We start from the raw sequence: 103,469 nt of genomic DNA, 5'->3' as shown, positions 1-103,469 counted from the left end.
TTTAAGTAATGTGATAAAAAATGTTGCTAATCAAATCTAGCTTTGAGAGTAATGTCCATTAAAATATACTGCTGATGCACTTTAATAAAACAAATAATTATCTCAGGGTTGCCAAAAAAAGAGTTAAAAAAAAATTTCTTGACGTTTATTCTGTCAGTATGTCATACTGTTAGTTAAAAATATATAGTTTTTAAATATTCTTTCAGCAATTAAAAAAATAAACTTTGACCATCTAAAATTTATTCGGTTGTATAAGTTATAGTATTATTATAAAACATATAATACTCTTATGACATAAAATGTATGTTACTAGAGCATAAACAGAGTTAATTAAAATCTATTAATGACAATAAATTAGAAATTTATCGTTTGGTTGGCTATTTAGAAACTTATTCAACTATACTAAGATTTTACTTTACTAATTTCGATTTGCTACAATACTCTTTTAAATTTGTATATTCAGCATTTTAAACAACTGTGAAAGCTATTTAAAGTACACTGTACAGCGAACGATACTAAAAGCTACATCTCTCTGTAATCAAGTCTTAAGGGCATATGGGAGTTCACCTTAGTTAATTTACGAGTGAAAACAGTTTAGAAATCTAGAATTTTTCAGTATTCCAGGTTATTTGGCAACCCTGCTATAAGCTTTGAAGTATTTACAGATATAAGTACAAAAGTTTAAAAATAATTTGAGCTTGAAACAAAATATACCCCTTTATTGCCAAATAGTACTGTAGTGGTGTTTGCATTCAAAAATATTTAAATGTATTATTTAATAATATATAAAAATTTATTTATTGGTATGATATAGTTATTTACGGCAGAAAATAATCAGATTAATTGCAACTGATTTCCTAGAAACAATAAGATAAAACGTTTATATTTCTTTATAATTTTAGTACATATAACTATTATGTTAATTGTATAAGTTAATAGAAACCAATATTAGTTAAAAAATATAGTTTGTTACAAAATAATTGTTACTAACATTTTTTTATGATATTACTATCAAATTCAGCTTCCTCATCTAAAAGTCAAAACAACTATTAGTACTATCTAAATAACATAGTTTTAAATCTTAACATAGTATATAATAAAAAATAAATATTGAACGTATTTACTAATTTAATTTTTGAAAAACTTTCATTGATTAAATTAATTAGAGAAACATTTTGACAACTTTAGTTATCATTAAAACTATCCAGTTCTTGTTTAAATTTGTTTGTTTAGTTTCTATATTTTTTACATTTTTTTAATTTAGATAATAATATTTTATTTTCTATTTTAATAAAATATCTTACATCTTTCTTCCCTTATAATTATTAAAAAACTAATAAGTCATAGAATAAATTTTGTATTTAAATATAAAAATAACAAAATATTAACTTCTTTATAAAAGAAAAAATAGTTTTGCGGCTTAAAATTTATGGTATATTCTTTAAATGTTATATCTTTTTACCTGATGTAAAGGGAGTGAAATCCTTTTCTCCATAAAGAGTTTTCTGTTTCTGAATATTTTGAACTTGAGAACTTGAAGAAGCATAATCTGAGGAATTTAAACTTGAGGATAGCATTGAATCAAAAGAGTCTGAATCTGGATAAATATTTTGCAAAAAATTAATTTTAATTTCATGTGATTAGCTTTAACTTTAAAGGTTGATTTCAAATTGTTGCATACATTAAATATTGAACTTTATTATTTGAGGTCATTAGCACTTGTAAACAGTCAAGGAAAAATTTTTAAATAGCGTTCTAATAAAGCTTTGCAAAATAAAAAAAAACAAAGAACAAATAAAAATTAAACAATTATTTTAAAAACTGCAAATTTAAGGTATAACTTAAATTGATGCTTATATCTATAGAATAATCTTTTTAAAAGATTAAACAGTTTTAGACATTATTTTATTTATAAAATTAGTTCTACTTATCTTAGCTTAAATTTTTTAGTTAATTATAAGTTAATATTTTATAACTAAATTACCTAATCTTAATAACTAAGTGAAGTTTTAAATTGTTAAAGAATATTTATACAATCAAATTTCAGTACTTTTGTCAAAGTACAGTGAAAATATCTTAGTAAAAATAAAAAATAACTCAACTTTTACCTTCTAAATCGTAAAATTAAAACTTTTCCTGTTAAGGTGTCTAAATGAGGAAGATTTATAAATGACTGACATAAAACACATAAAAATTACCTTGTTCGTTTGTTTTAGGTAATCTGTTGTTTGTTTCAAATTCTATGTCGTTAGAAGTTGGTGACTTCTTTTCTCTTTTAACAGTTTTCTTTGCTTTGGGTTTACTGAGAAAATTAAAAAAATTGTTGTAAATTAAATGTTGTTGAGATTTTTGATTAAATTTTTAAAAAACCATTTCTTTTAACAAAAATTTAGTAAATAACAAATTATTTTTAACATTTTCTGTAACAAAATATAAATATAATAGTAATATTGTTTCAACATTCTTTAACATTTAAGACAAAAGTAATGATTAGCTTAACGATTGTGCAACCATTTGAATTCTTTTGATGGTCATGGCTTAAAACTTGACAAATGTTTTTTTTTCAGATTATTTAACTAAAACAAACTAAGCAAGCATATAATCAGGGTTGCCACTGGTTTTACCCTGACTAATACTTATTATCACGAATCTAACTAAACATTTTAAAATATATTTTAAAAAGTAGCTTTTAGTAATTTTACCATTTATTGCTCAGGCTTTCTAATTTATCTTCAAAAAAACTTATTCTTTCGTTCATTAAGGCTTTTAATTTTTTTGTTTCGGTTTCTATATCAGCTTTTTCTTTTTCGAGACTTTTATTTCTTTTTTCAAGAAGTTCAATTTTGTCTTGTTGAACATCAAATACATTATTGATTAAAGAATTTAATTTCTTAGTGAAATGTTTTGCAGCTGTAATATTAGTGAATGTGTATAAAAAAAATGGTGTAAACAAATTTTTATTATATTAAACATGCTAAAACCTTATAAAGTTTATTTTAATTAACTTAAGATATAGTAAGATGAAAAGTTTTATTTAATTCACAAGGCTTTAAAAAATTATCTTAAATTGAATAAAAAACCAGAATATAAAAAACCTTATATTTCTAAAATACCTTCAGAGTTTGGCGTTTCATTATTTTGCTTCACAAATTCAGAAATTTCTTTCTTAATTTTTTGCTTTGTTTTGTTAAGCTTGACTTTCTTGTAACTTTTTGAAGCTCCTAAAAATTAAAACTTATTTTGCTTACAATAAATATTAATAAAATTAAAGATAACAAAACAGTGAAAGGAAAACATAAAACAAAGAAATGCTAAATTTTAAAAAAAAATCATGCAAATTTAATTTCAAGTATTATTGTGAGTTTCATAGTTTATTCTTTTACTCTTTATTATATTTAGTTTGTTTATTGAACAAAAACAAAAAATAAGTTTGCTTAAAAATTTTTTGGTTCAATGACCTGGATAGCAAAAAAACCTCCCAGTCATTGAGATGTTTAATAATTTTCTCAAACTGATTAATAGAAAATTTAAAATTAGAGTTTTTTTTATTTAAACTTATACAGTTAAATCAAAAACTATAAAAATATCAAAATTAGAAGTGATTGAACGACAATTTCTTTCACAGGTTACTTTTTCTAACAATAAGTAACAAAAATCAATTTATAAGGTGAAACTTTTATGTGTAAATTTTTGAGATAGAGTTGGTAGAAACAAAAAAATAGTTACTTTTAAAACATGTTTTTTGATTGAATTACCCTTAATAACTATAGTATTAATTAAGAACAAGATAAAAACTATAGAACAATTGTTAAAATAAATCTTAACTACTTAAATTGTAAATGTATATAATACAATTACATGACTATTCAAGTTATAATAATTCAAACTCTGACAATCTAAACTCTTATAAAATTTCCAAATTGCAACACCAAATATAATTATTTAAATTAAAAAAAAGCTAATGTAGGCATAATTAGTAAGACTATGATTGTAAAACAAGAAAATAAAAAAACTAAAGTGTACTTCAAGTAAATTAAAATTTAAAAATTATTTAAATTACTAAACTTTGTAAGTTTTAATAAAAAACTATTTTGTATCTCAAAGTTAAAATTTAAGTAAAATATAAAAAATAAGTCTAAAATTTAACTAATAAGTCTAAAATAGTATATAAAATTTATGAAATAAATGATTTTAAAATAGATAATTAACAACAATAAACAACAACAAAAGTTTGTATTTTTCGAACTTGAATAGTTGCGCACCTATACAATATACATGTGAAATATTAGTTTATGTAACTATATTTTGACTTAAAGAAACACCCTAAATTTTTGTGCACTTGCGTGTTCATAAAAGCAGATATTAATATGCAAAAAATTATTTCAAGCAAAAATAATATTATAGTATATGCATTACGCATAACTAGCTTTGTTATACTTTTTAACATTGTTTTTCAGTTATGTGACACTTTAAATTATGACAATTTAAATATATTATCAATGTAATTACAAATAGTTTCGAAATACTTGCAATAAACATTATTTATCGTACATTATTTGAGTTATTTCGACTTTTGGTTATAATATTCTTGTAACATTTTGTACATCTAATTTATCTCGTCAATTACAACACTTGTTAAAACTTATTTATCATAGAAGTTCAAGATGATGTAAAAATACAGTTAAAGACAAAAACCAACCAGACTGAGTTGCAATCGGCATACTTGAGTTATCTGATCCAATCAGGCGTGCATTTTTACTAGGCTTGGGCGATTACATACTTGTTTCTTTCAACTTTCTTTTCAGTTTGTTTTTATCAAGCATGCTTTTTTTGTTTAATTTCATTTAGAACCTGCAAAATCACTATTTTTTAAAGATCAGTTATTATAGAATACACCAGGATTAAAAAAAAAACAATCCTAGCAACTTTGCTGCTAAGTATATCGCACTATAAAGTAATTTACTAAATTAGTTTTTCTACAAAGATTATTTTTAAGATAACACTTTAATGAGATATATTTTTTATGCGGTTGTGCGGTTGGTGTTCTGAAGTTTTTTAACCTAAAAAGTACTGGCTGAACTTTTTAATTGGAACATAAAACTATTGTTTCTGTTTGTTTAAGTGTTATCAAATGATTATGTCATTGGAGTTAAAAATATTGTTCTTAATGATATAAAATGTCCTGAGTTACAGTGATAACAAGCTTGAAATAAAATTTTTCAACAAAAATGGTTATAAAAAACAAAATATCAAAACTGAATCAACAAAATCTCATTCAATTTTTTGTTTAAACTGGCATTTTTTTTTATAAATATAAACTGGCCTGAGTCATCATGAGTTTATCAAACAACTTCAAACTAGCCTGATTTTCTCTGAAACTTTTTAAAGTTTCTAACTGTCCTGAGCTATCTTGTGTCTGATGCAAATCATTTCATAAGGTTAGGAGAGCTTAAATATATATTTAGGAATTCTATTATTTAAAAACAAGTTGAGATTATTTTTACGGACCGGATAGCCACTCTTAGTGTAAAATAAACCAGCCTGAGTGACCAAGAACAAGTTCAAATTGCTGTAAACTAGCCTGAACTTATCAAAACACTTCAAAAATGATACCTGTTAGGAAATTGAATCAAAACTAATGAGTATTGTGAGCATATCATAGTTCTAATGCGCAAAAAATATACTCTTAAGTTACCTGACACTTCAAATTCTGAAAATTCAGAATCTTAAAATAATCTCAGGGATAACTGCATTTGTTAACTGTTTAAAGGGATAGGGGGGTTCAATAACTTTTTTTTTGAAAATTAACTTTAGCTCATATTTCAAAGCTTAGAGTATATGCTATAAGATAGTTTTTACAGAATAAAAAAAAATAATACTTGAGATAAAACAAGTTTTGTAAAACAAATTCAAATAACCGTATAGAATTGCAAACTTTTAAAGGCAACTTTCTTTGAACTTTTAAAAATTCATTTTTAATCTATTTCCTCCTTTATTTTTTAAGCAACTTCATTAAAATTTTCAGGAAATGTACTTTTTAGTATTACAATTAACTAAAAAAAAAATTTGACTTAAATAAAAAAAAAAAAGTTTTTCTTTATTTTTTTTCTAAAAAGTTATTTTATACAAAAATTAAAAAATCTGTTTCCTAAAAGTTGTTTAAAATTTATCAAAGATTACTCTAAAAAAGTTTTAAACCAATTGTTTAAAGATAAAAAAGAGAAGATACATTTTTAGTATAATAGTCAATGTTTGCCCTTTTAGATTGTGCCTCCTATAAGGCACCTATCGAATGCTCTAACTTTGATGGCTTATATCTCAAACGTTATTTTAAGTTTTAACAAGCAGTAGAAAGTAAAAAGTAGCTTATCTAAAATGTAAAATAAGACTCAATTTAAAAAAAGTGTTTTACCCTAAAATTTAATGGAAAGTTCTGATTTTAATTTCTTGTTCATCAAAACATTTCAGAGGAAGCTCTCAAGGCTACATTTTATACTGATGCAAGCTTAGATAAGAAGAAAGTAAAGAGCAGTACCAAGTTTACTAATAAGTTTTCATCCCCATACTACAGCCATATTTAAACTCTCAACAGTTGGAGCAGGCATGCATTCTAGCCACAGCCTGCTACAGTAAACATGATATTTAAGAATAGACCTTTATATTAGTTTCTTGTGTTATTTAAAGTTACTTTTTATAAGTATTTTTTATTTACATTCTAAACAGTTAAGATCAATTTTTTATATTCTTAAAGTATATTCCTGCTTGACTAAAACTTGTGTAAAAGTTTTAACCGCATTTAAAGTATTTTCAGAAGTATGATGTTCTTTTTATACTTTTTAGTGTTTGCAGTTGTTCTTTAATATAATATGGTCAGTCATTGTTATGCTTAGTTTTATATAGAGCAGACCTAAGTAATATTTAATATCAGTATTAGTTAGGATAATATTATCATTCATTTATTATGGTTAATAGTGTGGGTGTAAAACTTACTATAACCAAAAAAGTGTATTTGATAAGTAACCTACATCCATGGGTTACAACATCTGAAAAATTAACTTCATATTGAAAAATTAAATTATTTTTTTTTAAAGACATTGTGAATAAAAAAAATTAAAATGTATAAATAATAATTACTTTAAGTAAACAAATTCTATTGATATATCTTTAAATATCAAAAAAGTCAATCAAATTTTAAGAGAATATAAAATGTTCCTAAAGGTTCAATTTAGAGATGGGCAATAGGGTGCATCTGTTGCCCTCAAAAACTGAACATCAGTGTGCTACTCCAAAATTTTTTAGTTTAGGGAATCACATAATAAAAACACAAAACAAATTAGCTCACTAGCTTTAAAAAGGACGTTTCATGAAAGTCTGAGATCCCTAGCTCAAAAATGAACAGAGTTGCCACTAGTTTTTTCAAAAAATTTCCAGGCTTTTTAAATTTATTCCAGGTTTTTTAAAAATACATATTTTTGGGTCTATTTTTAGTTTTAAGTTAAGTTTTATGTAATAAACTGTGTTAAAAGTAAAAAACATAGAAAAGATAGTGTAAAACTACTTTGAATATGTTTTTTACTAAAAAATCTTTTAATGATGACAAAAAATTTTTAATTTATATGATAAATTTTTGAGTAAAATCTAAATTTCACTACTGAACATGTGAAAACTGTTAAAATTCCAGGTTTTTCCTTTTTGTTTTCAAAATTTCTCAAACTCAGGTTTTCCCAGTTTATTTTTGCCTAGATTGTCCAATTCCAGGTTTTTCAAGGCTTTTTCAGGTTTCCAGGTTAAGTGGCAACCCTGCATAAAGGACAAAACAGGTTTTTAGTGTTTTCTAGGGTTCTAAAGTAGTGTACAACCACACTAAAAACCATAAATAAATTTACACTTAACTTACACTAAATGGTGATATTAAACAACAATACTTGGGCTAGCTTATTTAAAACATTTATGAGATAAAAACATTGTTAAATATAAAATTTACACAAGACAATCAGACAATATAAATGTCTATTTGTTAACAATATGTTTACTGCAGCAGGCAGAGGCTAGAATGTACCACCACTCTCTGTGGCTGGTATATATAGCAATGCTCTTAACTTAATTTAACATTACAAAAGGAATTTCTTATCTGCTCTTTATTTTCTCCCTTATCTTGTATCAGTATAACACTTGAACTTGTAAGCTTTTTCTTAAACGCTTGGATGAACAAGGATTTTAGCTCAAAACTTTCCATAAAATTTAAACAGTTATTAGGTGCAATATGATATCCTGTTACAGTTTTTTCTAATTTCCAAAGAAAACAAACCCAAAAAGTTTGCAATCTATACGTTGGTATTTTAAACTTTTTTTAAAAATAAAAATCTCTCAAAAATTGTATAGTATTTTAAAATTCTTAAAAAAAAAACTGGCTGGTAGCTAAAGCTTTTATATAACAGTTAAGGGGATAGGGGGGTTTGACACTTTTCTTTTACTAAAAATAACATTGGATTTTATATGAAAGCTTAAAGTACAAACTACAAGCCAGTTTTTATAGAATTAAAAAACATTATTTAACTTTTGAGATATTGTAGTTTTTATAAAAAGTTTCTGTTACAAACATATAAACATATCTTTTCTTTTATTTTTTGAGATAGAGAGCACAAATTTTCAGGAAACGTTCCTTTTATAGTTTATGAGACTTTAAATGTTAGAATTTTCAAAATATCAAAAACTAAAAATTCTAGATAAAAAAACAAAAAAAAATAGTGGTTTTTTTTTGTTAATTTTTTTTTTTTAATTAAAAAAATACCTGCATTCAATCTTTTTAAAGTTTAATAATACACTTTCTGTGAAAATTTGATGAAGATTGCTTAAGATATGAAGGAGGAGATAGATTTTTAGTGAAATGGTCTTTTTTTGCGTTTTTAGTTTGCGCCTTCCATTAGGAACTTATTGAGGTCACCAACTTTGACTGCTCATATCTCAAAAAAAATTTGAATGTTTTCAAACGGTTAAAAATGTCTGATAGCTCGGATAAAACTCTATAATATAAAATCAAATTGTAAAATCAAGGTGGACCCCCCCCCCCTCATATGCCCTTAATATTATTTTTACTAAAAAAAAAAAATGTTAGACCCCCCCATACCCATAATTAAAGCTGTACAACTTATGTTTAGATTTTTTAATACTTTTTTAGCTTTATTAGTTATATATATATATACATATACAATATTCAATTTATTACTACTAATATTACTTCATACATTTTAGCCACTGGTCATGCAACTTTTCATAAAAATTAAGCTGTAAATTGAACTATAAGTCGTTCTTATGTAATTTTTAATTTTAGGTTACCTTTCAAGATTAAAAATGGTTTTGCAAAAAGTTTTTGCTAGAAACAAAAATAAATTGTTTAATTTTTAAATGTGACAAAAATTCAAAAACAAACATTAATTTTGAGGAAGATAACTTTAATATTTTAAGAAACATTTTTCAATAGTTAGAACTATTTCTAGGGTAGGAACTTGAAAAATATTTTATTACAAAAATTTTGGATAAATCTACAAAATTTAGGTTCAAATTTTTTTTATTTCTAACTTGGAACACATTTATGTAATAGTAGTAAACTACAAGCATTTTAAAAATACTATATTATCTTTTAGGAAGATACATTTATACTTTTAAAGATCTGAGTTGGCCAGTTTGAACCTTTCTTATACAAGGCTTAAAAATTATTTTACATAAAATTTATTTTCCTCTATAATTTTTAACCTATATCTCAGATTACTCTTCACTAACTTTTTAAACATTACTTGCTGTAACTTTAAATATTCTGTGAAAACCTTATTTTCAGGATAAAAATAAGATTTTTTTGACAATCAATTTTTTTTTTCACACTCTAATATTAAGTTTCTTAAAAAGTAATTAATGATTTTTATTTGAAAATTTGATGTCCTTAACCCAAAAAAAAAGTTTTTTGTTAGCTTTTAAACTTTTTAGAAAACTTACAATGAGAAAATTCTTATTCATATATTTTTACCAGAATTTTTTTACAAAAATTTCTATCTCAAAAGTTAATAAATTTTTGTATTCCATTTCTATGAACATTCTTATAATTCTGAAATAACTTGTAAAAATAAACTTTTTTTTGTTAAATTGTTAGCAATCAAAAAATCCTAACTTAAAGTTTACACTTACAGCTTTTATATAGAAACCATATAGGCACTAAATGGTAATTTAAGGGTATGGGGATAGTTTACAAGAACATGATTTTTTTTTACTAACTAATTTAGTAAGTCAAAAATATTACAATTACAATGAAGTTGTTGTAATACTATGTTTATTTTAAATTTAAATTCAAAAAGTTTTATAAAATTGTAAAGAAATGTGCAATTATTATTAGGTGGTGCATATGTTCTAATGCTTTGCCCCTGGAAACTAGTATTACTTTTGTAAAACAATTCCTTACCTTATAAAAGTTACCCCTTGTAGCCTTAAATAGTGATTTGACAGTGGTTAAACATGTAAACTCAATTTAATTCAATTTGTAGGCCCTATAGTGATCATACAGCTTAACTTTTGTATTTTTATGTAGGGTATGCTTACTTAATATCAAGATTTTCCAAAGTTAAGGGTTTTATCTAGAATTTAACATATGTTTGTATATTCTACCTGACTCTCAATCTTTGAGCAAAAAAACTATCCCCAGTAATAGGGGTAGGGAGTACTTGGGTGATGTTTGCTGGACTTATGAGTACTTTTGATTTGGATGTGTTTTCGCCTCATTAAGAAGAATCTGAAAAAAATTTAATTATAAAAAAAGTTTGCCGCCAAAAAAAAATTTAAACCCAAAAATCACTTACTTTTTGATTTTTTTGCTTAAACAGTAAAAAAATCATTTAAACATGTCCTAGACTTATATTTTTATATTTATATTGTAAACAAAAGCTTATAATTATAGGCATATATTAATGACATTTCAACTGCTTTTGTTGTATTATGGTGTCATTATTACACTAAATATGCAAACTTTGTCTGGAAAATTGTACTTTATTTTCTAATATAAAAAGCAATATTTTCTGCTTTTTTACTTTAAGTTTTTTTTTTAGAATATAAAATGTGTCAAGTCAGCAAGGCAGAAAGATATTACTAGTGTAATGTCATTTCAATTGCATGTTGATATATATATATATAAAATACATTTTAAACAACTTTCAGGTTTAAGAAACTATGATTATTTAGAAAATTTCATATAAGTAAATACGATATCAATTGACTGCTAAGAAGATAAAATTCAAAAAAAAATTGATAAAAATCTTTCTAATAAGAGAATCAAAACATTAAAAAAAACTAACAAATTAAGTTTTAATTTATTTAGAGGTACAATACTTTATAAACTTAACTAATAGTAATTTGAAAACAACAACATACTTAAAGCTAAAAAAATTGATACAGATAAACAATTGTTGTTTAAATAAATAAAAATTATTAAATTTAAAGAACATAACTGCACTAATTTTAATAAATTTACATGTGTTTTCTATGATATATAACTCTAGATCTTTTACTCTTAGATAGGTGCTCTCAATAATAATAATTTCTAATAATGGAGAGCGATCTATAATAGACTTTATAATTATACAGGATTGCCACTCATTTTTTCATAATTTTTCCAAGTTTTCTAAACTTCTTTCAGGTTTTTAAAAGTACACATTTTTGGTTCTATTTTCAGTTTTAAGTAAAGTTTAAGGTAAGAAACTGTGAATAATATAAAAACATTGAAAAGATACTGTAAAGCTACTTCAAGGGCATAGGGAGGATAAACACCCTTTTTTGGGTATTGATCTTATTTTATATAGTTTTTACTAAGCTACAAGATGCTTTTTACAGGCTTTAAAAATTCAAAATAATTTTTGAGATATAGCTGGTCAAAGTTGGATTCAACAATAGGTTCCTTATGGGAGGCGCAAACTAAAATGGCAAAAATAGACTATTTTACTAAAAATTTATCTCCTCCTACGTTTTTTAAGATAACTACCTCAAACTTTCATGAAATGTTCCTAGCAATATTTGTAGCAACCCTGTATATATCAACATGCAATTGAAATGACATTACATCAGTAATATTTTTCTGCCTAGCTGATTTGACACATTTTATATTCTTAATCAAAAAAATTAAAACAAAATGGCAGAAGAATTTGATTTTTATAGTAGAAAAAAAGTACAATTTTTCAACCAAAATTTGCATATTAAGTGTAATAATGACGTCATAATACAACGGAAACAGTTGAAATGTCTTTAATTGATGTCTACACTTATAAACTTACATTTAAAATATAAATTATAAGCCTAAGACATGTATAAGTAATTTTATTACTGTTGAAGCTGAAAAGTCAAAAATATCAAATTTTTGGGTTTGAATTCAGTCTTTTGTGCAGACTTTTTTTTTTTGCAAAATTACAATTTTTTTTAAATCTTTTTAACTAAGCAAATGCACAAAACTTTACTTCCTACACCTACCTTTTACAGACAAATTTTGCACATTTAGGGTGATTATTATGTAATAATACATCAAAAGCAGTTAATATGTCTTTAAATATATGTCAATTAGTATAAGCTTTCATTTAAGACATAAACTATAAGTCTAGGACATGTATAAGTAATTCTATTACAGTTAAAGTAAAAAAATTAAAAAGTATGTGATTTTTGGGCGGCAAACTTTTTTTTTTGAATTATTTTTTAGATTCTTCTTAATGAAGCAACTTCACATCCAAATCATATGTTTTTGAATGAATACTACAATATGACCAAAAAAATCTGCTACACTCCCTACCCCTACCAGTAACAAAAAAACAGTTCTGAGTAAAAGTGATAGTAAAAATAAAAAATAGTTTATAAATATTGTTCAAAAAAAACAAGAAAATGAATAAATAAACATAAATTAATTAAAAAGAAAAAAAGCTACCGACCGAGGGTAAGAGTTAGGGGTAAAAGTAAAAAAAGTTATAAAAAAATTAATAAGAAAAAATAAAACAAGTTACCGACCGAGGGTAAGGATTAGGGGTAACAGTGATAGTAAAATATATGAATAAAATAAATTAATAAAAACAATTACACAAAAAATTAGTTGTTGATGATCTTAAATATTTTTTTATTAAAGCTGTAAAGTATTTTTAAAACTTATTACAAAGTTAACATTGTCATTACATTCAGAATTTTTTTTTTGCACTTCATTTTAAGTCGAGAAATAAACCTTACAACAGTAATTAAAACATTTCGGGTATTAACTAAAATTAAGTAAAGTTTATAAAGAAGACTAACTAGAAGAAATTTTATTACCTTCTGAACTGTTATATAAATAAACAAGTCTGTTTAACTTTCAGTGACTTTTTGCTCTAGGTATAAAATAAACTTAGTTAAGTACAATTACAACTATTATCATTATTGTAAACTTAACTATAATAAAAATAATTAATTAGAGCTACTTGTATAAACTTATTTCTCAAAAAGTGACAAAAAACTTTTTAGTTTAAAAACATTCTTTCTTCATGTTATCTAAGATGATGTAAGTAAAACACTTAAAAACAGTTTTTATATCCTTAATATGACCTTATAAAGTGGTCGTTTCAAACCACGTGATGAGTATTATTGAGAGTTTTAGAAGTCTTATATGCTGATGTAATTTTAAACTGTATAGTTATTGCTAACAGTTCATTTTTAGTAACAGTTGCTAACAGCTGTTATTAATAAGGGTCAGATAGATTATTTCTTACATATGTTTTCTTAATAAACATTTTATAACTGTATTCGCTCAAGTTTTCGTACAAGTAGGTAAAAACAAAGTTTAATTTCTGCCTTTAATGTCAGTCAATAACACTTAAATCTTAAACTAAATCTTGTAAGATACCTGTTGTAACCTTATGCATTTTACTTCAATGTTTTCCTCGTAAATCTCCTATGGGTAATTTATTGATAAATAAAAACTGAATTAATCTCAAACTCTATACGTCACAATCACCTGTTGAAGCGGGGATTTTTTTATGAACGTTCCTACTTATTTTGCATCTAAGAAAAAGCAACAACTTTAATTTACGTCTAAAATACTTCAGTTAATTTTACATATTTATCTTTTTCGTAAAGAAATAAGTTTCAGAACACTAAAAAAACATTTATATTCGTGTCACCAATAATATTATTACTTCAATATAGTAGTGTTTTTTAATAATAGTTTTTCTTTACTTAAAGTCTACTTTCTGCAAATGAAGCTAGTAATAAAATATAACTAGTAGATAGTTTTAAAACGGTTAAAACTAACAAACTTAGAAAATTTTACTAAATACCCTCAGTGTTATTCATGGGATAAAGTTTTATTTGTATTTATAAACAAATTTTAATGATTAACCGAAAACAAATAATAATGAAGTACCACACAAGTTAGAAAACATGCAACGCTAAACCAAACATTTGTGCAAAAGCAGAAAGTAAAATTAAAATAAGTTTTTAAATTATTTAAAACAGATTTTACTTTAACAACTATACTTTATTTTGTTCTAAAGTAAGTCATACTAGATTTGTAATTAAAGTTAAAACATTTTATCAAGAAGTATACATGTGTAGTTAGTTTAATATTTAATCTTTATATTAACTAGGTTTTAGCTATCTTGTTTTTTTTATTACACATAATTGTATATAAAATTCATTATTTAATTTATTCTATTGTAAATAACTTTTTTGAGTAATACTTTTTGAAAGCAATATAAGTTTTAAAGTTTAAAACTGTCTTTCGCAAAGGCTTCTACTTAAAGCTTATTTTAAGCAAACTTAACAGCTAAAAATAATAGATTATTTTCAAATTTCTAGCTTTTGAAAGTATCACTTGATATTATACTATACTGACGTAAAATAAATAAACATTGATTTTTTAAAAATAAAATACATTTATTTTTTAAAGAGGTCTAAAGTACATAATAAATATTGAAGTTCTTAGTATAGTTTATTTTCTAAATTAAAAGTAAGTTTTCTTTTAGAAAAATGATAAGGCTTCTACTGTTTGTTTTCTTCTGCGTTCTTGCATCGACTGTCGCGGGTCAAAGTTGCCAGTTTTCCTGCAACGAGCAGCCCTCCTCCGATCCCCAAACCCCCTCAACCTCAGTCATGAGTGGGAAGAGAGGGATGAAGGGGGAGAAGGGGGAAGTGGGAGGGATTGGTGCGAGGAGGTTGGAGGAAATAGACCAATTGAAGAAAAATGTTGCGGAACAAGGTGAAATTATTAGTCTGCTCACCTCGCTTACAAGTCAGTTTTTATATTAAAAGAGTATTCTATGGTTTTTAATTTTATAAAAACAACCTAGACAAATATATTAAAAATGTGATTTTTTCATATCAATCCTATTATAGTTATGATAAAGTGGCAAAAGTTAGATTTAGTTATAACAGTGTGCATTTCAATAACTATCAACTAAGGTTCAAAAGCTTAGAGGATTGTCATGAGTTTTTAGCTTAACTATTTTATTTTATTTATATGTAATTTAATACATTTTTTACCAATTTTTAGAACATATATAATTTTTTTATATTTAAATTTTTATATTTACATTGTTTAGAAACTATGAAAAAAAATACTTATACCGATTATAAATTAAATAAGTCTTACATTAATTGATAGCACATCAATTTATTATTCTTTAAATGTTAAAACTTTTTTTTTAAATAAAACTGTAAACTAACAGCTTAAATATAAAAGAGTTTTCGATCTGTTTTAAAACAATGTTGCATCAAAAAACCTTAAAAGAAAGTAACTAAAAAATCAAGAAAAGTAAGTTTATAACATTTACTAACTTGTTTTTGTATGGTATACGTAGTTAACTTGTTTTTAAACTAACAACTACTTTAGTTAACAATTAATATAAGTTCTTTTATGTTATAAATATAAGGCTGTTGTAAGCTAGAGCTTTTTATTAACCTTCAGTTTTCATACACTTGAAGTTTTTCTAATTTTGTGAGTCTGAAAATTTTAGAAGTTAGTTTAAAGTATATTTTTTTAGTATTTACTATAACTTAAATTAAGGTTGCAAAATAAAATAGAATTAAAAAGTTGTTTAATTTAATATTTTTAAATTATTTAAAACAGATTTTACTTTAACAACTATATTTTATTTTGTTTTAAAGTAAGTCATACTAGATTTGTAATTAAAGTTAAAACATTTTATCAAGAAGTATACATGTGTAGTTAGTTTAATATTTAATCTTTATATTAACTAGGTTTTAGCTATCTTGTTTTTTTTATTACACATAATTGTATATAAAATTCATAATTTAATTTATTCTATTGTAAATAACTTTTTTGAGTAATACTTTTTGAAAGCAATATAAGTTTTAAAGTATAAAACTGTCTTTCGCAAAGGCTTCTACTTAAAGCTTATTTTAAGCAAACTTAACAGCTAAAAATAATAGATTATTTTCAAATTTCTAGCTTTTGAAAGTATCACTTGATATTATACTATACTGACGTAAAATAAATAAACATTGCATTTTTTAAAAATAAAATACATTTATTTTTTAAAGAGGTCTAAAGTACATAATAAATATTGAAGTTCTTAGTATAGTTTATTTTCTAAATTAAAAGTAAGTTTTCTTTTAGAAAAATGATAAGGCTTTTACTGTTTGTTTTCTTCTGCGTTCTTGCATCGACTGTCGCGGGTCAAAGTTGCCAGTTTTCCTGCAACGAGCAGCCCTCCTCCGATCCCCAAACCCCCTCAACCTCAGTCATGAGTGGGAAGAGAGGGATGAAGGGGGAGAAGGGGGAAGTGGGAGGGATTGGTGCGAGGAGGTTGGAGGAAATAGACCAATTGAAGAAAAATGTTGCGGAACAAGGTGAAATTATTAGTCTGCTCACCTCGCTTACAAGTCAGTTTTTATATTAAAAGAGTATTCTATGGTTTTTAATTTTATAAAAACAACCTAGACAAATATATTAAAAATGTGATTTTTTCATATCAATCCTATTATAGTTATGATAAAGTGGCAAAAGTTAGCTTTAGTTATAACAGTGTGCATTTCAATAAATATCAACTAAGGTTCAAAAGCTTAGAGGATTGTCATGAGTTTTTAGCCTAAATATTTTCTTTTATTTATAGGTATTTTAATACATTTTTTACCAATTTTTAGAACATATATAATTTTTTTATATTTAAATTTTTATATTTACATTGTTTAGAAACTATGAAAAAAAATACTTATATCGATTATAAAATAAACAAGTCTTACATTAATTGATAGCACATCAATTTATTATTCTTTAAATGTTAAAACTTTTTTTTTAAATAAAACTGTAAACTAACAGCTTAAATATAAAAGAGTTTTCGATCTGTTTTAAAACAATGTTGCATCAAAAAACCTTAAAAAAAAGTAACTAAAAAATCAAGAAAAGTAAGTTTATAACATTTACTAACTTGTTTTTGTATGGTATACGTAGTTAACTTGTTTTTAAACTAACAACTACTTTAGTTAACAATTAATATAAGTTCTTTTATGTTATAAATATAAGGCTGTTGTAAGCTAGAGCTTTTTATTAACCTTCAGTTTTCATACACTTGAAGTTTTTCTAATTTTGTGAGTCTGAAAATTTTAAAAGTTAGTTTAAAGTATATTTTTTTAGCATTTACTATAACTTAAATTAAGGTTGCAAAATAAAATAGAATTAAAAAGTATGATGTTTTAACAAAGGTATTGAATTCAAACATAATAAAAACCAAGTTACTATAGACTAAAACTCTATATTTATAGCAACAAAATTACTAACACAGTATGTGACTTGCCTGCAATTGATCATATTAAAACGAAGTCGAGTGTCTTATTACGTCATAATCAAGTTGTACAGTTGAGCTGCGATAAACCTAACAAAGGAGAAGGTGAATCAGTGCGAACTTGTCTGTTGGGAAATTTAAAACCTTCTTTCCAAGAAAGTCCTTTTGAGTGTTTTTCTTGTTAGTTTTATTGTAATTTATTATGGTTTTTATCAAAAGTTGCCTGAAAATTGATAAAACGTTTAATAAAGTTTTGAACAAACTTTAAGTTTTAAGTGTTTGTCCTGGAGTAAGTTTTAAAAAACTTGTTTCAGGTAGTAAAGTTTACAAAAAAAGGTTGATACTGATTATATATATTATTTTTTAATATTAACAGCTTTAATTAATTTTTTGTGAAGTTTCAAAAAAATTTTCAATAACTCTTCTAATTAAAGTTATGAGTTCATCATAGTTAAGGTACAATTTATGTTAAAAGTTGTATGAAAAACAAAAAATCTTGTTTATATTTTGTTTAAAAAAATTGCTTTTGTAAAGTTATTTTCCAAATAAGTTTGTTTATTTATCTGTTTTATTGTTATTTATTTTTATTTTTTTAATTTTTTTTTAAACATTATTTGGTAAAACTACATATTGTATCTCAGTTAAACAATTTATAAATTTTTATAGTAAAGTATGAACTAGTGGAACAACACACAATTGTTCTGATTGACAACCACCGAAGCCAAAAAATATTGTGCAAGCAACTACAATAATGGCTATCTCATAATGGACGGTATTGACAATAATTCACAACGAAAGTAAATACAAAAATTGATTTTAAATAACTATTTTTTTCAATTTCAAATAAATGTAGTTAAAAAGTTTTAAATAGATTCTAAACCTAGCTGATTTCCAATTTTAATTTTTTATTTTTAGAAAAGTTCGCAACAATGTCGGATCTACGACTTATGTGCATATCGGATTCGTCAGAAACTACATCGAAGACAAATGGGAACGACTTGATTCGGGTTCAATGAGCAACTTTGTTTTTACTTGGCACCCTAGCCATCCTAGAAATCATGTTTTTCTGCAAATAAATTGTCGAAATGACGATAATTTCGGAACTGTATGGGATTATACTGTAGACCAGACTTGTCAAATGAATATTTTACAATTCATTTTTTACAGTATATGAATATCTCTCGTAGGGGAATACCCTATTTTCAAAAATATATGAACGACATTTGCTTGAATATAAAATCAAACAATTAATAAAGTAAGAAGGAGATAATGAATCAAAATAACCATGTAAGTTTTTCATTTGTGAGGTTTTTGTAGATAAATAAAAAATGGCAAATTAATCTTTACTAAAGAATTGAACAAAACACTTCAATTTTAGAAAATACTTTAAATAAATGGTGTTGTGTAGTTTAAGTCTAATGTAAAGTTATGGTTCCATTTTAGCAAATTAAATAAAGTTCAGAACTTGTTTTGCTGTTTTGTCTTTTTATTAAAAAATTGATTGTATTTTGCTTGAAATCATATATATTTCCTATTGTTAGTTTTGAAAACAAAAATATTTTTATAGTAACTTGAATCTACTTCTATTTTTATACTCAAAGTTTATGATTGTTTTCAAATATACTTTTTTATATATGTTTTATATATTTTATATATTATATATTTAATATATTATTTTATATATTTTAAATATTTTTTTTAATATTTGGTTATTTTTTATTAATAAAATTATGTAGTTGTCATTTTGGTTTTTAAGTTTTAAAGAAGGATAAGGGTTTTAGTCTATTCATAATAAATATAACATGATAACATTAGTTCATTAGATATGTTATAAATTTTTATCTTTCCATATTATTTTGAAATTACCACATGTCTAAGGTAATAGAAAAAATTTAGTTAGACTACTATGTGAAGAAATAAAAAAGATGGAAGGGTGGGGTAGCTAAACATATATTATTGATACTGATAAAAGTAGTTGTTTACTAAAATTAAATCTATTATGATTATAGAGACTTAGGCTACTGTTAAAGTCAAAAAGTACTGTAAAATTTTATAGAAAGGGCACACTAAAATGTCAAATAAAGATATCAATAAAAATATATTTTAATTCAACTTAAAAGTTTATGACCTAACTTTTTCTTAAACTGATCATTGTATGATTAAAAACGATTTTAAATAAAATTTTCATTTAATAAAAAAAAATTAATAGAAATTTTTAATAATTGTTTCTTAAAATCGTTTAACATTTGTTTTTTTAGGTAAAGATTGCTTAAAAATTAAAGAAATATATAGGTACAAGTGAAAAACTACAGTTATAGTTTTCTCCTTTCATAAGCAACCTATAATACTCAACATTGATCAATCAAATCTCAAACTTGTTTTTATTTTCTAAAAAAGGAAAACTAAGATTAATTTTACAAACTTAAAGTTGTACAAATTAAGATCTAAGTTGTAAATAAAAACCTGACCCCTTCATACTCCCATTTGGCTCAAATAGTTCATTGAACGTTCTGATAGTTTTAATTAAAATTAATTTATATTATATATTTTTTGAATATAAATTTATAATTGCAAACTATAAAAAACTGTGCAAGCTTTTGAAAAATAAAATGAAATACAAACAATATCTTTAGCTAAATTTCTATGGTTATGAGATGACATTACTTACCAGTTTTTTGGCTTAGTTCATGTACTAAATATGAAATTTGATATAAGCAATATTTTTTTTGAAAAAATATAATTTAGACTTATTAAAACACAAATGTTGTTGACTAGCAAGTTTAAGTAGAATTTACAAATTTAGTTTGTGCTTTGAACTCAATATAATCATTACAACTTAATTAATAAAGTTGTAATGATTATACTTTGTATATATAACATATTATAATAGTACTTAAATATTTTGTGGATATATTTAGTTGAAAATATTTTAGATAAATATCAACCTAAAAAGCAAGTGTTTCAAAAGTATTTGAAATCTTTTGAACCTGTGTTTGAGCATAAAGGAAATCTTGTTTACCGTTAACTTTGTGTATTTAGATTTAATGTTTATAAATTTTAGCCATATTCAGAATAAAGTAACAAAGTATAACTTTTATTTATGTTATTATGTTAGTATTTTGCAGAAGCTTGTGTTATCATAAATTAAGATTTAACTATTTACATGATATGTTTCATTCAAATTTTATAGCTGTTCTACATTTTTTAACTTCAAGTTGTCTTATCAAAATCTGTTTTACAGATTCACTAATTATTATAAGTAGTAAATGTTTTGAGAACTTATCTACTGCAATATGTCGAAAAAAATTAAAAACTTAAAGTCGTTTTCAGTGCACTGCTTAATCAGCAGCTTGATCTTGTAAATATAAAAACCAACAAGAAACTTTGACTACTTTTAATTTAATAAACTTGTTTATTAAACTAGAATTTGCTAGTCTTTATATAATTTTTAATAAACATTTTAAACATGTATCTCTACACATTTACTCTAATAATTACCAATATACTTTTTATTTTCAAACAATATGAAGTTAAACTGTAATACACATTTAAATGAAATATTCCAAAATTAAATACTAATATATTCAGATCAACTTGCAAAGCCATGGAGTTTTATTGCTGAAAATTTCCTAACACTTAAAGTATGATGAAAGAGGTTGGAAGAGAGTTCAAGCTTTTTCAACCCGCAAAACAAAAACTGTTTTTGTGCAAATCAATCAATGTTTAAATTTAACACATTATTATGTAGAACAGTGTTACAATACAACTAAACAAGCTATACTATAAGGGTAATAATATTTATTTTCTTATGTTTTTATTTTGTCAAAGCTGTTAAAAGGGTTAACGTTTTACATATTGTTTAAGAATGTTTTAAATTTTTTTTGTTCATATTTAGAAATTATTACTTCAAGTTAAAAATATTAACAAACAGTAATTATGTTTTAGAGTTTTTTTAATCAATATCATACAGAACAATTCTTGAAGCAAAAGTCATAAATTAATTTTGTTAAAGTTTTTAGTTTTTACTATAAGTTGTTCCTTTGAAAATTTTTTCAATTCTTTTAATTCATTAATTAAAAAACTTAATTTTTTGAAAGTTTTAATGTGAATATTACACTTTTATTATATTTTAAACTTTTTGTGTTTTGTAAAATGTTTATTAAGTTATAGTAATTAAGATGAAAAATGCATTAGTTTAAAGCTGATAGGTATGAAATTTTTTTAATTGAAACAATTACCCCTTATATGTTAATTTGTAAATTTATATTTATATATTGTTTTAAAAAAACTATGACTGAATTTAAATGACATCACTTATTTATTCTTGTTAATAATTAATAGTCATAAATTAATTTTGTTAAAGTTTTCAGTTTTTACTATAAAGTGTTCCTTTAAAAAAATTTTCAACTATTTTGTTTCATTAATTGAGAAAACTTAATTTTTTGTAAGTTTAAATGTGAATATTACAGTTTTATTATATTTTAAACTTTTTGTGCTTTGTAAAATGTTTATTAAGTTAAAGTAAATAAAATGATAAATGCATAAGTTTAAAGCTCATAGATATGAAAGTTTTTTAATTGTAAACATTTACCCCTTATATGTTAGTTAGTAAATTTATAGTTTTATATTGTTTAAAAAAAATCATGACTAAATTTAAATGACATCACTTATTTATTCTTGTTAATAACTAAAAGTCATAAATTAATTTTGTTAAAGTTTTAAGTTTTTACTATAAAGTGTTCATTTGAAAAGTTTTTCAATTCTTTTGTTTCATTAAATAAAAAACTTAATTTTTTGTAAGTTTAAATGTGAATATTACAGTTTTATTATATTTTAAACTTTTTGTGCTTTGTGAATTGTTTATTAAGCTACAATAAATAAGATGAAAAATGCATTAGTTTAAGCTTATAGATATGAAAGTTATTTAATGTAAAAATTTATGTCTAAAATTTAATTAAAATCACTTATATATTCTTGTTAAAAAACTGTTTTGTAGAAATAAACCAATTTAAGCACCTTTTTAGTTTATCCTTTATAATAATAATAATAAAATTTAGTTTGAGGTTGGTCAAAAATTGTTAACAATCGCGCTTAGTAGAATAAAATTATTTATAAGTAGGTAAACTTTAAATAAAAGCAAATTAGTTATAACTCAATTTAAGCAAGCATCTTAAAATGAAAATGCTAAGTTTCCAAAAAAAAAATATTTTTAATCCATAGAAAGTATTTCATTTTCTATGTTTCAATTATATCCAAGTACATTTTATTATTGAAATTAATAATTTTTTTATCTAATAAAAGAAATCACAAATAATGAAAGAGAACATTTTAATACACAAAAAGTTATTCAAACATTTTAAACCCCTAAACGTAAGGAAAAATATAGTTAAGACTGCATGAAAAACATTGCAAACTTTTTCCTTAGCTTATTCTCTCACTTTTTACTACAACGTATGCTTGACAACTCTCTCGTTTAAACAGCTTTAATTAAGTTAAAAACAACTTATGACAAGTCTGCTGTAGACTACAAGCAAAATTTTATTTGTCAATATTATTAGCTTTGAACAATTATTTTATAAATGTTTTTTGTATATGGCTAAACAATTTTAAACAATAAAACGAATATAGCATTAAAGATTAAAACAATTTTGAGTGTTTTATAAAGTTTTGGCAATCAAAAATTCTTTCTGGGATTAAAAATCTCTTTTTTTTTTGAATCTTGTTATATATTAAATTAGTTTTAGTGATCATAGAAACAATAAAACGTTTTCAGATGAAAAAAAAAATGTAAACTTATTATAGCAAAAAATTATATATGTCTTTTTTTTAAATAAAACATCTTAAATAGTGGAACATTTTATTTAGAAGTAACATAACTAAATAATAATTAAAACTTTCACGTTATTCATCTTTTTGTACGTGGTATAAAACAACTAAATTCAAAATACTGGATTAAATTAAGCATTAATTTAATAAAACAAATTTTCCTAATTAAAGTTAGTGTTTTTTTTTCAAACACCAAACCGTTTAACTAGAAAAATATGGTTAATAAGTTTGAGAATTAATTATGTATTATTTAATAGCTTAGTAAGTTTAAAAAAAAAATTGAAAATAGTGTTCTTAACACCACATAGTGCTAGTTAGTCGAAGTTGTTTAAAAAAAGCTGTAACAACAAAAATCTGTTAAAGTTGTTTAATATTATTTTATATTGTTTAATTTACTTTTAAGCAATTACTACAAAACTTAAATTCAGTTTAATTTTCGATGTACTCAGGTTTTGGTATGCAGTTAAGCTCTTGTTTTGTAATTTTAAATGGTTCGTTAAACATTAAGTTTTTCTTAAATCTAGCTTAAAAGTTTTATATTTTAATTCTAAAGATATTTTTGATTAGTTGCTTATTAAAAAAAAGTTTTTTTATGTTTTCTAACCAAGTAGTACAGTATTTGTGTAATCACAACAATAACAATAGTTTTAGAACACGGTTTCCCAAAACTTTTCCCTTTGACGAGATACAAAAAGCCATGGCCCCCATCAACAAGATTACTCATAAACTACCATCAAAAACACCTAAACCTTTTTTTTTTTGCTCTTCATCTGCAACTTTAGAATATCTAGTGAAAGTTTTTAAACTACCATTAAAAACACCTAATACCTTTTTATTTTATTTTTCGTTTATTATCTGCAACTGTAGAATATCTAGTGTAAGTTTCTAAACTAATAAAAACGCATAAAACCTTTTTTTTGCTCTTCATCTGCAACTCAAGAATATCTAGTATAAGTTTCAAGTTTTAAATTATGACCTCATGGCCCCCCATGTGGCTCCTTTACTGCTTGTGGCCCCCTGAGTATCTGTCATGGCCCCCAATGGCGCCACTTGGCGCACTTTGGGAAACCCTGTTTTAGAACTTGATTAGTTTATTCATTTTAATTATCCTCTATGAATTTTATTTTAATTTTTAAGTATTCAGGGTAAATTACTTTGGCTGATTGCTGACTTTCTGGTCACAAAATGTGGCCCTGTTTGAAAAATAAACAGCTAACTAAAAAGTTTAAACGTAAATTTTTGAAGTTATTTCTTTTTTATAAAATACAAGTAAAAATGTTTGTAGTTAATCTATTTATTTTATTGATTTGAAAAATTAAAGTTTTTTCAGATATCAAAAGTTATTAATATAAGTAGGAAAGGACTGTTAACAAATTATAAAATGATTTATTGAAAAGAGATTGACGAAGACAATAGATATAAGGGGCTGAAATTATTTTTTAAGCTCGTTTGTTTTGATGCTTGGTGATAGTTAAGTAGTTAGGTTACTTACCATAAATATACTACTTTATTAGTCAGATAAAGAATTTATTAAGACAAAAACCGCAATTTTACTTTTAATAATAAACCTTATGTGTGAATTTAAAGCTCAGACTGACTCATGTATCAGACTGATTAAAACTAAAACTAAATATCTTTTAATGTGTCATAAAACTAAAACTAAATTTGTTTTAATGTGTGATTAAATTTAAAACTGTGGCTCGCAAACATGTTTAAAAATTCAAAACCTGGCCCGCTAGTACTTCTAGCCTGCCGACCTCTGTTTTAAACTTTATAGTTGTTTTATGTTTAATATTTTTTAGCCAATGGATAAGATATACTAACATTACCTTCTAAACAAATACACTTAGATATTAATTTAGATTTAATTTAGGAGTTTTATTAGCGAGACAGTGCTTATAAAAAAGAGTTAATAAAATTAAAACTTTAATATTGATGTATGACTGGATAGAAATCATTAACTTGATATTAATGTTATGTTACAATAAGAAATGGTTTAAAAAACGAGTAGACACTTACACTACTTAAAAAATATTATTGCAAGCTTTTATTAAAATAGTATTTTATTTAGGAAAAATTTAAAACCCCACTTAAAAAACGGAGTCACGCCTTTGAAACACATTAAACATAAAACTTTTTTAACTATTTATTATGGCTAATTCTCATTTCTTGGTAAAATCATAACAAAGTTGTTTAACATATAAGTTTATGAAACTGTCAATAACATAAACGCCATCGAGTTTATTTAGTAAATAAAAAGTCTTGTGAAAGTCAATTTATTATTATTAAGTTATAGTTGTATGAATAGTTACAGCTACTGGAAAGCTGTTTTAAAAACGGATTGTTCGGACTAGGAGTCTACATGACAGAGTATATATAATTCACTTATGATATATATATTGTTTTGTTGCTACCAGCTGTGTTATTGTACAATGACGTAAGCATTTGAGATAGCAAGTTTAATTACATCAAATGCTGCTTACATGACTTGACTTCATTTAGTGCACTTTGTGTTGAGTTTGAAAAATGCTTATACTCTATAATATGCAACTATAAAAGTAACTTAGCACAATAAGTAGTTTTGAGAACAAATCGATTTCTTGATAGAATTTTAGTTATACAACTTTATATAATTAAAAAGTTATATCACAAGTAGTTTTTTACTAATGTTAATGTTTGCCACATATAATTTAAATTGTATGTGCTAAAATTAATCTAGTATTTTGAATTTTAATTCTTTTAGACAACGTTTAAGTAGATGAATTTAGTTAAGTTTTAATTATTATTTAATTATTAAATTTAAAAATTTTAAAATGTTTATACTTACGAACAAGACTAAGTAAGTTACTTTTTTTGCTATAATAAGTATACAATTTTTTTTTATTTGAAAACGTTTTATTGTTTCTATGATCACTAAAAGTTATTTTATACATAACAAGATAAAAAAAAAGATTTCGAATCTCAGAAAGATTTTTTTGATTGCCAAAACTTTATAAAACACTCAAAATTATTTTAATTTTTAATGCTAAATTCGTTTTATCGTTTAAAGTTGTTTAGTCATATACAAAAAACATTTATAAAATGCGTGTTAAAAGCTAATAATATTGACAAATAAAAGAAACTTTGTAATCTGCATAATGATCCCATACAGTTCCAAAATTATCTTCATTTCGACAACTCATTTGCAGATAAACCCTATTCACAGGATATCCAGGGTACCAAGTTAAAACAAAGTTGTCCATTGAACCCGAATCAAGTCGTTCCCATTTGTCTTCGATGTAGTTTCTCACGAATCCGATATGCACATAAGTCGTAGATCCGACATCGTTGCAAACTTTTCTAAAAATAAAATATAAACAGTATTACTGGAAAAAAATAGTTGTTTAAAATCAATTTAGAACAGTTTAACCATATTTTAAACAAAAAATTTTTTTAATAAATATAATGAATATTTAAAACTTTTTAACTACATTTGTTTGAAATTAAATAAAAATTACTTAAAAAATAATTTTTAGATTTACTTTCGTTGTGAGTTATTGTCAATACCGTCCATTATGAGATAGCCATGATTGTAGTTGCTTGCACAATATTGTTGGGCTTCTGTGGTTGTCAATTGTTTTTCCACTAGTTCATACTTTACTGTAAAAATATATAAATTGTATAACTGAGATACAATATGTAGTTTTACCAAACAATGTTTGTAAAAATACAAGTTAAAAAAGTAAATATAAATAACAATAAAACAGATAAATAAACAAACTTATTTTGAAAATAACTATTCAAAATCAATTTTTCAAACAAAATATAAACAAGATTTTTTTTGTTTTTTATTCAACTCTTAACATAAATTGTACCTTAAGTATTATAAACTGTTAACTTTAATTATAAGAGTTATCGAAAATTTTTATGAAACTTTACAACAAATTTATTAAAGTTGTTAATAATAAAGTAAAAAAAAGATTATAACCAGTATCAACCTTTCTTGTAATCTTTACTACCTGAAAAAGTATTTTTTCCTGGTAAAACTTACTCCAGGACAAACACTTAAGAACTTAAAGTTTGTTCAAAAATTTATTAAACATTTTATCAATTTTCAGGCAACTTTAGATAAATATCATAATAAATTACAAACAAACTAACAAGACAAACACTCAAAAGGATTTTCTTGGAAAGAAGGTTTGAAATTTCCCAACAGACAAGTTCGCACTGATTCACCTTCTCCTTTGTTAGGTTTGTCGCAGCTCAACTGTACAACTTGATTATGACGTAATAAGATACTCGAATTAGTTTTAATGTGATCAATTGCAGGCAAGTCACATACTGTGTTAACAATTTTCTTGCCATAAATATAAAGTTTTAATTTATAGTAACTTGATTTTTGATATATTGAAATTTATTTTTTTGGTTAATACATTATACAACTTAATTTTATTTTATTTTGCATTGTTAATTCAAATTATAGTAAATGTCTAATTTTAAAAAGCATATGTTAAAACAAGCTTTTAAAATTTTTCAAACACACAAAATTATGAAAAATTTAAGTGTAAGAAAACTGAAGGTATATAAAAAGCTCTGATTTAAAATAGCCTGATTTTTTTAAGATGAAATAACTTATTTTAATTGTTAACTAAAGTAGCTTTTGGTTTAAAAACCAAGTTAACTATACAAACCATACACAAAAAGTTAGAAAGTGTTTTAAATCTTGTTTTTCTTGAATTTTTAGTTACTTTTGTTTTTTGATGCACCTTGGTTTTAAAAAAGATCGAAAACACTTTCATAATTAAGTTGTTAGTTTACAATTTAATTAAAATTTTTTTTAAAGTTTAAAGTATAACAAATTTGTGAGCTATAGATTGATGTAAGACTTATCTAATTTATAATCGATACAAGTATTATTTGTTCATCATAGTTTCTAAACAATGCAACTAGAAACATTTAATATCTAAAAAAAGTTATAAATGTTTTCGAAGTTGGTAAAAAATGTATTAAAATACATATAAATAAAATAAAATAGTTAAGCTAAAAACTCATGACAATCCTCTAAGCTTTTGAACCTTAGTTGATAGTTATTGAAATGCACACTGTTATAACTAAAGCTAACTTTTACCACCTTATCATAACTATAATAGGATCGATATGAAAAATTAGCATTTTTAATAAATTTGTCTTGGTTGTTTTTATAAAATTAAAAACCATAGAATACTCTTTTAATATAAAAACTGACTTGTAAGAGAAATGAGCAGACTAATAATTTCACCTTGTTCCGCAATATTTTTCTTTAATTGGTCTATTTCCTCCAACCTCCTTCCTCCAACCTCCAACTTTTAAATTAAAAAATAAACTATACTAAGAACTTCAATAAGTTTATAATGTATTGTGGGCTTCTTTAAAGAGTACTATATTTTAGTTTCAAGAAATGCAATGTTTATTTTCTTAATTTATTATAGTTTTATATCTAGTGAAACTTTCAAAAGCTAAAAATTTTAAAACAGTCTTTTATATTTAGCTGTTAGGTTTTGTTAAATAAGCTGTAACCCTTTAAAAAGCCTATGCGAAAGAAAGTGTTATGCTTATTAACTTATATTGTTTAAAAAAAAAATTACGTAAAAAACTTATTTTCAATAGAAGAAATTAAACATGTTAACAATACATTTTATGTTATAAGAAAACAAGATAGCTTAAACCTAGTAAATATAAACATTAAAATATCAAACTAACTACACATGTATACTTTTTGCTAAATGTTTTTAATTTTAAGAACAAATCTAGTATGACTAACTTTAATATAACATAAAAGATAGTTTTTAATGTAAAATCTGTTTTAAAAATTTTAAAACTAATTTTTACTTTTACTTTCTGCTTTTGCACGAACGATTGTTTTAGTGTTGCATGTATTTTAACTTAAGTCGTACTTCATTATTATTTGTTTTCGGTTAATCATTAAAGTTTGCTATAAAAGTAAACAAAACTTTGCCCCATGAAAAACTTCTAAAGATTACATATAAAGAGAAAAGTTTCTGACCAAATGAAGTGGCCTGTCATTGAAATCTCTATTCTCTCAATAATTTAATGATAAATATTAGAAAAACTACATTCTTTTTACTCCATTAAAACAATGACAGTTTCGATAAAACTTTTAGTTGTCGATTTAAATTACTAAATTGATTGACTTAAAGTTTTATTAAAAAGATGTTTAGTTTGTTTCAAGAGAAAATAAAAATTATCAAAACTTATTTAGAGAGTAGTTTTGGTATGAGAACATATTTAATAAACTTTGTGTAATGGCGTGATTTAATGTAATTACATAAGTTTTAAAATTCCTTACTTAAAATTTAACCACATAAAATTACATGTTGTCTAAAGGAAATAAAGAAAAGTTCAAGGTTTATATTTTGTTATAAGTATTAGCTGATAAAATTTAGGGTATTGTAAAGTTGTCAGCTTTAGATTTTAGCAGGTGTTAAATCTTAAATTTTTAAAGCTTTTTTTTTAATTTTTTATTTTTTTGACTAAAACAAGTTTTGCTTTTTATGATTTAGAGCTGTTTGATAAGTTTACTTCAAAATAATAAGACCTATAGTTAGTTTTGTAATACCTAAGTTTTCTATTCGGTTTAATGACTAGGCAATACTGAATACTCTATAAGTCTATAACATTTTTTTAAATACGCATATGAAACTCAGATTTCTTTTTTGCAAACTACTAAAGTATTTAAGTTTTTCATGTTTTTCTCTTCTTTTTGTTATTAATTTTTAACATTTATAATTTATATATTTTGTTTTATGGTAAAAAAACCTTTAATTACCAGACTCTACTTTTTGGAACAATAAAAGTTTTCAAATAAAGATTTTTTACATTCAGGTTTTCTTGGGAGTAAGATTTAACTATTGTTTTATACAATAATGACATCTTTTAACTTTCAAAGTGTTTTTTTGAATATATAGTTTATTGAGACACAAAATATTTGGTCCTAGGACCTAGTGATTTTTTTGCAAAAATAAAAGCTTTTCCAAAACATTTTTTATTATTCTCAAAACAAGTTTTTCCAAATTTATTTTTAAGCGGATGTTGTAAACTGTTTAACGCAGATTTCGTGACGTGCTTCCAGTATTGAAAAAGCAAAAACATTTCTTATTGTTAGGAGTTAAATTTGTTTCAGCGCTTATAAAACGGAGTTTTACTTGCATTTACTCGCAGTTCAGCAGTTTCGGCAGAGCATTCGCCAATTATTAGTGTGCTTTAAGTTAAGATGCATTTTAAACACGTTAGATTTAAGAACTAATGTTTTCATGTGTGTTTAACTTTAGTTCTCGTATAGAGTGATGTAATTGTATATTTGTGTTGTTTAATTTATGTAAATAAAATATAAGTGTTGTTTTGATTGTTGTACCAATCTACTTTACTAATCCCTATTACCCCCGTAAACATCTCTGTAACGGGATACCATGAACGTTATCGATTTTGTTAGTAAATAAAAAGCCTTGTGAAAGTCAATTTATTATCATTAAGTTATAGTTGTATGAATATTTACAGCTACTGGAAAGCTGTTTTAAAAACGGGATTGTTCAGACTAGGAGTCTACATGACAGGTGACACTTAATATAATTATTAATATGTATACTGTTTTGTAGCTACCAGTTGTCTTATTATACAACGACGTAAGCATTTGAGATAGCAACTTTAATTACATCAGGTTATGCTTACATGATTTAACTACATTTAGTGCACTTTAAGTTCAATTTGAAAAATACATAATATAAATGCAAATATAAAAGTAAAGTAATTTAGCACAATAAGTCGTTCTAAGGGTAAATCGATTTCTTAATATAGTTTTTGTTTTACAACTTAAAATAATTGAAAAAATAAAATACATACAGTTTCTTACTAATGTTAATGTTTGCCAAAAGCAAGTAAATAAACTTTAAAATCATTTGTTATGTTATGTATAACGATTAATAATAGTCCCCTTTAGACAATGAGAAAACTTACAAATGTTTAAAACTTGGTTGAGTTGTTTAGTTTTTTACATAAAAACTATGCTAATAGGCGAAATTGCTTTTCATAAAACTTGATAATATTAGAATTCAGTACAAACCCTTATTAAATTCAAATATTATAAAAAAATAAAAATAAAATTTTAAACATTTCAACTTCAGTTATAATATTTTTGAGTAATATTTAAAATGTTTGTTTTGCTTTTTGTTGTTAAACTATAAGTTTTTTAATTGTTTAGAAACTTTTAGAAAATAAATTATATTTTGTTGTTAACTATAAGCCAAAAAAAAATTTGCAAAGTTTTTAATTTTAAATGGCTGACTTAAAGCAACAAAAATCTACCTTTGAACTACTTTGCACAAACTAATTTGAAATGTTTTAAATAGCTTAATTTAACATAAATATAAACAACGAATGTTATTACTAGAGTTAAGCTAAGGATCTACCTACTAATTAAAAAAATAAGTTAGTTAAACATACCTTTTTTTTCTTTTTCATGCAAAAACACGAAGAAAAATAATTACTTCGGCTGATTTTGTTGTCACAAAATGTAGCCCTTATAGTTATCTGTAAAGCTAATAAAAAGTTTCAAATAAGTGTATGTAAAATACTCAATTTATATTTCTAGCAACTACATTGGTGTATACTTTTTATTTTAAAAAGTATACACCCCAAGGGTTGACAGGATGTAGAAAACCTACGGCATTTTTCATTTTTTCTTTTTTTAATATTCGTCATACAATGAACACTACTTTATGCTATCTTGATTGAAACGAATGTTCTTTTTTGTCGTACTTTATAAAGAGATAAAAACGATTTTATAGTGTTTTACTTGCCTCATGTTAAATAACTTGAAGTAAGAATATTTTTAAACTAAAAATGTCAACTTTGAAGATATAAGCTCATACGAAAAGCTTTATTTAATCACTTTATATGACAGTTAAATTTACAATTATGATGAAAGTTGTAATTGTACTTATCTAAGTTTCTTTCATACTTTTATTATCGTATTTAAAGTTTTATTATTTTTAACTTGTTGACAATGTTTACTTTATAATACTTTTTTTAAAAAGTTTACAGTTTTAGAAAAAAAAAACTTTAGATTATTAACGATTATAACATTACATTGTTAAAAAAAGTTAACGTTTTAGCAAATATATTAAAAATGTTTTAAACTATTTAATTAAACTCTTTATTAGACTAGAAAACATTAATAAACTATCAATTGTTTAAATAAGCAATCATCTATTTTTTTTAAAGAATACAAAAGTTATTGATAAAGGTACTGTGTTAGATATAAATTAAATAAACAACTGATTCTCTAACATTTTACCTTACTAAAAGTGTTAGATATAAAATCTTTAAATTTAAACTAAAAACTTGTATTTACTTGTGTAATTGTTTTTATTTATTAACTTTTTTGTTTATTTTACGATCACTGTTACCCCTAATCCTTAACCTCGGTCGGTAAGTTATCTTATTTTTTTTTTCGTTGATTATAATAATTTTTTTTATAACTTTTTTTACTTCTTTCCCTAACCCTCAGTCGGTAGCTTTTTTTTCTTATTAATTAACTTTTAATTTTAATATCCTTTTTTTTTTATAAAAATACTTAAAAATGATTTTTTATTTATTTTTCTATAACTGTTACCTTTAACTCTTACCCTCGGTCAGATTTGTTTAATTTGTTATTTATTATCTTGTTTTAATTTATACCATTTTTTGTTTTTTTTTTTTAATTGTCGAGCAAAATTGCCCCTTTGTGCAAAAATGTCTTCTTGAAATTTTGTCCAATCGTGCAAATTTGTCTTTGTGCAAAAGTGTCCTATCGTACAAATTTGAACCTTGAATCAAAATTAGCCTCTCGTGCAATTTAGTCCTTTGGTGCAAATTTGTCTTCGTGCAAAATTGACCCTTAATGAAAAATTGTCCTTTCGTGCAAATTTGTCTTCTTGAAATTTAGTCCCCTCGTGCAATTTTGTCTGTGAGCAAAAGTATCTTCGTTCAAAATTGACCCTTTGTAAAAAATCTTATTTGTGAAATTTTGTCATTTGTGCAAATTTGTCTTCGTGCAACTTTGACCTGTCCTCAAAGTAAATATAGTTTAGTACTGTAGCAACTTTGATAATAAATGTAAATTTAAAGATAAAAAATTGAATATAATGTCAAAAAGTACCTCTAAAAAAGATGATTTTTATAAGTAAAATACGCGCCCTTAAAACCGACCATAAGCCAAAATTCTAAATATAAAAAGTTGTCTTTAAAACATTTTAAGAATTAATTTAAGCTTCTTTATATGTATGAATTGTATCAAGTTGCTACTTATAAAGTCAAAAATCTGGTATTCCACAAAATAATTATTCAATGCACATTATTCAACAATATTTACAGAAACTTTTATTAAATTTCACATTGATATTCTTCTTATATTTGCTACAAGGTCCAAATTTCAAGGAGATACTTTTTAAAAAGTCAAGACATCGATAAGGTACGCCTATAAGAAATACGGAACCGCATAAAGTACGGTCTAATTTTTTATTCACTAACAGGTACAAAACTGTGCACCCAATTTATCTTTGATAACTAATGTGTTTTTAGAAACTTTATTAGATATTTATAACTATAAATAATTACAGATCACGGAAAGCAATCAAAGTTTACAAAGCAAAACAAAATGTTGTAATTTCTGGTGACATTCCAACTTCGATTGACATTTCAAAGATTTATTGTGATATAAATAAAAGTAATACGATCATTTGTATTTTATTTTAAACTAAACTTTAGATACAAATTATTATTAATTTTGATAACTTAAAAAAGTATTAACAATAACCACTTATTATAAATAAACATAACTAAAATAATAAAAAATTAGACTCATGCCCTGTTAAAAATTAGTCTGTTCTCGTTTTTAAATTCAATCTAGTAGTTTTTATGTTTAAAAGTAGATGCAAGCACAGTACTTGGGCTTATTAAAAACAAGAAAAATATGATTAAGTTGTTTTGTTATTTCTACAAACACACTAACGCACAGTATTTATGCCTTATAAAAGAGTAAAACTATGATTAACTTGTAAACTTTATTGCTACAAATACACTGACGCACAGTATCAAAGATAAAATGGGTGCACTGTTTTGTACCTGGTACTAAATAAAAATTTAGAGCGTACTTTATGCGGTTGCGTACTTCTTATAGGCGTACCTTATCGATGTCTTGACTTTTTTTAAAGTATCTCCTTGAAATTTGGACCTTGTAGCAAATATAAGTAGAATATCAATGTAAAGTTTACTAAAAGTTCCTGTAAATATTGTTAAATAATGTGCGTCGATTGTTTTGTGGAAAACCTATTTGGTTTTACACACAAATCGGGCACACGCTTTTCAACATTATTTGCAGGAACTTTTTACTATTTTTTATGATATTGAGTATGTACTTACTAACAGGTCCAAATTTCTGTGATTTCAAAAAGTAAAGACGTCGAAAGGTAAGAACTTTGAGAGGTACGCACCCGCGTAAGGTACGAACTATTTAAAAAAAATATTTTAACTATTTATAATTGGTTTGAGATACTTATTAAAAACTAAATATTTAAAAACTTTTTACAGGTGTTATCAGAGACGAAGACAAGCTCTTTAAAGCAAAGATAGAAAACTGTAACTACTAGTGACATTTCAACTACGTTTGACATTTTTACTATATCAATTTTATCGTCAAATAAATGAAAGTTTTAATTTTATGAAACATGTATTTGACTACGACCAACAAAAATTAAAAAAAAAAGTTTAGTAATATATTTAGTTAAACCAAAGTTTAATCAAACTTGTGCTAGAATAGAACTGTTTTAAATAGAAAATTAATTATTGTTCGCAGTAGATAAAAATAACAATGCAACTTTTTAAGAGAAATGAAACTCTAAAATTTATCAAACTTTTTAAGTTTAAACTAACTAAGTTTAAACAACTTTTTAATTTTAAACTACAGACCATTTTTTTGAATAAATATAAAAACAACTTGAAATTAATTATCAAAACTAGTTAAGTATAACAAATATACTATATTTTTATATTAAAGATACTTCTAAAATTTTTTTTAAATTTTTTTTCCTTTATCGTTTTAAATTTGAAAAAAGTTAGATCGTTTTTATACAACTAAGGTTTTAAAGGTATTGAAATGGTTTCAGGTCAAATAAGTTCTAAAATATTTAAACATTTCTTAAAAGTTAAACCTGGAAATTTCGAAATTATTTTCTTAAATATGATTATTTAAATAAAGCTTAGATATAAAAAGCCGTTTCATGGCAATTAAGAGGCGACTGCTACGCTCTTTATAGTTTTTTTTTATATATACGAAACAAAAGTAAAATATTGATGTTAACAATATTAAAAACGTGTATTAAAAAAAAAAGCCACTACAAAGATTGCTAATTTTTGCTAATATAACAATAAAATTAGATTAACTTGTTTTTTTTCTCTAAAAGTTTATGCACGCGTAAAATTTCTTGTTTATTTAAACTAAAATTTTGATAAATAGTTTAAATATATTAAAAAACCTATTGCACACAGTATGCTTAATAATACGATAAAACTTTCTATTTTACTTTCAAGCTTTCAAGTTACTTTTATACTACTTTTAGTTTTTTAACTACTTTAGAATAAATATTATGTTTTGCTAAAGTCAAGTCAGTCAATAATCAATATAGTAGTTGCGCTCAAAATGTAATCTTAAGTTTCCAAAATAAGTATTTATGGATAGAAGCTGTTTTAAAACAAAAATAATTAAAGTTAAAGTATTTTTGAGGCTAAGTTTCAGGGTTTACTATCATTTCTAACTCGCTATCATTTCTAACCTGATCATTTCTAACCCGATCACTTCTAACCCGATCATTTCTAACCCGATCACTTCTAACTCGATCACTTCTAACCCGATCACTTCTAACCCGATTACTTCTAACCCGATCACTTCTAACCCGATCACTTTTAACCCGATCATTTCTAACCCGATCATTTCTAACCCGATCACTTCTAGCCCGATCACTTCTAACCCGATCATTTCTAACCCGATCACTTCTAACCCGATCATTTCTAACTCGATCACTTCTAACCCGATCACTTCAAACCCGATCACTTCTAACCCGATCACTTCTAACCCAATCATTTCTAACCCAATCACTTCTAACCCGATCATTTCTAACCCGATCACTTCTTACCTGATCATTTCTAACAAGATCATTTCTAACCCAATCACTTCTAACCCAACTAAACCCGATCATTTCTAACCCGATCATTTCTAACCCGACCAATTCTAACCCGATATGTATTAATATATTAATTTAATATTTATTTAAGATAAGGATTTGTTTTAAAAACAAAATTATCTCAACAAAATTGTTTTATTTAGATGTTTAGTTTATTTTGTTTAAAATAAAACCTAATGTTCTAGTTATACGAATAAAAGTGAAACAAGTTGTATGGATAAAAGTTAAACCAATTACTCAAATGAAGGCTGAACCAGTTGTTGAAATAATGTGAAGCCAGTTGTTCGAATGAAAGTGAAACCAGTTTTGGAGTAAAACCATTTGTTCGACTGAAGTTGAAGTAGGATATTGTTGTTCTCTTTTCGGAAGCACCGGAATTATAAATTTTGTGTTATAATTTTTGTGTTTTTATGTTAGTTTTTAACCTTTTTTTAGTTAAACTCAGTTTTTTTCATTTTTAATGTACAATTTTATTTTTTGGTCTTTTTGTTGTATGTCTTTCTGTATAAGTGGCCTAGGTTTTGATGCCTGGGTCCTTCGTATGACAATAAACTTAAAATGGTAATGTTCAGATAGCTTTTGTTTAAAATTTAATTGTTTATATTAATTGGTTCGTTTATTGTTTTGACACTAATGCTTAAAATTGGATAATAATTAAGTGTAGTTAATTATTTAAAAAGCATTAGGAAAAGTATAAGTGTTTTGTATTCTAAAGATTAAATATTAAGTTTTGATAGTCGTCAATGTAAGGAATATATTGAGTATCGCAGCTGTTAAAGTCTATTCTGTACTTTCTTTTGAAATGATTCTATATGGTTAATATATACTTTTAAGTGTAGAAACCAGATTGTCAATTTGCCTTTAAATTCAGGGAGAATTTATACGAAATACAACTTTTTAAAAATATTAATATCAGCGTTTATGAAACTTTAAATAATGCAGTTAATAAAATTTAGTAATTGTAATGTTGGTTTTATTTAAAACTAATATCATTAAATTCTAAGTTTTTTAAACGAAAGTGTATACTGTTTAATACAAAGCCAAAAGTAGAGGTAGAAGGTTTTTTAAATACTTAGAACTTGCCATTAACTCGAACTTTAATTTAATTTTAATTCTTAAATCAACTGGTAAATTGTATATAAAAATTAACTGTAATTAAGTTTAATTAATTATAATAAACTTAACTATGAAATTTAGTGTCGAAAACTTATTATTACGCATTTTTTCTTTTTCTTTTGAAATAAAACTTATGTAGGGCAAAATAAATTCACATTTTTCATAAAAAGTTAAAACTGCAAAAACACGATTATTCTCACGATTAATAATAGATATTTCTAAAATAATTTTCTTGATATCTTTTAAAAGTTATTGTTTTACAGTTTTTCAAAAACACAAAAACTTATAGATTACGTAGCGATCATTAAATTTGAAATGTAAATATTAATTATTAGATTAAACTATATAACTTAAAAACTTATAACAAAATTATAAAACCAGTTTGTATTGTGAAAACTATTATATACGTTTAAACTTTTAATAAAGAAAAAACTCATCATATCTATATAAATTTAGAGGTGCAAAAAACCACCGAGAATAAAGTCAATAGACTGCAAGCTGGCTTTAGTGTAATGAATAAGAAATAAATATGTTTTGTGTAATAATCGTCTGGAAAAATATTTGATTAAAAGAAACAAAGAACTTAATGGAGTTTTTATAAAATTCTGTTCCTAATTATAATTAATTTAACTATAATTAATTTATTGTTTTGTTTAAAAATGTTTTTTTTAGTACTTATTTTGTTTTTACTTTCGTTATTTCAACTGCTAATAATAAAGTAATTTTAAAGAAATGTTTGTCAATTAAAGTACTAATTTAAGTCGCAATTAAAACATAGGCTAGATTTAATTACCCTCGAACTTGTTATAAAAATAAACTTGTCTGTTTAAGTATTAGTGTTAAACATTTTTTTTGTTCTAAAACAAAGTAGGAATTTATTAATGAATTGAAATCAAGACGGTCAATCGACATAACAACTTTTGCGGTTTAGTTATATAACATAAGTGTTTTAATAGCTAGTTTCTATTAAAAACCATGCTTTTCCACTTAATATAACAAAAGTTTTTAACTTCTCCTAATGTTTGTTTGAATTCCATTATCTTAATAGGCCTATGCAAGTTGCATAACAATTTGTATAAGTTATTAAAATGAAACTTAAAACTACCCTACTATAAAAGGTTAATACATTAGTAAGCAATAATAAAAACTTTACGTCAGACTTTCAATGTAGTTTTTAAACCGTAATATAAAAGTTTTTGTATCTGGATATTACAATTGTAAGAGTTTAATTTTAAAATTTGCTTATATTAAAACTATTGTAGTCACGTCAATTACAATAAGATCCAACTAAAATATAATAATCACTGTTTTTTTTTAAATCCTACAAAGAAGAGTTCAAAATCCTTTAAAGTTAATAATTTAGTAAATTGTATATGATTAACGAAAAACGTCTCTTAAAGTGTATTGAAAAAAAAAATAATAATAGAAAAAAACTAAAATTATGTACAGGATAAAAAATCAAAAAATGAGGTAATAAAAATATATTAAGATTATGTTAAGTTAATACATAAATTAAAATTTATATTTAAAATAATTTTATGTTACACAGCAAAATAATTATTTTCTAAAGTAAGTAAAAGTTTAATTTTTTATTGTTATTTTAATAACTTCATAAAGACTAGTTTGTTTTTGCATGAAATCCAGATTAGAAAATAAAAACGTAACATAAATAAAATGGGTTAGAAACGATCGGGTTAGAAATGATCGGGTTAAAAATGATCGGGTTAGAATTGGTCGGGTTAGAAATAATCGGGTTAGAAATGATCGGGTTTAATTGGGTTACAAGTGATTGGGTTAGAAATGATCTTGTTAGAAAAGATCGGGTTAGAAGTGATCGGGTTAGAAATGATCAGATTAGAAATGATCGGGTTAGAAACGATCGGGTTAGAAATGATCGGGTTAGAAGTGATCGGGTTAGAAGTGATCGGGTTAGAAATGATCGGGTTAGAAGTGATCGGGTTAGAAGTCATCGGGTTTGAAGTGATCGGGTTAGAAGTGATCGGGTTAGAAATGATCGGGTTAGAAGTGATCGGGTTAGAAGTGATCGGGTTAGAAGTTATCGGGTTAGAAGTGATCGGGTTAGAAGTTATCGGGTTAGAAGTGATCGGGTTAGAAGTGATCGGGTTAGGAAAGATCGGGTTAGAAGTGATCGGGTTAGAAGTGATCAAGTTAGAAGTGATCGGGTTAGAAATGATAGCGGGTTAGAAATGATCGGCTCCCAAGTTTCAGATACAAATAACAGTTCATTTTGAAACAAATAAAAATTTATATTTAAGATTTCTTGTTAGTTTTTTACTTAGCTTAGAAATTTGGCTGAAGCTTATATTTTATAATATTGTTTACCTAACGATATGACACGCTTAAAAAACTTGGTCTAAATACCTGGTGTAAGATCAAACCTTTTGGTTATCGAGTCGTACACAACATGCTTATGTTTTTCAATCAACTGGCCGGATCTGGAAAAAATTAGCCTTTTGCGGACCGGAGCATTTCAAACTAGCGATTACCGGATCCAATATCCGTATCCAGCCGAGTAATGATAACGAGTAATTTAAATAAAAGTTTTGGAACCGGCCGGAATCTAATTTTATGGAAACAGTTGATCGCTTTTTTAAATCCTTCAACTTTACAAAATTTTCTAAATCTAAGAACTTTAGATGTAGATTGAGACATGTCAGATGTTAAAATAATGTCTACAAAATAGAATTGAGATTTTAATTGACAAAGGTACGTATGTAAAATATTGTACTAAAAAAAAACTTTTCTTTGGGTAATTTAACAAAAAGATATTCCAACTAAGTTAGAACAACAAAAAATATTAGGACAAAATAGTGTAATTATTAGTACACATTAATTTATAAAATAATTTTTTAGCATGTTTTTAAAGTGAGATTCTTATAATTTTGTTTTGTAAAAATATGACACATATTTTTATAAAAAAATTGTTATATTGTTATTATATTGTAATATTATAATGATATTAATTTTGTTAATATATTGTAAATAAACATGTTATACCCTTTTCGGGCCTGTCACTTCGCTCGCGGGTCGGCCATTTTCATTTGTGGCCGGATTTCAATTAAGTTCAAAAAACGGTCGGGGGCCGGTCATTTTCACTCTGCAGGCCGGATCCAGCCCGCGGGCCGTACGTTGCCCACCCCTATATTACAATAAAATAAAATATTTTTTTTTCATCTTTAACGGATAACACAAACGAAAATTCATAAAGTTTTGATATAGTAAAAGTGTCAAACGTAGTTGAAATGTCACTAGTAGTTACAATTTTCTATCTTTGCTTTAAAGAGCTTGTCTTCGTCTCTGATAACACCTGTAAAAATGTTTTAAATATTTAGTTTTTAATAAGTATCTCAAACCAATTATAAATAGTTAAAATATTTTATTTTAAATAGTTCGTACCTTACGCGAGTGCGTACCTCTCAAAGTTCTTACCTTACGACGTCTTTACTTTTTGAAATTACAGAAATTTGGACCTGTTAGTAAGTACATACTAATATCATAAAAAATAGTAAAAAGTTCCTGCAAATAATGTTGAAAAGCGTGTGCCCTGATTTGTGTGTAAAAAAAATATTGAAACTGGATTAACTAGATCTCGTTCTAGATACAGAAAAAAAATCCGTGACACTTTTAGAAAAATAACGAAAATTCCCTGAGTTTCCCTGAGGTTTTCTAAAACTTGAGTTTCCTAGAGTTCCCTAAATGAGTGGTAACCCTGTTGTTTTAAATACTGGGTTTTTAATAAACTTTGTTTAAAACTTTACGTTTATTTAAAAACTTTCATTATTTGGTTGTTCAAGGTATTTGTTTTGTCTGAACTGTTAAATTCTAGGTCTTTCCAGGGTTGAATGGTTTTTAAATAATGCAGAATTCGTTGTTGTTGAATAAAATGAATATTGGTTATGGTTGGTTTCAGTTCAGACATTAACCTATTTTACTTATCAAGTTCTTCTTTTTTAGAGGTACTTTTTGACATTATATTCAGTTTTTTGTAATAGCAGGGCTACGCCCTGATAATATCTACATTTATTATCATTGTTGCTATATAGAACTATACTATATTTACTTTGGGAACAAGTCAAAATTGCATCAAAACAAAATTGTGCAAGAAGTTAATTTTTCAAAAAGAAAATTTTGCACTAAGGGTCATTTTTGTCCTCTCGTGCAAATTTTTCTTCAGCTATTTGTCCTCTTGTGCAATTTTCTCTTTTTGCAAAAGTCTCTTCGTGCAAATTTGACCTTTGTAAAAAAAAAAAAAATTGTGAAATTTTATCATCTTGTGCGAACGTTTCTTCGTGCAAATTTGAAGCCTAGCGTAATTTTGACCTGTTCCTAAAGCAAATATAGTATAATATAGTAATTGTACTTTAGCAACTTTGATAATGAATGCACATAAAATTGAATATAATTAAAAGAATTTCTTCTGAAAAAGATGAATTTAATAAACATAATATGTGCTTTTAAAAGCGACCATAACCTTTTTTTTTTTTAGTAAAATTTCAGATTAATTTTTCATAATGTAATTCACATTTTTAAACCTAAAAAAAAAGTTTTTTTTTGCAGAAGTGTTACTATGTCATTGCCATGATAAAAAAATGGTGTTATAGTCTATTTTAGGAGCACATATTATGCTTATAAAATTTATTACTTTCAGAGGTACTTTTTGACATTATATTTTAAATTCTTATTGTTTTAATACATTTCTTCTTATACTTTCAGTTTTTTTTATAACCAGGACTACTTATTAAAAAGTATATAACTATAAAAAACAAACAAAACTTTTAAATAACATAAATTAAAATAAAATACCGGCTAACGGTAAAGGTTTATGATAGTAATAGTAAAAGTAAAAAATAACTAACAAAAATATTATTAAAAAGAAGTAAAGAAGTAAATGAAAATTAAAAAAATAAAGATAAAACTCACCGACCAAGGGTAGTCCTCCAAATTAAAAGAAAAATTATGTATTAGGGAAAACCCTGAAATTATGGAATCAAAAAGTACTCTGAAAATAAAAATATTAATAAAAAAGAACGTGCTCCTAAAACCGACTATAACCAAAATAAGTTATATAGTGAGGATTTTAATTTCACAAACTTCAAGGTCTAAAAATTTTATTAAATTTTTGTTGATGTCTATTATAAACTTTGTAAAAACATTTAGTTACATTTGATTTAAGTCTATAAATGTTTTCAAAAATGTTTTTTTTTTAAATTACAGTTTGGAGGGTTAAAAATTTTATCTAATAGTAGCCCAAAGCAGGTATATAAAAATATTTAAATCAGTAATTACAGTTGTCATATCATTATTGTAAATAGAAATCTAAAATAACAAATTTTAACTAAATAAATTATTTCTTTTATTTTACATTTTATTTAATTTTCTTAAGTGAATAGTTATTCATTTTGTTACAATAACTCTACTATAATGTTTGATTACTTAAGTTTTAATTTACAATGTACTTTAATATTTTAACACCTTGTTTGTAATTTTGTAACAGTTTATAATTATAATTTTACATAATAGCTTAATTTTTTTAGTAATACTAAAACTCTTCGTAAGTGAGTTTTTAGCTTAAAGCTTAAGAAAATTAATAAATCATATTTTTATGTATAAAACAGTTTTCTTTTCTAGCCTTAGCTTTTATTCAACATTATAATTTATTGACTGTTATTTTTTTGTATCAACATTTTTCAAAATTTATATACATAAGTTCTACAAAATACAACAAGCTTAATTGTTTTAACATCGTTATTAATAGATAAAAGTTAAAATCTACATTTTTTGAGAAATACTTTAATGTCTTATTTTAAAAGAATGAAATAAGTTTAATTTATTACACAAAGGACAATTGTAAATTAGTAGCAAATATTTCTGAAAAATAAGTACGTAGTATAAATTTGTGGATATAATATAACTCTAAGGTTTTATTAGTTTTATCTTTAGAAAGAGAGAACCAACCGTTAGACATAAAACTAATTAATACAACTTTTTTGCAAAAGTTTATTTCTTTTTGAGATAAAAAAATCCTACTGCCGAGGATTTTTTGATAGTGATTTATGAAACTGGCGACGCTTTTTACCATTCTCGGTCCCAATTCCCAAGACAAAATAGTACACAAAGTTTAAAATTTGTTATAAATCGACCAAGCATTTTAATTGAAAATGATAATTGTCTACTACTAACAAATAATGTCTAAGTTATAATTTATGTGTAAAATATTATTTTTTAATATTGTTACTTTGCTTAATTAAACAAAATGTTCATGTAATTGGTTTGAACTTGTAAGACTGTTTTTAAACAATGGGTCAAATAAGTCGAGTTAGTTAAAAAAGTATTTCTTTTCGATATTAGATACTTTTCAATAAAATATTTAACAGTAAGCTTTAGATACGATTTTTTTTTACAATAAAAAGCTTACAAAAGAAAAATTTTAAGAAAAAATAGTATTAGATCTGTTTGGATAATCAAGAAAAAAACATAATTGTGATACTAACTAAAATCACTATACAAATAATTACAAAATTAATTGGTTATGTGCAATTCAAACTCAATAAAATACTAAAAACTAAGTAAAAGGTATCATAATAAAGTTTTTCTTAAACATATTTTTGTTTTATGTTCTAAAACAGGAAATCACTAAAAAATTATGTTAAAATTCATTTATTATGTATATGGTACAAGTCTTAAGTTTTATAATTTTTCTGACGCTCTAATTAGAAAAATTTTTATAATTTTTTCTTAATTTTTCTTTTTTAGTTAAAGATAATCAGTTATAAATAAAACCTTATAAAATATAACTATTTTCAAATCATTTTTTAAGCCTAACTCGCCTAGACAAAAAGCTTGAAAAACTTAGTTAAAAGATTTTAAATTTACACCATACTTAGTTTTTGTATTTATGGTGTTGGTTCTAAAAACTGTTTACAATTCTCACAATTAAACACCTTATTTTTATTAATAATTATTATTTTTTTTTCTTTAGAAAAATTCTAACAAATCAAAAATTTTATATCTGTTTTTTTGATTACAGTTTAACCAACAGGAAAAAGAAATAGACAAAAGTTTCTTAATTATAACTGTTACCAATTAGAATAAAAGAAACCACAGCACACACAAGTTTTAACAAAACAAAAAAATAATTTTCGGCATTTCTTCAAACAAACACCTTTTTTTTTAAACAAAAAAATATATTTTTATGTATTATCTCAAAAATGCTATTTTAGTTTAAAACATATAAAATATGTTGACATCAAAAAAAAAATCAGTTTACTAATTATCTATCTCACAAACAAATAAGTTTACATATACAGACCAAAAATTTTAATTACTTAATTTATATTAAAAATACTTTTTATAAGTGATATCCGTATCTTATATTGAATTAATATTAAACTTTATGATCATAGAATCGAACTAGACATACTTTTAATTTTAAATTAAACAACGTGATCATTTGTGAATACCTATTAAAAAAATAAAAACTTTTGTGGTTGATTGCGAAACCTATCAAAGGGAAGATTTTTTCGAGCTGAATATTTTAGAAAATGAATCTTGATGCGTTGAATAATTTTCGAAACTTTAGAAATACCCTTTTTACAACGTAAAACCGCGCTGAAATAAAACTTAGTAGCAGGTTTAATATAAAAAGCTTATCTTAAGTTGTTTTAAACAACTAGTTTCAGTGCTAAAATACACATCCTACAACAGAGGTTTCTACTTAATGGACTGTACTATGACTATTTTAAACTACGATTATATTCTAGCTAATAAATAAGTTTAGCTAGATTAATGACTAACAAAATTAAGTGATTTAATATTAATTTTATATGTATACGAAATTCTAAAAATAGTTGCAAATTTCATCACAAATAACCTTAAAAAACTTTTCTGTACGCATAAATTACGTTTTAGGTTTAAATATTTTGACCTAAGACCTAAGACGACCAAATTCTTTGAGCGTAATTTTTCGTTCATTAAGCTATATATATATAAACTGTATCTAGAATTTTCGGTTAATCAACATCCTTTAATAAAAAAAATAATGTTTATTTTTTGCCAATCAAAACCAAGCATAAAGTCTTTTTTCCCGTTTTTATTAAACACTTTTGTATTTTTAAAACAGCAAGAAACCTGAAATTTATAAATGTTACGTGTTTTTTTTTTCAATTTCTTTATATAAATAGGTTATTCCTAAATTAAGGTAAATTAGAAATTACCAAAAAAGGTCAGATCCGGTAGTAAACCGCCATAAAAACTCTCATTACAAATCGCCCTTAGACATTAGATAGTTGTAGGTTTTACTTTTTTGATCTTTATTTAATATAAATTATATTTTTAATCCTTTTGTTAGGGATTTTTTAAAACTAAACAGCAAACACTTTTTTTTTACTAGGTCTGTTGTCAATTCTATTAAAAACTAACTACAAGCAGATATAGTTTGCTTGTTGAATTTTCACATCGGACAAATTGTTAGTTTTCAATGGAAAATAAACCTAAATGTCAGTCTGATTTGCATACTTGCTGAGTCAGCAAATTCTAAAAAAGCTTTTGTTTTTTATTTATTTATTTATTCCTTACTCCTTATCTACCTTACTTAAACATATTAAAGTTTAAGCATACAAACAAAGTTTTAATAGTTAAAAAGTAAAAATAACAACAAAAAAGGATTTTATTTTTGCTGACTTAGCAAATATGGGTGACTATTATGGTTAAGCTTACGACTGACTTTCAAGTTTAAAAGCCATTTTCAACTAACCAAAAGAATACAATATCGGCAAATGTCTATCAAAGCCAGGCCTTGAAATTTATGTGTCCTGGCCCCTGGGACAGAATAAATTAATATAGGGTTTTAATCGTTCCGCTTAAATCATCAAACTACAATCTTTCGGCGTACTGAGACCCTAAATATTATAGAACAGTTTGTGCTTATAAGGCAGACATATTATATTAACATTAAAACTGTAAGTATGCATTTAACAACAATAAACTAACAATTAAAAGTTATTTAGCTTTAGATTATTTTTATTGTTTTAAATTTTATGATTTACTCTTTACTAAATTAGGAAAACTAAACCGAAAATCGGTCTGGTTTGCAATTTTTTAAGTCAGAAAATTTTAAAAAAGACTTGTTTGTTTTTTTATTAAAAATTTTATCCTTGATTTACTTAACTCAAATACAATTCATCAAAAGGTAAAGTTATAACAATTAAAAAAAAAAGAGCTAAGCAAAGAGTATCTTTGCTGACTCAAAAAGTGTGTAAATCACACTGACTCTAAATATTTTGGCAAAAGAAAGGTCTTTTTCGGGTCAGGACTAACAAATAATCGTAATACTTAAACGAATGAAAACATTAAAAAAAAATAATTTTATCGTTTATTGAACGAGAATAGTTTCTTAAAGTAATTTGTCCGAGGACCTGGTTTAAGAAAAAACCTTTCGTTACAAGTTGTAAACCGCTAAATACAGTTTAACGTCTTGTCTATGACAGGACGTGTAATGAGCTAAAAAAACACTAGTTACAAAATAACAGGTATTTGTGAGTTTTTAGAAATTTTGTATTTTTTTTAGTTACACTTTAGACTAAAATTAACATGACGTCTGAATTTTGCTTTGTGATCTGCATGTGTTCGACAGGCCACAAACGCTGTTGATGAATACTTTAAACAAATTAAAACAAGTAGTTTTGTTTTTGGGAAATCCCGATAAAAACTCATTTATATTGCCATTTTAATAGCAGGTACATCAAAACAAAACTAAAATAAAACAAGTAATTCAAAGATAATCATGGTCAGGCAAAAGGTGTATTTTGATATAGTGGCTGATAACTTTTTCCTTGGACGTATTACAATGGAGCTTTACAATGACGTAGTCCCAATAACCGCGCAAAATTTTCAGGCTTTGTGCACTGGGGAGAAAGGATTTGGTTATGAAAATAGCTGTTTTCATCGCATAATACCTGGTTTCATGTGCCAAGGGGGTGATTTTACGAGAGGCGATGGCACTGGCGGTCGTTCAATATTTGGAAACAAGTTTAATGATGAGAATTTCAACCAGAAGCACACAGAAGCCGGCCTGCTGTCAATGGCTAACTCTGGTCCAAATACAAATGGCAGCCAATTTTTCATCACCCTAGCTCCAGTAAGGTATCTTGATGGAAAACACGTTGTTTTTGGTAAAGTTATAGGAGGGCTAGATGTTGTTGAGAAAATGGCTCCATATGGTTCACAGAGTGGACATGTATCTGCAAAAGTTAGAATTCAATCATGTGGACTGCTCAACTAATCCTTTATTCTATCATATTGTGAAGCTGCTATATATTTAACATTACATACCATTAAGTAATGCATATATGTGTATATATCTATATATCATTTTCTTTTGTTCAAACTTACTTGGTGTTTTTTAATCCTGTTTTCTTAAATTTTTATAACACTTAAAATTTCTAAAACTAAATTAAATTAAGGGTTGACAAGTTTTCTAGTTAGTGAGCCATGCTTAAAATGTAAGAGTTTGTTTTTTATAAGTTTATTAAAAACAAATTTTTTGTTCAAACTAATGAAATAAGATCTTTTTTATTAAATGTAACAGGGTTGCCACAAAACCTAGAATCTTGGAAATTGAAAAATAAAAAAAATCTTGAATTTTGAACAAAAATCATTCAAAAACCTGGACTTTTATTTTTTTTTAAATTGAAAGTAACAAAGTTTAAACTAATATAAAAAAATCTATAATACAGATTAAAATCAATTTGAATCATTATTTTTTATTCATTTAAACACAATTAAAGTAGTTTTAAGTATCATTTCAAACTTGTTATTCATTGTTATTTAAGGAAGTAAATTCATCTTTTGTTTTAAATTATTTTTTAAAATCAGACAAAAATACTTTTTTTTAACCTGGAAGAAAAACTTTGGCAACCTTGAATTTGAACAACTGTTTATTTTTTATTACTACAATTCAATATTCTTATACTGTTTATATTTTTGTTTTATCCTTTGTATCAGTATATATATTTTGTATTCTGCATTGTAAAATAAAAGTAATTGTGATTACAATTTATTCAATGTCTTGATAATGTGTTTTTTAGCACCTCAAATATTAAATTATAGTAATCATAGTTTCCTACATACATAAAAAATTTTGACACTAAAAACACAGGAACATTTAGAATAAATTGGATAAGTCAAAGATACAGCCTAACAGAAATAAAGTGATATATATTTTTTGCTGGGTGGTAAGAAACCTTTTTATATTGTTATAAATGTCCATGATAAGTAATATGTTGTTTTAAACCAAAGCTATTTACAATAGTATCAGGTTGGTAACTGAACCTGAAAGCCTTAAATTTGTCAATTTAGGCTAAACAACTTGGAATCTTGAACAAAAATCCTACAAAAATAAAAATATACAATTTTGTTGATTTTTACATGTTTAGTTGTGAAATTTCAATTAGAGATAAATAATCTGTCATATATACTAAATATTTGTCATAATTTAAACTTTTTCAACTAAAATATGTTTTAAAGTTAATTTACAGTGTCTTTATAATGTTGTTATACTTCTTAACATATATTTTAATTTTAACTTAATTTTAAACTAAACTTAGATCCAAAAAGGTGTATTTTTAAAAACCTAGGAGGAAATTTTTAAAAAACTGTTGCCAATCTGACTTAACTTTAAATCTTTTTTATTAAAAAAAAGAAAACATTAGAATTAATTGAAAAAGTCACACATACAACACAAGAAAACACAGGGTTTTATAATTTTATATAGTTGTAAGCAACCTTTTAATATCGTAAATATAATCAGTCATGAAAAATGATATGTTGTTTAAAGCTAAATCTATTTACTTCAGGGTTGTAAAAAAACTTGAAATTTGACAATTTATGCTAAAAAAACTGGAAATTAAAAAAAAAAATTACATGTTAAATAGTAAAATTTTGATTTAGCACAAAAAATATTTGTTTAGATAATTAATTTTGTCATCATCAAAAACTTTATTATTAAATTTTTTTTCTAAGAAGCTATTAGATATCTTTAAAAATTTGTTATGCTATTTAACACATTTTTTTACCTTTAACTTAATTTTAAACTTAAAAAGACCCTAAAACATGTAGTTTTAAGAACCTGGATAAGTTACACCAAAAATTTTTGGCAACCCTGCTACCAAGTATGCTTGTTCTAAGAAACGCCGGTTCATGCTACAGTTCTTGACTTAACAACTCTCTTTAACATTTTGTCAAATATTTGTTACAAATATTTATTAGCTTGACTGGGTAAAAAAGGACTTTTTATAACTTATTTATAACTTTTATTTTAAAAACTTCATGCTTTTTTCTATTCTGGCTTTTATTTAAACATAGGGTTGGGTTATGGGTTGTAATTAAGTGTGTTTGTATAAAATTTATTTATAGACCAAGTCAATGTGAATTTATGTATCTTAACTTTTACTAAAGGGTTACTTTACTACTCAATTATACTCGTTTTTAGTTTTTATAAAAATTCAGGCCAAATCTGCAAATTTAAAATTATTGAGTTGTATATTGTAAAATACTAACATAATTATAAGCTAATCAGGTTTATCAAAGTTTCTTTAAAATAAAGTTGGGATAGTCAAGTATTTTAATCCACAGGTCTTTTTGGGCCAAAGTAATATTTGTAAACTATATACAGGGTTGCAACTTTACCTGAAAAAAACCTTGAAAAACCTGGAATTTGAGAAGTTTTGATAAAAAAAAGGAAAAACCTGGAATTTTGAACAAAAATCACTAAAAAAACCTGGAATGTTAACATGTTTAGTTGTAAAGTAAAGTCAAAAAATGTATCATATAAGTAAAAAACTTTGTCATCATCAAATTTTTTTTAATAAAAAGCATATTAAAAGTAGCTTTATAGTATATTTTCATTTTTTTTATATTATTTTACACAGTTTCTTACCTTAAATTTATTTTTAAACTTAATTTACACCCAAAAATGTGTACTTTTTAAAACCTGGAAGAAACTTTGAAAACCTTAAAAAAACTTGAAAAACTAGTGGCAACCATGTATATATTTAAGATAAAATTCTTTACAAGGAAAATTGTATTGAAATGGTTTTTTAATAAGTACTGCTGTATATTAACAATCAAATAGTTTCAAAATACAATTATAAGGTGCAACATTATGTAAATGAAAGATTTTACTTTATTTAAGATAAAAATATTTCTGCTTTTGTGCTACTTATGTGTATAATCTATTTTAACAGGTAGTTTATAAAAAATTGGTCTTAAAGTATTATATTAAAAGCTAGAATACTATGTTACTCAAATTTTTTGTTATTCAAAAAATTCAAAAATGTTATTTATTTTGGTCAAATTTATTTGTTGGTTTTTATGCAAACTATTTCAGTAAAAATAATTTGTTTTATTAAGCTATCTTTCTAAGTATTAAAATAGTTTTGATACTGCTAATAAATACAGATAAACCAGAGTATTACTAGTTTTTCTTATTGAAAAAGCTGTTATGGCTGTTGATTTTTTTGCAATTAAAAAGTATCTTTCAAGTCTACAAATAATATATTTATATATTAGAGTATAACATTTAACAGTTTTAATAATAAAATAACATATCCATAGCTTTAGAACTTTTAAAACATTCTTGTAACTAGTTGAAAAAATAAAAATAGCTACATACTCTTTATTATTGATAACTTTTCAAATTTTTACTGTTATCATGTATGTAAACTATAACAATCCACAATGTATTATTGATTTTGTTTTAATGTTAGTATATAACTTTAGATATATGCAAGGATTATTCCTTGGGCACAAGAGGTCTCGACAATTTTAGTTTTGGAGACAAAGTTAATTTTTTAAATTTATTTATTTACAAAGGCTACAATGTTTCTCCCCTAAGGGATCTTCAGGCCTGTAAAATAAAATAAACATAAGACGATGGACAAACTTAAGAAAATACAATAATGCAAAAAATTATAAATGAATTCAAATTAAAATTAAAATTAAAAATGTATAATGCTATTACTTAAGAATTAGTTAACAAAATTAAAAGTTTTATAATAATGAAAAAGACTTTTTTAAACTTTTAAATATGCTTTATACTTACAATAGATGATTTGTTTTATATAGGTTTGGATTTAGCTTAAAAACACAAAACAAAATGGCGCTTAACAAATGAGGGTACAAGTAATAACAAAAGTAGAACTAAGTGATAAAAGAATTAATACGCTAAGTTTTAAAATAAAATTTCCTAAAGTGCGGGCAGGTGTAGAAGAGCTCTTGTCTTTTGTTTAGAATTCGTTTCTTATTAGCAAGTGCTATTTCTATTTTTTCCAAATTGCAAGTCTTACAGATTTTACCTATATTCTTCATTTCCCTGATCTTGTGCATTATGCTCCATTTTAAATCGTAGCTGGTGTTAATGTTTTTTAAACTCCAAATGTACTTGGAAAGCTCTGTTCCCTTGTTATTTTCATTCTTAATATCGCTAATGTGCGCATACCATCTCTTTTTGAATTGGTTTCCTGTTGATCCTATGTATTCTTTTGTTTCGGTCTGACTGGTTATCGTCGCCTTATAAACAACATTCTCCTGCAAACATTTGCCATTTAAGGGGCAGGAGTCTTTGTCGCGGCAATTGCACGTTTTTTCCTCTTGGTTGTTCTTATGATTCAGTTTGTTTAGTATCTTCCTATTGTGGGTACTTATTAGGGATTTGACATTATCCATACAAGAGTATGATATTTTGCAATTACTTCTGTTGAAGATCTTTTTCATGCTCTCTGTTTTGAAATGTTTGTCAATTAGGTCTAAAAATTTCCCCCCAATGTTGGTTTTTACTGACTGGCAGTATGGGGGATTAAAATACATAATTTTTCTTGTTCGTTTACGTTTCTTCTTGTCGACAGGGTTGGTTTTGTTTTCATATTCAAGCTTGTGTTTGAAGTTGGATTGGAGCAGTGCAATTTGGTAGCTATGTTTTGCATTATCAAAGGTTCTTAGGTCTGTGGACAATCTATTTCTATTATATTAATCTATTATATATAACTTTAGACAAGAAATTAATCGAAAACTGCTTGACAAAAGATAAATTTATTCATTTAAAAAAAAATCAAGTTTAAAACTTTGAGGTAATTTTATATGCTTTGTTAATTTTTAATGTCAATTTGATTTGTTTCAGTTCTCTAACAGTTGTAAAGTAGCTCATAACTAACCAAATTGTAAATTGTTAAAATTTATCTTTTTAAGAACAAAGGCCAGTGTATTTTAATAAGATAAAATTAAGTGTAAATTGTCGAGTTTTTTAAAGTTTACATAGAAATCTGTTTTTCTGATAGCTTACATTTTAGTGTAAAAATTAAAGTGAAACATAAATTATAATCTTAGCTTTATATAAATTTAACTAATCTATAATTTCAGAGTTTTTATTCATTCTTATCACTAGTAAACTAAGACCTTTGCTTACTTTTCATACCTTAGGTATTATTAAGTATGTAAACTATAACAGTTCACAATGTATGTATGCATTTAATCTTTAAGTGGAATGATTATTTTACGAGAATATAAGTATATAAGATAAATTTAGTCTTCATTGATAGAATAAATTAAAAAATTAGACAAAATTTGTATACTTGTATAATTTATAATATTTTTATTTTATTGGTTGTCAACAAACACTTAAACTTATTAAATAATTAATTTAAGAAAGGAGTTTGGAAAGTTACCATTTCAAGTAGATCATTTTCCAAAGGTACGTGCCAACAAAAAGTGTCAAATACCATGTTGAGTTTGTGTTAGTTTTGTTTTTATTTATATAACTGTATACTTTTAAACATTTCTTTCTATTCATTTATTAAAATATTGATTTTGAAAACATTTTTTAATCATAGCTTTTACAGTCTATTTAAATAAAAGTGATTGTACTTAACAAAACATTAAAGTAGCAAACATTTCAAATTTAGTTTTGTTAAATTAGTTTTTTCTTAAACTTTTTCTAACTTTTTTTGGGTATGTCTGAAAACTTCAGAATTGAGCATATTAAATTGGTTAATGTGTAAGGATTAACTCTTTTATGCTGTATATGTTACAAAAAATATTAACACATTTTTATAAAAATATTACCATTTCAAAAAAATTGACATTGAAATAAGTTATTTTAAATTAACAATAAGTAACTTTAGAACATTTAATTGAAATGAGGCTTGAAAACTTTTAAAATTTAAGATTATTTTTCATTATACGTTTTTAAAGTTATTAATTTTTTACACTTACTTGTAATTTGTTGTTTTGATTACTCAATGTTGTCACATTAGTCACTAAATTTTTAACCTACTCATTTTAACTTCTGCATACGTGACTGTTGACTTGATTTCAACTTTAAAGTTACATAAGTATATTACATGAATTTTAATAAAAACGTTCTGTACTTTAAATCGTTCAAACTATTTTTTTCATTATTTAAAAAAAAAAGTGTATTTCAAAAATAGTACTTACTTTGTTTCAGAATACAATAATACATTTTTAATTAGATTTTGTATTTTTAAATTAATTTTTCTTGTGCTTGCATGGGTACACTCAGCTTTTCAGGCCATAGGGTGGTGAAATAACTTTTTTTTAAACTTAATTCTTATTTTTATTAATAAGCTATAGATTTCTTTTTAACATTTTTGAATAATCAAATTATTTTTGAGATGTAACTGTTAAGAACAAGAGAATACAATAGGTTATATATAAGGGGAAAAACTCAAACTCTGAATAAATAAATCACTAAATATATCTCCTTATATGTTTTATGAGATGTATATCCAAATTTTCTGGAGTGTTTTTTAAATAGTTAAAATCTCTAGTAAAAAAAAATATATAAAAACTAGTATTTATTATATAATAATAAAATCAACTTTTTTTTGAAAAAAGCTTACTTAAAATATGAAATATTTTTTACAAAATATTCTTTAAAATTTTTCTAATACTTACTTGAGAAAGTTTTAGTATGATTGCTTAAATCATAATCTATGATCTCCCTATCCTAGGCCTTAAGATATTTAAGCTCTTATTCGAAAGCATTGGCTCTTATTTGAAAGCTAAAAGTATATACTCTAAGATGACTTGTATAAAAAAAAAAAGTTAAATTTTTAGATAGATTTAACTAGTTTTGTAAAAATAATCGAAAACAACCAAATGGATTTAAACATTTTCAAGGCCAATTTATTATCGATTACTTTATTTACTAAAAATCTATCTCCCCCTCCATTTTTCTTAAGTATATTCAAATTTTTAGGAAATATTTTTTATTTGTTGTCACAAAAAACTTTTGGAAGCAGATTAATAAAAACTACTGTAGCAAAATGCTGATTAAAATTAAAAAAAATCAATCATAACGTTAGTTTCTTATAAAAAGTCTGTATCCTACTAGTTGTTTTAAATTTGTAAAAGATTACTCTGAAAAAGTTTTAATTCCATTGCACAAAAAATGAAGAAGAATTTTGAATTTAATGATAATTTATTTTTTGCCTATTTAGTTTCCGCCTCTCATAAAGGACCTATATAACCTTCTAAATTTATAGCTTACATCTCAAAGTTTACTTTGACTTTTAACAAGTGGTAAAAAGTAACTAGTAGAATAAATAATTATATAAAAACAGTACCAAATTCAAAAAAAAAAAGTGTTTAATTTCCCCTATTCTCTTGAAAGTTTTTAAAATTATATCATTTATTAAAGGTATCCAAAGAGCAAAAATAAAGGAATCTGTTTTCCTGATAGCTTACTTTTTAGTGTGAATATTGAAGTCAGAAATAAGTTATAATTTTAGTTTTATATAATTTTCCTATAACTACAGAGCTTTTATTTATTCTTATCACTAGTAAATTAGATTAAAAAAACAACTAAGACCTTTGCTTACTTTTCATAGCTTAAGTGTTATTAAGTATGTAAACTATAACAGTTCACAATGTATGTATGCATTTAAACTTTAAGTAGTATGATTAATTTACGAGAAAATGAGTATATAAAATAAATTTAGTCTTCATTGATAGAATAAATTAAAAATTCAGACATTGTTTGTATACTTATATAAATTATAATATTTTTATTTTATTGGTTATCAACAAACACTTTAACTTATTCAATAACTAACTTTAGAAAGGAGTATGGAAAGTTACCATTTCAAGTAGATCATTTTCCGAAGGTATGTGCCAACAAAAAGTGTCAAATACCATGTTGAGTTTGTGTTAGTTTTTTTTTTATTTATATAACTGTATATAGGGGTAGGGAGTACTGCACATTTTTTGGTCATTTTGTAAAATTCGTATGAGTACATTTGATTTGGATTTATTTTTGCTTCATTGAGAAGAATCTGAAAAAAACAAAAAAAAAAGAACAAAAAAAAAGTTTGTGGCCAAAAAAACTAATTTCACCCCAAAAATCACATACTTTTTGATTTTTTGACTTAAACAGTAATAAAATCACTTATACATGTCCTAGATTTAAAATTTATGTCTTAAATGAAAGCTTATATTTATTGACATATATTTAAAGACATATTAACTGCTTGTGATGTATTATGACGTCATAATCACACTAAATGTCCAAAGTTTGCCTGTAAAATGTAGGGGTAGGGATTACAGCACTTTTTTTTGGTTATAGTGTAAAATTCAAATAAGTAAATATGGTTCGGTTGTGTTTTTGCTGAGTTAAAAAGAATCTATAAAAAATATAAATTTACAAAAAAAAAAGTTGTTGCCCAAAAAACTAATTTAATCCCCACAAGTTACCTATTTTTCGATTTTTCAACTTAAACAGTAATAAAACTTCTTAAACATGTCCTTGACTTGTTATTTATATCTCAAATGAAAGCTTATAACTATAGGCATAAATTAAAGACATTTGAACTGCGTTTGTTGTATTATGACCTTATTATTACACTAAATATGCAAACTTTGTCTAAGAGTAAAAGATCTAGACTTATATATAATACAAAGTGCATGTAAATTTATTAAAATTAGTGTAATTTAATTCTTTAAATTTAAGAATTTTTATTTAATTATACAATAAATATTTATCTGTACTAATCTTTTTAGCTTGAAGTATGTTATTGTTTTTAAACTATTATTAGTTAAAGTTTATAAAGTATTGTACATCTAAATAAATTAAAACTTAATTTGTTAGTTTGTTTAAATGTTTTAATTCTCAAATTCTAAAGTTTTTATCAATTTTTTGAATTTTAAATTCGTAGCAGTTAATTGTTATTGTATTTACTTATATGAAATGCTCTCAATAATCATAATTTATAATAACGGAAAGTGATTTGCAATGTACTTTATATTTATCAACATGCAATTGAAATGACATTGCATCAGTAATATTCTTCTGCCTTGCTGACTTGACACAGTATATATTTTAAATCAAAAAACTAAAAGTAAAAAAGCAGAAGAATTTGCTTTTTATATTACAAAATAAAGTATAGTTTTACAGACAAAGTTTGCATATTTAGTGTAATAATAACGTCATAATACAACAAACGCAGTTCAAATGTCTTTAATTTATGCCTATAGTTATAAGCTTTCAATTAAGATATAAATAACAAGTCTAGGACATGTTTAAGAAATTTTATTATTGTTTAAGTCGAAAAATCGAAAAATAGGTGATTTAGAGGGGTGAAATCAGATTTTTGGGCAGCAGCTTTTTTTTTGAAAATTATATATTTTTTAGATTCTTTTTAACTAAGCAGAAACACATTCGAATCATATGTACTTATTTGAATTTTACAATATGACCAAAAAAAGTGTTGTACTACCTGCCCCTACATTTTACAGGCAAACTTTGGAGATTTAGGGTGATTATGACGTCACAATACATCAAAAGCACTTAATATGCCTTTAAATATTATGTCAATAAGTATAAGCTTTCGTTTAAGACATAAATTATAAATCTATGACATTTTTAAGTGATTTATTAACGTTTAAGTCAAAAAATCGAAAAGTATGTGATTTTTGGGGGTGAAACTTATTTTTTGGGCGGCAAACTTTTTTTTAATAAAAAAAAAATCAGATTCTTCCTAGTGAAGCAAAAACACATCCGAATCAAATTTAGTCATAAGTTAAGCAAACATCACCCTAGTACTCCCTACCCCTACTGTATACGTTTTAACATTTCAATATATTTATTTATTGAAATATTGATTTTGTAAACAAAACATTTTGTTGGGATAAAACTAGTTGTACTTTAAACAAATATTTAAAAGCTTAATTTTGTTAAATTAGTTTTTTCTTAAACTTTTTCTAAAATTTTTTTTGGTAGGTCTGAAAACTTTAGAATTTAGCATATTAAATTGCTTAGTATGTAAGGATTAAATGTAATCTTTCATGCTGTATATTACAAAAAATATTAACACATTTTTATACAAATATTACCATTCAAAAAATATTGACATTGAAATAAGTTTTAAGTAACTTTATAACGTTTAATTGAAATAGGGCTTGAAAACTTTAAAATTAAAGATTAATTTTCACTACACGTTTTTAAAGTTATTAATTTTTTATACTTACTTGTAATTTGTTGTTTTGATTACTCATTGTTGTCACATTAGTCACTAAATTTTTAACCTACTCATTTTAAACTTCCGCATACGTGACTGTTGACTTGAGTTCAACTTTAAAGTAACATAAGTATATTACATGAGTTTTAATAGAAACGTTTTGTACTTAAAATCTTTCACACTTTAATTTTTATTATTGTTTCTTAAAGTGTTTTTCAAAAATAGTACTTACCTTTTTTCAGAATACAGTAATAAATTTATACTGAGTTTTGTATTTATAAATAATTACTTTCTGTTCTTGCATGGGTACACTCAGCTTTTTAGGCCATAGGGGGGGGTGAAATCACTTTTTTTACAACCAAATCCTTATTTGTATTAATAAGCTATAGATTTCTTTTTAACATTTTTGAATAATCAAATTATTTTTGAGATGTAGCTGTTAAGAACCAGAGAATACAATAGGTTACATATGAAAAGAGAAAACTCAAATTTTGAACAAATAGATCACTAAAATATATCTTTTCCTATATTTCATTAGATATATACCTTAAATTTTAGGAAAATTTTTTTAACTCTTAAAAATTCTTAGTAAAAAATTTAGAAAAAATTGAATAATAAATAATATTTGAAATCTTAATTGAAAATCTTATACTTTTTATAGAAATATTTTTTTATGAAAAAAGCTTACTTGAAATATGAATTATCTTCTACAAAAGATTCTCTAAACTTTTATTAAGATTAACTTGAGAAAATTTTAGTATGATTGCTCAAAAGTTCTTGGAGAAAAAAAGAATCTAGAGGAAAAGTCTAATTTTCTCTTTTTAGTTTGCACCTCTAAGTGCAAACAAATTAAGCTTTCCAACCTTGATAACTTGCTCCTCAAAACTACTTAAAAAAAGTTTAAGTTGTAGAAGCAATCAGTAGCTCATTTGCTAATCATAAAAATAAGACTAAAAATTATTTTTCCCTCTCCCTGTCCTAGGCCTTAAAATATTTAAGTTCTTATTTGAAAGCATTGGCTATTATTTGAAAGCTGAAAGTGTATACTATAAGATAATTTTCACAGAAAGAAGAAAAACTATTAACTTTTGAAATAGATTTAACTAGTTTTGTTAAAAAAAACAGATACAACCTAATGGATTTAAACATTTTTAAGGCAAATTTCTTGGAAGTTTGAAAAATTTACTAAAAATCTATCTCCCCCTCCATTTTTATCAATTTAATTCAAATTGTCAGGAAATGCCTTTTTTTTAATATCACCAAAAACTTGTTGGAAGCGGATTAAAAAAAACTGCTTTAGGAAAATTGTAAGTAAAATTAAAAAAAAGTCAATTATAAAGTAAACTTCTTATCTAAAATCAGCATCCTACAAGTTGTTTTAATTTGTTAAAGAATAAACTAAAAACGTTTTAATACAATTTCACAAAAAATGAAGCAGAATATTGAGTTTTAGTGAAGTAGTCTATGCTTGCCCTTTTAGTTTCCGCATCTCATAGAGAACCTATTTAACCCTCTAACTTTAACAGCTTATATCTCAAAGTTTACTTTGACTTTTAAGAAGAGGTAAAAAGTAACTGGTAGAATAAATAATTATGTAAAATACAGGCAAAGTTTTAAAAATGTATTTTATTCCCTTGACAGTTTTTTAAAATATATCATTTATTATAGGTATCCAAAGAGTAACAAATTTATAAATGATGCATAATAAAAATTTTTTAATATCCAAAGAGCTGAGTGTTACAATATGAAAGAAATAATAATCAGAAATAGTAAATGCCTTTTTATATAAATTTAAGTTTTACGTGCCAATGAAATTCATTTAAAGTTTTACCTAAAACTATGTTTTTAAAATTCATGAACTCTATGTTAAAATATATATTTGTCTAATAAATATTTTACCATTGTAACCTTTATTTAATTCTGTAGAAATTTTGAGGTAAAAATTCAGAATTTCTAGATATCTTTTTCTACCATTTAAGTATTTGGGGACACAGATATATAGAAAAATTATTTCAAAAATTTATAATATTTGCTTTCTAAATAATCTTTAAACTCAGTTTTTATATTTACTTTAAAAATAATTGAGATGCAGTAATTTTTTCAAAAAGTTACATAGAGTAACCTATGAAGCACAATTTTTTAATTGTTCCTATAAACAAAAAGTTTTACTATATAATACTTAATTTTTCTTTCTGAGCTTAAGATCTCAAAATTTAGGAGAAAACTATTTTAGTGTCGAGAAAAATATTGAAACGAAAAATTTAAATTATATTATAAATAATATTGTTGTTAAGACAACCATTGTTGCAACACATTTATGATTTTTAGGATAAATTCAAGACAGGTTTAAATTTTTTTAAATTCTAAAATGATGCAGGATAACTTAGGCTGACTTGATTTGTTTTTACTCAGGTTGGCTTAGGGTGACAGTTAAGTTTAGAAAACAGAAGATATTTTTATCATTTCTATTAATCTCAGGCAATTTTTAAATGAAATTCAGTTTTGAGTTTTAGTTTTGTCTTAAGTATGGATTTTAAAATTTAATAGAATAAATATAAGTCAAAATTACTTTTTACTAATCATTTTATTTTTTAACTTTATTAGACTTCTAAATATTTAACTATCTTACTGTTTTTACATAAGAAGTTAAATCAATTTTAAAGTATTTTTTTAACAATTCAACAACTAATTTTCATATAGATTATAGTGTACATACATAAAAGTTTTAATTTTTATGAGCAGTCCTAATTATAGAAATCTTATGTATTTCAATATAAATTTTTAAATTATTTTTTATTAAATTGTTAAAAAATAACATAGTAAATCAAATATAAAAATATAAAATAATTTTAAGTAATATATTCAGGGTTGCCACAAGGTCAGGAAAGTCAGGAAAAAACAGAAGTTTTTGAAAAAAAAGTCAGGAAGTTTGACAAAATTTGTAAAAATGTCAGATTTTATCTGTTAAAATTTAAATAATACCTTCTTTTTCAAAGCCTTCAAAGGGTTAAAAATTAATAAAAATTCTCTAAAGTCAGACTGAAATTGCAAAATTTTCCTATAAATTTATTTATTTTTCAATACCTTCATCTGGTAAAAATTAGTAAAATATCTTTTATAAAACCGCAAATTTTTATGTATTAATGTATTGAACACATACCATACTTGAACAAACAGTTTTTGTATGCTTTTTAGTATTGATTATCGGTGGCAAGGACACTTCAATAATCGGTAGTTACTTAATACACATACATTTATCGTACACAACTTAAGAATCAAAGTGTTTTTTGTTTAAGTAAATGATTAAGTTCTTAACAATTTTGCACTAAGTATAGTGTTTTATGTAACAAGTTTGTGTGTATTATTACCTTATTATAATTATTTAAAAGTTGTTTAGAATTATAAATAAGTTGTAAGAGAGGTATATGCGTTGGTTAATTTACTTGTTTGTAGTTTTTTGTAAAATAACTAAGTTTTTTAAACAAAATTAAAGTAAATTTTATTCTAAATGATGAGAGGAAATACAAGTTTGAAATGCTATATCAGGCCAAACCAATTAAAAAAAAAAAAAACAAAACATAATTTTTTTTTAGTTTAGTTTTTTGAAAGTTTTAAAATTTCAGTTTATGTCATTTTATACTTAAAACCTTCTGAGATAAAAAAAAAATTGAGATTACTTCTCTTTTTTTTTTGAGTAAATTTTGTTTAGGTGTGAATTTATTTCTAAATATAAATTTAGTTATTAAAGGCAAAATCAGTCAGTATCTGTAAAAACAAATGCTTATTAAAATCTTTTTTTGAACCTCTGAAAGAATTTTAAGAATCTTTATTATTATGTTTTAAGTAGATTATATACGTGGTAATTATGAAAACTCATAAAAAACAAACAATTTATATCAACAACTTAGCTGTTTGTTTAAATTTGTTTACATCAGCTATGTTTTTCAGAGCTTAGTTGGTTGAACTTTTTTAATTTCTAATTAGGAAGCTTTATACGAAATACTTTTTAAATTAAAACTCTTAGCAGTTTATTCATATATTTTATTTCGTGTCTATTCAAAGTTATTAAAGATACTCACAAGGCTAAAACATAGCTTTAAGATAGATAAAAATTTCTATCGTATATGCTTGATGTATGTAACCAAGCCCAAAAATTTTAATAAAGATAACAATTCATTGAAGTAGAAATTACAATGACCAATTAAAAATATTCAATTTGTTTTTGGGTAGGCGATTGATAGATGTTGAAAAATAAATTTGTTAAGTTTTTATTTTGTTAATTTACTAATGAAGACCCCACGATTCCCTGAATGACTTCTACAACGAGTTTTCCCTACTTTGAAAAAATATCTGGTTAAACTAACAAAATTTCGCGCATGTACTCTGTTGAATGCTTTATATAATTTAAAGTGTTTGATTACGTACTATAGAATAAGTTTAAGTTAATAATTTAATTAAGAAAAGTCAGGAAATTTTCTCAGCTTTATCTAAGGAAACCATGTATATTGCAGTTTTTTATAATTAACTGTTTAATGTAAAATTTGTCAAAGTTTTACTCAGGGTTTCTAGTTACTCAGTCAGACTAGTTTTGAGTTTAGTGAATCTCATCTTAAAGAAGATTTTATTTTGCATTTCAAGGCTTGTTTTTATTTGAATAAAAATTTGTTGAATTAAAAAGATCATTTTAAACATTTTATTTATATTTTCTAGGTTTCACTTATGATATTTTATTTATTTGCTACTTAAAACATTGTATATATAGTACATAAGGCAAAGCTTTTCAGTTGTGTTTTATCTATACCACTTACAAAAATTTGAAGTTTCAATCAATAATTTTAATAACTTAAATTCCTGTTAATTTTGATTGACTGAATCTATTTCTAACTCTAGTAATACAAACCAGTGTCAACGTGTGATTATAAGTGTTGCAGAAGATAGTTGCCATTATTGTATGAGCAACAATTTGCAACAACTGAGTTTGTTCCAAAGCTTAATAATAATACCATCGAATATTTATCTGTTATAAACCATAATTATTTTAAGATAAATATGTTAAAAATTAATCCTTGACATTCTTAGTGTGAAAAACAAATAGTTAGTCAAGTTTCAAGATTTTACTGAACAATGAAAACCCTAGCGGATAGCATCATAAATATATAGATGTTTTTTACATAACAAATAGTATCACTTTTAGTTGTTTTAAAGTTAAACTCCGCATCTCTTATGACATCGTAAAGCAAAACCGCTCGTGATAACCGTGCCCAATAAACTAATTTCAACTATAGCCTATGATCATAATGTTATGCAAAATTCAGTTTTAGACTAATTAGATCTTTAAATTACTTTTAATAATATTAGTTTTAGTAATATAAATTTATATTTATTTATTTTAAAAAGTTTATAGTAGACATAACAACTAGTAAATATTTAATTAAATTGTATTTTTTGTATAATTATACTATTTCTTTACACAAATCTGTTAAAACAGTAGAACAAAGTACAAATGTAAAAACTTAAATTGTAACAATAGAAGATAGTTTAGTGTTTGTAAAATTAGTTTAGATATATTTTTTTTAATCTAGAAGTTTTAGTGTTATAATATTGTTTTGTTGTTTAACTTTTTTAAAAAATGTACTATTACTTTCAACTTAGTTGTAGCTAGTTGTTAAGTCAAATTTAAAAATTAGAAAAAAAAAATTAAATAAAAATAAACCTTGTTTAACAAAAGCTTGTCATTATATTTAGTATATAACTTCGAAAGAAATTATCTGTATGTCATCAGATTTATATTCTAAAAAGATTCTTCTTGATAGTTAACATTTTTGTATAGTTTAAAATGTTAAATTGAAAATTATGTTAAAGTTTAGTTGTAAATATTTTGAAAAATGAAAAAACATCTAATCTAGTTGTTCTTATGCTTTAATGTTTTTTTACAGTGATAAATAGTAATTATAATCAGTGCTAATGTGTTAGGTTAAATATCGATAATATTAAAAGTTAACATATGGTCATTACTCATTAGTATTATTATAAAACTTTTTGAAATTTGTTCATTCTCCAAACTTTATTTTGTGTTTTAAGTATGAAAGTTTTTTAGTTGGTTGTAGTTCTGAGTTTGCATTAAAAGTAAAAAAATTATTGCTTTAGTTGATCTTTTTTTAAATGTGGTTACAAATAAAGCTTTATAAAAAAACTTAAGCATGCAATACACTAACAGTATAGACAAAATTAGAGTTTAAAAAGTAGTTTTTTCGTGGGTACAGTTTAAAAAAGGTTCGTATCGTTTTTCTTAACTGTCTCTTTTTCAAGTCTTGACAATCACAGTTTTAAAACGATGTTGAAATACTGTGTAAAGTTTTGTGTCTACATTATGATGAATCGTTTTTGAGTGTAGTTAAAGTTTGTGCTGTTATGTTTATGATTACAAATACATTTCAAAAGATTTTCTTTCATTTTCCTTATAAGTTTTGAACTTACTGTTGTGGTTATATCGTTTTCGTGAAAGTGTATCTTATTATTCTGATATAGTTTTTTGATACGTTTTCTGACAGATTGTTGCTTCATTAATGACTTTTTTTACCACAAGTTTGTCTTATAAGTACACGAACATTGTAACACATGCTTTTCTTATTTTTAATAATTATGATTGAAAAAATTTAAATCAAAATATGTAAAAACATCTCAAAAGTTTCAAACTAAAATGTTATATAGTTTAATTTGTTACCTATTTGTTTTTTATTATAGTTATGATAGATTAATTTTTAGTAGGAAGCGTAATTTTAAACTATTTCCAAAAAAAATTAAACTATATTTTTCTAAATATAAATTTAGTTTAACAAAAACAATTATAAGAAAACAAAGGTAGGCTGAAGTTTCGCAGATATTCAAATTCAGATATTTGCATTTTTGAACAGATATTCGCTTTAAACAAGTTTTCGTAAAAAATTAATGGAGCTTACAATTCTTATTTAATTTAGACAAAAATCATCTTAAACGATTTTTCTTGCTTTGTAGATATTACATTTTTGGTTAAGATTGAATAGAATTATCCGAAAAAAAATTTTCGACCTCAAAGTTTAACTAATATTTTTCTTGTTTATTCTATATAAAACAACTAAGTTTCGTAAAAAACTAATGGGAAGGCTGAAGTTTCGCAGATATTCAAAAACAGATATTCGCATATTTGAACAGATATTCGCTATAAACAAGTTTTCGTAAAAAAATAATGGAGCTTACAATTCTTAATCAAAATAGACAAAAAAAAAACAACTTAAACGATTCGTCTTTATTTGTAGATATAAGTAAAATAGAAAATGCTCAAACTTCAGTTTAATTTCAATACTTTAACAAATTCAATGCAGAAGTGTTTCCAACAATTCCTAATGAAAATATAAAGTTTAGCAATAAAGAGAACAAATCGGATAATAAAAGAGTAGAAACTGGAATTTATATTTTAGCAGCTGAAGTTTTGTAACAGTTAAAAAAGTGTTTGAGCAAAAAAAAACAAACTAAAATAATAATAATAAATATTATGCAATTTAATTAACAGATGAAAGTAGCAAAAGGAAAAAGATCACGAAGTATATCGTTAAGATTTAAAGACTCTTATTTTATTGATTAAAATAGATAATTCTTTAAAATTTTTTTAACATTTATTATTTCGTTGCATATAGATAAAAACGTCATAAATAAAATGACGAATTGTTTAGTATGTTTTTTATTTAAAACGGATAAGAATTGTAAGCAAAAAATACTTAGTTGTTTAAGAAACGAAAAAAAAAACAAATTTTAGAAATAGAAAGAATGTTTTTATGTATTCTAAACCAAAGATGTAATATCTACAAAGCAAGACGAATCGTTTAAGATGTTTTTTGTCTAAGTATAATAAGAATTGTAAGCCTCATTAATTTTTTACGAAACTTAGTTGTTTTATATAGAACAAACAAGAAAAAAAGTTAGTTGAACTTTGAGGTCAAACAATATATTTTTCTTGATGATTTTATTCAATCTAAACCAAAAATGTAATATCTACAAAGCAAGACAAATCGTTTTAGATGTTTTTTGTCTAAGTATAATAAGAATTGTAAGCTTCATTAATTTTTTACGAAACTTAGTTGGTTTATATAGAATAAACAAGAAAAATTTTAGTTGAACTTTGAGGTCAAAAATGTATTTTTCTCCATGTTTTTATTTATTCTAAACCGAAGATATAATATCTACAAAGCAAGACGAATCGTTTAAGATGTTTTTTGTCTAATTATAATAAGAACTGTGAGCTCCATTAATTTTTTACAAAACTTAGTTGTTTTATATAGAATAAACAAGTATAATATTAGTTGAAATTTGATGTCACAAAAGGTATATTTTTTGATGATTTTATTCAATCTAAACCAAAGATGTAATATCTAAAAGACAAGACAAATCGTTTAAGATGTTTTTTGTCTAATTATAATAAGAACTGTAAGCTCCATTAACTTTTTACGAAAATTAGTTGTTTTATATAGAAAAAACAAAAAAAATATTAGTTGAACTATGAGGTCAAAATGATATTTTTTTTTTGATAAATTTATTCAATATTAACTAAAAATGTAATGTCTACAAAGCAAGAAAAATCGTTTAAGATGTTTTTTGTCTAAATTGAATAAGAATTGTAAGCTCCATTAATTTTTTACGAAAACTTGTTTGTAGCGAATATTTGTTCAAAAATGCGAATATCTTAATAGAATAATTGTCTAGTAATTTTAAGCTAGAATAAGTTTTAGTTTGGCTGTTTTGCTGTAATTTGCTGTTTTTTTAGGTTTTGTTATATTTTTAGAACAAAAATTCAAAACATTTTTTCTACTACTAATTCATTGTAAAAAGTTAAACAAAGTTGTAAAGTAAAAACTTGATATTAAAAAAAATAGTTGAACAACTAATTCAAAGTACAAAATTAAACTTAACGCAAAAAAAAACACTTATTTACAGTAATTAAACTATACTTAAAAAAATATAATATTTTAAAAAATACACAATTTTGAATAAAAGGGGTTAGAAACTTGTTTAACGTTAAATATGAGTAAACGGTAATGTGGAACGATACTTCTGACGTAAGCATTATGACGTAATATTCATTTATGACATAAAAGTTTGTTCGGTTCGAGTGGGCCTTCAAAAAAATAAAAATAAATAACTTAAAAATGGTAGAACCATTAAGTTATCCTAGAAATAGCAAAAATGTAAAAAAGTAATCAAAAAACCAATTACAATAAAGCGTTTACAGAGTTAAATTTGATATTAAAAAATATTAATTAAACCTATTTTTGACAAAAAAAAAACTAAATTTAATTTCTTGAATCCTATACAATTTCATGTAGAAATAATAGAATTGTCCATTAAGTTAAGTTTAAATATAAATCATTTAAACTATTCTTAGATTGTATTTAAAAAAAGTTTCAACTTAAGATTATTTTACTTAAAAATTGTAAAACTGTTAATTTTCATAAAATTTTGAGTTTAATTATATATTTAAAAAAATAAAAACATTGTTATGTGATAACAAACTACAAGATTTATTAAAAAAGTTTTTAGTTTAGATATTATGATAATATCTAGTTTTTGTCATATATTATATTTTACAAAAACTAATAAAGTAAGACTAGAAGATTAAACAATTTGAAGTTTTATTGCTTTTTGATTGAATTAATTTAATAATCAGCTGGCGAGGTTTGTTTAAAATACTTATCAATAAAGAAACATCTTAGACAATAAAATGTACAGTAAAAAGGTGTCAAGGTAACTAGATACGTATAAAAAAAAAACTATTTGTTCATGATTGTCATCTTTCATATTGTCTTATATTTAGCTTGAGAATAGAGATAAATTACACGTAAATTGACAAATCTAAAACAAAGTGCAAACACTATAAGTTTTAGATATGTTTAGCTTTATTTTCACGATTGTACTTTAAAAACACACTAACTTGCATATCCTAGGTTTCCTTTCGAATCGCAAGCGTCTTTATACTTTTTTAGACTGACTGGTGCTACACTTGCTTATGACCAACTTACTGTTGACTGAAATTTTTTTTTGCAACAAACTGCTCTAAATTGTTACTAGTAACTGCGCTTGGTGAGTACAACGTGAATATGAATTCAACAATGAAATAGTGCATGAGTTTGTTCCGGTTTTATTGTTGCTGTGTTAAAAAAAAGAATAAGAATGTCATAAATAGATTTTGGTAGCTTTCTTTTTATGGGGTCAAATCTATTAGTGCTTTTAGCAAGGTGTTATAGACTCGAAAATAAGTTCTACAGCTAAACTTTTGAAGACTGTTGGTTTAGTCTATGTCTAGGCTAATTAATGTTGCGTTTGCTGAAAACAAATTCTCACTGTGTGGCAAAACTTTTTAAACGCACTTGTTACTGGAAACTACGCTTTCCGAGTGTAAATGTCGGTCAAGTAAGAATGCCTGTTTAGTTTTTGGTATAATTTGTACTTTTACAGAAGGTGTAGACACCACATGATTGACTTAATGCTATTTCTTTGCGCATTTAGTAGGTTCTAACTTTTTCGTGTCATAGTTAAAATAAATACAGCCAAAGATAGCTAAATTTGTGCGTAGCTAAAGGGGGTAAATATTTGTTGCAAGTTTAAGGGGATAAAACTTAGTTGAAAATTTATAAATTAAAAATTTGTTGCAAGTTTAAAGGTAAACATTGTTGCAAGTTTAAGGGTAAAACGTTGTTGCAAGTTTAAGAGTAAAACGTTGTTGCAAGTCTAAGGGTAAAACTTTGTTACAGTTAGTTTAACAAAAATCAACGAATTTTCATTTTAAAGCTGCATTCGATGATATGCTTGAGAAAAATTATTTAATTTTTTACATCTTGTTAATTTAATCAGATTAGCTCGTTAAAACAATTTAAAGAAAAACATTTCAATTTAATTTTATAAAGTCAATTTAATACACGTAACCTTTTTTAGTTAAAAGTTTAATTTAATTTTTTTTTATATAAAATATTATAAAATATTGAAAAAATAGTTTTATAATCTGTTTAAGTGATGATTCTAAATACATTTTACTATTTAATATACAACTTATAGCTGAAAAACATGGTAACGGGTTTAAATTGCACAAAGATAAGATTGCGCGAGGTTTGTAACTGCACGAGAACAAAATTGCACAAAAGCACAAAATTGCACGAAGCCAAATTTGCACAAGGGCACAAAATTGCACGAGGGAGCATAACTCCATGAAGACGATTTTGCAAGTCTTTTTTGTTCGACTTTTTTATACATAAGTTTATTGTTATTATCAAGTTTATCGTTTTTATATAAAATATTATTTATATTTGCGGTTAAAGCATTTTTTTTTAAATTAATTATTTATTTTTTCAGTGATATTTACTGTTTTTTTGTTATAAATTATTTTTTTTATAACAGTTATTGTAGTTGTTTGCTTGTAGACTAATTTTGTAGTACTCAATTCGTTTTCATACCTTTTGTTGTTTATAATTCTTTAATTAGAAACATTTATACAGTTATATCATTTTGTGTCATCAACTCCACACTCGATCAATTCTCATCCAACTTTATTTTTCGTTTTTCATTAATTTAATTTTCTACTAATTTTTGTTTACTTTCTTCTTAACCTAAACCCTTACCTTTAGTCGATTATTGGTTTCCAGATTTGATTAAATGGGGATTTTGCTGAACAGCTTAATTGAATATTACAATTGCAGTTTTTGTCCCTGATAATGTAGTTATGATAGTTATAAGTTATAACTTATAAACTAAAGTAGGGAATTAACGTGTAATCTACAAAAAGACTCTTTTTTATTGGCTCTTGAACAAATTCAAATAAAATTTTAATACTCTGTTTACAAAGATTAAGGTTTGATATTATTAAATACAGAAAGAGCTATGTGTTGATTTTTTTTTTAATCTTTAAAATATTTGTTTTTGTTAATTAAGTCATATGTTTGAGTTTTAGTTACTTAAATTTTCTACATGACTTATAAAATTGTAAAATATTTTGTTAGTCTTGATTATCAATATACTAACCCTCTAGTAAAAAACAATGTTTAATAAAGCATTGACACAACATTTCGCATAACTTTAAAAAAAAAACATTTTATTATTATGTATGTAATACTTAAAAAATCTTTTTTATCAGTATTATAAGTAGCAATTTTTCTCTTATGCCTGAAATTTTAGTTTTCTTTATATCACTTTATTTTATATTGTAGTCTGCTAAAATAACTTCATATCCTTTTTTCAAGTGCTTAGTTTACAACTTTAAAAAACATGTTTTTTAAACAACTTAATTCCTTATTAAAAAAGTTTTGAAAGTTATTACCTATATTAGTGTTTCTTACTTAATTTAGCTTAGATAGATAAATAATTCATTTAATTTCCCATAATAATAATAATTAAGTGATAAAATAAGTGATTTTAATTTATGTTCTCTAAATTATTTGAAAACTATTTCAAAGCAACAAAAAAGTTTTAGTATCACATAAAAAAATATAGGTTTCATTTCAAATCGTACTAGATTGATTACATCATTATTTTTTGTAATTACGTATGTTGTCAATACAAATTAGTAAACTATTTCAACTTATAACTTATGAAGAAACATTTAATATTACAAGATTATTTTTTTTAACACTTGATTTCTGTCATTTTTATAACAAGCTTTTTATGACTTCGAAAAAACTTGAGATAGGTTGATATACATCAAAATATCAAAGTTTTTTATATGGATTTATCCGAAGAACTTAAAAATACAGTGGTCATTTTAAACAAAATTTTTCAAAGAAAAAATAAAAAACGTCTTAGACTTTTTTTTGATTTTAAATTAAAGTTCCTAAATATAGTTAAAGTCTTAAGTTAGGGTCATATACCCCCCTGTTGTATCTTTTGGACTCATAATCTCTTTATTACTTTTGGAAAGCTCTTGTCAACTTCAAGCTTTCTGTAGTACCAGGTACAGATGTTATATACAACTCTTAAATAAGCCTCGTTAATTTTATTTTTTTAATCTTTATCATCATTTTTAAAATATCTAGTATAATTTTTATTATTATAACCTTGTGGCTCTCTATAGCCCTTTTACTGGAAACGGTCCCCCTCATTCCCATTTTGCCACATTGCAGCAGAGCCTTTCAAGAGGTCATATGGCCAACTTTAAGAAACCCGATAAAAACGATGAAAATATTCACAAATATAAAAATAAAAAGTTAAAGTTTGTTTGTTCATACCAATAAATGAAATTAAATATTTAGTTTTAGTACTATTTGCAAGGGTTTTTTATGAAAAAATGATTATTTCTTATTGAAGATAATACAGCAATTAACATTTTTTTAAGAATATCTAACAATGACTTTTTTTAAACAAAAATTTAAAAGAAATACAATTCATTTTTGTGAAATTAGTATGATAAATAAAAACATTTTTCTAGTTTGAAAATTCGTTTTTAACTTTAAATGTTTTTTTTAAATTTAAGACTTTGAGTAATTTGATCACTTAAATACCAGTATAACCAGAAAAATTAATATATTCAGTTCTAAGTTCTAATTATGATATTAAACTGATAAACTTTATATTACACCTTAAAATTCCTGATCAAGTCATCTTTTTATATAAATTGTTTAAAATGTACTTATCTATTAATAGAATAGAAACTATACTTGTATTTACTATTGCCTATTTGCAAGTGGTTAATGAAATCAATGAAGACAATTTTATTTATCTTATATCTAATGATTTCAGTACACAAAAAATTAGAACTTTATATTATAACACAAAAAAAAATCTGTACATAATCAAAGAATTTTTTAATTATCAACATGCTTAAAATAAATAGATAATTATCGTATATTTTATATAATAAATTTTCCAGGGTTCCCAAACACTAAGGAAAGCCAGAATGACTCAGGAGTTAAAAAAAACTAATTTAAACTCAAGAAAATTTTGTTTATAATAAAAATCTCAGGATATTTTCTGTTGAAATATATTTAAATATATATTTTATAACGTTTAAATAAGATTTAGTGGTATAATCTTCAATATATTTTTTGTTTTATAACAAAATTTGTTGGATAAATATATATTTACTAATTTTGAACAATAAAATTTCTATTTTTGAAAATTTAAAAAACTAATAATGGCTCTGGACAATTTATGGCTGTGCAGGCAAGTTTAGGGTCATTTAGGACAGTTTCTTTGACTCAAAGAGTGGCAACCCTGAGTTTCTTAAGTCATTATCAAAAGCTAAAAGCATTTGCCCACTGATTCTTTTAGCTATATAAAACTTTGACTTATGTTTATTATAAAAGTTTTAATTTGGGTTTTAAAGACATTCAAAATCTGAAAAAATTTTAAATTATTATTTTATCTCAGCTTAAAACATTATTTTAATTCTACACTTTTAGGGTATTTTTAAAATGTATTTTACTCAAATTTAAAGTAAATTTTGTTGAGTAGTTGTATTACCTTTGATCAAAGGCTTAACTCATTTGTACTGTATTATAATAATATTTTTATAAAGAACTGAAGCCGTAATAAAGTTAAAGTGTTATTAAATTAACTTTGTTCCATAGTTATAATAAGTGATGCTACATTGTTTAACTATTTAAAATGTTTGAAGTACAAGTGCTAATGGTCTAAACTTAATTTTATTTAAAAAGTGAAAACAAAAAAAAACATCATAACATACACTTGAAGTCTCTAGGTAGTAGTACAAATACATAACTTTTGTTTATCTATATGTATACATCTTTATATTGTAGATTTTATGCCTTTTTAAAACTTACATTAATTTTTTTTTTATAATTATGATTATTTGAATTGTTTTGTATAGTCTATTAAATTTTACCTGATTTCATTAAAAAACACTGTTATATAAGCAAAGACATTTATTATAAAAACTTAATTAAAAATCAAATATTTAAATACAATACTCAACATAAAAGTACTAGAATTTATTTAAAATTGAATGAAGTTTGAAGTAAAACCATATGCACTTTAAAATATAAGTAGCAAATACTGTTTTCTTTATAACAAACAACATACAGTAGACTACCGCTTAAGTACGCAAATTGAACCCGACCAAAAAGTGCGTACTTAGCACGGATAGCGCGTACTTTTTGACGACATAGTATAATATGAAATTTAGTTGTTTGTTTTCTTTCTTACAAGTAGTCACCAAATAGTTAAGCCAAATAAACAAGTCCTGAGCTCTATCACAAGCTAAAAAGCACCCATGAAAAGTATTAACGTTTGCTAAACAAAGCAGCTTTATCTGAGCAGGGCTCGCACAGAAAGAAAACCAAGCAGCTCACACTTTTTGACATGATGAAATAGAGCCAAGATTTTTTTTTATTCTGAATAGATTGCTAGTCAAGCTAAGTTTAGTTTTATTTATTCTCAAAGCCATTTTTCTGTTATTTGCTAAATTGTTTCGGTTTAGAATAAACCTAGTTTTGTTTTTTATGGTTAAAATTTTTATTAAATAGAAAGTAATAAATTTATTAGAATTTTCCATTAGCTAAAACGTGTTTGATTTTTTTATTTGAAAGAAAAACGTTTCAGGACTGTTTTCTCGCAAAAAATCAGTAAAAGTAATTATTCAGGTTATTTGTTTATTTAAATTTGGTGTAAATATATAAAAAAATTTTAAAGAATTTATAAAAAAAAATTAGAATTTTTTTTGTGTTTTCGGATAAGTGCGTACTTAAGTCGGGGTGCGTACCAAAAAAAAGTGCGTACTTAAGCGGTAGTCTACTGTACTTGCCTTGACAACTATGTTTATTTAGAAAACGTATTCATTCAAAATCTTATAGTAAATGCTTAAGAAAGTCAGAGCTAAAACTATTCAATATTTAATGTCAAACTATGTATTCATGCATTTTAAAAATATTTTAAATAAGTTTTTTACTTAATATGTGACTAAAAATAATTTGAATATCTTAAAACTTTTAGTTTGTAAACTATGAGTAGAAAACTACAAAAACTTCGTCAACTAAGGCCACCAGAAAATACCAAGAACAACACAGATGTGGATAAAAAAAAACTCAAAGTAGTTCAAGAAAAGTTAATACTATTTGACAAAGATTTTAATAGTTTGGTAAAATATGATTTTATAGAGTTTAGCAAAACAAACGTTAATAAGGTTGGCGATGTGAAGTGTACACCAAATGGATATGATTTATTAGAGCTAAGTAAGATGTTTAAATTAATATTTTAATTAGTATATTTGCAGTTTATTAATATAAATAATACAATTGTATAATTTATCTCACTCTAAACTTTATATTGTATATTTCTAAATACAAAAAAGCTATAAAATAGCCTCAAAATAGTTGTCTAATGAAACAATAACCAAACACACTAATTGCAAAGCTTTCGTTCTTTATTTAGAACATTTTCAATGCAAAAATACGGCTGTAAAAGCAAAAATTAAAATATTAATAAATATATGTATATAAATGTTTTTAGTTGATAAAATGACATCTATTAACAGTAAGCAAAAAACTTAAAAAAATTTTTTTACTAAATAAAAAAACACACATTTAATTTATGCTTATAATATTAAAAAGAGTTTTGTTTTATAAAATTACATATGTACATTAATATATAAAAATATATGTTAAGATCTACTAAATAAACTACTGTGTAAATTTAGTAAAATTAAAAAAAAACGTTTTTGCTTACTGTTAATAGGTGTCATTTTATCAATTAAACACATTTTTATAAATGTATATATTTTTATATTTCAATTTTTGTTTTTACCGCCGTATTTTTGCTTTTAAAATGTTCTAAATAAACAACGAAAGATTTGCAATTAGTGTGTTTGGTTATTGTTTTATTAGACAACTATTTTGAGGCTATTTTATAGTTTTTTTGTATTTGTTATTTTTAGTATAGCTTTGTCTGAAAAAGTAGCTAATTGGATTTGTTTTAGACCCCGGTGTACGGCTTATCTATCTTTCTTAGTATTTTTCTAAATTTTGAATTAAATTAGATATCAAATAATGTCATAAAAAGTAAAAAAGTTAACTGTTTTTTTATAAAGAATTTAATGATCTATTAATGAACCAAAACACTTTTATTTTTGGTTTTTAAAAACTTGTCATTTTAAAAACAAAAATTTTGTTGTAAATTTTTTTTAACAGCTTTTTTGATAAAGTTTTATTCTAGTTTCTAAAGTGTTATTAAAACTTAAGTTAGAAATATTAATATTTTATATATAGAATTAAGATTTGCTGAAAATGTTCTTATTTAAAGATAAATTTTTAGGTAGATCCAAAGCAAATCAAAAGAACAATCCTTTAGCTGACATTTTCAAACTAAACAAACTTATGCTTAAAGAAGATATAACAATTAAAAATATCAAATACTTTGAAGATAAACTGTCTCTCAAAAATGCCACTCTGTTTTACAGTCTGGCTAAATTCTTTTACATATCTAGCCTTGAAGAAATAACGCTAAAGTACATACAACGTTGTTTTACTATGGTGGTTGAAACTAAAAGCTTTTTAGAGCTAAGTTTTGAACTAGTTACAAAACTACTTACCAGCTCAGAATTAAATATTCATTCTGAACTTGAAGTTTTTAATGCAGCTAACTGTTGGCTTGAATACAAATTTAAAGAACGAAAAACGTATGCAAAACAACTTTTACTTACAGTTCGTTTTCCAGTACTTTCTGAAAATTCTTTGAAATGCATGTTAAACGAAAAGTTACTAAATGAAATTTTGAAAAACAAGAAGAACTTTTTTAGAAATAAGTCAAACAGATACTACACAAATAGGTACTGTGACCAAGAAAAGTATGACCCAATAGTTTGCTGTGGCTTTGAAGAAACTTATTTTAAAGAAGTATCTAATAGTTTTAACCAGTCTAAAAGATATTACTCAAACAACATAAAAGTTATTCCTACTTTGAACAGAAAGCGATATTCATCAAATACAGTTTTTGTAAAAGGAAACATTTATTTATTTGGTGGCGTGGATGGCTGTAACAATCTAATAACATCTATTAGAAAATATGCATCTCATACTAAAACCTGGATCAAAATAGCTGACATGGTTGACAACCGCAGAGGCTATTCTGCTTGTGCCTTTATGGATAACATCTTTGTTTTTGGAGGTACTCAAAAGGATAATAGTCAATCTTTGAACGCTCTCAATACTTGTTTGCAATTTAACACAACAAGTAAAAAATGGAAACTTGTTCCAAGAATGACTGAAGAAAAAGAACATTCAGCCTGTGGAGTATTTAAAGAAATAATTGTTGTATCAGGTGGGGTTGATAACGATAGAAATGCTTTAAACACTGTCGAGTCTTATGACGTCATTGCGAAGAGGTGGTCACCTATGCCTAAAATGGTTGAAAGTAGAAAATTTCACAGTATGGTTGTGGCGAGGAATAAGCTGTTTGTTATTGATACAATTAGAGGAGTACATAATGAAGTATTTGAAGAATTATGTAAAAAGTTTGTCACTATCAAACAAAGAACAAAGTTCTTTGAGTTCAGCGAAGTCATATCAATTGGAGGAAGAATTCTTATTTTCTATAGACTGGCACCTTCAATGGTTTGTTATGATGTTGATAAGAATGAATGGACTAACGAACCTTGTGATTTTACAAAAGATCTTCAAGGATTTTCTTGCGTAAAAGTACCAAGGTATTAAAACTTTTTAGTGAGAAAAACATTTTTTATCAACAGTTTTACAACTGATAAAACTTTAATTTTTTTTTTTTTAATTAAAAGGTTTAAAAAAAAAATCGTAACTTATTATTTTTTGATTTTTTAAAAGTACTAAGGTTTTTACTTTTCAAAACCGATAAAAACTACTATTTATAAACTAATACAGTATATTTTCGCTCTAGATTAGAATAAAAGGATGTATTTTGTTGCTTAAAGTTTTCAACTTTTATTTGGTTCACTCTTATTTTCTAGTAAATTTTAATTCTAAATAATTCTAATATTTTAAGTTACGTGAAATCGTCTGAATAAAAGCAATCTTAGTTAAGTTCAAAGTGATTTAATTTTTTTTTTTTTGAAATACTTCGTTAGTTAATAGTACATATATAATATGGAATTACTTCATATAAAATTGCGTAATTAAATCTCATATGATTTAATAAAAATGCAATTGATAATTAAATTTTCCATAAACAAAACTTAAAAAAACAATAAAAGTATTTTTGCTTTTTAAGCTGCTTTAAGTAAAATGTTTAGCTCTTTTTTAGAAGGTGAACCAGAACAGAACTTTTTTTAAAAAAACCTTCTAAAATTGTTTAGATTTTACAAAATAACTCATTTATTTCTTTAATTTTTTTAGTACCTATGCACACAGCAATAAATAAAATTGAATTCTCAATTTAAAAAAAAAATATTAATAAAAAAAAAACAATGTTTTGTCATGCTAAAATTTTAATTTATACTTTAAATGAAAAATATAAAAGATGCCGAGTTGCCCCTGCTTTAGTTGCTACTGCTCGAGTTGTCCCTGCTCGAGTTTCCAGTGCTCAAGTCACCTCTGCTTGAGTTGCCGATGCTCTGCTGAGCTTGTTTTCATTTTTTGACTACCACCATATATAGTCTTTAATTTTGAAATAGAAAAAATTGAAAATATGTTTAAAAAGTTATCTAATATTTTTTTAAAATATCATCATTAATTACTTAAATAATTTTCTCAGTTGCGTTTTTTAAAGAATTTACAACTGAGCATTGTTTTGAAGCAGTAAGTCGAAAAAGAAATTAACTTCAAACGTTTTTCTAAGTACTTTATGCAATCTTTGCAACTTTCTAGTGTGTTCCACTTTGATGTTGATATTACAAGCACTATTTTAAACTTTCCATTTTTAAACTTTTTTCTTCGACGATTTACTTGTATAAACTCTTCTACTTTTAAGTTAATGAAAAACTGAACATACTTTTATAGTCTTCATATCATCGTTGGCAACAATATCAATTCGTAGCCTTATCTCAAAGTAAGGATAAGTAACAAAATTTACAAGAATATTTGTATCATCTTTAACAACTAATTAACTGTAATCCACAAAGTTTATATTTTCATTACTTTTTAACACCGGCCAGCTACCAGTAAACTCAATAAATATTTTATCTCTGGTATTTCAAAATTTCTTTTATCTTAATGACAAACTTCTTTTCTTTTTTTTTCAGTGTCAGTCAAATCAATTACCGTAATTGACACAACTTCACCGTAAGCATTGTTAGGTCTACAGAGTCAGTATTAGTGTTTATAATTCCAAGGGGTGGAAGACTATTCAAATTCCGACAATTAAAATTCTTAAAAAAACTAAAACGGCCAAAACTAAAAAAGTTATATATATTTGTCAAATATAAAAACTACATATGCGGGTCCTCTTAATATCTCTAGCCGTTTTTCTCTTTTTGCAAAACATTAAATATTTTTGTAAGATTTCAAGCACAAAGTTTTATGTTTTAAACTTATATACTATGTTTTAACACGACATTATAGTTAACTATCGACATTTGTCGACTATAATTTTAGTAAAAAAAATTAATAATGAAAAATCGTTATTTTGATCTATACATTCTATTAGCTAACATATTTAAGTTCATTTTGAAAAGAAAAGGTTATTAATAATCTTCTCATCTACAATATTTTTAACTTAGTTATTTGCTTTATAGAATAAGTTTAAGTAAACTTTTTAAAATTAAAAAACATGATATTTTTTCAAATTAAAAAGCTTCTTACTAAATATGTATCTACATTTTTCAACTTATTTAAGCATATTTATTAGCACAATTTTTACTTTTTGCCTGTTAAAGTACATTAAATGTTAAATTATATCAAAAAATAATTAAAAATAATCAAGTTAATTTCTGTTTTATGTTGTATAGCAAATGATATATTTAAAATAAATTTCACGTATTTCTTAACTTAACATTAAAAAGTTTTTAAAATTTTTGTTAGAACATAAGTTTTTTGATTACTACTTTATTTAATTTTTAAATTCAAAATTTTGTTGAAAATTATTATATGACTTACTAACAACTGGAATGCAATAGTTAAAATTGAATAGTTTTACAGATTTAATTTAAGCTTTCAAATAAGAGTAAAAAAAAATTAGAACTCGTATGGCTTGTTTTAAGCATTAATTAAATTTTTATAATAAACAGCTTACAACTATTTAATACTTTACTAAGATTTTGTTTTTAAATAAAATGCAAGTAATCTTGCGAGTAGTTTAAAACTTAATTGGTTAATTTTTTCTAATTTTAGCTTACTTTATACATACATGCCTTTAATTTTTAATATTAATTGGTCGAGTATGTTTTATAAGAAAATCATAATAAAGAAGAAATCTTGTTGTATCATGATAGATAAGTTCAAAGTATGTAATATTAGAATCATTAGTAATTACAACTTAATTTGTATTCTTCTGTATTTATAACTTAGTAGATAAGTTTAAAAACTCATGACTCAAAGAAAATTTAATATAAGTTATAAACGATCCACTTTATAATTGTTAGTGTAGTTTAAAAAAGAAAGTTTTCTTAATATTTCTATGCATGTGGTTGTATTTGTTTACAATTAAAAATCACATAGAAAAAGTATTTTTTATAGGCATATCCGCTTATTCTTGTGTTTACAAAACTGAAGCTCCAAAAACTAGTAAAATAGCTTTGTAAAATTATTAAAAGTAAAATTGTTCAATTTACTTTTCAGTGCAATGTACTTTTGTAACTTTTTTATATAATTTTAAAAGAAAACTACCCAAAATAAGGTATGACGTTGTAACAGGATATCAAGTTGCACTTGATTACTGTTTAGATTTGGTTGGAAGTTTTGAGCTAAAAGTTCATTCAAGCGTTAGAGAAAGCTCGCAAGGCAAGGTCAAGTTTTATACTGATGCAAGTTTAATACAGTTGACAAAAGGAAAAATAAAGTGCATACCAGAAACCCTGATGCAACATTTAGTTATGGAATGTTTTAAATAAGCTGATACAACAGACAGTGAGAGATTCTAGCCACAGCCTGCTGCAGTAAACGTGATAATGAAGAATTAATATTTATATTGTTTTCTTATGTTATATATAGTTTTTTTTGATTAGTATTGTTTTTATAAGTATTTCTTATTTATATTCTAAGTAGTTAAATCGTATTTTGTTTTATACATTCTTAAAGTATATTCTTGCTAGATTAAATCTTGTGTAAAGGTTTTGACCACATTTAAAGTGTTTTCTAAGTTTGATGTTCTTTATATATTTGTTAGTGTTTGCAATTGTTCTTTATATAAAATATGTTAACTCATGTCATGCCTAGTTTTATATAGAGTAGCCTAAGTATTATTAGTATCATTATTTAGTATAAGTTAAGTTTAATATTAAAGGTACCTACATCTGTAGGTTACAATTGAGGCCTCAACAAAAATATTATTTTGTCAATGATTGTAAAATAAGAGACAAACAGCAGAGAGAAAAACAAAACAGTTATAAACCAAAACACAACCACCAATTAACCCATCAGAGTGAAGCAACTGATGATAAACAATTTGAAAAAGAAAGCACCCATACTGATTCTCCAAATGATTTATTAAAAATTAGCTCTACAGGCTATTAACCTATTAGCAATAAAAAAGAACAGGTTGAACCTCAGATAGCAATTCTAAAATTGCTTTCCGAAAAAGATGAGTTGATAAAAGAAGGTTTAAAAATTGAAGAAAATGTTAAGAGTATTAAACTTAAAATCGAGGAATTAAGAAATAAAGTTTTAAAAAGGCAAATGTAATCTAATTAAATAACAATTTGTTTACATAATTTCATTCAAACTTACTTATATACTAGTACATCTTACTAGCTATTGTAATTCATTTTGCTTATATTGGATGTTTATTTTATTTTATATTTTTCATAGCCTTTGATTTCAAATCGATCAAACAAATAACTTAAGTTTCAAAATTAGGGTTTTTTTGTAATATAAACTGCAGTTCTATTAACTTTAAAACGTTTAGGTGTATAAATAAGATAAAAAAAAATTAATTTCAAGCTTTTTTTTACATAAATTATGTAAACTACAAATAACAACTTAAAAGCATTTATTCTCTTATTTTTTAAATTTTATTATTTATTAAACTCCTTTGTTTATTAAAGCATTTTGTTGATTAACAAAAATCTATAACCGCAACACTATATATTGGTTCAACAGTCCGCAGAAGGTCGCGGGTTCGTGCCCCGCTGGAACCATTTTCATCTTTTTAATATTAACTCATAATCTGTGCTAGCTCCAGATATTCATTTCGATCAAAAGACATAACAACCTTTTTGAAGGGTAAGCGTTGGGATTAAAAGATTGAATGTTGCGTTTTAGCAGTTTAATCTACGCATGCAAAATTGACACTCCATACAAATCTTTAAAACTACTTTACAAACTAAACTTTGAGCCGTTTAATGTACACATTTTTTTTAATAAAACTTCTAGTAAAATAAGATAACTGTTCATTTATGTTTTCACATTTAGGGTATTAGTCTGAAATATTCTTTAATTTGGAAATTTTTAAGCATTCGGACATTTAACTTAGATTCCAAACTAAAATAAAATAAAAAGTGCTCCTGGTGAGGCTCGAACTCACAACCTCCGCATTTCTCCGATACTATCATATAAGTACGGCGCGCTAACCGATTGCGCCACAGGAGCTACGCATGTTGCTAGGCAACTATTGTTTTTAAATCATTTGTTGTATGAATGAACAGTGTTTGATTTTAAAGCATGTAAACATGTTTTTTAAATAGCATGAGTTACTTTAGTGAGTATAAAACGCTTAAAAAGTGTTCTTTATAACATTAGGCATCAGTAAAACCAAAAGTATTATGCAAATAGATTAAATTTTTCTATACTGCTTAATAGCATTCTTGTAAAAACATTTGTAGAAATATATATACATGTATAAAAATTATGTTAGATGTTTAAATTTGTTAAAGTATATACTTGATGCTTTATAAATGAAACAGAGCAAATATATTTATTTAGATAAAAACTAATATTGTTTAACAGCTTGAGATTACAATGTATATTACACTATTGTACAACAATGAAAATTACATTACAGTTTGAATTTTTTATATACTTATCTAACACTTGAAGCCTTTCTTAAGTCCTTTTCAAAAGTTTTATTTAAAGTGTAAGTAATGTTTTAAATTGGTTACAAATATGAAATTCTAATTGGTTATGAAGTAGTTATGCAAGGTTATAATAAACTACTTCATAATAATCAAATAAATCATTTAATTTTTACTGACCAAAATCTTATTTTATAAACATCTCACATATTTTTTTCTCATTTATATATATATCAACTTTAATCCAGTTAATAAATATTTTGATAAGGTAGGTTAATTTGTTCTAAATTTTAGCTTAAAAAAAATTATTCTAGTATTTATACCAGGGGCGTGTCGAGACATTTTTCAAAGGGGTTCACAACTTTTTTGTTCTTAATTTGCCGCTTAAGTACGCATTTCTTAGGTATGTACTGCAATTTAAGCACGCATTGATGCGTACTACGCAAAATTTAGCCGAAAAACTCTGTGTTTAAAATGCTTTTTACTGCTAAACAGATAGAAATTTATAGATTAAATAAAAAACATATAAGTAGTAATAAAAATTTAAATTTTTTTCATTCATTATAATGTATTAAATTTAGATAAATCAAAACTAAAAGAACCCAAACAAAGTTATGAACTTACAAATTGTATATCAAAATTTGTTATTTTATTTCTTCAACTGTTACAGACATAACTAACTTACTCTCTAAAGAATTCTAGGTTTCTAAATTTCTTCCAGGTTTTTAAAAGTACACATTTTTGTTTGTATTTTGAGTTTAAAGTTAAGTTTAAGGTAAGAAACTGTGTGAGACAGTTTTAAAACATTGGAAAAATACTGTAAACCTACTTTGAATTTGTTTTTTAATAAAAAAAATTTGATGATGACAACATTTTTTCGTTTATATGATAAATTTTTTTGAGTCAAATCGAAATTTTACTGCTGAAAATGTGAAAATTCTTAATATTCCAGGTTTTTTCAGGTTTATTTAGTGATATTTGTTCAAAATTCCAGGTTATTTTCAAAATTTTCAAAATTTTCAAAATTCCAAGTTTATTTTGCCTATACTGTCAAATTCCAGGTTTTTCCAGGATTCCATGTAAAGTGGCAACCCTGAAAATTAACCTTTTTATCAGGAAACAATATTATAAAATATTTAAAACTAGAATATATTTTTACAAAGAGAACTTCAATTTTGATTCAAATGTTAGCAAAGATGGAGTTCTTACATTTTTTTTTTAATTTTAACCTTTTTACATTTAGATATCTGTTTTTAATAAAAATATTTATTTCAATTAATTCAATCTATAAAATTTGAAATTTCACTAAATATACAATAACATATACAAAAATAAAACAACTTAAATAAAAATTGAAATTTCACTTAAAAAAATGTTTAGACTTATAGAATTAAATTAAAACATCTTTAAATTATTATTAAATGTTAGAGGTTTCTGAAGGATAGAAAATTTAATGATGAGATAAAAGAGGCAAAAAGACTGAAAGAAAGTTTGTTTTTTATAGAAAATAAATAGAAAACAAGTATATAAGATAAGTATACAAGTAAAAATTAAACCATAAAATAAATTGTCGTTAGTAAAGCTATTTTTCCGTTAGATGGTTTTTGTGTTTAAGTTCAGTAGGAGTCAGGGGCGTGTTTTGAGTGGTTTCTTATTTACTGTGAACCCCTGAAAAAGAAAGAAGAAAAAAGGATTCTTAGAATATCACTAAAAACGTTGTTTATTGACTTTTTTTCGGTTATTTGATAAACATTGAATAAAGAATGTTGAATTTATAACAATGAAAGATTATTAAGTTTTCTAAACAAAAAATGCTCGTTTTTGCCCAGCTGAAATAGATTTTAAATAAAATTTTAATTGTGACATCATAACAGGTAAAAGTTTTAAAGTTGCAATTTTCTTCTAGGAAACATTTTACTAAGATGCTTTTAGTTTCCATTAAAAATTGTTACTTAGTCTGAATAACTTTTGATTAAAACTTGTTTTTGAACTAGTAGGTACAATTTTACTTAAAAAATGTCCAATATAATCACTAAAGTTTTATTTTACTTAGTAAATTGTATATAATAATGTTGTGTGAAGCTTTTAAACCTTAAAAAGTTCAATTCAGAGAGTTTTCAAAATCACTATCATTATTTCAAATAAAAATGTAGTACACCACCCGAGCAATTTAATCTTATATCATTTAATGTTATTTTATATTTTTATTTAAGCTCTTTTATATTTGTATATCTGTTTGCCACAAAGTTTATTCTTGATTTTTTCAAGTTTTCAACTTTGAGAGATTTCAAAACCATAATCAAAATCCCTGCACCATAAGGCAAACATTTAATAATAATTTAAAGATGTTTTAATTTAATTCTATAAGTCTAAACATTTTTTTAAGTGAAATTTCAATTTTTATTTAAGTTGTTTTATTTTTGTATATGTTATTGTATATTTAGTGAAATTTCAAATTTTATAGATTGAATTAATTGAAATAAATATTTTTATTAAAAACAGATATCTAAATGTAAAAAGGTTAAAATTAAAAAAAAAAATGTAAGAACTCCATCTTTGCTAACATTTGAATCAAAATTGAAGTTCTCTTTGTAAAAATATATTCTAGTTTTAAATATTTTATAATATTGTTTCCTGATAAAAAGGTTAATTTTCAGGGTTGCCACTTTACATGGAATCCTGGAAAAACCTGGAATTTGACAGTATAGGCAAAATAAACTTGGAATTTTGAAAATTTTGAAAATTTTGAAAATAACCTGGAATTTTGAACAAATATCACTAAATAAACCTGAAAAAACCTGGAATATTAAGAATTTTCACATTTTCAGCAGTAAAATTTCGATTTGACTCAAAAAAATTTATCATATAAACGAAAAAATGTTGTCATCATCAATTTTTTTTTATTAAAAAACAAATTCAAAGTAGGTTTACAGTATTTTTCCAATGTTTTAAAACTGTCTCACACAGTTTCTTACCTTAAACTTAACTTTAAACTCAAAATACAAACAAAAATGTGTACTTTTAAAAACCTGGAAGAAATTTAGAAACCTAGAATTCTTTAGAGAGTAAGTTAGTTATGTCTGTAACAGTTGAAGAAATAAAATAACAAATTTTGATATACAATTTGTAAGTTCATAACTTTGTTTGGGTTCTTTTAGTTTTGATTTATCTAAATTTAATACATTATAATGAATAAAAAAAAATATGAAATTTTATTACTACTTATATGTTTTTTATTTAATCTATAAATTTCTATCTGTTTAGCAGTAAAAAGCATTTTAAACACAGAGTTTTTCGGCTAAATTTTGCGTAGTACGCATCAATGCGTGCTTAAATTGCAGTACATACCTAAGAAATGCGTACTTAAGCGGCAAATTAAGAACAAAAAAGTTGTGAACCCCTTTGAAAAATGTCTCGACACGCCCCTGGTATAAATACTAGAATAATTTTTTTTAAGCTAAAATTTAGAACAAATTAACCTACCTTATCAAAATATTTATTAACTGGATTAAAGTTGATATATATATAAATGAGAAAAAAATATGTGAGATGTTATATAAAATAAGATTTTGGTCAGCAAAAATTAAATGATTTATTTGATTATTATGAAGTAGTTTTTTATAACCTTGCATAACTACTTCATAACCAATTAGAATTTCATATTTGTAACCAATTTAAAACATTACTTACACTTTAAATAAAACTTTTGAAAAGGACTTAAGAAAGGCTTCAAGTGTTAGATAAGTATATAAAAAATTCAAACTGTAATGTAATTTTCATTGTTGTACAATAGTGTAATATACATTGTAATCTCAAGCTGTTAAACAATATTAGTTTTTATCTAAATAAATATATTTGCTCTGTTTCATTTATAAAGCATCAAGTATATACTTTAACAAATTTAAACATCTAACATAATTTTTATACATGTATATATATTTCTACAAATGTTTTTACAAGAATGCTATTAAGCAGTATAGAAAAATTTAATCTATTTGCATAATACTTTTGGTTTTACTGATGCCTAATGTTATAAAGAACACTTTTTAAGCGTTTTATACTCACTAAAGTAACTCATGCTATTTAAAAAACATGTTTACATGCTTTAAAATCAAACACTGTTCATTCATACAACAAATGATTTAAAAACAATAGTTGCCTAGCAACATGCGTAGCTCCTGTGGCGCAATCGGTTAGCGCGCCGTACTTATATGATAGTATCGGAGAAATGCGGAGGTTGTGAGTTCGAGCCTCACCAGGAGCACTTTTTATTTTATTTTAGTTTGGAATCTAAGTTAAATGTCCGAATGCTTAAAAATTTCCAAATTAAAGAATATTTCAGACTAATACCCTAAATGTGAAAACATAAATGAACAGTTATCTTATTTTACTAGAAGTTTTATTAAAAAAAATGTGTACATTAAACGGCTCAAAGTTTAGTTTGTAAAGTAGTTTTAAAGATTTGTATGGAGTGTCAATTTTGCATGCGTAGATTAAACTGCTAAAACGCAACATTCAATCTTTTAATCCCAACGCTTACCCTTCAAAAAGGTTGTTATGTCTTTTGATCGAAATGAATATCTGGAGCTAGCACAGATTATGAGTTAATATTAAAAAGATGAAAATGGTTCCAGCGGGGCACGAACCCGCGACCTTCTGCGCGTAAAGCAGACGTGATAACCGCCACACTATGGAACCTGTTGAACCAATATATAGTATTGCGGTTATATATTTTTGTTAAACAACAAAATGCTTTAATAAACAAAGGAGTTTAATAAATAATAAAATTTAAAAAATAAGAGAATAAATGCTTTTAAGTTGTTATTTGTAGTTTACATATTTTATGTAAAAAAAAGCTTGAAGTTAAATTTTTTTTATCTTATTTATACACCTAAACGTTTTAAAGTTAAGAGAACTGCAGTTTATATTACAAAAAAACCCTAATTTTGAAGCTTAAGTTATTTGTTTGATCGATTTGAAATCAAAGGCTATGAAAAATATAAAATAAAATAAACATCCAATATAAGCAAAATGAATTACAATAGCTAGTAAGATGTACTAGTACAGGGGTCGTCAGGTAGTTGGTGTTCGCGGGCCAAATTTCAAATTTTTACGTCTTCGCAGGCCGCAGTTTTAGTTTTAGTGACATTTGAATAATATTTTTGTTTTAGTCATACTAGAGAAAGTCTTTCTTTTAATCACTTTATTAACCTAAATAACTTTTTGCTATACATAAAATGCCTATTTAAATTATAATAAATTATTAGAATAAAACTCACATTGACTAATATCCCTAAGTCTAAATAAACTGTGTACTTTCTTAAGGACTTAGTAAGGTAGATTTAATGTTTTTTAATTTTACTTACAACCTAGCTCTCTATAGAAACCGAGCTTTAAAAACAATTATGGGTACTTTTATACAATTTTTATCTTTTTAACCCTTTTTTCATATTTAAAAAAAAAAAAAAAAATTTTGTCTTAAATAGCTTACTCTCTTTAAAAAACTCATTTAATACCTAATTAAAAAAAATAACACCTATTTGTATTGTACAAAGCTAAAAAAAAGTATATTAACATAAATAATTCTCGAATACTTTAACAAAGTATCTTATTAGTAATAAACTAGTTTGCTATATGGTTGTCACTTTAAAAGCAAAAACATTTAAGATATATTAAACAATCATAAGTTTATTAAAATTTCAAAAAGCTAAAAACACCCTGTTAATCAAGCTTAAATACCTAATTAAATTATCGTCATTATAATAAAGTACACAACATTTAAGATGACAAAAAAATAATAACTAGTAATTTACATTACAGTCATTAAAACTATTCTTATAATTCGTAGACTTATTCAAAGTGTTTAAAATAAAAGTATGACACACACCTGAGTTTAAAAAAAAATTCTTAAACAGGTTTAACCTAATCTGAGTTTTAAAAATTTTTAAACATGCCTGTTTGTTTGTCAACACTGTTTAAAATAAAGAAATAACAAACTTATTAACAGTGAATAACATATACAGCAAAAAAATATCATAATTTAGTTTGAATGGACAAATAGGTTTATCAAAAATTCTTAACAAAAGTATAAACGTTTATCAAGCCATTAATAAAATAGAAAAACTTATTTTTATTGAGCATTATAGCAATTCTTTATTTGAATAAAAACAATGCATTTCAAAAGCGTACATGATAAATATAAGACCAACTATAAGAATTAAAAAACGGTAATTAGGAGTTATTGCGAGAAACCAAATATAAAACAAATCGCTAAAGTCAGTTCCAACGAAGCACATGATTATCTTAAGTAACTACTAACTGATCGAAGAAACTGTTAAGGCAAGCTATGAAGCAGCAAAACTATTTACTAAAAAGAATAAACCATTTAGAACTTTAATTTCTAAATAATTTATGTTGGCGGTAAAGAAAAATTTTTGTTTATCATCAATGAAAACAAGAAGTCGTGTTTAGAAAATGTCTGAAGATTTTAAAGCCGCATAAGTTAAATTAGGACTTTAATTAGTCTGTTAAGATGAGAGCACTAATACAACAATAATAGTTTATCTGAGAATTTTGCATAGAGTTGTTTTAACTAACTTTGACATTTTAGAAGAATCTCTAGGTTTAATTCCAATGCAAAGCAGAACAATACATTTTAAAAGCAAAGGTGCAAGGCACCAATATAAAGCTTTTGAAAGTACAATTGTTTTTTATGTTTTTAGTATAAAATCAAATATAAAGTAAAAATAACTGTCTTATAAAACATATCAGTATCAAAAAGATAATGTTTAGCTAATTGAATGTGTTTTTAATAAAAAACATTATTATAGTAAACTTTTTGTTTCATATCAAGATTTCATTACTTTACATGTAAAAAATGTTTAAAATTCCAGGTCTTTTCAAAAATGCTCAAATTCAAGCTTTTTCTAGATTTTTTAAGCATAAATTTTCAAACTCCAAGCTTTTCTGGAATTTAAGGTTTTTGGTAACACTGATTTTTCACACTTATATGTATACAATAATGTAAATAATATTTCAAACTATATCAGCTTCAAAATTTAAAATTTAACACATGTTATAATTCAAACCAACACTGTGAATTAAACAAAACATAAATCATAAGTTTAATTTGTAACTATTTAAAGCAAAAAAGCTAGCCTGAGTGACAAAATACTAGTCTGATATTTTCGTATACAAAAAATAATTTAAGTCAAAATCTAAAAAAAACAGACTAAATTGGCCTGATATTTGAAATATTCAAATAGTTTTGAATTGTGATTTTTTTTATTAACAAAGTACATCTTAATAAATTTACCATCCCTAAATCTAATTTTTATTAAACACGTAGTTCCAAAAAACAAGGATTGTGTATATTAGTATGCATATGCAACACAAACAAATTAACTTATTTTGCCATAAAACATTGTTTAAAAATAATAATGCATGCCTAACAAAAACTATTTTAATATATGTCATACACACTGTTTTAATTGTGTCTGTACACACTTAGCCATTACATGTAGAAACAATAATGTTAGTAAGTTATACATAAACTAAACTTACGATTGAGACAAAAGTTATATTGAGTAAAAAGATGAGCACGTTTGTTAATTGGTGTACATAGAAATTTATTTAAAGTGCAAATAAAACTTTTTAAAAATCAAAAAGTATCAAGACTACAATAAAATAAACCTTATTTCTTATGATTTTGTTTTTTTAAATGCTTTTATGCACACTCAAGTTTGACTTATAGTGATAAGATATCTATAAAAGAAACTTAGGTATAAAATAAATGTTTAACATAATACCTAAATTGTAAAGAAATAACATTTTTATTAATTACTATGCAACACTTATGTCAAAATGGAAATCATTTGCATTTGGTTTATTTACTTAATAGGTTTTATATAATTAACTTACAAAAACTAAGCAATCTTTACACTTTTTTTCATATAATTACTTGCTAGAAGTAAGCAATTAATACTTACTGTAAGAAGAAAGCAATTGTGAAACTGAGAAAAAAAAAACTTGTTAGACTGAAAGTCTGTCTTTTTCACATATTAAGCTATAGCATTAAAGTCTGTTAACTATTTAAAAATTTTATACAGGAACTTATAACAAAATTCATCAAATTAAACCAGATTAACGAAAAAAATTTAACTTAAAATATATTTTTGCTCAGCGGGCCACATTCATGTGCTCGCGGGCCACAAAATTTTCTTTCGCGGGCCGCATTCCATTCAAAAAATAAACGTGCTCGCGGGCCGCTGATTTACTCTTCGCGGGCCGCATTTGGCCCGCGGGCCGCAGTTTGCCGACCCCTGTACTAGTATATAAGTAAGTTTGAATGAAATTATGTAAACAAATTGTTATTTAATTAGATTAATTAAAATTGAAAATTTGTGGATATATATTGCTACGTATTTGTGAAACTTATATACAACAATTAACATCTTAGCACCTCTTTACGGATATCCTCATCGGCTAAACCTGTTACCATGACATCTTTAAAAATTATGTCTGTAAAATCCATCATTTGATTACAGCCATCCTTTGGGCATTTACATGTGTACGAGCATGTACTGGCTTTTCCCTTTAAACGGACAGCAAATGTTCTAGTGTTTTCAGTCAAATCCTGTCTTTCACTAAGAAAGTCTGAACGTCGTACAACAACTGAAACAGGAATAACTGCAAGCTGCTTGATCATCCTTAAAAGCTCTTGCTCACTTAAATTTACAACATCTTCATGTCCTTTCAGAATAGCATCGCCTAAATCTTCCTCACAGCACTGGTAAAGTTGACGGCGTTTTTCTACATCTGTCATCTCCATGCTATCTTTAAAAATAGTTTACTTTTGTACAAATATGTTCCAACCCTCTTAACTGCAGTCTGTCCCTATTCGAGGACGGTTCATCTTTGGAAGCTTTGGTTTTGAAGAATTTGCATTAATGTGTACATTGTTGTGAATGATAAGCAAAGAGGCAACTACAGAAGCATCGACGTCTGGTGTTTCATATGTGCAACTCTCAAGAGGGCATTTAATCACAGGCATTTTTGATTCAAATCAGCTTAACTTTATCGTAAATAGATATATCTTTTTTGTTGAGTTTAGTCACAAACTAATTACAAGAACGATAAAGTCTGTAATACAAAACATAACTAAAACTAGGTAAATACTTCTACAGCACACACAAGTTTTAACAAAATGAAAAAAAAAATTACGAAAACTCTTTAAAGAAGTATTATTTTGTAAACTTAAAAATACATTGTTCCTTCATTGTAAAACTGCTATTTTAGTTTAAATTAGAAATAATATGCTAATAACTAAAAAACTATAAATAACTAGTTACTTATCTCACAAACATATAAATTTCCAAATTTATAATAATATACTTTATTATTTTCTTTTATATTTTATAAAACATTTTAATAACGTTATACCCGAGATTTATATTAAAAAATACTAAACTTAGTCGTTTTAGAATCAAAAATAGACATACATTTAGTTTTTATTAAAACATCATAACGAATTTTTTTTAACTTGTTATTATTTAAAAGTAAATTTAAAAACATTTGTAGACAATTGCGAAAAGTTTTAAAAGAAGCTTTTTTGCGAACAGAACCTTCAGAAAATAAATCTTGACGGGTTGCATAACTTTAGAAACTTTTATGAATTTTTTTTTTAATACAAGACCGTACTGAAATTAAACTGTTTTCAGATTTGTTATAAAAAACTTTTTGTTAGTTGTTTAAACAAATTTTTGCACGCTAAACAAACAATCGCATGATAGAGGTTTCTACTTAATAAACTGTACTATGACTAATTATAACCAATGAATGTGTTTCAGATAGTGAATAACATTTATTTATTAATCTATATCACATCTAATAAATTAGTTAATTAGTTATAGTATAGCCGTCTTTGATTGTTTATTGCAGGTAAATGTCTTATTCAACTAAGATAGTAAAGTTTTATTAAATTGATTTTGGTTTTTATTAATTTAGTTTTGCATTTGATATAATATACAAAGCTTTACAAAGTATTACAAAGCTTTATAAGCGTTACAAAGAGTAAACAAAGATTTTAGTATACAAAGTAGTCATATTTATATAAAATAAAAGTAATAATCAAGGTTTAGTTATACAAAGTTTTAACTTATGTTAGTTGTATAGATTAATTCTAAAAACTTTTATTTAAGGTATTTGTTTAACTGTTTTGTATTTTTATATGAAAAGTAAGATTACTTAACGCTGAAGAATTGACTACATTTTAAATTAATTAAAAAAGCTACACAAAGTGAAATTAATTATTAAAGTATGTTAAATAAAGCTATTAATTGTTGTTGACAATAGGACTAGTTTTAAAAGATTAGTTTTAAAACAATTTTAATTCGTACAGCTTTTTTTAATACAACAAAGTTAATCTTAAAAATAATAAAATAATTAAAAATGTTAAAAAATGTACAAATAAATAATTTAAAATATATTTAACACTAATTAACAGTTTTTAATTTCAGACTTACTTAAGTTAAAGGTCTAACTTGTATCATGTTAGATAAATTTAGCAAACTTGACAGTTAAAAGTTTTATTACAAAAAGAAAGTTTTTATTTAAATTAAATTCACATCAAAAACTTAATTAATTATTTTTGTAACTTTGTTCAGTATAACTTATTAAAATGTTTAAAAGGATTAAGTTAAGTTTAATTTCTCAGGGTACAGAAAAGAACAAAAAAAAATTTAAAGTTAAGCTTAATGTTGAGTATGCTTTAATTGTAATAAACACTAGTTAATTTAGAAAAGATTTTGAAAATTTATTAAAACTTAATATTTTTTAATAGAAACTTTACATTTAAATGAAAATATTGTTAACAACTTTTGCTGTTACATTTGTTTCTGTAAGTTTTAGATTTATTAGACTAAAAACGAATTGTAACTATGTTTATATACTTTTTAAGACTCTCGGTAAAAGATGTTTGCCTTTTTTGGTTTAATTAAATGATTTTATATTTAGTTATGAGTGTTTTTTTGAAGATTTTTTTTGATAAAGCATAAAAAAGTTTATTAAAAATGTGATATAAATGATAAACTTTACATTTAAAGGTATAAAAATAAAATTACTTATTTGACACCCATTGTTACGTATTTTTACAAATTATTAGCTTGAAGAAGTCTTTATTTACAGCTGCTTACGCTTGGAGACTCGAAGAGTTTTGAAGAAATTTCAGGAATTTACGTATCAGATGTAAATGGTTATTTTGTTGGGGATGATGTAAAAAACGCTTTAGAAGTAACTAACGACTTCGTTGCGAAAGAGTTTAATACAACACAAGCAGTGAGTTTTGTACATGTTTTTAAAATGCTTTTGTTTTGAGTAGTATTTATATTTTTTGCAATGTAACTAATGAAGAAAATAGTTTGAAATATACCTAGTTTTATTGTACTAATAGACTTGTTTTATACTATAATAGTAAACATTATTCGTTTTATAAATGTAGTTAAGTTCTTTAAAGTTAAATAAAGATATGTATTCTTTATAAATACCAAAATAAAGAGTATAGTTTTATAGAGAATATCTATTGAGAATAAGTGTTTTTGTATAAAAATGTTTTATAATAAAAATGTTATTTTTTTACGTACAGGACAATGAGTTTTATCTGTTTGTAAGAGCTGGTGACTCACAACCTTTTATACTAAAAATAAAAGTTTCTGATAACAGAAATGACACTTGCTTATACAAAGGAGTTGATACATACGATTCTTCAATAACTGCTGATATACAACTTTGTCCTAATGTGGTAAGTCTTGAAAAATATATAATTAAATCTTCTGTAGCATAAGTTTTATTTCCCCAAATTTTTGTCCCGACTAAGATATTTACAAGTTCTATGCAAAAAATAACAAGTTGTTTTGAACTTAAGATAGTAGTAACACTTGATTTAATTCTAACCAATATGAAATAACTACAGTTTTACATAATAAATAACACAGATTATTTTATAGAGTCAAAATAAGATTTCTACACTTTTTATTTAAAATGGTTTATTCTACTATTTTTAAATAATAAATGTTTAACAACTTACTGTAAATAAAACAATGTAATTCTTTTGAAAACAATTGTAATAATTTAAAATCAAATTAAATAAAAACTTGTTGCCTTTTAATCTAACATAAATTCACCTTTTCTTATCTAATTATTAGTTTATATAGAAAATAGAACTAAACACTGGAAAAGTTTTCAAAAAGTCTACAATAATGCTAAGACGAACAAAAAGAATAGTGGGTGATTTTTATTCAACAACAGGTTTTTAACGTTATTTTTTTTATTATAGTTAAGTAGTTTTTATAATAAGTTGAAGAATATTGTTAAATACAATTAATAAATAAAATTTAAACTATTACTTAAATTTGCCCGATTTTAACTGAGATAAAATCCTAAATTGTAGTTTTATAGACAAAATTAAATAGAAAGAATCTAGTGCGCATCTAGTTATTTAGTTTATTATGCATCTAGTGTGCATTTAAAAAATAAAATCAGCGAATTTTTGTTAATTTTACTAATAAAACTTGCTTTAAAAATACTGAAAACACACTATAAACTAAACATTTTATTATGTTTGACTATAAGTAAGTATTTTACAATACATTTCAACGAAATTGAGTTTTCATCATTAACAAACAAAATATTTCTCGCTAAGTGTTTTTGTTATAAAAAATATACTGTTTTTTAATGCTTATGTTACCAATTTTTGTTTTAAAAGTTGTAATAGTGTTAGTTTGTTATATTTCTATCATAATTAAAAAGCATTTACTTAGTATTCTTAATTACGTCGAGGATATTTTTTTGTCTTATCGTTGAGAATTTAAAATTATATATTTCATGTTTAGTTTAAAAAAAATTACTAGATAAAAACATTAGGATTATTTTAATTTATACATTATCTAACATACTTAAAACATTTTACTTTAATTCAATATGCAGACTTTAAATTTTTTATATTTCAACTAACTCGTAGCATTGTTAAATTTAGATTTGTATAAATTGTATTTAAATAATTTACGTACCTAAAAAAATGTTAAAGGTTTTAGTGTAAAATTTTATAGTTGTTACTATCACTTATATAACATGAAAATTGGTTATCAAAACATTTAAAGTTTAATTATTGTTTTTATTTTATAAAAAAGCTGAAAAGTTTGGCTTGACTGGTAGAACGCTCAGAAGAGCACAGGAGTTTTTCACCTCACAAGACAGAACGTCAGTTACTTTAGGCGTCAAATATTTGATAGATTACAAATTTTGTACTCAATTTAAGGACAACAAATCAGCAACTAATCTTATACACGTTATACACGGACAAGTAAGTTTAAGACGATGTTTTGTTGATATTATTTTCAAATAACTTAAGTTTTTGAAATCGGTATATTTCACTTCAAACTGCCAAATTTATAGTCTAAAACCTCGTTAAAAGTTTTGTAAAGTACAAAAACGAATAGTTTGTACTTATATGAGAGACTGTTTATAATATGGGTTGTTGTAACTTTTGCACGAAGGGTCACGTTTGCAAGATTCGTCACTTTACGATGAGTACTTTTGCACGGCGTTATTCTGCACAGACCCATCCTGGTCTTAACCTTTACGTAATCATAGTTCTTATTATATTAGTAGAAGCTATAGTTATTGCTCTATTCAAAACCTTAGTATTAGAGCCCTTTTCCATTTAATTGGTGTTATTGCACTAAAATTTACAAAAAATCGCACACTTAAAAGAAAAGTTCATAAAAAATGGTTATCTAAAAAATTTGTTAAAAACGGAATTGAAAGATCTAAAACCAAGTAATGAATATAAAAAGAAACTATAAAAACTACTAAACAATTATATTGATGACTTCAAATTTATTTTTATCACATGAAAAATTAGTAATTACTTTAGCAACAATGACAAGAAATCGTACGAATAGAAATCTAACGTGGTCTACAAATTTAAGTTCTTTAAGGATAAGAGCATTCAATACATTTAATTTATTTCCAGACCACTAATATAAAGAGTCAAAGAACATATTTAAGGTAAAAAATCTGTATCTGACCACATAAGTAATTGTAATATTTGTAAAAGTCAATAAATAGCTGTAGAAAAGTCAATAAGTAGCTGTAAAAGAGTGTAGAAATAAACTTGAGACCCTGACTAGCGAAGCTATATTTATTAAAAGTTGTAGTCTAACTTTAGACAAGCAGTTAAATAAACCAAATATTACCCATACACTAATAATTTTTGACTAGTTATACTTATTTTTAACAATGTATAAAGATTCTTCACCTGTAATTTTACTGTAGTTTATAATTTTAAATATATAACTTTTTATATATATCTTATTACTTAAATTTGTTTTTTTATATTTATTTGTTTTACACTAGTTTTTAGTTATTTTTTAATTTTTTTTTAATAATGACTGATGAAATGTCGAAACAGCGTCTAATAAGTTATAAATTTGCGATGTGTATCCCTTTAAAATAGTATTTAAATAATCCAATATATCCTCCTCTATTCTACTATATTTTACTCCAACGTCAGTACAATGTTTATAAGGTTACTCAATCTAAAATATTCAAACAAAAATTTAAACAATATGGCCATAAAAACCGTATAAATTAATATCTAAATATAGTTTTAATAGTTCTTAAACAGTAGATAATTAGTTATTATTATTTTAATTGATGTACATTTTCTTTAGATATATTGTTTTACGTACGTTGAATATATAACCAAGACATTAAACAAGTTTAAAACTATTTGTATACTAGTACCTGTATATCTTGAGAAACTAAAGTATCAAAAATATTATTTTAATATACTTTTGGTTGTTATATGTTAATTTTACTTTTTAGGTTCGCCATTACTACGACATGTTCGAACGACCAATTAACATAGAAACTGAAAACATTCATTGTTTGTCAGAAACTGAGGTAAACTTTAGTTAAGTTTTTTGAAGGAAAGTTTAAACAGTGATTCTAGTATTGGTTATTTATTTATGTTGATTCTAAATCTTAATAAAAACTTTAAACTATGTAATTTTATAGTAAAGTTTTAGTATGTGCAAAAAAATTAAATGTATAACTTTTTAATGTATATTCTTTTTCATAAAAACTTAAACCAGTTAAAATACTGCACAAGTTTTTATGAAAAAGAATATATTATATCTTTCAAAACTTCTAAATAATATTAAAGTAACTAAAATATTTTTTTTTATAAAAAATGATAATAAGTTTTATATTAAAATAAAAACAACACTATCTTTAATACAGTCAGAAGTATTTGAAGCAACTGATGAGGAAATTTTAAAGGATTTAAACAAAAAGCCTTCTACAAATTTAGCAAAGCGAAAAATAAGAGATAAGCTCACTATCAATTGGCAATTAAACCATGGTTTTAAAAACTTTTTCGACAAATACCCTCATCGAAACGATAAAAATGCAGATGTAACAGTTTTTGTTACAAAGTTATCTGGTGGAGTTATTGATGGTAAAATAATTTTTTTATAAAAGTACTTTTTAAAATTTTTTATAGGAATTGTTAAATTAGGTTTTCTTAAAGTAAGATAAGTAAATATCTTATTAAAAAAATGATTAGACTTTTAGGTTTTTCTAATTGGTGTATTTAAACTCATGCTTTATTTATATTATTTTTTTAGTTTGTTCAACAAATTAAATTTCATAAAGTTTAACTCATGCTGAATAAGAACAAAAATCTGCCGTTTTTTAAAGTTTTATAGGACTTTTCAACAAAACCTTTCAAGGATTTAAATTCATTTTTCTTAGTTTAAACTTTACCCTTAACTAGTTTTAAACTAAAGCAGCTTTTAATTCTACTAAACTTTTTTTCAATAATTCAGCTGATATTTTTACTATTTGATATCATTTCCTTATTCTCGTTCTACAAACAAAACCTTTACAGGCATGGCCCATGTTGAATCACTTGGTCATAAGAGACCTTGGGCTGTTGTAAAAATTGATAAAAATTCTTTTTCTCATGTTCGCCTTGCGCGTAATGTAGCTCATGAACTAGGGCATATGTAAGTTTATAAATATTACTAAACTTTTAAAATAAAAATGACTGATGTTTTGTAATAATTTCTTAAGTATGAATAAATAAATAACTATGTTAAGTGTACTTATGGTCGAACTTTATTCATATCTGAATACATTATTTTATAGTCAGAAAATTATAATAATTTTTTTAAAAGCGTAGTTATAAGACACTTATTCATCTTAGTTCAATTATAAAGTAACAATCTTTTATGTTTTTTTTATTATCAAGAAATAGAATTTTTTAGGCCTTGTTAATTCTTTTAATAATTTTTAGATAAAAGAATTTAAAATTCTATTAATTTTTTGTAATTTAAATTAATATTTATAACCACATTGACTAAATAGTTAGATTAGTTGTCAAATTTATAGTAATGACTATTTATCGTAATTGCAGTAGGGTTTTATTTTACTTGTTTTTTGAAACAGAAAAAACTGTTAAACTCGAACTAGTTTTGAAAGTTATTTTTTAAGACTATATATAAAAACAATATCTGACTAGAATCGGGTTACGACATACTTTTGAAAAATGTCGAATGAAAAAACGAGGAAGCAAAACCACAATGTTTGTAATGGACTATTCAACTTATAATGGTGAATTTAAGAAAAATGACTGGAGTGAATGTAACAGGCTGATGTTTGATTACTTTCTCAGGTTAGTTGAAATTTTTCCGCGAAATATAAATATTATTAAAATATAACTAACCTCTTTTATTTATCTTTTTTTTTAAGAAAGTTGAATTGATTTTAGCGTATTAAATTGTATTGGTACTATAAAAGCGTGTTAAAAACATTTTTTTTACTATTATTTTCAAGAGTTATGATTGAGAGTGTTGTAGTTTAACCTTCTTAACTTATATACAGAGATTTAGTTCATATTGCTAACATTAGTATGTTAGAACTTTTTACGAACACTCATTATAATTTTTTTTATTTCGTTAATAAGTTTTGCTAAGTAATCTAAGCAAAACAAACTTTATTTATAGTTAAAACCGTATTTAATTTTTATTTTTAAAACTAACTAAAAACTTAAAAACTTTTGACAAAGTACTCTTATTTTAAGTATTTTATGTTACAATTTTTAATGTCAAAACAAATAACTACATTTATATTTTGATGACTTGATTCATTTACAAACATTCGAAAAGCTTAAAATGTCCTATTAACGTTATATCTTTTTTATACACTATAACTATTTATTTTGTGTGATTTTATACAAATAAAATAATAAATTAAATTAATTTTTAATGTTAAGGTTGCAATAATTATATAGGTGTTAACTTTTACAACCTGTTATCAATTAAATTTAATGGTTTTATATTTAATAATTTTTTTTTTATTTAATTTTTTAAAAATCACAAATCAAAATAAGCATAAATAAGTTTGCACAAAAAATATGCTTCATTTAAGGCTTTTTTTACAACTCACTACATACATTTTTTGACGATTCTATAACAATTAAATGTCCCTATAATAATGGACTAGAAACATTTAAAAAGTAGTCTGATTCTAAGACTTTACTGTTTTTTTTTGTTTTTAAGGCACTAAACAAACTAAGTTTTTGATTTTAATTGCATAAAAACGATAGAAAAAAGTTTTGTTATGTTTAACTAGTTATTAAAACATTTTAGACTATTAATGTTTATCAGCATTTCAATATTATATTCATACTTTTATTCAAACTAAAAAAAAACGTGAAAGAAATAAGTGTTTGTTAAGTGTTATACATTTTTCACAGGAAATACATCAAAAATAAAGTTTTACTAAGTAACACAAATAACGCAAAACTATTGACGACTGCACAAATGTTTCCTGGAACAAATATAAGTTTCGATGACCAGTGCAAAACTATTTCCCCCGACCATGTGTACTATCCAAGGGTAAGTTACGCTCTATTTCTAGTTGAATAATAAATACGTCAAGTTTAAATATACTGAATTTATGTGTTATTATTTAAGTATTAGAAATATATTTGTCTGACGAAGACTCAAGGTTAAATCTTTAAGACAAAAACACATGTATTTTATTGTTTTACTTTTGATTACGATTTTTAGTAACTCATTCTTTCTATTGAAAGGCGTGTCCAATTAAAATATAAAATTCTATGAATTTTAAAAGTATATATGCTTTTATCAAGGGCGTTTCTTGACTTTTGTCAATGGGGTCGCAGAATTATTTCGTCATAAAATAAATTATATTTTAGTTGTATTTTATAAAACTTTTTTTAAAGTAAAATTACATAACTGACAATACCTAACTGTGTAAAATTTTCTATGGTTATTAATCATTATGCAAAATTTTAATATAAAACAAGTTCTTTAATTTTTCTAATAATTTAAATATAAACCTAAGTTCTATTATTATCAAAATGTAAAGTATTTACCTTAGTTTTAAAGCTAAAATGTAAATTGAAGTACTACTAAAATTTAGAATTTCACTTGTTAAAATAAAATTAAAAAGTATTAAATTAAAATGTAAATTTTGTTAAAACAGTCTTGCAATATGATTAACTGTAAATAACAAATATACTATTTTTAAAATAAACTACTAGCTGTCATGAACAATTGTTTTTCACTAAGTTGAAAAAGAAACTGTAAACCTACGGTTTTGATGTTGTAATAAAAAAATAGCACGCAATTCGATAAATAGCTTCTTATTTAAAAATGAAACCCTTAAAGTTGTAAAACAATTCAAGAAATTTTTTTAATACTTTAGTTGTCAGCTACTGATTAACGATAAGTTTCTTTCATTTGAAATGTGCTCTTGACATAACTATAAATATTTACATTTCCTTTTTTTCTACTCATTTTAAGAAAAGTAAATAAACCTAAATTTTCTTTAAAACGTTATAGTATCAAAATAAATTAAAGTAAAAACATAACAGACAGATGTAAGTTTCTAGTGAACTGTTATAATATAATACAAGTTTCAATCGCTTTATCATTACGTTTTTTCCTAATTTTGGGAGGTGCAAATGAAAATTATCAAAACACCCCTGTGGTACTTATGTATATATTTATGCATTGGTATAATTTATATACAAAACCTTAAATTATATGATATGTATATATACTTGAACTGGTTTTTATGTTTTAAACTAATTTAACAATTTAATTTTTTTTTGTTAGGATTTAAAAAATAAGGTTTAACGTAAAACTGTGTATTGTTTATAAACGTAGTTTATAAAGTACTAGTAAAAGTTAAAAATAAAAAATACTAACGGTTTGAAAAAAAATCATAGTGTTAAAAACTTTATCTATATTTTACTTTATTAGTTTTTTCTACAAAAAAGTTTTAATAACATATTACTAGATAACAAATCTACAGTTAAACATTTTTTTTAATTATAAATTTCATAAGAATTAAAACTAAATTACTTATAAAGTATTTTTAAACATAACTAATACTAAAAGATAAATCAAATAACATTTATAGCTAGTTACCTTTTAAGGTGTTCTAATTATGTTTGGTATTAAACAAATAAAACAAGACAACAAAATAAAATAAATATAATCAAAAGTTTTATTGTTTTAAAAATTATCCTGTCATACCGTAAATTTACTTTTGATAAATCACAGAAAGATGTGTGTTCGAATGTTGTTTGTGTTAAATCGTCAAGGCTGTTCAAATATTACAAGGAAGGACGTGAAATCAGTTCAAAAATTTCCGATACAAACTACGCAGCACACGGAACACATGTGTCAGATGTTTTGCAAGGAACTAAATGTGGAAAGAATTCGGTTTGTTATTTGTGGTAACTTGCTGCCAGTTTAATTCTATTTATCGGAAGAAATTTTATCGTTTTCAAACACTATTTGCAATTCAACATGAACATATTTTTCAATACTAATTGTTTTATAAAACTTATATATTTTTAAAGTTATTTGATACTATATTTTAAATAACATAAAATGTAAAACATTTTTGACGATTGGTAAAATAAGTTAAAACTCAAATCAACTATGACGTAACTATACAAAAAAACATGCTAAAGAAAAAAAAAATAACAACGATATTTGAGTTATTTTATAATTAGTAGGACTATATTACAATTTCTAAAACTTGCGTATTTAATTTTGGTTTTTATTTTTTGATGAGCATTGGTTCCAAATTTAAACTAATTTAGTAGTATCTATAAAAGTTCTTTTTTTGTCGTAGATCTGCCTTGACAACAAGTGCACTGACGTGTCAACAAATGAAATAGTAAAAAGACCTCCTGCAGGCACTTTCGAGTTTTCACCAAAAATTGTTTTTAATCGTAATTTTAACTTGCCTTGCGAGAAGAAATGTTTGGAAACTTGGCGTTATTTGAACGATGAAGAAATGTGTGCAGCGTAAGTTTGTTTTATAATCAAAGTATTTTTATTATTGAATTCTTTCTGAGTTTTTAATGTGAACTCAGTTTCGGAATAAAACTGAGTTTGCATTAAAAAGTCTTGAAGTATTCAATAAACATAATTTCTCTTCTAGAAGTTAAGATGTTATTATTAACTTTCGTATAATCCTAAAATATATAGTACATTTTAATTATTGTTATATAATATTGATTATGCGTTGAAAGGCTTATCTCTGTATTTCTATTTTATTTTGATATATTTTATATATAAATTTTATTTCGGCTAATTTTTTGTTTCTTGAACTATATTTTGATTTATTAATTGGAAAGGCAATGAATGATTTATATTATAAATCAAATGAGTTTTATGTCGATAACTAGCATAGTTTATTTATTACGAACAAAAAGATAAAAAAATAATATTTATGA

The 103,469-nt window shown here is 24.4% G+C and overlaps 3 non-coding genes and 1 pseudogene across 3 annotated transcripts; 2 read left to right on the top strand and 2 right to left on the bottom strand.

The window, feature by feature from the left end:
• Positions 1 to 47,771: 47,771 nt before the first annotated feature.
• LOC145836764 (peptidyl-prolyl cis-trans isomerase pseudogene) lies at positions 47,772 to 48,278 on the top strand (annotated as a pseudogene).
• A 33,834-nt stretch (positions 48,279 to 82,112) lies between these two features.
• On the bottom strand, positions 82,113 to 82,202 carry Trnai-uau (transfer RNA isoleucine (anticodon UAU)). Its single transcript is given in 2 exon segments — positions 82,113 to 82,148; positions 82,165 to 82,202. It is a non-coding gene; the product is annotated as a tRNA-Ile (tRNA).
• A 4,596-nt stretch (positions 82,203 to 86,798) lies between these two features.
• Trnai-uau (transfer RNA isoleucine (anticodon UAU)) lies at positions 86,799 to 86,888 on the top strand. The gene is given in 2 exon segments: positions 86,799 to 86,836; positions 86,853 to 86,888. It is a non-coding gene; the product is annotated as a tRNA-Ile (tRNA).
• A 361-nt stretch (positions 86,889 to 87,249) lies between these two features.
• On the bottom strand, positions 87,250 to 87,322 carry Trnav-uac (transfer RNA valine (anticodon UAC)). The gene has a single exon. It is a non-coding gene; the product is annotated as a tRNA-Val (tRNA).
• Positions 87,323 to 103,469: the final 16,147 nt, after the last annotated feature.

The sequence above is a fragment of the Thalia democratica genome, chromosome 5, assembly GCF_965202585.1.
Source record: "Thalia democratica chromosome 5, ktThaDemo2.hap1.1, whole genome shotgun sequence".
Lineage (NCBI taxonomy): Eukaryota > Metazoa > Chordata > Thaliacea > Salpida > Salpidae > Thalia > Thalia democratica.
The sequence above is the reverse complement of the archived record's forward strand: the minus strand, read 5'-3'. Positions and strand labels throughout refer to the sequence as shown.